At 40.6% G+C, this 115,544-nt stretch overlaps 6 protein-coding genes and 2 long non-coding RNA genes across 12 annotated transcripts; 5 read left to right on the plus strand and 3 right to left on the minus strand.

The window, feature by feature from the left end:
- Positions 1 to 2,610: 2,610 nt before the first annotated feature.
- Positions 2,611 to 6,102, plus strand: fkh (fork head). The gene is given in 1 exon segment (XM_068301109.1): positions 2,611 to 6,102. A coding segment is annotated over 1 exon segment (2,025 nt). The 5' UTR covers positions 2,611 to 3,415; the 3' UTR covers positions 5,441 to 6,102.
- Positions 6,103 to 28,721: 22,619 nt separating this feature from the next.
- Positions 28,722 to 31,723, plus strand: LOC137585481 (uncharacterized). Its single transcript, XR_011033574.1, has 2 exons — positions 28,722 to 28,987; positions 31,692 to 31,723. It is a non-coding gene; the product is annotated as an uncharacterized lncRNA (long non-coding RNA).
- A 16,743-nt stretch (positions 31,724 to 48,466) lies between these two features.
- On the plus strand, positions 48,467 to 50,973 carry mIF2 (mitochondrial translation initiation factor 2). 2 transcript variants are annotated; one of them, XM_068299997.1, is made up of 4 exons: positions 48,467 to 48,663; positions 48,772 to 49,470; positions 49,532 to 49,951; positions 50,014 to 50,973. In XM_068299997.1, exons 1-4 carry the CDS (start codon positions 48,562 to 48,564, stop codon positions 50,845 to 50,847), a joined length of 2,055 nt encoding a protein of 684 aa, XP_068156098.1. In that variant the 5' UTR covers positions 48,467 to 48,561; the 3' UTR covers positions 50,848 to 50,973. The 2 variants fall into 2 exon arrangements, with proteins under 2 accessions (XP_068156098.1, XP_068156099.1); XM_068299998.1 differs by having other exon boundaries at positions 48,542 to 48,663; positions 48,783 to 49,470.
- Positions 50,974 to 52,609: 1,636 nt separating this feature from the next.
- Ppn (Papilin) lies at positions 52,610 to 74,712 on the plus strand. Of its 4 annotated transcripts, XM_068299622.1 has the most exons (18): positions 52,612 to 53,037; positions 63,888 to 63,948; positions 64,016 to 64,194; positions 64,253 to 65,281; positions 65,345 to 65,648; positions 65,715 to 69,288; positions 69,419 to 69,598; positions 69,864 to 70,034; positions 70,143 to 71,182; positions 71,251 to 71,434; positions 71,502 to 71,702; positions 71,783 to 71,953; positions 72,206 to 72,774; positions 72,843 to 72,993; positions 73,122 to 73,547; positions 73,670 to 73,828; positions 73,894 to 74,013; positions 74,079 to 74,712. In XM_068299622.1, exons 1-18 carry the CDS (start codon positions 53,015 to 53,017, stop codon positions 74,240 to 74,242), a joined length of 8,706 nt encoding a protein of 2,901 aa, XP_068155723.1. In that variant the 5' UTR covers positions 52,612 to 53,014; the 3' UTR covers positions 74,243 to 74,712. The 4 variants fall into 4 exon arrangements, with proteins under 4 accessions (XP_068155726.1, XP_068155723.1, XP_068155724.1 ...); XM_068299625.1 differs by lacking the exon at positions 73,122 to 73,547 and having other exon boundaries at positions 52,610 to 53,037; XM_068299623.1 differs by lacking the exon at positions 69,864 to 70,034.
- A 375-nt stretch (positions 74,713 to 75,087) lies between these two features.
- LOC137584366 (uncharacterized) lies at positions 75,088 to 76,532 on the plus strand. The gene is made up of 3 exons (XM_068299724.1): positions 75,088 to 75,659; positions 75,729 to 75,947; positions 76,011 to 76,532. The coding sequence occupies exons 1-3, from the start codon at positions 75,582 to 75,584 to the stop codon at positions 76,341 to 76,343; spliced, it is 630 nt and encodes a 209-aa protein (XP_068155825.1). The 5' UTR covers positions 75,088 to 75,581; the 3' UTR covers positions 76,344 to 76,532.
- On the minus strand, positions 76,462 to 104,699 carry Dhc98D (Dynein heavy chain at 89D). Its single transcript, XM_068299723.1, has 42 exons — positions 104,530 to 104,699; positions 103,844 to 104,472; positions 103,595 to 103,785; positions 102,939 to 103,533; positions 102,570 to 102,876; positions 102,126 to 102,515; positions 101,178 to 102,063; positions 100,954 to 101,115; positions 100,707 to 100,898; positions 100,356 to 100,647; positions 100,083 to 100,241; positions 99,197 to 99,349; positions 98,575 to 98,793; positions 98,371 to 98,505; positions 96,591 to 97,012; positions 96,332 to 96,527; positions 95,128 to 95,361; positions 94,578 to 94,683; positions 94,085 to 94,205; positions 92,926 to 93,670; positions 92,343 to 92,870; positions 91,679 to 91,837; positions 90,761 to 90,871; positions 89,532 to 90,365; positions 89,368 to 89,460; positions 89,130 to 89,290; positions 88,740 to 89,064; positions 87,323 to 87,511; positions 86,468 to 87,264; positions 86,043 to 86,407; positions 83,683 to 85,988; positions 83,193 to 83,264; positions 81,998 to 82,466; positions 81,793 to 81,935; positions 81,188 to 81,518; positions 80,981 to 81,112; positions 78,285 to 78,496; positions 77,742 to 77,882; positions 77,538 to 77,642; positions 77,324 to 77,425; positions 76,997 to 77,143; positions 76,462 to 76,719 (listed from the first exon to the last, which is right to left on the minus strand). The coding sequence occupies exons 1-42, from the start codon at positions 104,663 to 104,665 to the stop codon at positions 76,570 to 76,572; spliced, it is 14,142 nt and encodes a 4,713-aa protein (XP_068155824.1). The 5' UTR covers positions 104,666 to 104,699; the 3' UTR covers positions 76,462 to 76,569.
- A 324-nt stretch (positions 104,700 to 105,023) lies between these two features.
- On the minus strand, positions 105,024 to 109,891 carry LOC137585944 (uncharacterized). The gene is made up of 7 exons (XM_068301982.1): positions 108,204 to 109,891; positions 108,074 to 108,097; positions 107,304 to 107,356; positions 107,080 to 107,203; positions 106,675 to 106,781; positions 105,573 to 105,793; positions 105,024 to 105,201 (listed from the first exon to the last, which is right to left on the minus strand). Exons 1-7 carry the CDS (start codon positions 108,868 to 108,870, stop codon positions 105,024 to 105,026), a joined length of 1,374 nt encoding a protein of 457 aa, XP_068158083.1. The 5' UTR covers positions 108,871 to 109,891.
- Positions 109,892 to 114,057: 4,166 nt separating this feature from the next.
- On the minus strand, positions 114,058 to 114,607 carry LOC137585886 (uncharacterized). The gene is made up of 3 exons (XR_011033644.1): positions 114,398 to 114,607; positions 114,249 to 114,329; positions 114,058 to 114,193 (listed from the first exon to the last, which is right to left on the minus strand). It is a non-coding gene; the product is annotated as an uncharacterized lncRNA (long non-coding RNA).
- Between the last annotated feature and the right edge of the window lie 937 nt (positions 114,608 to 115,544).

A 115,544-nucleotide genomic window follows, 5' to 3' on the forward strand; every position in this document is an offset into this window, starting at 1 on the left:
CCGAAAAATAAAGATATCAACTAACTGAATATATTCGGTGTGGTGTATAAAGAAACTTTCTAAAGAAGGTCGAAATTGACGCAGTGCTAGCAAAGGCAGCGGAAAGAAAATGCTATTTTTATTTGTTTTGAATATCACACAAAACAGAAACAGAATTTGCAAAAATCCAAAACAAACAAATGTACAAATCTTCAATGTTGTTCCGAATTCGGTTTACCTTCAAGATTTTGAATATGAATACTCTTATTTTTATGTATTTTTATCCATGTATGTACCTACATACATACATATTTATGTACATAGCATACATTTATAATTTCATCTTTTTTCATCTTTGTCTTGTAAGCCCCTTAAATCCTTAAGGGGATATTTAAACTGAATCTTTTAAGCAAGCTGAACAACTTAGATATATTAATACAAATTTGATTCTAAGAAGCTACTTTTGGATGGACCAATTAACAAAATGTTGTTGGTATGGGGAAAAGAATAGATCGATTCAACTTTTACTCCCTTTTTTGATAATTTGCTGTCTTCTTTAGTTGCCTTTTACATTCTCTTTTACTTTCTTTTTACATAAGTTATCTCTTTTATCTCATAGTTCCTTTGCTGTTCTATATTTATTGTCTTTTTGCATTAACAGAAAATTTCTCATGGACTCTTCAACAATTTTTATCAGTTATCAGTGGCTGCTTTTTGTAGCTAACAAGGAAAATGTAAGGAATTATTAAGTCTGTGTGGCTGTTGCTATCTAAATCGTTGAATAATCTTTTTCCAAATCTCATAAATATGCGACGTTTTTCACTATCGTTAACATTGTCGCCAGACAAATTTGAGTAGTAATTCGTCAATAATCCACCAAAGTCTCATTTAGTTGAATCAAGATATTAAGTAGAAACCTTGCCACTCTATCAAATGTTAACTATAGTTAAGACCAATTTCTGTGTTGGACATACTTTGACTATCACTATCACTCACTCACACAGACTCACACGCACACTGACTCACACTCATGCACATGCACATTTGTTGGTTAGACATGCGCCATTATATAGACTATGAAAACGTAAAATGCTATGAATCTGGGAATTTCCGCACATTTTTCATAATTTCAGGTAGCCTCAATTAATTGAGTCGGGAAAGTTCATTGAGAACACACACACACACATACACAGACACATGCACTTGGTCAGACGAAAGGGTTAAATCGTTTTCAATGGTTAATGAAAAGCGAGGAAATGCACCAAACACAGTCACACAGACACAGACACACACACACACTAACAACAATTTACTGCTAGTTTTTACAACCGAAATGCGTTTTATCCGTGATTGGTGGTCATAAAACTGGACAGCTCTTGGTCCTGCTATATGGGTATGAGTTTCAGTTGTATTTGTCTGTATGTGTGTACCAGGAAGTACATACGCGTGTAGATTTTCATTTCATTTTCCTTTTTGCCACTTTTCTCATATGTAAGCATCAATGAATTAAACTTCCAGGTAGAAAGAAGAGGCCATCGGAATTGGGTCACTTTCGCAATGACTTGCCAAAAACAACAACAACAACAACAGCAATAAAAATGAAATATTGTATATACATATACATATGTAAGTACATATATATGAAAAAGATGAGATGCGTCTGTTGTCCGACGTCTGACAGGCTGACTGCTGTTGGGTGCTCTAGCTGGTTGCTGGTTTCTGCTGCTGCTGTTCGCGTAGCCTCGCCACGAATGTGAATGAGCATGAATGAGTGTGACATTGGCATACCTTAACCTCAAATGTGCAAGCTTTCGAAAGAAAAAAAAACACACACACAAAAAACAAAAACCACGCACACCCACCCAGAGACACACACACATGCAGAGAGAAATGAAAAGAAAGAAGGCAAAAAAACAGAAGAAAATATTATACATTTAACGTCTTCTTTGGCAGGCTGAGAGGGTATTCCATTTCTGGTTTTTCTCTTTCTCTCTCTCTCTGAGTATTTTTTTTGAAATTTTTTTGGATGTGTCTCCTGGCTCCAAGTTCTGGCTGTGGCAGTGTAAGCGGGAGCGAGCGATTATTGATCGCATTAGAGAAAATCGTTAACTGTAACATGGCGTCGCTCAGACAGAACGAACGGTATTAGGCGATAGCAGCAGCTGCTAACACACTCACTCACACACACACAGAGAGACAGAGATATCAGTTACTCGGTTAGAGGGCGTCGCTTGTTGGTTTTTAAGCCCCGCCCAATAAATTGTTGTCTTGGCAACCGGGCGGCTCTGCTGCTGCTGGTCTGGCTCTGTTGATACAAGAGTTGTCGGGGCCAACTACGCTTGCGCTAGGTCCCTCATTGTGTACGTAAGAGAGTTCGCTCCTGTCATTGGTAAAGGCACACACAGATAGACACACAAACATACACGATGATGATGGTGGTGAGTGATGGTAGTGGTGGTGTTGGTGGTGGCGGTGGTTCTGTGATGTGTGTGTGAGTGAGTGCGTTGGATAAGAGGAAAAGAGCGAGAGTGAGAGAGAGAGAGAAAGAGCGACGTCGCTGTCAACGTCGCTGTCGCCTGGCACTTGAGCGCGGCTCGAACAATATTTGTTGGCAGCAAGCGCAAGCCAAATAGTAGACAAGCATTCCCCTCTGCAAACAGTCACATTCAAGAGCTCAAGCCAAAGAGACACTCGAGCGGACCAGCCACAGCATACACCAGGCCAGTGTACCCAGTACCCAGTACCCAGTACCAGTACCAGTACCAGTTACCAGACTCCGACTCCGTATCAGACTCAGACTCCCAGATACAGCAGGTCTACATCTATAGCCTCAGCTTCAGTGGCCAAAAGCCAGCCAAACAATACACGTTCGTGCGTCGGTTCGTATTGCGGCGCGCCAAAAAGTAAAAAACACAAAGAAGAAAAATAACCAAAAACCCAATTCAACTTTATACATATTTGCCACGTTATTTTATTGCCAAATTTACTTAAGGCATCAAGCGGGGCGCACACAAATAAATTAATCACGACAAGTGCACAAACAACAATAACAAAACGTAAAGATCCAAAACAAAAAGCGGAATACGTCACATTTAGAACTAAAGTTGGCCAAGAAATATTAGTTGAAGGAGTAGAAGAAGTGCAGTGCAAAATGAATACGTGTTCAACTGATGCAATGTGTTATTGAGTGAAAATCCATATAATTGGATTTGAATGAAATAAACTAATACAAACGAAAATCCCCCAAAACCAATCCCTCACGCAGTCCCCAACGAAATTCCACTTAGTTTTCAATTCATTTAATTTCGTTAACGCGTTCCCGTAACGCGTGTGATTTCTCTTTACATCGAACGCGTTCGGAAAAGCCGGCAACATAACGGCGCAACTATTGAATAGCTTCCTGAAGGGTAGCCCCCACCAGACCACCATTGATATCATGCAGAAGCTCTATGCAGAGCCGCCGCCCAGCTCTGCACCGGTGAGCATGGCTAGTGCCTCCAGTGGCGGACCAGGCGGTGGAGGTGTACCGCCAACTAGCAATAATAACAATCCGAATCCCACCACAAATGGCGGCAGCATGAGTCCTCTGGCCCGCTCGGCATACACAATGAACAGCATGGGCTTGCCGGTGGGAGGCATGTCCTCGGTATCACCACAAGCGGCCGCCACATTTGGATCCAGTGTCTTGGATTCGGCAGCAGCTGTGGCCAGCATGGGTGGCAGCATGGGAGCAGCGGCGGCCATGAATTCCATGGGCGGCAATTGTATGACTCCTAGTTCAATGAGCTATGCCAGCATGGGATCACCATTGGGCAATATGAGTGCCAATTGTATGGCAATGTCGGCGGCCAGCATGTCGGCGGCCGCAATGGGTGGTTCATATGGCTCCATGCCACCGGGCTCACGGGAAATGGAAACCGGTTCACCCAATTCACTGGGCAGATCGCGTGTGGACAAGCCGACCACATATCGGCGGAGTTATACACATGCCAAGCCACCATATAGCTACATTTCCCTCATCACCATGGCCATACAGAATAATCCGACGCGCATGCTAACATTGTCGGAGATCTATCAGTTCATTATGGATCTGTTTCCGTTTTATAGACAAAATCAACAGCGCTGGCAAAATTCCATTAGGCATTCGCTGAGCTTCAACGATTGCTTTGTCAAGATTCCACGCACACCCGATAAGCCTGGCAAGGGCTCATTCTGGACACTGCATCCGGATTCGGGTAATATGTTTGAGAACGGTTGCTATTTGCGTCGCCAGAAGCGTTTCAAGGACGAGAAGAAGGAGGCCATTAGACAACTGCACAAGAGTCCGTCGCACAGCAGCCTGGAGGCCACGAGTCCGGGCAAAAAGGATCACGAGGATTCCCATCACATGCATCACAGTCATCATCACATTAGCCGTTTGGATCATCATCAGCACCACAAGGATCCGAGTGGAGCGGCCGGCATAACCGGTGTGAATGTATTGAGTGCAGCCCATACCAAGGATGCTGAAGCATTGGCCATGTTGCATGCCAATGCAGAACTTTGTCTGGGACAGCAGCCCCAACACGTGGCCACCCACCATCATCATCAGCATCACCAGTTGCAGCAGGAAGAGCTGTCGGCCATGATGGCCAATAGGTGCCATCCGTCGCTAATCAGTGATTACCACTCGTCAATGCATCCCCTGAAACAGGAACCATCCGGCTATACACCCTCCAGTCATCCGTTCTCAATAAATCGCCTGCTGCCCACAGAGTCCAAGGCGGACATTAAGATGTACGATATGAGCCAATATGCCGGTTACAATGCACTCAGTCCGCTGACTAACTCACATGCTGCCTTAGGCCAGGACTCGTATTATCAGAGTCTCGGTTATCATGCGCCCGCCGGTACCACGAGCTTGTGACATCACCAGTACCCATTGGCTTAAGGGCGCGCGGAGCAGATGCTGCGCTCGCAGCAGCAGCACCACCAGCAGCAGCAGCAGCAACAGCAGCAACAACAACAGCAGCAACAGCAACAGCAGCAGCAGCAGCAGGCGGCGCAGCAACTGGCATCCGCTACAAATTCAGCCACATCAGCAGCAACAGCAGCAGCAACAGCCGCAGCCAAAACTAGCAGCAAGCAATCATCGGTGGCGGCAGTAGCCGCAGCCGCCGCAGTTGTCAATTACTCCCAAAAGTTGCAACAGCAGCAACAACAACAGCAGCAACAGCAACAACAGCAGCAGCAGCAACAGCAGCAACAGCAACAGCTGCTGCATAGCCAGCTAGCGGCCGAACTGCAGGAGGATTCCTCGAACATCACCAGCGACCTTAGCGAAGAGCAACTGCAGCATCAGGCAGCCGCCCACCAGCAGCAATACAATAACTATCAGCAATATGCCGCTGCCGCCAGCTATCGCAATTGGAATCACAGTCTCACCTTCAATGGAGCCGCCGCTCTACAGAATCTACTGTAGCCCCAGCTCTGTTGGACAAGTGGCGGCTTTGTTTGCCATCCGCCAATTAGCGATGAGCGGTGAGACTGCCGCTGGCCATTAGCACATCCTTTTGACCGTGATGGATGCGGCAAGCAGCTTGATGTGAGTATGTAGGCCGGCTCGACTCCTCTGACAACACACACTCTCACACACACACACACACACTTGTATATAGACCTTTACACTAGATACAACTTCAAAATCCAACTCCAAGCACTTGCTTTAGTCTTGCGCCTTTTTCTCCGTTCGTTTTTCTCTTTCGCAATGAAAAAATCCAAAAAAAGTGATGTAGTCGTAAGTGCAGTAAATTGCAGCAAAATATTTCTGTTGACATTTTTTATGTTTTTTTTTTTTTGTTGTAACGCTTAAAAAAAAAAAAAAAAAAAACCACAACAATTCCGTGCCATTTGTTTTTTCGCCTAGACGAAGCAATACCAACAATCAAAGCGGTTAAAAATACACAAAAAGAAAACTAAATAAAAACAAAACGATTTAATGTTACAACATTTTAAATGTTGCACACGAAAAAAACAAAACAACCTTTTATCCAAAGGCAATCGAATTCGAATCGCAAAAGATCAAAAACCAAAAAAAAAAAAAACTTACAAAAAAGACCCAAAAAATATGAGAAAAATCTTTAACAAGAATCTTCAAATTTGGCCATAAAATATTTTATGCCGAATTGTTCTCAATTTCGATTCGTAGATTTCCGTGTTTTTTTAATCAAATGTAATTTCTGTTTAGTTAAAAAATGGAAATTCTGATTGATTCTTAATCTTCTTAGTCAAGTTTTTCACTTTTTAGTGCAAACCATTTCCATCGTTAATCGAAACTTTAGTTAGATTATTTAAATAAAGTTCTTTTCGATTATAGTTTCTTGCGGTTTATTACGAATCCGAAATTGGGAATAATTCAGTTAATTCATATACATGTATTTTTATAATTTGCATTTTGTGTTGTTTTTTATTTTATTTTATAAATTTAATTTCTTTTTCATTTTGTTGTTGTTGTACCAACGAATTCTTTAGACTTAGGCATATTGTAAATAATCTATAAATATATATATATATATATATATATATATATATATATAAATCTATGTAATTAGGCAAGAAATTGCCGCAAAGCGAAAGAAAAAACATTTTTAAACTAAACTCGAGAATTAATCAAATTGTATGAAATTATGCTAAACAACAACATCATCAACAACAACAACAACAAAAACCACAACAGACAAAATATAAAGATCTTTATATATATATATATAAATAAACTGTATAGCATTTAACATTTAATTAGCATAAATAATTAAAGCAAAAAGAAAAAGACAAAAAAAAATCGATGAAAATTGCAATTATTATTCAATAATTTTTAATATTAGTTGTAAAACACCCACACGCAAACACACACACACACACATACAAACATTTTTACATTTGAGCTAAGCTAATTAATTAAAATTAAACTTGATAAAAAAAAAAATCACAAAAAAAAAACACACAGAAGAGGAGAAGACAAACTCTCAAATAGTTTAATAAAATATGGAAAAACAAATTTAAAAGTAAACACAAAAGCAAAGCCACAAATAAAATATAATAGCATGTAAATTTACACAAAATATGAAATTTCATAAATGTCAAAAGCAAAACTCTAAAAGCTAGTTAAAATTAATATATATGCAAACAAAAAAAAAACAACAACAAAACAAAATACAGAAAACAAAACAAAAAAAAACCAACAACAATCCGACTATTTTAATGTTTGAAATATAAAGAACAAAAAACAAGTATCTTCAATTTGCTTTCATTTGCCTTTTTGTTGACTTAAACAACTGACCTCCAACAATCATTTCTATATTGATTGAGTTGGCCTATCGGAACGACCGATAGCCAGACGAGTGGGCTCTGTCACCTCCACTCTTCTCTCCTGCTGCACCCATCGAGCTGATTCTATATGTATCACATATAGTAGTACTATACCTGACTGCCATATCTTATCATCCCGTTTTAGATGCACCACTGAGTGCCTTATTTTACGTGATAAAAAATGAAACGTTATCGCGATGCGATGCACTCATAAATTGCAACGGAACAACAAGACAAACACAACTATAGCAGAGACCCGGACCACGGACCATAGACCACAGACTACATGGCACAGATCCCGAACCCGAACCCAAACCTGACTCGAAAAACTTCAGTCATATGCACCTGGAGGAATATGTATATCTAGTACCAGGCACAAAGTCAGCACTCTGTTTGCCTTCCACATATCAGAAAACCCAACTTTAACTGGTCTTCTCTTATCGCTGCAATATAAACAACTACATTGGATCAGAAACGCAATTGCCCCCACTTCAATTTTAGTGATTCATTGGAAACAAATTGTCTATATATGTATGTACATATATATAAATTAGTTTGGTTAGTTTGTTTTTTTCTATAACTTTGTGGTAGGGCTCCCCCCATTTTAACAGACAGTTATCTGCAGTACTGAGGGAAAAATTGTTTAACAAGCTGTTGTTATTCTTTTTGCTTCTTTCCTTTTTAATTAAGCAGAAGGTCATATTTTATATATACGATACTACATCGAAGTCACTTTAATATACACACACACACATTCGATTTCAATTTCTACCCCCAATTCGTGTGCGCCACAAAGACTACGCTTTGTTTGGGCCATAAAACCGAAACGAAATAAAATGGCGATGGCGTTGGCGTTTTCGATTTTCCTTGACATTGTGACTGTCGGCGTTTCGTTTAGAGTTTCTTCATTTTTACTACACCACAACATCCACCCCCAATCTGGGGAAATGGTTTAGAAATCTGTGCTTTTGAGGGTGGCTTGGCCCAACCACCCCCCATTCACCATTTCCTGCACTCCTTCTGTCGTTTTTGTCTGCCATCCAAGCCAGACATGCGCTCTAAGGACACAAGTTGGCTAGAGTTTGTTGAGCTCTCCTTCATAGCTATCTATTCATAAATCCCAAAGCCAAAGCGTCATCAATATGTAATTATTTTCTGCATATATGGCAGACAAGTTCACATACAAAATTCTATTACAGGCAAAAAGAGGGAAACAAAATTGGTTCAACTTCTCTCCCCACCTCCCCCAAAACAATGCAATTAACAACATCAACAACAAAATCGACCAAAAAAAACCCCGAGAAATTGTCCCCAACATTTTGTTGGGCTTTAAAAATTGATGAGGTTAACTTTTGAGTCAGGCACAAAGTAAAGTTGTCAATTCCATTGAAATCTGTTTGCCATTGACTAGCTTCAGACAGGTATGTGTGTGTGTGTCTGCATGTGAGTGTGTGTATGTGGATTTCCAATTATGTATTAATGGTCACATGACTAAAATATTTAAATGGTTCACCAATTACGTACATATTTTATTTATTTATTTTTTATTTCATAGAAATACCCTTAATAACGATTTTAATAATAGGCTCATGATTATCTTTTTTTATTCTAGGGACTTAATAAATCATTCACAATTTATAAGATTTTGAACGGATTTTATAGATGCATTACGAATTTCATCTATTTTCAGTTTGAATAGGCTCGAGGTCAATCTTTCATAAGAACATTATTGTCAATACAGAATTTATAAAAGAAAATGTTGAAAACATCTTTAAACAAATGATGTATTCAATTTATTTTCTTGTTTTTGTTATTAATATTGCATTTTTTGTTTCTATGATAAAAAGAATCCATTTATTTTGAAGAGCTTTCACTTTGTATTGTGGTAAACAAAACATTTCGGAACCATACATATTAAAGAATTATACATTTTCTATAAGTTATGACAAACGACGGTAAAACATATCAATATCTATGATATCTATTATTTTAATATTATTTTAAATTATACCTATAACAAGTAAAAAGGTTTCCCAACGGATGTACTCAAAAAAGGTTAGACATTTCTCACCTCATCCAAAAGACATAGAAAATTATCTTTTAGTTTGTAGAATTTGGTCAAGCAAGTTCGTGTTTAATTTCAGTAGACATAATGACTAAACTAAAATTAAAACAATTTATAAATTAGTTGGAAAAAATATGGCAAAACCTTACCTTTTAAAAGCCTAGGACTTTATTTAAAATTCGCTTTATAACCACAATAGCAAATTTTAGTTTAGTCTCCACGGTTATCTCAATCTTTGAGTCTGCTCAGTTACAAAAAAAAGGATACAAAACCAAAAAGAACCACAATCTTGTAGTAATTTTCTAATGGAATATTTAATTTTAAAACGAGACACAGTCACAGGCAAGCAAGATGGGCCAAGACAGGAGTGGCAGGCGGGGCATGGAAAGAAGATGAAGCCTCAGCCTCCCATAAAAATGGCAGGCAAACCCTTTTTTCTTTGCAGCAGCTTATGCCGGATGGATACACAGGAAGTAGTGGTTCCCCAACACCCCCCATTTCCCCATACACACTCAAACACACACACACATACATACAGAGAGAAAGAGGCAGTCAAAGACAGCGAACGTAGCAATGGCGCCGTCGTCGCCGTCGTCGACGCTTGTTGTCGCTGCAGGGGCAACATTCGCTTGGTTGGTTGGCTGGTTGGATGGTTTTGGCTCCCTCTTGGCCCCCACCCCTCTTGGCCCCTGCCCCCGCGTTTTGCCCCCGCCTGCTTTGTGCACTGCTTTTTCATTATAATAATACTTTGTAATTAGGTTTTCGAAAGTTAATTAAAATTCGGTTATGAAAGCGGAAACTTTCTCATGAACGCTTCCGGTTATACAGAGGGATGGGGGGTCGAAATAAAAAAAACGCATAGGGATGTGAAAGTCGCAAGGCAAGAGAAGCAAGAGTGAGTCTGAGGACTCGAGCCATAGCCATTTTCCAGATTCCGAGCCACATCCATAGTAAGAGTTCAGAGCCAGAGTCAGAGTGTTTGGGCCTTGTTAGGCAAATGGAAATAAAAAAAAAGGAAAAAAAGTGAAAAAGGATTTTCGGGTAGCCAAAGACAGACATAGAATGAAAGTTGTGAGTGGAGGAAGCGACGGGTACGTGGGGAAAGCAGATACATACATACAAATTGCCGTGGCTCTGGTTCTGGTTCTCAACTTTGTTTCGAGGAAATTTTTGTGCAAACATTTCGCTGAAATTAAAAAATACATATTATATTTTAATGAGCAAAATGGCTGCCTGCCTGCCTGCCGCTCGCGTTTGCCATTCACTTTGGTTGTTACTCGTATTGTTGTTGTCACGTTTAATGCCAGCCGCGCCCAGTCCAAACCATACCAAACCAGGCCAGGCCAACCAAGCGAGAGGGAGAAAAAGAGAGAGATAGACCGAAGGTTGCTAACAACATTGCGAACGGGATAATTAAAATGATGACTTGAAAATAAATTGCTGTTATCTTTGACCAACAGGCTAGTGCCCCACCCAGTTCTCATAGCATATTGGTGCTGCTGTTGTTGCTGTTGCTGTCAATGACATGTCGATGTCGACAGCGCCACATCATTATGACCGGCATCGCACCGGTGCGGGGACACCATACCAGAAGAATCTATATCCGGAAAAGTTGCTACGACTCCCCATATACTCTGTATGCCATTGCGGGTGTCTCTCCACTGAGTGTATGTGCTCTATCAGTGCTTGCCGCTGTTGCGTGCCTCTGAGCGACACTTACGGATTAGGGCCGGCCAGGAGCGGGGCCATTGCTGACAAGTGCTTGTCGCTCCGTCCGCCCAACCATTCTACCCGTCCTTTGCCTAGTGGTTGTTGTTGTCCTTTTTGCTGTTGCAGCCGCTGCCGCCGTTGTAGTTGTTGTTGTCGTTGTTGTTGTCGTTGTTGTTGCTGTCGCTGCATTGTGTTTTTGTTTATCTAAAACATTCCACACATAATTAGCAACAAAGCCCATACTACACCGTACCATCCCATCATTTGAAGCAGTGCAAGCAAATTGAAATTAATCCGTGAAACCTTACGTTCGAAAATGCGGGCACGTGTCCTCGATAACTTTCTGGACCTTGGACCCTGTGCGATGCTGTAAAGTTGCCACAATGGCACGTTGGCACGCTGGCACGCGCCATTGCTCAGTTCTCGGCAATCAAAACAATAGAAATCTCTTTCTTTTTTTTGTGCTTGAGTGCGAAATTTGTTGGGTATTATCTAAAAAAAAAGGTGCTGCCTGCCATATTCTCTCTCTTTCTCGCTTTCTCGCATGCTCTCTATATCTGCGGTATCTCTCTATGTATCTATGAGTGTGTGTATATGTATGTATCTGTATCTGATGGCCACAACAACACATCAACAGGAACAGCACCAACAACACTAAGCTTTAGCTGCAGCGCCAACGCATTAATCACGTTTCGACATATATGGGGGTCGGAGGGCAGTCAGTCCAAGTCCGGGAAGAGGCAAAGTTTGAGTGGTTGGGTGGCCTTTTGTGGTTGGTGGTTAGTGGGCTGACAGTGACTGATGTGATGTGTTGGCAGCAAAAGGCGGCTTATCGATTGGCAGCTCTAACACACCTTTATCAAGCAACAACAGGACAGCAGCCCATTCGATTGGATGAAATTTCAGACAACGCCAACGCGCAATGGACGGCTAATAACCAAATTGTGTTTTGACAGGCAAAACGGATGGAAAGGCTACTTGGTAAGGCAACATGTATGGTGACCCTCATTGAAAGCCCGAATCATTAGGATATAAATATGATGAATGAATCGAAAGTCGCTCAACCACCTCCCACCTCTTCAAAAGCAAATGGGATTCAAACAATCAATAATTCTTTGAGATAATTGGATTACTTTAACTACGAGATTAAACAATAAGCAATATGTTCTATACATCATTTTTTGAATTCCAAAGTTTTGTCTCAAGTCAATTGTAAATTGCTCTCTTAAGTATGCTACATATTTTTTACAAAAATACCTGTTCTTCAGTTATTAATATAACTTGTTTTTAGTTGAAACTCTTTCTATTGGGAATATTTATTTTCTGAAAAAAAATTTGTATATTCATTCCCTAAAAACCATTTTATCTAATAAAGAAGGAAACGGTCTAAAATCATGATATAAAAGTAACTTCCCTGCTTCGCTAATTTAAATACATTGTGGGATAATAATTTAAATGTATTTTGAAATTTATTTATTTGTTTTTTTTTTTTTTCGTGTTTTTATCCATTTGGATTTAATTAAAACTCACCGGAAATATTCTTGCAATATTTTCAATTTAAAATCAATTAAGTTAATGCAACTCATCACAGAACAAATTGGCAATTGGCAAAAATCGTTTGCAATCCAAGGCAGAGAGAGAGAGAGAGAGAGATGGAGAGTGAGAGAGATGTTAAAACACACATTTAGTAGTTATTTGGCAAAAATGCAATCAAAATCTCGTATTAAATTAATTCAATTTATTTGAAAATGTATTTGCACACGCAGACGAAATTAATGCGAAATCATCAACAACATCGACTGGCAACCGCTTCCGGTGCGGAGAAACGGAAGAGAAACGTCAGAAGGACATGGTCCTGGCACAGTTGGAGCGTGGAGCCCGGAATCATGCCCAATGCCCAAATAAACGAGCAGCAACTGACTGACTGACGAACTAAGTGACTGAGTGAATGAATGAACGAGTGAATGGGCAAGTGAGTGAGTGGTTGAATCGACAACAACAAAACTTGCGCACATGCAACAATTTCATGCAATCTAATTCACAATTAATGGCAAATTCCATGCCACTTACGAGTCGTCTCTGTGTATGTGAAAATATTTGCACAATAATTAATTGAATAATGTCAATAAATTTTCAACACATTTCCACACACACACAAATACACATAAGCACATAGAATGAAACATAGAGTCAAACTTTTCCCCCACACACACACACACATGACATGTTCTATGTCCTGGGACAGGACAAACACATTTGCGTACAGAGCTGGGACAATGCTTGAACTGGACAAGTTTGTCTGCTGCCCGCCCGGCTACTCTGCCATATACTCTTCACTGCCCTGCCATACCCTGGCTAGCTGACTCTGGCTCTGATTCTGATGGTGGTGGTGCGATTAGGCGAAACGAATCAACAAATCAACACACTCAGCAAATTCGTCAGCAGGATGCGGATGCCTCTCTGCTGCACATTGTGTCTCATTTCCATTTTCCAGCAGACAACGGCAACGACGATGATGACGATGACGACGACGACGCCAACATCGACGTCGACTGTTCAAAAGTTTGTCTTTCAATTTCGAAAATGGTATTTGTCAAGTGGGCGCCGCTACCTCTTCGCCCTCTTGCCTCTTCTATGTATTTATTGTGTGCTTTTGGATTTTGCATTTGCATAGCTCAGCAGAGCAGCCCATCCTAGCCCAGCCCAGCGCAGCGCAGCGCAGACCAGACCAAAACAGGAGCCCAGCAACCCATCCCAGTCCAACAGCCACAGACATAGCATTTTCCGACATCTCTGACCGTAGGGTCCATGTGTAGCCTGTGTGTCCTTCAAATTGCTCAAGTGCTATACTAACCAGGAGGAGACAAGCAAACGGTAGCACTTATTTGACACAGAAACCGCCTGCCCTAATTCAAGCCATGATTTTTTTTTTTTTTTTTTCTTGGCCCCATCAGTTATCTACAATACGTGAACCCTTGGTTGACAAACCTAAATAGAATTACAACCAAACGAGATCTTTAAATATATTAAAGTATAGGAATATCAGAGAATTGAGAAAGACTTCAATAAGGCAATCTCAAAATTGTTAAAGGAATTCATTTTATTTAGTTTTGCATTTTTCTATGATGTGGAATTAAAGGTTATTTCCCATCAAAATATTCCTTTTAATCCTTGTTACAAATGCTTAAACTCTGCATAAGATACATTAATTGACAGGACAAAAGGTAAATGCATTGCACCTACCTTTTGCCCGGCAGCCAGGCTCAGACTCGGATTCAGTCAGCCTCAAGCCAGCATTCATTGATGCACTTTATGAATGAAATGCATTTTACAATATGGTATCTCTCTTTCTCTTTTTCGTTTTGTTTGGCCAACTAAGCCATGAAAACAAAAGCCATTTCTTTAGCCAATAAAGAAAACAGGATAATCCACTATTTCCGAATTGCAAGTCAAAAAGATTTAAGCAAGCGGAATTCCCCGCAATTGAAGAATGAAATGAGAAGAAACAAAAAAAAAAAAGAGCAGCCCAGCAAAGTGCCTAGCAGTTTTTCTTTAATTTTTAGTCATTTGGCTGAGTGGTCTAAGTGGGGGTGCTCAAACAGTATTTTTTCTCTGTTTTCTGTTTCTGGCCAATTGAGCAAGGGAAACAACAGTCATAGCAACAACTAGCGACTAACAATTGAAGCTTACCGCAACACATGTAAATGTCAAATAAGGCAAATCCGTTGTAATTGATCGCCACATGGAGCGAAGCTTACCGACTGTCGCCGCGGGTGCAATCCCGATGTCGATGTCGCCAGGCTAGCTTAAGTACCTACCTGCCTGGCCTGGCCTGGCTGACTGGCTCTTTGAACAATGGGTGCCCATTCATAGGGTTAAACGTCTGAATGTCAATCAAGCCTATAAACCAAGAAGCAACCCCAATAGAATCAAATGTTAGCAGATGTTCTATGGCCCAAAGTTTTCTCCGCATATATATATTTTTTCAATTTGTTTTCTCGCATTCTTTTTGAACAGACTGACTGAGTATCTGACTGTCTGACTGACATCATGCAAATGAAAATCCGCTCTGACAAGCCTCACGGCAGGTGTTTAAGGTAAAGGACTCAAACTTTGCCGCAAGTCAAGTGGGTAAATGCTAACAGCAGGTCAACTAGCAATATGCCAAAGCGAAAGGTCTTCAAAATGGCCAACACCCACGCAACCTTATTCTGTTGTTATCTTAGTTTAATGTGCCAATATTTTTACATTGTTAAAACATGTTAAACAATTGTCAGACCCGGTCGACAGACAACTAAATTAAGCCATTTGTCACAGCTTATTTTCCCATATGCTGGCATTTAACACGCAGGTTCTCAACATTCAAAACGTTGGTGGTGACTCTCGCCTTTTGATTGGGAAATATTAGAATAACAACAACAGAAATCCAATGAAAACAAAACCGCCCATCAACACCCTCGAAATAAATTGCCAAAATGTATCAAATGGGCGGGGGTGGCGGTTGATGTTGTTATTGTTGCTGATGCCCCTGCCCTTGCTTTTGCTCTTGCTCTTGCCTCTGATGCTGCGCGCCCCCATGTAGCATTTAATTGAAATGGGCGCAAGCATTTGTTTCTGCATTTTATGCTCACTAGCCGCATTAAAGTGCTAATGCATTGTTGTTGTTTTTACCGGGGGTTTCTCTACGGACAAACGAACGGACTTACGGACAGACGGAACCATTCAACCCCTCGAAGCAAACGCACGTTTCACGTACAATCAACCCCAAATAATAGCAAGGATTACGTTCATATCGAACAAAGCAAAACGGCAAAAACCAAGGGAAAGCAAGCAAGATAGAGCGAGAGGCACACATATATAAGAGAGAGAGTGACAGAGAGAGAGGGACAGAGAGTGCATTGTCCTGGCATACAAAATACCGCACGTAAAGCAGAAAACAAGCAAAAATTCATTGGTATGACAGTTTGTACACCCTTACAACCAACATTTCTAAAAGAGGAATGTATAGGTTTTCCATTTAAAGAGAATTCAAAGTGACATACAAAGAATTTGATTCTGTCTCAATAGAGGTGTGTGTGTGGGGAGAGGAGGGGGTGATACATGCGAGATTCTTGGTCTTTTGCGTTCTTCGTTATTGCCCGGTTTTTGGTTGATGTTTTGAGGCTACACACCCAGATATATCAGGGCAATAAAATAATTGCGACAATAAGCGTTTCATTATTCATTTGTGTGACTGCTGCAAGGGGCGAGAGAGCAATTTGTACGAGCAGGTCCTCACTATACTGAACTCAGATGTGAAGGGCAGGAGATGACGGGTGACGACAGCGCTGATTCCTGATGATGGGGTGGTGCCAAAGCCAGTGCCGTAGCAAAGGCGAGTGGTATGGGCTGATGTTAATCCAACTGTGTTCGGTTTTCATGCATATTGCCCATTTTTACAGTTAATAGTTTGCCACAGCGGCTGAACTTTGATTTCATTACCATTCTCTATGGAATCATGGGGGTGGAGAGAAGTGTCAGTCATTTGGCCGATGATCTAGATTTGATTATTGCGGCGTTAATACAATTGATATATAAGTTCCATGGACTTGTTTAACTCTATGTACCAGCTTAAGGAAATTGTTGCAGTTGTTGATTGGTTTTTTATTTCGCTGAGAATGAAGGGGTGAGGTGAGCCATTGAGCATTGGAGGGAGGGAGAGAATTTGTGACATTTGTTTTGTATGCAAACATTCTATAGAACTTGGCATAAGCCAATCTGTTGGCTAGCTCTTAACCATAGCCTGGCAAACACTTCAAGTTAATTGCAATCTTTGTTTTATTTCACTCTTTTTATTCCCATTACTTTTTTTTTATGTTTCCCTTCCAATTGATTGGCCCATTTAATTGGCAAGACGTTTCTTTTTGTTTCTTGAGATAAAATTAAAAGAACTGGAAAATTAAGGAAACGAAATTGCTTGAAATAATTATAATTGAGGGCGCAAATACCGCATGAATTTTTAAATAAGATGATAAAAGTTTTCTTTCTTTTTTTCTTACATTCTTTCTTTCGAATGCCATGGAATTGCTGTAGGGTTTTGTCTAAAGCAACTGAACAAACTGAAGGCAACAAAAATTGTAATTGAGTTTGCATAATTAGACAAGGTAATTGTCATTTGGGTTGTGCCAGAAGAACGTACATTAAGGCAAATAAAAAATTTAAATTAGAATTTCATTTTGCGGCATTTCGTGGAACATTTATTAATAGAACATAATTTGATTCAAGGAGTGCCCTCACTTACATAAGTTTCTTTACCAGGACTAGTATAATTGTGTGCCATCATTTATTATAATTGATTGATTATTGGGCTAGACTTATGTATATATGTCCTGATTATCATTATCAACTGATACAAATGATATTTTTACACTCTAATTCATTATTTGCTCGTTTCGCACTTAATAAAATAATCTCTTCAGATAATATGTACCTATAAGATCAATTTAGAATATTTGCTTGTTTGCAATGTCTTCATTTACCTACCACATCTCCTTCCCTCAGCCCACAAATAGGCATTCAAATTGGGAATTTGTGTATTTGGCAACAATACATTCTTCAAATGTGTTCGCTACCTGCGACTTGTTATTACAGCAAACAAATGAAAGTGAAAGCACAAATTTTGCGATGTTTTTTTATTTTTATAATACACACACCGAGATAGACCGAGACATACATATATATGTACATACATAGATAGATAGATAGAGTGAGAGAGGAAAGCTCGCTGTTCGCTTGGGTGCCAAAATTGCTTCCGAAATCAAGCAAAACCAAAGTGTATAGTGCGGATGGGAGTGTGTGTGTGTGTGTGTATGATGGCCCTGTTAGCCATCTAGATCCAGTGGCAGAACTAACACAGAACAAACTCCAAAGAGCAAAAAGCCATAGGAGAAGAGAGAGCTATGCCAAGCCGAGCCGTAGCTGTCGAGTTTGAGTTTGCTTCACAAATATTATGCGAACGCAAATATTTTTATTTAGTAAATGTCATTTATTATTTATGTTTATTCGAGCACTTATCTAGCGCTGCTTAACAACTTCTGCTCTAATGCACAACCAAACTGGGGCGTTTGGCTGTGCTGTATTGTGGGCATGGTTGTCGATGTTGGGTGTTTGGTTGGCAAGGCCATGTGGCATCAAATTGAAAACGGAATCAACAAGAAATCGAACAGCAAAGCAAAGCAAAGCGAAACGAGCTGAACTCGACGCGACGCGGCGCAACACCCACGCGTGCCTTTGCAAGGATGGCAACAGCAGCGGCAGCGGGAGCGGTGGCGGCGGCAACGTTGGGAATAAATTTAAACTCAAACTAAACTTGCGAGTAAATAGAAATACAAAAAGGCAAACAAAAACAACGTTGTTGCAACGTCGTTGTTGTTGTTGGTAAGGATGTCGATTGGCAAGAAGGCAGCTGGGAGACAACAACAAGATAGAGGATAAGGAGGAGGGTTAACAGAGGCAGAGGAGAGTGTACACAAGCCGGCGTCTAGCGCATGTCTGCCAAGTGCAAAAATGGGGGCGATCCACCGTTCACCGCGTTTCACTCTGCTCTGCTTCACTCCAGTCACTTGGTTGGCTTGGCTTGCAGTAAGTATACTATTTGTGATTGTTTCGTATTCGATTTTCATTTCAGTATTGCAACGTCCTTGGATATTCTGGTTGTCAGATAGAGATAGCAGCAGCCCCAACAGAGAGACTCAGACAGAGATAGAGATAGCTTTGGGGAGCCTCTTCTTCTATGAATGACTTTTTTATTTCAGTTTACTCTGGCTCTTTCTCTCTCTATCTGTCTCTTTGCTCCCCACCACCTTGGTGGTTTGTTGTTACGATTATTGTTATTAGTCGAGCAAACAAATTGGTAAATAATAAATATTTTTCAGTTAAATATTGTTAGTAGTATGCTTCTTTTAGTCTTGCAGAACCAATGTGAGGTGGCGGCACGAGCCTCCTTTTTTTTTTTTTTTTTTTGTGCGTGGGTATGTCTGAATGTCTGTCCGTCTAGATGTCTAGATATATATGTAGATCTGGAGGAGTCGTCCACGTCACATTGCCAATGACTTGCGCTTTCATTGTGTGTACACATAAGTTGAGTCTTTTCTCTCTCTCTCGCACTCTATGTGTGTGTGTGTGTGTGTGCTGAGGGAAATTGGTAGCCCACATTTACAAAATCAGAAAAGCGCTTGATTTGTAAAATATTTGCTTTGCGCAAACGAACGCAGCAATTGTTCAATTCATACAGGGCGCTCTGGGCTGACTGACTGGCTTGCTCCCTGGCTTTGGGAGCTGGGAGACGACGACGTTGAAAATGTTTATTAAACGACACCTGTAGGTGATAATAATAAACAATCGACTGAGCACGACTACTACGACTGACAATCGAAGTAGGTGGAGTAGGTGCTGAGACAACACCAGATACATCGCATATGTAAATATGAGGATTACAATTAGCCAGGGAATCAGACAAAGAGCGAGAGAGAGATGACATTTGCATAGGAGAATGCCGTGAATCTAGGACTAAAGACCACTCAGATGCTCGATACTTAAGAAGTGTATCTACAATATCATTGAGATGATAAGAAGTTGAATAAGAAGCAAAAGTGGATGATTTGAATATTATGAGATAAACTATGAAAGCAAAAGAAGAAAATCGGAAAACGTTTGCATGATGTTGCATTTGAAAATTCATCGGCTATATCTTTTCGATTTGGAAGTGGGATATGCGGCATTATGTTAATTATTTAAATTCTAATTATTTGAATATTTGAATATCTGGATAATTGTTTTTATGATCATATCTTGATTATCAGAGTTTTCTAGATATCAGACTATAAAGTTCTTAGTCATTGTTCTGTGGCTATCTAATAAAAAGAAATTATGGCGAAAAATATTTAAATATGCTATTAATTCGAGGCATAAAATAAATTTCTCACACTATAAAGCACTTACTCATTTAGCACTTTGGAGTTCCTGTAAAAAATGTTATTCCAATAGTAAACACGAAAAACAGATAAGAGTGATATTAGGGAGTGCTGGATTACATAAAGTCGTAATTTGCAACCCAATATACAGAAATTGCAAAGTTGCTGATCAAGGGAATTGTCCCTTAAAAGAATAGCCATTTAAGCGTGTTTCTACTGTAGTACAATGAAATTAGCATTTAACTAAATTGGCTTGGATAAGTATGTAAATTATTTCTTTGTAATCACATCCTGCGTCCTGGAGTACACAATAACAAAATATTCCACATTTTTCTCTCCTTTAACATATTATTTTTTCGCTGTTTTAGGTCCATAGACTTGGCCATGTACTAAACCCTTCAGCTTTACTGTCCATTACTGGTTGAAATCCCAGTTAATGGCTATGCCATTGTACATACATGTGCGAGAATTTCTTGGAATTTGTGCGTGCTTTTTGCTTTTCACACCAACCTCACCTCATCCCCATTCTCTTACCACCTCTCAAGCCATCTAACTCCCTCTCTTTTTCCCTAACTCTGGTCAAGCCTTTTTCTTTTCGGTTTCAGATTTTTTTTTTTTTTTTGTTGCCTTGTTTGCCAATTTGAGTGGTTTTGATTACTTTAAGGCCAAATAGAGGGTGAGAGAGTAATAAAGAGAAGGTAAGGCAAAGCTTTTTGGAACTGTAAAATATAATTTCATGCAAAATTTCAGAGCCCGAAAAAATTGAAGAATTTGGGCTGGCAAATACGCTTATTGATATTTTTAAATGCGGCTAAATTGGTTAGACCGGATATTTGTGGACTATTTGCAAAAGCATTAAGCCACGCTCGAAGGGGGGAGTAGAGGGCTAACAGATGTGGTTCATGGGAATCTCTCGCTTGTTCGGAGGAGGGTTAGATAGCCGGGAGGTTTGGAGGCAACTGGGTGTTGGTCTGGGTGTGTGTGTCAGGTATTTTTACAGCGCCTTATTAAACGTCGCTTTGGTCGGCATATATTTTTTGTTGTTCACCTTTTCTCGGAAAAGTTGTAAATTGCACTCTGTAAATAAAGCAGAAAATCAACGCTAAGACCCAGAGAGTGAGTGTTATCTCTCTTTAGGCATATGATAAAGTCGCGGTCTGTGTAAAATCTACCGCATTATCTGGGCACTAAGGCGATACACGGATGGCGTGAGAAAGAAAGAGAGAGGGAGAAAGATAGAGATAGACGATATACCTGAGAACAGGAAGAGCGTCCAACAAAAACGTTTATATCGTATCGGGCATATTAAGACAGGGTATTTCTTATCTAATCAGACGCTGCATAAATGCAAATAATGAAAGATCGCTTCAGTACCGCGATTGCCGCTACGGGCCCCGGATCCCCATGGGCTGTATAATGAGACACAGTTGTCGAGGTTAGCGATAAGCCAGCCCAACAGGAGAATGCATCCCGCCATTGAGGCGACAATGACAACAGCAACAACAACAACAGCAACAGCAATGGTAAACAATCAGAAGAACAGAGCAAATTCTTTCTTCTTTCTGGGCAATGAGATAAGAAGTAAGAACGTTGGGCGAAAAGGTCGTCTGTGTAAGCGTCTATATATAGAAACAGGCACAGGCAGACTCAATCTGCTCTAAACTGTAGTTCGCTCTTCTTATCGGCCGTTGCGGCCAGGCAAATATGGCTGCTGATTAAGATTAAGGCAAGAACAAAATGGTTTCACATCATCAGCTGCTGCTGCTGCTGTTGCTGAACTTTCGTTGGCTGTTGACCCAACAAAAAGTCAGAGTGAGTAATGCGGAGAAGGAGGAGGAAGTCGAGGAGGCGGCAAGGTTGGAGTGGGGTGGCCTTTTATAACCTGGCTTAATTAAGAACAAGTTGGCAAACATGACAGACAATGCATATACATATATACATACATACTCGCACATATATATGTACATAAATATATATACATAGTTGGCCTTGCTTATCGCTCTCCATCAATCAGCCACGAATTTTCCCGCAGGACAACGACTGCGCACCAAATGACCTGCCCAAAACTGAAATGATTATGTAAACAACACTATCAATGAAAGCATGAACGACCTTTGGATATCCTGAATTCGACTTTGTCTTAAGAAAACGTAAATCAAGGTGACATCTTTAAAGCCAAGGGCAATTTCTGTAAAGTAAATGTCATTTTTTTTTATCTTCTTGACCTTAATTTGTTGGGCTGCCTTTTAAGAAGATGACATAGGTGGATGGACTTTAATTTTTATGATTGTAATTATTTACTGGACTATGTATTGGGGGTAACCCAAGCGGCTGATGCGCATATTTCCATTTTAGGGACTAAGTCTGGTTAGCGTGTTCGGTAGCCATTGCCCTGGGCACACACTCACACACAACAAACTGTCTATCTCTCGATGTGAGTCCTTATGACAATTTGATGAGGACGTTATTTACACTAGTTAAAAGCCAGGACTCCCCGCGCCCGTACATCGACCAATCTCGCTGTTGTCAATAAAACGAAATAAGCAGCAGCAGTAGCAGGATTCGAAAAAAAAGAACGAAAAATCCACGAACAAAAAAACATACCTCACCTCAGCCCCAAAAAACAGGAATGGGGCTGACCCTAGCATTCGCATGACAAGCAGCCATTTCCATTTCCATTTCAATTTTGATGGCCGATGGCTGCCTGACATTTTCCGTATACGCGCGTATCCAATCAAGCATATATCGTTGGGCGTATGATGGGTGGGACAGAGGGGGTCCGTCCTGGTGGTGCGTGGTGGACGTGGTCAACATTCCGTTGATTACGTATACGACTGGGGCGCCAATCAACCAAACGTCAACGTCAGCAACGCCGCGCGACGCAACTCGACGACTCGTTTTACGTTTGGTTATCGTATGTATGTACATATATTGCCTCTTATTGTTGCTTTTTACTACTGTTGTTGTTATTGTTGCTGTTGCTACTCAGCTGCAGCAATAGCAATGGCAAAAACAACAACAACAAACAATGCGTTGACATTTTTTCTCGTAGCCCGAATCAATATTAGTAATTTGAATTATTCAGAAGACAAATATGAAGCTTTAATGGCCAAACAGTTCGCCCGCACATGGACCCAAAAACTTGCACTCTACCCTCTATCCATCAATGCCCCACGCTCTTGTCATAGAAGTTCCATTTTTGGGGGCGGGTGTAACTCCTGCAGGCCATTGGGTTGACATTCCGCCTCGCGACAACTCAATAATTTGGCGAGCCGCCCAATTTAATACCAGCTTTTGAGGGTGACTAAAGGGGGGATGGAGGCAAGCTGGGACCTCTACCATCATTGTCTGCTTGTTCTCGACCAGGCCCACCGCCACGCCCATTCCTATAGTTCCGGAGGCCCTGCCACTGCTCAGGTAAATACGTCAATTTAAATCCGTGGATTGGATTGTAAGTCAATGTTTGACTTTTGCTTGCTGATTGATTGCTCAACAGCAACTGCAACAGCGGCTGCAGCAGCAGCAACCATGCCCAAATGTCGAATTGGAGACGCTGTTACCTGCATATGCATACGTCCCACGGCTGATGACTCTCGGCCAGTTCCAGAGGCCAATCGAATTGCTATTGGAATTGCCTGGCCAACTGGCTGTGTATGAGTTGGTTGAATGGGTCGAATTTGGGTGGCCGCCACATCAGCATCAACAGTTTACCCGATTTACTCCCAGTTGAGTTTGCATAGCGGAGTCAACCGTATGAATCAACGATTTTCTGCTGTGCCGGCATAATTTCCAAAAAAAAAAAAAAAATGGAAAGAATGGAAGAAATTTACACACTTGCAACATGACGACACACAGACGACAAGGCAATATGCATTGTGGCTGGCTGGCAGACTGGCTCGATGGCTGTTACTTGAAGGAGCTCCTGCCTCTACGACTTTGCCTACTGCTGCTTGTGACTTTAAGTGGCAAAATCAACAAATTATAGTGTATGTGTGTGTGTGTGTGTGTGTACTGCTAGTTGGTACCATTCATTGTGCGTGGCTCCCCACAGGGATCCAACCACCCGCACAACTTGCTGAAAGTTCAAATTTGGTTCCCACTGCAACACGTAATACTATTTAACTTTAGATTTTGGTCGACAGGCATGCGGACAATGCATATGTAAAAGACATTCCTGGCAACTGTCTGTTTACGACCATTTATATCTATGTACATATGTATATGTATACTTACATTTAGATATATTTAGGTGCTAAAATTTCCGTATATATGACTGGGTAGCTTGATAAGTTTTAAGATTATCAGATTTTGACTAACTACAGATTTTTTGAGATCTTTCTCATCGGGAAGTTCGCGTTCTCTATTTGCAGAGTCCTTGAATCCTGAAATTGTGCTATGAAAAGTCTCATGAAGTAAGATGGATATAGTTTCTTATGACTCATTCTTAGGAAAAGAAACCATCTCTCTAGAATTCTATTTAGTGAAGTGTAACGAACAATGCATTTAAGCCTGTCAAGGTAATGTTACTTTGAGAATTGATAGAAAAACATTGATATTGCAAGGAATATCATTTCTGGTAGTTATTTCCTACTTTTTTTAGTTTTTCCTATGATTTAGTTACTCGTTTCTCTATGTTCTTTATATACAACGTTGCTGTCTGCTGTTTTTTAGTTATACTGCGACGCCATTACAAATACACGTAATGATCAGAGTTGTTTTTGAGTGATGTAACCTGGGATATACCAATGTATCTATGTATATATATAAATTGTTGTTTTCCCACATTGTATTGCCCCGATATTTGCATAGCATTTTCCCGTTACTGATCAGTTGATGTTTTGTAACTCACTTACTGAACGAGCCAACCATGTTAATGTTTATATGTAAATTCTTATACGCAAGTACATATATATATATATATGTATATATATTTATATAGGTACATATATATTTATATGTATGTATATTTAAACTCAATTTTAGACACATGTGCATTATTGTTGCCTATCTGGCGGACGTTCTCTATCCGACCGCAGCAACAATGCCAACAACAAATAGACAGGACCAAAGCCACCGCAACAGCAGCAATAACAACAATGGCAACAACAACAACAATGATTTCTCCTCGTCCTTGCAGCAAATGCAGCTCATATAAAACCGTTCGCATACCCTTGTGTGGTGCGGCCTCAACAAATGTGTGTGTGTGTGTGTGTGTGCTGGTTAGTGTGTATCTGTGTGTAGAGGTATATGCATATCCTTTGCGTTGCGTTGTTTTGCCGCTCTGGATAATGATGCTGGCCGGCATATTCATAATGAAATTTCATTGCGGCAATATGCGTATCAGTATGTGTGTTCGTGTGTGTAAGTGGCTGTATGTACACAGTGGGAAACTGGGTACACCCGGACCCAGGCATATTATGTATAAACACAAATTAATTTCGTTTCAGTGGCCCCAACCGTAGTAGCCTCATATACATACAAAGCCATAGCCATACAGCTACAGCAATAGCCTGGCACCGTGCAATGACGGACCCGGACATTTGCATAAAATATTTGCACAGCTTTCGGCTAGTGCAACGCTGTTGCTGCTGCTGCTGTTGCTGCCGTTGCTGCTTCTACTGGCCAACTACTACTACTACTACTACTACTACTACTATAGCATCTGTGGGGGGTTTGCCTTTGCTTTGAGCAACCCGTGTGTCCATAAACTAGGCAACACAACACAAGCATAGATTTAATGAATCAGCAACAGCCTAAACTGTAGGATGTTTTCATACGTTTTAGTTTCCGTTTCAGCAGAACCTGCCGCATCAGCAAACGTCTTTGGCCAATGTTCAACCATCTCTCTCTCTCCCTCTCTCTCTGTCTTTCTCTCGGTCATTTTTGATAAATTAGCACAAATTCACCAGGTCCCAAATCTGAGACTTACAATCATCAATTATTGTACCTAGAAAGCAACGACCTATCATTTACCCAGGAAATTTGAAAAAGCAAATGTAAACTGAAAATAACCAATAAAAAGGTTTTCAATATAATATGAGATTGTAAATGCATCACTTGAACTATTATATGAATGGTTTTGCATTTCTTTTAAGATGATATCTAAAAGTTATTTTAATAGAAATATAAAGATTATTACCAGCTTGTTCTCAAAATAAATCTTCAAAGTGACGTTCAATAGAAAATTCTTCTTTATGTTTCAGTAACAACTTCTGATGGACATTAGTCCTTGCTTGGCAAATTACAGGGTATTCAAATACATATAAATAAACGAGGTTTTCTATATACATACATTTGTATGTTAAGTGCATTTGCACATAGAATAAAGGTTGCTGCTGCTGCTGCTACTGAATGCTGACTGGGTTAGAGTCAACCTTTAAAATATGATGGTGGACCTAATCAAATAACCAAAATGTCAGCCATTGATGCATTGCCTTTAACTAGGTACATATGTGACCATAAATCGAGATAGTGATATCATATTTCAATTTTATGTAAAAGGCATTTTCTCCATCTGTGTCTCCCTTCCCTTTCTAAGCTTGACAAGGAGACAAGACTCATCGTCGTCGTCGTCGTCGTCGCCGTTGCCGTTGCCGTCCCATACTTTAGCACATAATTAACCTAAAAATGTAACTCCATCTTGTTTATCAGCGAAAATACAGCAAAAACGCAGGCGATGGCGTGGGCAGAGTGGGCAATTGGCATGATGAAAGAGGGCTAGGAGGAGGTTGGCGGTGGGGGTGGACTTGATGGTGTAGAGCCAACTGGGGGAAAAAAAGGCGCGCATCTCATTATCACTCGGACGTGAATATCTCGACATGTTTGTTGTTGTCGTCGTCGTCGTCGTTGTTCGTCATCTTTGAGGACGGATAGACGGACGGGAATGGAACTGTTGTCGTCTTACCCATCACCCATCATCTCCTTACGTCCACAACCGAGTCCAGCAACAACTCAGTCTTGACATCTCCCCCATCTCCATCTCCCTCTCCGGCGTCACACGCAAAACATTTAAAGTGAATTTGTGTTGAGCTCACATCGTTAAAATATCCGTCAAAAACTTATGCAAACAGACATAACTACGTGCATTTTAAATTGAATTCGAACACGAACAAAACGAACGAACGAAAAATAAAAAACACCAAGCGACAGTGAAAATTTACACATACGACTTGAAAATAGCCTGTGTGATATCTACCTACTACATACATACATTCAAACAGATATGAACGTATATATGTATGTATGTATATACTATTGTGATGATACTTATCCCACCTATCACTTGCCTATACCTCAAATTAACCTGCTGTCCGCGCCCATTTCTTTTGCCTTTTACCCCTCATACCCTCCCGTCCAGGTCATTATTTGCCAAAAAAATTAAAGACAAGTAAAAGTCGTGATTAACGTTGAATTGACTCGCTGTATCTGTCTCTGGCTCTGACCGGTCTCTGGGATCCGGGCAATGGGGCTTCGGGCAACGGGCATCGGACTCTCCTCTGGTCTCTGCTCGAGCGTCATTATCACCGCAAACAACATCTTTTGGTCGCCATAATGAGTGTTTGAAATGAGTATAGGGTACATTGTACTACAAAAATGCCGCGCTCAGTTGACTCTAAATGGTGGATAGAGTTTTTTTTTTCTTGTTATTTGTTTTTTTTTTTTTTTGGGCTTGGAGTTGGCCAGGTTGTTGTTGCGCTTGCTGTTGTTGTTGTTGCTGTTGGTGTGGCAAGCAAAAGCTTTTGACTTAAGTAAACAATATTCATATGCCATTGAATGGCTTTTAATTGCCTTGCATATTGGTAACTTGTTGTTAAACAAAGGTTTTGTTGATTAGAGACCAAATGAAAATTAACCAATTGCTTAAGGGGTAAACTCCGCCTGTGATTCTGTCTTAAAAGGTTTAAAAGAGTCCGTTAGAAATTTCAATTACTTAACCAGATATGCAAATGTTTTACCTTTTGCGGAAAGACTTTTGAATATGTCTATTAGAGCACACTTAACGAACTCTAAAGAAGGCGTTAGCAAAAGGTTTTTTATAGTAATTGATAGAGAGACTCGTTGAAAGGAATTTATTGAGAGGAACTATTAACAAAATGAAATGATGATAGATGCCATGATTGTGGATTGGAACAATATAACTCTGTAAATTCTTACGTATATCCTGGACTGGATATGTTTAGTCTTACTGTTTAATTAAATGACTTCAATTCCAATAATAGGTAGGTATAGTTTTTATATATAGTCTTGAATTCCTGTTTTCTAGTTCTATTTTAGTTGGTTTCGAGTTCACAATGTCAACGGGGCAATCAATTGCGGCATTTCATAGGCAAATATACAAACGACAAGCCCGTCGCACATGCGCAAAAAAGATTGCTAAATCATTTGCAGGAGCGCCGACTACCGCACTGCACCGCACCTTGGTTTTTGCCTAGTATCGCCATCATATTTCTGGCCATTTGCTAAGGCATTTCGCGTTAAATATTTATGCACACACACACACACACAGACACAGCCAATAAGCAATATAAGCAAAGTGTGCCAGCCACCAGCAACCGCAGAAAAAAAACGATGGCGGGGTCAAGTGCCGCATCGATCGCTGGGGCTGGGGCTGAGGCTGAGGCTTCATCCTCCTTCATCTCTCATATGGGCATGACGTGACGCGAAGGCGAGTGGCTGGCACTTTGCATATTTTAGCGCGTGCATTTTTTTCTCTCTATCTCTCTGTTGGCCCCCTTCCGTTCGGTTTGCTAATTGAAATAGTGTCGCTGCGGTGGAGATCATCATCATCATTATCGTTGACGACGACGACGTTATGGCCGACCGATCGATGGAACGTTGTTATGTGTTTGCACATTGCCAGAGATGCGCAACGATGTGGAAGTGTTTGCCACTACTACGACTACTGCTGGGCGACCTCGCCTAGGCTAGAAAAAAGGTGCGTATGCGTTAGCCAATCGAAAGGGCTGGGGAAAAGTAATAATCGCATGTGTTTAATTTAATACCTACAATTGCGTCACAGACGCGTACCTATCTAGTAATGGCATTGCAATCGAATAACTTGTTGTTGTTGCAGTCACGTTTTGTTTCTGTTACCGGACAGGCAGGATATATGCAATGGGACGATGTCGGGAACGTCATGATTATTTGATTGATCTGTAAGGTACACAGCGCAATTGGTCTTCCACATGCTTACAATATATACATACATACATCCGAATGTATGTGTTGGTTCTCCTTTTTTTTTTTTTTTTTTTTTCTTTTTTTTTTTTTTTGTGATGAAAAATGAAACGATTTTTATTACGTGGACTCTGCCAAAGTGTTGCCTGGAGGCATTTGCTGATGCATTTTCATATTTATAAGATAATTGAAAGCGGGTATTGCCAAATTAACAACGCTCGGTAAACAAAAGAAGGAAACGAAATAAAGAAAAGCCAGCCAGAGTGACGGCGACGACGACGATGACGACGGCAAGGACGATGGGCAATATGGCGATTGCCACTGCCGTACGGAAAAGAGGCAGGAACGAGAAGTTCCAAGTATGTATGTGTGCGTGTGTGTGTGTGGAGAGACAGAAGCATATCCCTTGTGTACACAAACGCGCTTTATTGTTTTGCGCTGGCTTTACTCCTTGGTTAAAGGCAAGCCAAAGACCAGGCAAGAGCAGAGAACAGATGAAAAGAACCCCAACCAACCCCGCCGCCATGGAATACAAAACGCTGGTTCTGTTGGGTTATATGTATCTACGGGAATGGGAATGAGAATCCACCACCAAAAAAATAACGTAATGTAACATTGGGTGCTGCCTTTGCCTGGCTCTCGCACCAATTTGGCTTTTATCCTGGGCAAGTTGATGCTGTTGGTGTGTTTCGCTCGTGCACGGATTTTATTAAATTGCATTCGTAGTTGTTTTGAATTGATTCGACTACGTGAAATCGCCCGCAGCGGCAAGCGAGATCAACAACTAAAGAACTGCTTCCTTTTTCATCCTCCATCTTTTTCCTCCCCCACTCGTTCTCTTCTTCCTCTGCTGTATGTATATCTTTTATTTTCTACTTTGTTTTACTTTTGATTTTTACTTTTATTTCAGTTTATTGCTGTCTGCCCGGCCAGGCAGGAAGCACCCCGACAACTATTACAAATGGCAGCAGGTCCTTTTCACTCCCACTGGCACACTAGCATCGCCTTCTCCTGCAGCCCCTCCTGTTCCTCCCCCTCGCATGGCCAAGACTTGGGCATATCCACATTCTCATCTAAACAGGCACTCGAGTATTTTTTTCGGTTTCCTCTTGTTTTTCTTGTTGCTTTTGTTGTCTTAATATTTTTCTTGAAATTTTCTTCTTGTGCTTTTCTCGTTGCCGCTGCTGCTGCTGCTGCTGCTCTCGGCTCAAGACTACAAGAGTTTCATTTGTTTTATGCGCTCTCCTTTTTGGCCTTCTGTTTGCTAATACTTTGTCGGTACTTTTCGGCTACTTTTTCAAGGAGGCACTAGTGGCCCAAGTTATTGTATCTTGTAGATACACATGGAGCCAGCTGAAAACGTTTGCCATTTCATGGCATTTCGTTCTTGAACTTTTCATTTTGTTACATTTTGAAACTTTAAAGATTCTTCATTACAACTGTGGCGGAAAGTCTTGGAAATTTAATTTCGTATTTAAAGCCCGAAAAATTAATTTTATCTCCTCCTGAGGGTACATGCAAACATTACCCGTTTTTTCATACATCGCCCCACTACCACTGACATGTGTGTGTGTGTGTGTGTGTGTGCGTGCCTTAGCCTACACACACATATGGCGCATCCTGGACATAAAGGATATTATAAGAGATTTAGCAGTTTGTTTGCACACGGATGATGCATTGTCATCGAGCTGGGCCGAGATTTATGATGGATTCGGTTTGTGCCTGGAGAGCGCAAAAATTATTAGAATTTTGCCAGACCTCCTTGTCCCCTACAACGAAATCAAGCGAGTTGATGACATTTTTCATCTAATTTGGATAAATTTCAGAAAATCCGAGACATTAAAAAGGGCAACGATACTTTTTGAAATAAAATAAACAAAATTTATAACATAGAGACTTGCTTAGCAAAAGTAAATGAAATATGTTTTTAGGTAGACAATTATTATTTTCATATTAACAGTAACCAATTAATCAAGGATTCAATTCTGTATCATAAATTTGTACGAAAAGCTTATAAAAAAGGACCTCTAACTGCGAAATCTATTTGTTTTTGTGAATTTGAAGTTATAAGATTGAATTTAATATGTATGATTGCAAAGCGAACTGAAATATTTTGATAATAATGTTGAAAACCCAATCATTATAGAATTTATAGAACTAATCAGTTATTTAGGATAGTAAGGCACAGTAAGATCATTTTGAGATTATGAATCTTAGTCAAAGAGTTGGAAAAAACATATAGAATCAATATTCTATAAGCCTAATGCATGTATCTTGATTACACTCAAGTTAATGATTATAGAATATGAAAATATATAAAAAAGGAAAAAGAATTTTCCACCATCAACTGAATTTATATCGCATTGTTCGTAATATATTTTTTACTTAACCAAGTTTTATAATTTATTACATAAATATCTGCTTAATTGTTTTAAACAATAAATATTTTGATTTATTTTCAGATCAATCGGAATCGAAGAGGTTTCCCAATACACATATTTTGCCATTCTTTGTGTTGTGATGAATTTTTCATTTGTTCTTTGTTTTATTTTATTGTCTTTCACATTAGAGCATAAAAACTTCGCTGTGGCCCTAAAGCTATTTGATTGCTCTTATATATTAAAAAATATTCTGTTTTTTTTTCTTTTTTTTTTGTTTTTTGTTTTGTGAAAGCTTTTCCGGTTCGGTTTCGGCTTTCAAACTTTCTTTTTATCATCTCTTTTTTTTTGAGTTTAATATTCAACACGCAGTGAAAATTTTGCGATAAAATTGTGACACATGCGCAGGATTTTGCCGCGTTGGCAACTTGGCTAACACAGACACACACATACACACATAGAAATATATACACATAGACATAATGTCAGGACGTACAGTTGTCCTGGCGAAAGTTATAAATAAAGGATGTGTGGGTGTGTGTGTGTGTGTATACACGTAAAAAGCAGACACAAAAAGCAATTCAATTGAAAAGCCAATAGACTAGCAGGCAGGGACCCATTCGCTTATTCGCTTGTTCGCCCATTGTTTTTATTTGCGGCGTGTTGAAAAATTAAAACATAAAATACGAGTATAACAATAAATGCAATTCTTTTGTTTTAAATAAATTATTATGCAAAATTAAATGACCTAAAGCCACACACCTACCCATACACACACACACACACACATAGCAGAAACAAACAAATACACACACGCATATGTAAATGTTGTAAAAATTATACTCTTTAGTCAAACATTCTGTTGTTTTTTGTTTTCGCTTAATAAAATAAAATAGAATTTTCAATTCGAACTAGTTGACTTCAAAAAGAAAATTATGGGTTGGGGTAGTGTTTCAAGAGGGAAGGCGGGAGGGAGGTTTGGGGCCATATAGACGGCGTCACCAGGCGTCAACGTCGCAGTCACTGAACGTTTTGCTATATATGCCAATGGTAAATATTTGAAAAGGATTTTGTTTGTTTATTGTTTGCACACACACCTCGCACGGTGTTAGTCGGTGTTAGCTTTTTAATTATAAAATATTTAACCAAAAAACTCACACTCGACTGACTCCAACCTGCCCCGCAACCGTGTAGTGAAGTGTAGTGTATATGAATGTTTCTATATGTTGTTGTTTTTTTCTTGTTTTGGCATTTTTATTAGTTAGTTTTGTTGGCAACACTCTGACTAAAAGCTTACCTGCCGCCTGGTTATCGCTCACTAAACACAACAATGGCCAAGGCAATTTAGCATTTTAAAAAATTCACAAACCAAAATTGATGACATTCTCCCCCGCCATCGTCACCTTTTCCAACCGGTGGGTGTGTGTGTGTGTATGATGGGTGATGGGGAGAAAACAGCTTCATTGTCATTTTTATTAACTGGGAATTGAGAGGGGCCTTGCAAATTAAACAAATATTGGCCCAGAGCAGCAGCAGCATCAGAGTGGAATGGAGGATGACTGGTCGCAGGATTTGTGCTAAGGCAAATAAGAGCAACGACTTTGTCTCCGGCTGATTGCTGCATTAGAACAAATACAAAATGTCGCCAAATACTGAGAGACTGGGCACAGACAGTTTGACTAATCGTCCAGCCAAGATGATGATGTTAAAACAAAACTCAGAAGGCTGGGGGAGGCGGATGGGAGTATTAAACTTAACAACTTTTGCTTCAATAAAATTTAACAACAGATTTTTGCCTAAGCTAAAATAAACAGAGAAAATTGTATGGACAAATAGTGGGAAGAAGTGTGGGGAAAATATTGTCTGAAAAAAAAAAAATGTTGTATTGCGTATACGCAACGTTTGCCAATGCAATTTGATTTGCCACGCCTTCTCGCATTGGCCTGAGCCAGTTCGCAACTGCATCACAATATTTGCACTCCCAAACTACAATACAACAAGTCGAAACCCCTCGCAAAAAGGGTTTTCGGCTGAGGAGGGAGGGCTGCTGGCTACTGTTGCAGATATGTGTTGGTTGGTTGCTTATTGCAACAAGCCAAACAGAAGGCTACCCTCCAAAATCTAGGGTATTTGCAAATTGTTAGATGCAAGAAAACATCTTCATTATCTTGAGCTGTTAATTCTATTAGAAATTTTGTCAACCATGTCTATGGAGGGTTCCCATAGCTAATTGTGGCTAAAAAGAAAAGTTCTTTAAGTACAAGGCACGACTAATGGGATTCCTTTAGATAGAGTATTTTAGGTTTCGCCTTTGCCAAAAAGGAAATTTTCTCTGCTGTTGTTCTCACTTGGACAAACTTAATTTTCCTCGGCGTGTTTTCATTTGTTCAAAAAACCGCGATTTTTGATGGAATTTTACATGTGGCCACGTGCAATAGAATTCTTCGTTTTCTATCTGCAAACAAAAACATAAAAATGCCATTTGAAGTCATCTTGAATACTTGCTTGAATGGAATTCAATTGAAATTATGTGGAAAAAAATTCTCTTTTTTTTCGGCTTTCTATTTGCTGACGATTGACAAATGAAAAATGGCGGCTAAAGGCATTTAATTCTTATGCAAATTTCACAATTACATTTATTGCTAATTGGAGGCTCATGCGGCCACAGTGCAGCAGCCCCCACTCCTCACCACTTGCCTTCTTTGCTCTCTCTTCATTCCGCTCATCCTTTCCTCTTATATGTGCTGTCACATGTCCTCTTTTGCAGAAATCGGACAAATAATGGCCATTAATGTTGTTGGCAATGGCCATTTAATGTTTAATATTTGTCTCTGTTCAGCGTTGTGTGAGATTTGTACACAAACAGACAGATACACACGCACAACCACACACATGCTTAAATTGTGCATACTATAAATAAATTATTATTATAAAATTTATATTACCGTTTTTCGCGACATATAAATATACTTTTATATAAGTGATTAATTTTCAACAGAAATTATTGCAATTATCAATAGTCAAGTGCGAATCGTTCGCTTTGTAATCACGATTTTCATTTAATAAGATTAATAACTACAAATTAAGATGATTTGAGTATAAATGATGATGCGTAATTAATATAAACAGGATACCTTTAAAACAGCGGTGGCCCACCTACATATACATATGTGATTTATTGATATCACCAAGCCTGTTAATCAAACATTTTGGTTAGGTCACTTGACGTACTACTTCCAAGAAGGCATAAATTAGTATTAAAATTCGCATATGGCTATTTGTTATCCTTTTGGTTGGAGAAAAATGTTTATAACCAACTCAATTTCAACTTAGTTAAAGGTATTCTAAAAGGCCAAGTATTTGGTTTTCTCTGCCAGTACTGTCTCTGAAAGCTACTCATTTAAAAGTTTATACAACTCAATCTCACTTTATTCTCGTATTACTTTAATTTTTTTGGTATTACAATTATTGGCATTAATTATACCACAAAATGTAAGCCTTATATTTCTCGTTTCGATTTCAAAAAGTGTTTGCCACTCATGGTAAACCATGTGAACAGACAACCATCGCCACCTACATACACTTGGCCCCAATTAGTTGACCAACTTAATGGTTGCCTCATTAGCCATGCCAAGAAGCACTTTGACTAAGCCAAAGCCGAGTCGGGGAGCCCTGCTCCCATCGCCATTTGACGAGCTGAATGCTAAAGCGCCAACATTGCTTTGGCGGCATTTTTTTTGTTTCATTTTTGTGGAGCATAATAAAGGCGCAAAAATTTGCATACAGCATCCGCTACTGTATTGAGTAGAGAAACGTGAGCGCCCCATTGAACACACTGGAACTCTCCGCGGAGATGAACGGAAACGGGCTACACTTTGAGCTCGGCCTAAACCCTGGCAAGTTGGTTTTGGTTGAATTTCGTAATAATATGGAATAAATTGCATGAGGAATATTTCACAGTGGCAGCAACAAGATTTGTCATTCTGGCCGGATGTGTTTTGTGTCATATCATGACAATGTCATGCCCATCGTTGTCTCTTTGGCTGACAGGTAGTCTTGGCCCCAGGGCCATATAAAGGCCATTGTTAGAAAATGTGCGGAAGCAGCAGTTTCTTTTTCCTTCTTCTATACATCGTCTAATTTTTTCCTCTTTTTGTGTTTTTTTTTTTTTTTTTTTGGGCGTGCAAACATTTGACGTGTGTTTTGACGCGAGTCAAGATATTGCCATAGACTATAGTCGTTGGATATCTATCTATCGTAACTCGGGATCGTCCAAGATCGTTACAATAACTGACTATAGAGCTCTCGGCCTGTGTAAATACAATTGAAATTTTCTATTATATTGATAGGCAAGAAAATTGGAACAAATGCCAGATCATGTTTACCTAACGAGACAATGTGAATTGTATTTTTGTTTCTCTCTCGCTCTCTCTGTGTGTCGTATTTTCCTATTTATTTGGAATTTTGCTGCGACTTACAATGCAACAACTGTGCAAATAGCAGGCGACAACATCAACAACAACAACAACAACAACAGTAACAATGATATGCCAAAAGCTGTTTGGAAAGTTAGAAACATGGCATGGAATCGTCCAGCAACAACAACGACAAATACAATGTTCAAGATCGAGATCTCTGTCTGGTGTAAGTTTCTGTTTCTATATACATTTTTTTTGCTGTATGTACATTTCAATACTCTACTGAAGGGTATGCAAATTAGGGGAATTCATATACATATGTATGATATCATCGAAGTACATACAAAAAACGGGGAATTTTATAAAATTTAGCTTGAGAAGGTTGAAAGTGAATCAGTTTACCTTCTTTTTTTCTCAGGAAAAAACACTTTGTAGAGAAAATAAATTTGGCATTGTTGAAGAAGGTTTGCTTAAAAAGACTACATTACCATTGGTAATGGCATCATATTTTACTTTGGAGGTTACATAACTAGTTATTGAATAACAATTTGATCAATTAACATTGTGTACTTTGAGCATTACTTGGTATTTGATTTAGTCAATTGATATCAAAGTGGCATATTGATCGATTCACAAGCTGTAAATTAATACAAATATTTAGTAAATTAATTAATTAGCAATGCATATATTGTGTCGTTTCTCTTATCCATAAACTAAAACTATTAGTTATATGTTTTATAAAACATTTCATCGAATTCTCCAGCTGGAGACATTTTCAATACCTTTTATAATCACAAATTAAGCGAAGCAATTCACTTTTCTTTCCTTAATCAAAGAGCATCAAATGTTCTACTAAGATGCATCATTTAATTTGCCCATACCACATTTTGTTTCTTACTTGTTCTTTTTTTTTGTTTCTGTCTTGTTTCTATTTGTGGTATTTGAATTTGAGGCGTGATATTTGCTTAGCTGAAACACACATATACATATGTACGTATTTATATATACATATGTAGTACTTATTATTTTTCATTTAGCACGCTTTGAATATAATATTTGAACAAGCCGGAACAGTTGTTTTTGAGGCAAGACAATAGATTCAATTTAACATTATCGCTATATGATGATAACAGAGCGATTGTTGCTTTTAATTACACACACACAGACACATATTAACTATGTCTGATACCCTTACCCGCCTCCTATCCGCCTTCCCTGCTGTGTCGACCCCAAATGACCTTCGGCCTTTTTTCTCCTCGAAGAAGGAGACGGAGGAGGATGGAGTGACGGAGGCTGTGGTGTGTGTGGCGTGTGAAAGTTGTTTGCTGACCAAAATCTAAAATCTACCATGAAAGTGTAGACAAATTGCATGTGTATGAAAGGACATCATTGCCCACAAAAACATACAGAGAGCGTGAGAGAGGGAGAGAAAAAGAGAGAGAAAAACAGGACAAGGCCAGATCACTGAGGAGAACAACAAACAGATAACGCCCCGCTCGTTAGGCTTACACGGACAAAGGGACCAAACAATCAACTACCGGGTAATTAGAGTTGAATGCGTTAGTCAAAAAGTCGTGTAATGCGATTTGTATGGCCCAGCAGGAGATCCCGACAGGATAGCAAAAAAAAAGACTGAGAAGAAAAATTGTCATAAAGACACATTGCATGGCCCATTAGATGAATGAACGAGGAACAGGGAACGGGGAGCTAGGAGCGGGGATGACGACAACATTTCGGTTGCAGAAACTAGTAAGAAAAATTTATGAACCAAAATGGCACAACAATGCCAAATTCGTTTTGGTTTTTATTTCCTTTGACACATCATTTCCGTCCCTCTGGACTGCTGGATAAATATTTAGAAATTCTTCAAGTCTATTCTTTTTTCTACTTTTTTTTTTTTTTTGGAGGCAGATGACGATGTTGATGCTGCTGCTCCTGGTTTTTGACCAGCCAGCCGTCGGCTATTTGTTGCTGCACTTGTCGTCTTAGGCCTGCCTCAAATTGTGTTAGGGTTAAGACTAGGCCTACATTTTAGCCTGCAGGCGTCAGAGCTCGAACCGGATTCAGTGCAGGTTGTAGTCCTGGTTCCTGGTCACGCTTATTATAGCCACGGGCGTAGTGCGACGACTATTTGTCCAAATGCTTGACTGCTACTGCTACTGCCACAGTAGCAAAGGGGCCGTCTCTGCTCTTTGGTATCCTTTTGCCTGCTAAACATCAGCACAATATCCGTCGTACGCTGTGCAAATATAGCTGCTGCGACCTAGCGAGCCAAGTTGAAGCTGCGTCCTGTTCTGCCACCATCTTTGTGCCCTGATGATGTTTGCTTAGCTGTCTTTGCATCTTTTTGCAGCAGCAAGCAACATCGCTGTCAGTTGAGCTCTAAAACGGAAATGATGGCGGGCCGCCGCCGCTTGCAGAAAGCTGTGTTTGCCCCGCTGCTCTCTCTTCTTTTCACAGACAATGGCCAGGACAATAAAATGAATTTTTAAGAACGCCAACCCGAACCCCAACCCCTATCGTAGCCTCAGTGTTCGCAGTGTTCCTGTTGCCCTAGATGCGTTCAGGCACTTCAAAGTCATATGCCCAGGCAGCATCTTAAGGGTGCTGCATTCGGTTGGTTGGTTGGTTGGAACAGGAGTTCCAGCGCATTTTGCAGTTGCTGTGATATGCAGTTTTCCGTGTGACCGAACGCTGGGAAGGCTGCGAGTAGCGTACAACATTGTTTGCATAAGCATGCAGGTGCAGTTGCAGTTGCTATCACATTCTCAGCTCTCTCTCCCAAACTCTGTCTCTTCTCTGCAATTTGCATTCGACCAACCGACAGATAGGAAAAGGTACATATACATATGTGTGTGAGTGTGTATGTGTATGTCTGTGTACTGTTACTGCTATTTGCCAACCGTTTTTCGTGTGTGCACGTCAAATTCAAACGTTTGCATATTTCGCAAGACCGTCAGGCACAATTAACCATCATCATCAGCTTCACCATCATCAGCTTCACCATCATCATCATCATCGCCATCATCATCAGCAGGACGGCCGACATAACGAGAATGACAAAAAAAGCATTATAATTTGCTGTGCTAATGAAACACTTGCTGCACTCCGGGCTTGACATATAATGGTTCACAAATATATAAGTACATACTTGCACTTGCAACTCACTTGCTAAGAAGGCAATAAACAACATTTCTTCATCTTCATGAAAACAAAGTTATGTATATGAATAGAAAACAAAAACATCCAAGTCGATGTAGAGAAATGACAAAGGAGTGTGTCTTTTTGCAGTAGCAAATATTTGAACCATAAGAAAGTGTTTTTCTCAAACTGTAAACGATAATAATTTTAAGAACCAACTTCATTGCCTCCCAATATATATATGTATTATTATTTCGGTCTGAACACCACGTTTATAAGACATTCCGGAAAAAAATTGTATTACCATTGTATAAGAACTATTAACCTAAAATAATAAAGTTTTAGGATTCGTTCTATTATTAAATAATTAAATGTAATTAGTCTGAAAAGATTTCTATTGCACATATGTATCGATGTATGGATAAATCATCTATTGTGAGGTAAGCCTGATTTATGATTGTCTGTGTCAAATAGTTAATTAAGTGACAATTCTAAATTGATTTGGTAAATAAGTATATGTACTTATATTTACAATATAATGACATTGGAAAGCAAACTAATTTGCTTGACAAACAACTTGTTCTAAGTACAACAAATAACAATATATCAATAACAACTTATTGAGTTCAAATTGGTATTAATAAAAATATAGCAAGTGAGATACAAATATCGAGCATATATGTATGTACATATCAACCTATATTTATATCTACATATAATAAGTATATAGAATATGAAAATATTGTATCTGGTTTGTTAATCGTCATTGATTTATTTTCTCTAAAACTATTTCGATTTCCAAGAAGGACATGGATACTATCAGTTCCTAGTTTCCTCTCTATGACTAACGAAAATATTAAATCTCCCAACTAATTAGTTATCTTAAATGTTACTCATGCAACTTAAATACTCTTGGGATGAGAGCTTATCAACGCACAACACATACAACTCTTGTAAACGACTAAACTGTGATTCATACATACATATTTGGTTGGTTAAGGCAGAGTTAGTCCGGGGCAAAGAACCCTTCACATGGATAATAATGTGGAATGATTGTTAGCTAGGTGACTGTTAAATTGAGTTTCATTTGGGTAAATGATGCAATTGAATGCATGATTTTATTTTCTTTTTAACGTTATTTGGTTTTTATTTTCTTTTTTTTTTTCGTTTTTTTGATGCCACACTTGTACGCTAATTAATCCTTACGCCGACAAATGCAAACACAGTCAAGCCAAGTCGAGACACGGACAGATAGAGTGAGAGGGATGGGGGCAGGGTGCGAGTGAGAGGCAAAAGAGAAATGGCGATGAAAGAGTGGAGTCAAATATGCACAAATATAAAAAGCTGACGACTCGTTGGCTCGCCTGGCTGACTGGGTGACTGGGTGGCTGACTGGGTTGGATGGCTGGAGCCTTCTGTAGTGTGTGTGTGTGTGTGTGTGTGTGGGTTAGTGGGTGGGCGTTGAGCGAACGACTCGCTATGTACATATTTGTGCAGTTATGTTCACATTTGTACTGATCATAATGTACACACACTAGCTAGAGAGAGACAGCAAGAGAAGGAGACTGAGAAAGGGGAAAATATATCCTGGCACACATACAACACGAGAACTGACTGACTATATGTATATAGATTTCAGTCAAACACTCGAGCAAGCACAGACAAATTCTATTTGCAAACATTTCACTTGATTTGCAAGCTAGTAGCAGGACCCTAGCAGTCAGACTCCCAGAGTCCTTTCATTTCCCTTCGTCACTCAGTTTGTCTCTCTCGTTCTTTCTCTCTCTCCTTTATATGTGTATTTTTTGAACAGAGAGCAGCAGCAGCAGCAGCAGCAACACACACAGTTGACATTCGTGTAGGAGACGACGACATCGGGTGTCAAGGACGAAAGCAGGAGTTACTCTGCCGGGGCATGGGGAGCTGAAGCTGATGAGTACGATGAGCGCCAAAGTTGCACTCGACAAATCGAAATTGTGTGCTCTGGAAAAATATTGGCACAAGAAATCATTCCTTCCTGTTGTTGGTGTCGTCGTCCTGGTCCTGCTCCCAGGCCCTGTCTCTGCCCCTGCCCCTGTCCCTGTCCCTGTCCCTGTCCCTTTTTTTCTCCCATGGCTCTCTTTGCTCTTGTTGTTGTCGGCACTTTGCTGTTGACATGATTGGGCGGGCTTTCATTTGCCAACTTGTCGCAAAATGTTTTAATATTTTCAAGTTGCATTTAATCCATCCTTTAGCCATCATCCAACCAAGCATTCAGCATTCTGTTCCGGTAAGGACGTACAAGCGTCTACGATCTGCCACGTGAATACGATTCATGTAAACAAAAGGCACGCGCTAAAGTTGTTTCCCTTGGGGGTCGAGGCTGGCGGCAAGAGGTGGAACTTGGCTAGCTCTAAAAACTTAATGGAAATTAAAAATTTGCTCTTATTGCGTAAAAATAACAAATTGCACGCGTCCCACAAACAAAAAAAAGGATAAGAGTTCAGTTTGGGAATTGAGGGATGCCCTCTACTTACTTTTGCCTGCAGTTTGCTTTTCTTTCTTTTTGTTTTTTTGTTTCTTTTACTATTTGCACGCTCATTTGTTTGTATGTTTGAACTTTCTCCTGTTTCGTTTGCATTTGCAAATATAAAACGAGTCTTTCTACTAAAGAAGAAGAAGAGAGTTGCAGTCAGCCAGCTCTTACAACTGGAGCTTGATGGCCAGGCCAAAAAACAACGAGCCAAATATAGCTCTGTCTCTCTCTCACTCTTTTGGCAGGGGTGGAGGAGCATTTTTTCTTCTTCTTTTTTTGAGGGAAGGAGGCGTGCCTGGTTAGTGGAATCGAACAAATATGTTTACATTTAGCACATGTGCAATTATTTGATTAAAACTGTTAAAAGCACACAAAATCAGGCAAAAGTTTACCAACACCAACTGAATGAGAGATAGCTAGAGAAGGTAGAAAGAGAAAGAGAGAAAGCCTAAGAGGCGAGCGGGTGGGGGTTAAGAAAGACCAGGCAACGCGCAAATGGAGCAGTCTCCCCATATTGAAGTTGGATGCCTGAGATGAGTTTAAGGTTGGCTCATCGCACATTTTGTGATGTAAACTGGGCGTGTAAACAGACAGAGACAGAGAGCTACAGCCTGAGACAGCAAGTTTAAAAGAGAGAGAGAAAGAAAGAGATAGTGAAAGAGAGAGAGTGAGAGAGAATTGTAATAAAGGCGACTTGGTTTAGCTGGGGCTCTGGCTCCGGTTCGGTCTCGGGTTCGACTTGGGTTGTAGGTAATGCGAAATGAAAACAAATTAAAATCAAACTTTCCAATTACTTCGAGTCTCGCATTTCAATGTAAATTTAACTGACAACAACCCAATGGATAGACTCAGACCTGGTGTCGCTTTGGCATCCGAAGAATGTAGGGGATTCTAAGGGATGGGTGACATTGTTGCGAGAGTTGCATAAATTAGGGTGAGCCACAACCAAATACATTCACATAAATACATCTGTAGGTGCCAATTTACAAATAAGAGTAAAAAGGAGAACTAAAGTCCTTTCGTTAGTAAAGGTTTCTTAAGCCTATAAGAGGAAAAAAGCTTCACCCATTAAGTAGTTTGTCGTCGAAGATGGGTCTTCTTATATAACACATAAATCTCACTTGATATCGGCCAAAGGAAAAAGCGAAAGAGAGGATATTTAAGGCTTTAATTGTAAACTTAAAACAAGTATTTAGACCTGCAGTTAAAGCGCCCTTTTTTTAGTTTGGGCTTTGGTGTTGAAAATAATTGAAAATTTCAATTTCAACTTGTGAGTCGCTCAAATATTTCGAGTTCATTTTGAAGGACTTTTTCAAGCATATCGTAGTTGATTAAGTGCCGCATTGTTGTTGTTATTGTTGTAGCTGTTGATGCTTTTGTTGTTGTTTATTGTTGGCATTGTTATTGTTATATTGGGCCTTATGTTTATTACCACCCTTTCAATCCCGCCCGCTCACTCACTCTAAAGCTAAACAACACACACATACAAACACGCGTTACCTCAATGAACTTTAAGTGGCATGACCCCGCCTCACTCTCTTTCTCTCCCTTTGACCCGCACCAGTCTGCCAAACCCGCCCCCCTCTCCCCTTTGCTTTGGTATTTCTTCTTCCTTGTTTAATTTTCGCATTTTCCGTTGCGCGTTTTCATCTTTGATTGACATACAAACAATTTAGGCTGAATGACACTCGAAGTAGCAGCAAACCGCAAACAGTAGCCGTCGACAACAATGGAACAGCAAGCCACCCTCCTTACCACCCCCCCTCATTCTCCTCCTTCACGGTCAACTAAACTAAATGTAGTAATATTTTTTGATATTTTGTATTTATGGGACACAAAACTTGCCCTCAGCAGCCCTCAGATACTCACACACTCCCACTCCCATACTCCAACCCCAAAAAGCATCTCCCATCCGGACTTTGCCTTGATGTAGTGGCCACTAGAGAGAATCGAGCATCGAGCATCGAGAGGACTGGTGACAACTGCAGAATTTGTTTGCCCAAGTGCTAAATGGAAACTTCCTGCAGTAAATTAACAACAGACTCGCTTGGCTAGCAGGGACGCTTGAGATGCGATCAAAGCATCAGAGATGATGATGGTGATGCTGCTGACCACCAGCGTTGATGGGTTTTTTGCATCTCGCGAACGCTCGCTCACCATCTCACCAATCAATCAGCTCAAGTGTCCACTGCCCATGTGTGTGGTCCATCCAATAATCAAAGGGCAAGGCCGACAACCAGAGAGACAGAGTCAGCGACAGCGAGATGCATTTGTTGTAAGTGGCCGTGTCTGTCCGTGCCCATCTACTCCTCGCATACAGGTGAAATTTACCACTTCAATGGCTAAAAACAACAAAATTTTGTTCGAATCGACAGCGACGACAGTCGGCAACGGCTACAACGGATGTCGGGTCTCTAATGTGTGTAAACAGTGAAAACTCAAAAAAATAAAACACAAAACAAAACGTATGTATAGTTGGGTACCTGGACGCCAAAAAAAAAAACCAAAGAAGAAGAATCGGCAACGTCATATATGTATGTACATACGACTATATCCCACATATATGCATATTTGTCGGTGTCGTTTGCCTTAGACTTTGCCGCTCTGTCAATATTTTGCTTATGTTTGAAAGCCGCCATCGAAATGATTACCTGTCCCATAGCGAAAAAAAAAATGAAACCCTAAAAGACCTCAACGCTCTGTGTGGTAGGATGCACTCTTGAGAAAGAGTGACCAAGTCGAGGCGACACTTTTCCTCGCAAGTGCTGCAAGGCAATGGTCAATCACTTTTGAGAAACACACAACTTTTCCAGCTTTCAAGTACACCGATTTTTAAGTGTTATGTGACAGGGTCATCATCACATCACACACACACACACACACACACAGATGCCAACTAATTAACTGAAAATGTTTTATAATTAATAAAGCACTTGAAATTCAATAGTCACCAAAGTGTTTTCCCCAATCAAAAAAGTTCAAGAGCTTGGAGACAACATTTAGACCCATTAAATGATTTGACAAAGTAAAAATGAAGACAATCTCAGAAAACTCAATAAAGAACTCTAGAATTTGATTAACTGATAAATTAAACTATCTTTTTTGGTGTACAGGAATGAATGAGCATGAGAGAAAGGCTAAGGGTTAAGGCTTTAGCTTTAATACAAACACTTTGAATTTGATTGCAAAATTAACAAGTTCAAATAATACTTATCGATTTAAATAGACAGATTATTCAAATGTCAAAGTAATGCAAAGTAATTTTCCGGATGTCCGGATTTCGGTTCGAGGTCTCCAAGTTAAGATTATAATCTTAAAGCTAGTTAAATTAACATGTTCTTTTTAATAACGTTTATTTCCTTGCAAATTTGTCTACCAAACTAAACCATTTTGGACCTTGGGGCGTCTTCAACTCTAAAAAGAGGAAAATAAAATATTTGCTGTAGCTATTATTTGCTTAACTGATAGAATATTTTACTTTCTTAGACATTGTAATCCAGAATAAAATACATAAACAGGATAGCCCTCGTTTCCAAATCCTTTTTCAATGTGAAATGGAGAGAAAAGCGAAAAAAAAAACTACATAAAAAGGATAAACACCAATAGCATAGTAACATATGTAATTGGCTTAAATATTTATGTTATTTGGAAGTATGAGATATCAGATTTTGGAATTTGAAAAATGAAGAGTTAAAATAAAACTCGCCACAATTCCGCACCCCAAAGATATAATAATAAAACTATTTAAACATATGTTTAATTAATTAGAACATAAAATTGTAACAATCGTACAATAAATGCAAACAATAATTCCATAATTTTTTCCAAGAAGGAAAGAATAAAAAAGTCAACTCAACTTCTCGTTTCCTCAACAGTTTAAGCAAATTTGTTAAATTTTTTGCAGACTTTAATTAATCCTCTTGATTACTCAATAATCAAAAATTACTTCAACATTTTCATAGATTAAAATGTTTATTGATTTGAGAGAAAAGCTGCAAAGAGAAATCAATTGAATATTGGACTTTGCTGTGATTAACACCTGGTGAAGTAGTTTGCAAATCTTTGAGATGAATTTTGCGTTGGTTTTTATTTTGCTATTGGCCTTAACCATATTTAGATATTTCTCTTCAAGTGTGCAAATGTGAGTGAGTGTGTTTCTGTGTGTATTCGTGTGTGTGTGTCTGTAGGCATTTGCATTTGTATCAGATTATGAGCAACAAACATTTTCGGCCATGTTTGTTTACTTTGCTCCGCCTTGTTCGTCTCTTTTAAACGTGTATATCTCTCTGTGTGAGTCTCTGTCTGTGTGTGTGTGTGTGTGAGACCCGCAAACCCGCATCTATGTAGAGATACAAATGTATCTGTGAGTACGCGTGTATGTGTGTGCCGTCTGTGCATCTGTATGTATCTCTGTATCTCAGCCGCATCGAAAGTCGCTCTTGCGCATGTCTTATGCGCAGGCTGTATAAACAGTTTGCCCATCCACTCAACTAAATAGACCCGAATAACTGATGCGGGCCAAGTCTTAAACTGACCCTCGCTCAACGCCATTTTCACTTTGCTGGCAGCAACAAAAATCAATTTCTTCTAACACCAAAAACCTCAACAAAAAACAATATATTGAATATATCTGCCGGCGGCCAAAATTCGTATTCATTTAGGATAGTTTTCAGTTCGTAGCAAATGCATTTTAAAGCTGTTAAAGGAAAATCCTTATCTAACTTTGGCTCCTTGTGTGGGAAATAGTCCATATAATTTGATGACAGTATATCTCGATTTTGAGTAAAGTGATTGAAAACTTTGCAAAATTTAAGACGTTAAGAATCTTCAAAAAGTCACCTGAATAATTTCGTAAAAAATTAAAAGTATGATTTACCTTTTTTTAGCATATAAAAGGCGATTAATTAAATTAAACGTGCTGCAAGACGAACCTCCATAGATAATTAGATTTTATTTAAGAAAACGAATTTGTCAAATTAAAAAACAAAAACGTGGTTCATGTTGAAATTAAAAAGAATTTATAAAGTTCATCATATTAAAGTCATTATAGGAATTTTATGTATTAATTTGTCTTTTAGATATAAAAACATATAAATTTTCAGATATGTATTTATGTACATATATTTATATTTATTTTCTAATAGTTCTCAAGGTACTTTAAAATAATAAAGAGCAGGAAGACTATTTGGGATGAATTGGGAAAGAGAGCTTAATATATTTGGTGCTTTATCTATAAAGTATTCATTAATTTAGACGCTTGAATAGTAAAAAATTAATATAAACAATTGACTTGCAAATGCTATCCTATTCAGTACCTAAAGATTCTTGTACACATATTTTTTTTCTCTCAGACTTTTAACTATATTGTAAATACTTATGACTCTTTTTAGTTTGCTCTTCAAGTTAAAAGCTTTTCATGGATTTCTGTTCTCTCTAAAGCAAAATTTAATTCCAGCTGTCGACTAAGTCTTAAAGTCAAAGTGAAACATTGCAACCCACACGCACAACTGGAGGCGGATCCTGGCCCTTACCCGCACCTCATCTCTCTGTTTTGGTTGATGGTTTGAGGTGCCTGCACCAGGATCCTAATTACATTTTACTAGATAAATTGTAAACTTTTTCTGTGCTCGCTGCTGCCATTGCAGGCGTCTTCTTTCAACAGTTATATTTTGTTTGAGTTCTCAACGTCGCTGGCGTCTTTTGCGCTGCAAAGCAAACAGATGAACCCCACCAACACCATCATCATCAACATCAGCCCGGACTGGGGGAGCCATGATGAAATGGAGTAGTTAGAGGACTATGGCCGGAGCACCCTGTATAAGCTGGTAGATGCTGCGTTTGTAAGCATATTTCCGGCAACGGATGTCTGCAATAGCACCAACAACAGCAACAGAAACAGCCACAGCTACGGCAAACGGCGGCAGTAGCAGCGACTGCAAATGTTGGCTCCGGCCAAACGAGTCCTCTGTCCGGGAGTCCTTGTAGTCAGATAGGAGAAAGTCAGTCAGTGCCGGTTACACATTTTGAAAAGTGCTTGGCGCTACCGACATGGCACGCCTGCCATTAGTTCTTCGCCTGAAGGATGGGCTAGGTAGTAGGGGGTCGCAATGGAGGAGTGGGCGACTGAGTTGAAGAGTGTCCTGTATCTGCAGCTACATATTCCTGGGCAAAATAAGTGTTGCACTTCAAGCTGCCATGTGTGTGTTTGTGTGTGTGTTTGTAGTTTTGCACAAATATTTGCATCTGGAATATTTGCGCGCTCCATCATAATTCAAACACAGATGCGATGTTTGCAGAAGAGCAATCATTTTGACATGCAACTCGCTTCAAAACCGAATTAAGTGGCATTCAGCGTCAGTCGGAAACCTCCAACCACCTCCAACCCTAAGCCCTTATCTCATTGTGTGTGTGTGTGGTGATTCCGGCTCTGCCTGTCCTTCAAACTCTATTGACTTTAGTTGGGGAAAAATTGAAGTTCGTTTCGCATGGCAGTGATTGGCATTCACGCCATTGAGAAGGCCAATTGAAAATTTTCCAGTTGAAAACAAAAAAACCGAATCACAAAAGTTATTTTACATTTTTCCCGCCAAATTGATCGATTATTTACTGATCAATCAGCGCCATCTAGCAGGCACAGTGGCGACACCATTTACTCACTAGCGACCCCTGTATGTCTGGCAACCCTGTCGAATATTTAGTGGCGCCACCTGTGGTATTTCATTTGGATTTTTTGTGGAATCTGGTCACACTATTTTAAAATTGGACAGCTTTTTTTAGCGGGAAACAGCTATTTTCAAGGTGTCGGGTCTTCGAACATGTTGTGTTTTTGTTTTGCATAACAAATAAATTGCGAGGAAATTGATTAAAAAAATAATGCAAAATGTTGAACGTAAGCTGCTTTTATAGACTGAGTACTGCGCTGAGGAGACAACTGCATGTGAGTTCCACTCATCTAAAACGGAGGAAAACAGCAGAAGAGAAGGTAAATTGTAACTTTGCCCACAAGTTGTCCAGTTTGACAGCCACTGCGGCGTTGTAACGATATAGCCGCAGCTGGAGCTAAAACTGTACACGCTGACTAATGATGTAGAAATCCCCCAGAATTATAGAGTACTCTCCCAAGAAGCAACAAACGGGCAATGGAGAATCATCCGCTGCAGCAAGCATCTGGCGGCACATGAGCGTAGCCCAATTGGCACAGACCCTCGGAAGACCCATAGATGATGTGCAAGAGGCTATGTTGTATGTGAAGGGAGCGGACAATATTGAGGCCTCGGCCAAGCTGCAAGATTTGAAGATCATTCAGGAAATTGCAAAAAAACTGGGCACAAAGACACGGATTGTGGCAACACCCGAAACTACTGTCGAGGATGAGCAAAAGGATCGCGATGTGGCACCCAGGCCACCAGCAACTGCGGAACTGCTAAAGGCACGACCTCCCGTGGTCACGGTAATGGGTCATGTGGATCACGGCAAAACCACTCTGCTCGATTCGCTCCGTGGCGCCGATGTGGCCGCTGGTGAAGCTGGTGGCATTACCCAACACATTGGAGCCTTCACTGTTACCTTGGAAAACGGCGAGCGGGTAACGTTTCTGGACACGCCCGGTCATGCCGCTTTCAGTGCCATGCGGGCACGTGGCGCTGTGGCCACCGATATCATTGTTCTGGTCGTGGCTGCCGAAGATGGGGTAATGGCTCAAACCCGTGAGGTTATCCAGCTGGCCAAGGAAGTGCAAGTGCCCATTATTGTGGCTCTCAACAAGATTGACAAGCCCGAGGCGAATATTGTAAGCCAAGTGACTCCCTCCCTTAGTAATTCCAATTAATCATTTCTTTTTCTTTTTGTAGGAGAAGAGTAAACAACAATTGGCCCAAATGGGTCTCACGCTGGAGGAGCATGGCGGCGATGTGCAAGTCATACCAATCTCGGCGCTTAAGGGCACCAATCTGCAGCTCTTGGCTGAAGCTGTTAGCACGCAGGCCACATTAATGGGCCTGAAAGCAGATCCCACTGGTCTAGTCGAGGGAATCGTAGTGGAATCAAAGACAGATCCACGTCGAGGAAAACTATCCACAGCAATTGTCTCCAGAGGCACTCTTAGAAAGGGTTCAGTTCTTCTTAGTGGTCTAGCCCATGCCAAAGTAAGGGGTCTCTTTGATCACAACGGTCAACCTCTGACAGAGGCGCCGCCTGGAACACCAGTTGAGATTCTTGGCTGGCGTGAGCTTCCCCTGGCCGGAGAACTCATCTTGGAGGTGGAAACTGAGGTGAGTAGCAAGAGATTTAACTCTGAGAGTCAAGTTTCAATTAAGATTTCCGATTCTTGCAGAAAAAAGCCCATGCCGTCTTAAAATATCGTGAGCATGAGGCTCAAAGGGAAAAGATCGAGTCCAGCAGCGATGAGATTCGCAAAAAGGAGGAGGAACATCAGGCCAAGTATCGGGCTGAACGAGAGGCACGCCGCTTGGCTGGACGTTTTCGTACGAGAGGTGGTCAACGGGTCAAGCAGGTGGACATAAATGATGGCATACCCAGGGTCAGTGTGATAGTCAAGGGCGATGTCCATGGCTCGGTGGAGGCCATTTTGGATGTGCTAGAGACTTATAACAGCAACGAACGCTGCCGCCTCGATATTGTCCATTACGGAGTTGGCAATGTGACCGAGGGTGATCTGGAATTGGCCAAGGCATTCGATGCCATCATCTATGCCTTTGCTGTGGAAACACCACAAGCCAAAGCAGCCGGAGATGTTAAAATACATAGCTACAATGTGATCTATCGCCTGATTGATGACCTCAAAGAGCAACTGAGCAGCAAATTAGCACCTGTCGAGGTTGAGGAGCAACTGGGCGAGGCCAATGTTCTGCAGAATTTCATCATCAACGAGGGACGCAAAGAGGTGCCAGTGGCCGGATGTCGTTGTACCAAGGGCGTTCTTAAAAAATCACACAAGTTCCGCTTGCTACGCGATGGAGAAGTGATCTATGACGGCCATTTGGAGTCTATGCGTCATTTAAAGAACGAAGTGGACTCAATCAAAAAGGATGTAGAGTGTGGTCTACGCTTCAAAGATACAAAAATTCTGCCTCAAGCTGGTGATATTCTTCAATGCTATGCCACACAAATGGAAAGCCAGCAAACGGATTGGGATCCAGGTTTCTAATAAATGCACCACTGTCCCTACAAAGCCATCGCCGTCGTTGTTATCGTTATCCACTACTACAAAAAATTGAATGAATTATATATATTTGTGTGAAGATTATATAAAACAAATTCTCTATATAACATATCCAACTTCCTGTTGATCTCGCGCCCGAGCTATGCTACTCGATCACATATACACACCCTTCACCCACATGCGCTTAGAATTGCTTAGGAACCACAGTACAATATACAGCTGATAAGGAGCTCCCATGGACGGAAGCTGCTCCAAAATGGGTCAAAGCAATGCTAATTGGTAGTTCGTCGCACTTCTTTTCGTCTCCAGTACCGCCCCGCCCCGCTTTGGCGTCACCCGTTACCGCAGATAAACGATTTCCGTTGATGCCTGCCTAGGCCCAATTAGTATCGCATTTAGAAGAGTCCTACATACATATTCATACCAAATGAATGAATGAATGCCATTTACATACATTTTAGCGCGCCAAGTCAAGTGTATTTCTATAACATTATCTATCATTCCAAGAGTCAAGAGTCGTTCTATATAAATTTTATCGCATATTCCCTTGAAATTCTAGCAACATTTCGAATGAGAGGGAACTTTGTTCATTTTTTAGCAAATTATAGATTTCTAATATCATTCGAACGAAAGCAAAAGTAATTCCAAAAAAAATTTAGCCTTGAAGTTTCCGAAAAAGGAACTGTTCTCCGTTATTGATCAAGAAACTATATAAATATTCCAAGTTTCTTGCAAACGAAAGCGAAGACATTTTGCTATTAGTTCTCAAAGTTTTTTTTTTTTTTTTGGAAAGGAAAGAAGCATTATCAAAAACCATGACAGGAAATGTGGCTTAAAATTGATAATTAAAAAAAAAAAAAAATAGAATTATAAATAGAATGAATGGTTTAATCGGAATGCGGAAATAGAGACCAAAAAAAAAAAAAAACTTCTGGAAAACGTTATTTTAGTTCTTTTTTTGTTGTAAAATTTATGAATGAACTAATGGCAAAGTAATCCACACCATTAGCTATTCGATATTTTACAACAATGTCATACAAATTGAATGGCAGACAGACAGAGAGAAAGATCATGTGAAATGGACATGCTATATCCAATGTGTCTGGGGGGCTTGTTAAAATGAAGAAATCTGCGTAAACACACATGTGTTTTACTGTGTGTAATTAAAGGCCAAAGGATAAGCGGCAAAAGAGCAAAGGATCGCCTAGGCTACTGAAATTTATGTTGTCGACACATGTGCCCAACTTATCCATCTCATTAGGGGGTGTCAAGTGCAACTTGAAGATGTGTAAACGCATACGAAAACACACACACACACACATGGATATGGACAGAAGAAAAGAAAGGGAGACGGAGAGAGAGATAGAGAATAACCAGTTGAAGACTTCGGAAGACTTGGTTAAACAGCATAACGAAATGTTAGTCTCTTTTGATGGCTACAAGAAGCCGGTTGACCAAAAGGATCACTGTCCAAAAAAAAAAACAAAGTTAGTTATTCACTAAGTGGAGGGCCATTAACTTAAATACATTTTGTACACGTTTGATCTTTCGTTTTTTGACTGGAACAAAAAAAAAACCCTTTTATCCAGTGCCTCAGCCCTGATTAGGCAGCGGAAGCGATTGTATTTCTGGCATTATCGCAGCAGCCGCAGCCAGCCAGCAACAGCAGCGACGCAGCGCAACGTCGATCGGGGGAAACTCATGATGATGGCACAGCACACACAGAATTAGAGCGATCGCATGTGCTGCGACTCGATCAGTTGCTGGCGGGCGCTCTAACCCTTCGGTTGTTTCAGTCTCAGTGTGTGTGTAAAGTAAAGAAAGAAAGTGCCCCGCGAGTGGAGTAGTCCTCCTCCTCCTCCGCCCTTCACACTCCCACAACCAGTTAGTCTCGCTTCTTAATTCATCGTCATCGTGTGTCCTTGCCATGCGCAAGCGCAAAGTGCAAATTGAAAAATTTATTTCCCCACATGATAAGAAGAAGTGTGCAAAATAATTAAAACTCAAGTGGCAAACTTTTTGAAAAAAAATCTCCAATCAATTTCAATATTTATCTACATATTAACTGTATACAAAAAGTTAAATTATTCGTTTATAACCAACTATTGACTGCTGAAGCTGCTCCTGCTGCTGCAATCTTCAAGTGACAAAAATGGATTTATCGAGGCGGTTGTGGTAAGCATCTGACAAACAACATTCATGTAGTATATCCCCCTTCTTCCTTCCATCTATCGAAATGGCAAACTGTGTTCGTGTTTGGCATGAAATTGATTCCTTTTGTGTGGCCCGCAAATTACTGTGTCAATGGGAATTTTAATTTCATTTGAACTACATGGGCAAACACTTGATATGTCGCTCCTGGCTGGTTGCCATCATCCTTCACTGATTGTCCTCTCTCTCTTTCTGTGTGTGTGTGTGTGTTGGCCATGTGTGGGTGTGGGTGGATTGGGTGGGTGTGACTTTTTGCTACTCATTTCCTGACTACGTGCTGACTATGCAACAGGCAGGCAACGGCCACGACCACGACCACGACGTTGACTATGAGGACGACTCCTCCAGCGTTTCGTTATTGACACTACGCGACTGGCATTATCCTGGCCAGCGTTTTGTTTGCATGCCAAATTACATTGCCAACGTAATTGAAGTTTGTTAATGAAAATTGCACAAAATGTTTCAAACAATTTTATTGCAAACAGAATAAAAGCCCTCCTTTCTCCCTCAATTTCTCTCTATTTGCTTGCCTCTCCTTTTAATTGACAGCAATCACAATTAGCGTAATTCGATTCAAAAATCTTTTATTTCTCTCATATAATGAGAGTTTTTATAAGGCAATTAAAAAAAGGGTTCAAGGTGCAAACTAAATTTACAAGGGGTAATTCAATGACAAATTTTAAGTCCTTAGAGTGCATAATTTCAAAAAATTTAACTTAAAATAAAGTGTAATGGAAAAAACCTTAAAAGTAATGTTAATTATAATGATGATAAGCTTCAATTTATATATTTGATTAAAGCAAATTTACAAGGAATTTGAAGCAAAAAAACATTTGAAAAACATTTCAAAAGTTAAGCAAATCATAAAAAGTTTGTTACTTTGTTGTTTAACATTTTGGCAAATAAATAAATCTTAAGATTTTTCTATCTGAATTTTAAAGTAAAATCCAATTAAATTCGATTATGTTAGTCGATTTATTAGACAAGTAGTTTTGCAATTGAAAATTGCGATTGAAATGTTTACGAGATAATAAACTGTCTAAAAGGCAAACGGCAAAGGAAAATTTCAAAAGCGAGATTAGAAATCAATTAGGATTTTGATAAATTTATTTGGATTCGAAAATGGGAACCTCTGATTAAGGCCTGATTAAAAGTAATCGAACTTGTCTTGGAACAAATAACATTGATAATTTGTTTAATTCATTCTTAAAAAGTAACATATACTAGCACCAATATTATCTATAATATGTTTATTAATTAGTGCTCATAAAGCAAAAAAAACAGACTCAAAATATTTAATTTGTGAATTAAATAGACAAATAATTGAACCAGATTTGGTGTTAAGCCTTATTATGCTATAATAATTGTTGGATACTTGCAACATTACATATTAATAGAATTATTTTGCAAATTATTTAAGAATAAATGCTGGCAAATTTGAATTGAAGTTAAATTTGAAATGAAATATAGTTTAAATTAATGCAAAATGTATGTGGCAAAGCATTTGATTACTTTTTTCAGAAATGTTGTAATTATTTCAAATGTTTTATTTCCAAACTATGTATCTCCAAAGTATTGTATTTTTAGTTTTAGGTTTTTTTTTTGCTTCGCCTATTAGGGAAGAGAACGATTTCTTGTAATAGTTTATACTGGATACTATATACATTGTTGTATATAATGAGTAAATTTTGTTCTATTAGAATCTGAATATCTTAATTAAAGATACGATTAACATATCATTGAAAAGAATTTCAAAAGAAATGTGTTTAAATCTTTTTCTATCAAATACACAAAGGATTCACATGACAACTTAGCGGAATGTGTATTTTTTTTTAATTATGAATAATTCCAAAACAATCGTAAAATGTCAAATACTTTCCCCAACTTAAACAAATTTTATGAAATATTTGCCTAATTTCCAGGAACTAAAACAAATTTTAGTATATGTATTTAAATAGTTAGCGTTTAGTTAAACGCTCATCCCACAAAAAGATTCGACACTCTGCCGTTTCCAAACATATTCTTGAAATTTTCCTTGATTAAGCCATTTGATTTCCATGGATCGAGTATAGTTCTGCCCCACATTTTATACAATTTCGAATTTCCGGCTAAAAAATTAACTTCAAAAAGCCCACTGATCACATTGGTTCAAATTTTCTGTTACACATTCTCACCTGTTTGTGTGTGTGTGTTTGTGTTTTTTCAAATGCCTTTTGTTGGTTTTTTAAATTGTGTGTGCCATGAGGAATCAAATCAAATTTTCGTATTGAAATGTAAATATTTATTCCTAACTAACGTCCCACCTCCTCCTCCATGACTGTGTGTGTGTGTGTGCCCAGTTTAGGTGAAGTGCTTGCGCTTTGAAGTGCTTTCAGCGCAAAACCCAAAAAGAGTCGAAAATGTACAAAGAGAAGAGACAGAGGAGATACATAGACATCAGTTCAAAGTTGACGGCTAACTTGGAGAGAGATCAGGCCACAAAATGTGCTATACACGCACAGACAGCAAAAGCGTGTGTTGGGATATCTATTTTGTATAATCTGGCCATTTGGCCAGAGAGTTGACCGCAGCATTGCGTGCGTTTTATTTTTGGCCAAAGTCATAAACCTGGCACCGACAACATAAAAGCCCAGAAACTTGTTGCCTTCTGTGAACGATGGACGTACCAACCGACAGACTGGCTGACTGACTGCCACTATGACTCTCAGATTCACTGGCTGGCAGTTAGCACAACCATTCGTCAAGTAGTTTTGTATTTTAAAGTCTTTTTTTTGCGCGAAACAGTTTCCACTTGAAGGCGAAAATTCCCAACGCGTTGTCAACCCCAGAAGGATGGAAGAAAAGACGATGTTAGAGAAGGAGAGGGACGCGAAGGCACAATTCTCTGCTGATGAGATCTTTTATTTTCCATTTGGCTGTGTAAAATATGGTCAACATATGAAAACGTTTTTTTTCTTTTTTTGAAATGCATGAAAGGAAGTTAATCAGAAAATTTCGCAGAACACACACAGAATGTTTCGCTGCTTTTATAGTCTTGGGCAATTGAATTTATTCTAATTGAATTTTATCTTAACATTTTTCTGTCGGCCATTAACTTAGACCGACCATGGGGTCAAAAACTCTCTCCCTCTCTCTCTCCCTCCCTCATTCCATTAAGCCAGAATTTGTGACTCGTGACGTCTATGAACTTGAACAGTAAAAAAAAGACATATAAAATTAAAGTAGAAGAAAGTGTTGAGACAAAAGCCATACAAATTAGTGAAATATTATATAGTTCAAGTTCTTGTTAGATCATCATGCGATTGGAATTCTTCTAAGTTTAACCATAATTTTTCTTGGAAAAGGCACTAAATTCCCCCAACCTAGAGGCACGCACAAAAATTGTTTATTAAGAGTTTCTGTTTTTTTTTTTTTTTTTGGTGTTTTGTTGATATTCAGTAAACAGTAAATTTTTTGAAAAATGTATGCTTCGGAAATGATATTCAGACACGAGCCTTGAAATAAATATATACATACATATACCCCACCTCTGACTGCCTCTCCCCTGCGGATTTGAATTCGAATCGTAGCATAAACACTCCAATTGCATAATGACTTCTTAATAGACCAAATTGCCAATATGTTAACATATATTCCGATATATTGCGTGGGTGTTCGGAACGTGCAGAAACGCGCCTATCTGACTTGTTGAAAAGAAATCTGAAATCTGTTGAAAATTCATGGGAATATCGAATGATGCAGCAAATTAGCAAATAATTCTCATAATGATCGCTCCATGGATCAATTACAATCGCTGAGTAGCCAAGTTCATGGCGGCAAATGTTGCATGCTGCATTTGCAACATATGCGTTTGAGAATGAATGTGTCCCTCTTATGACAAGTTCTGCTGGATAGTCTGCTAATCTCTCTCTCCCTTTTTGCTGACTGTTCCCATGACTTTATGTTCTCGTTCTGCTTAATTAACAAAGGCTGCCGACTATCTGCAGCATTTAATTGTAGTTCAGAGTCATTCAAAATCAAATGCCGCAAATATGTTAATGTTTAATGCCCCCAAACAGACTAAAACCACATTGGTGCAGAGGTCGTTGAACGCGGTCTGCAACGCGGAAGATAAAAAAGGATGCCCCGAAAATATGCCAAAGACGACAGAGAGAGGGAGACAAAACATTTTTGCTCGACTGCAAAAATATCCAAAATTTCTGCACAAACTAGAGGCCAACACAAGACGCAGGCAAGGGAAAAAAAAACACAAACGGCGATGCGTCACATGCAGCAGCAGCAAAAAAAGGAGAGAAAAAATCGGCAACAAGTGAAACATGCGTCGAGGAAGAAGAGTCTGGCAAAGGCAGACAACGATACAAAAAAACAAGAAACATTCAACATATAAAAATATTTTGACTGCCGGCAAAAAAGAAATATCGCGATCAGCGCTGGTGTTCCAACCCATCTCCTCCTCATCCTCCTCCTCTCTCTCCTCAACGCTGGCAGAGACGTGCCATGCATCTTGATGACAGGGACAAAATGATGACCAAAAATTTAAATCAGCCACAGTAAACATTTATTCTCATGAATATATGTATGTATTGGGGCATGGGGCATGGGGCATGCCCCACCCCACCCACTGCCACTAATGTTTGTTACGTTGCAGCACAGCTTCCGTTCCCTTTGGCAGGAGTAGCGAATTTTATATTTTTGGCCATTTAGAAAGTATGAGTAGGTAAACGGGTAATGGTAATTACGCTATAAATCAATGTCTGGTCTACATTTTGGCTGTCAGTGATAAAATTTCAGGCAATTGACTTGGTTAACAATTCATTCGAAGGCTATTATAAATAACTTAAAAATCGTGTGTGCGTCAAACAACCTGTACAACCTGCGAGATGATGATGCCTCCCACCAATTGTTTATTTGAACTGACTGGTGCTGACTAAAGCATTCTAAATGCTAACAAGGTCAAGAGAGAGAAGTTCCGAAATGACAGTTCGTGAAATACTTCTTAATCTCCAGAAAGAAAGCGATAATCATTCTTTAAAGTAACTTAACATTAGATAACTTAATCCTAATGGAACTATGTACATACATAAAAAAAAAACAATTTTATAATACCCTCTGCAAGGGTATAAAAATTCAGATAACTCCAAACTTTAATTGAGTAGATAAGAAATCGAATTTCACTTACCTTATCAAATCCCAGTGGCGCATTTCCAGCCACATTTTAAATTATTAAAAATAAAACCGGCTAAAAAATAAGCTAGAGCCAAATATCGATAACTCTTCCCCCAAGCGGGCACACAAATGCGTACCATTACTTTTTCTGCTGCTTCTTCTCGTTTTCGTTTTCAATATAAAAGTAATTTTTAATATAAATGTGAATCACTGAACCGATTTTAATGTGAATAGCAGCATTTTAAAGGTAATCACTTGAACTTTAAGAATATTTAATTTATTTGAAATAATATACACTTCTTATAAGCAAAGAAATAATAATTAGGTTTGCCGGCAACACAAGCGAACTCGATAAGCAAAAAACAAAAAGAGAGTGTGTGAGAGAGAGAGGGAGTGGAGAAGAGTAAGCTTTGATATATTTCATCAGAGATTTTAATTATTGCTATACATAAACAGGATTTCTATTACTTAGCATATCGACAAAACTCAAAATATAAAAACTAATCCGCCACACAATATCTTTCTTTAACTTTGATGAAAAAACAAATCTTTATCCCTAAACTCTTAAGTAGACTAGGAATTGGGTGACACTTGAATCAACGGCATTGATTAACAGTTTTCATAAAGATAATCATGTATGTATGTATGTATATAAAAAAAAGGCATAGCATTCCTGATATAATCTTTAAAAAATACCACAATATTCACAACTCTTCAGATTCTTTTATTTTGATTAAGTAAGATTAATGAATTTTTCCCGCTTAATTCTCTGAATTTTGCCATGCATCCATTATAATCATTTGCTGAAAACATAACAAACATAACAATTCTATAAAAAGAACAAAAAAGTCGAAAAAAATACTAATAATTTTTATGCAGAATTGGAATATATTGTTGAAAACATACATATACATGTATATACTTATATTCATTTCATTTTCGTTTCTGCCTCCATTTCAGCCATAGCTATGCTGTGTGTAGTTTATTGGCCACATATGTGTAATATCATGGTGCTAATTATGTGCTGATATATGCCAGATTAGGGGGCATCCTGTGAGAACTATTTTTATCATTAACTGACGTGGAAATGTTTATAAAAGCAACTTGATTAAGAGACTCACTTGCTGGCTCTCACCCACTTGTTCAACTGGGTGCAAAGTTCGCAAGAGTGCCTACAATAATTGGGTAGGCAGGTGGGTTGGTAGTTAGGCAGGTGGCCTCCTCCTGCAGCTCCCCCATTTCGATGTTGTTTTTTTTTTTTCAAGTGCTATTAGTTATAAGTGAATGCAACTTGAAGCTCAAGCAGCTTGTTGCAATCTCAAACCAAATGAGTTGGGCAAATAGAAAATTGCCAATGTTTGTTTGGGTCTGACTTGGGGTTCGGTTGTTGTTGCTGTTGGGATGATGTGTCGTTGCATTATGATTGCCTCTAATTAGTTGCAGACGCATATATATTGCACTTCAAGTGGTCGCCTGCAACATTTGCCATTAAAATGTTGTTTACAAGTTAAATATTTTTGCTGTTGCCGCCGTCAGCGAGTGTGAGTGAAATTTATGGGTCAGTAAGTTTTGCAAAAAGTTTGCAACCAAAGTGAAATCCCTCCACACATATCTTCTCTATGTGTCTGTCTGAGTTTTCTTTGGAGTCTCCTAACTGTAGATTGTTTGTTTGCCCATTTACTTTGCTCATTTGGTCAAATGCGTGACAAATATTTCAATAGGCAAACATTGTTGTTGCCATTGCTGTTGCTGCTGTAGATGTTGCTGTTGCAGCTAAAATGCCTTTCAGCAACATTACAAAATGTTGCGTAACCTTATGGCAAAACCCTTTTTAGATATGTTTATTATTTTCACCACTCAATTAAGTTTAATTAATTTTGAAATTGATAATTGCATGGCCTAGGTACATAGGCTCTTATGCCAGTCAAAATGACAATCTGCCAAAGGCACAAACACACACACACACACAGAGGCTGTACGTGTGTGTACCTTACTTTATGCAAATGCAATTAAAATTTCAACAATGCAAACATTTACTTCCGTTGCAACAAATGTCGTAGTTGTCGTCTTTGTAGCTGGAGAGGCAGCATCCACCTCCTCATAGAGTCATCATCACCAGCAACAGCAACAGCACTGGCAATGGCAATGGCAACGGCAGCACCAGCAACAGCATTTACCTGGCCACAATTTGGCGTTTTGCATTAGTCTATGTTTATCTTGCGTTAATTGTGTGACTATGTAATTGTGTTTGCACGTGTGCGTACAAAACTTCTAAATACAGATATAGGAGAGATACGTATAGCATGTAGTTAGTTAGTTATATAGATGCTCAAGGATACTCTGAACTAATGAGCCAAATCTTAATATAATATTGTTGCCTCTTTAGCTTTGTGTGCACTACCAACAATAATGCTGATTAAGGTCACACTTGAAAAAAGTTTGATAACAAAGTCTCAAAATGTTGCCGAGACGCTCCAAAGACTTGCACAAATTTTGAACGCTAAAATATTTCGCCTGGCTGCAATTTTTATTTGCTGCAATGCAAAGTAAGGCAACTAAGGAGAGCGAAAACGAAGATAAAATGCAGCAGCACCACCAACAACAAGAACAGAATAAAATGCCAGCATTTTATTACAATCAGCATAAAAAGGCAAGAAAACAAAAAATAAAAACGAGGGGGGCCAGCAAAAGTCAAATGATTGCATTGCAGCTGGAAAATCGGTGGTGAATCGGTGGGGGGTTGCCCATGAAGCATTCAAGGAACATTCCATCTTCATCAAAGGCTCCAGTGCGGCATCAGCATGCCACGCACAATTGTTGCACCCAGCAACATTTCGATTGGCATTCAACGAGTATGTATGCACAATACTTTACTTACCCTCAATGCCCTTATTGCCCTCTGTTTGACTCAAGTGGCATGGGAACAGGCACTAAGTGTTGCTGTTGTGCTGTTGGGCTGTGGGCGGGGATGCAACCTCGGGGAACGATGAGTCATGAGTGATGTAAACAAATCAAACGCCAGCCTCTGTCTTCAGGTGTGAAATCTGCTTAGAATTTATTTTTGCTACAGCAACTTTTGTTTAGATTTGAAAAATAAAACTTGCCACATACTATACAGTCTATTTGTATATGGGTATGTAGTACATAAAATTAAATGTAATTTGTTATTCTTCTTGAGTTCTTGGTGGGAGTAAGTGGCTAAATGTTATTGTTGCTTTGCTGTGGCTCATTACCGAGGCGCTTTAGTTATTTATGAATTTGTATTTTGTATATGGGGGGGAGAGCATTGCAACATTTCTGGAAATGCACTTGTTGCCTAGAAGATATTTCCAAATACTTAAAACAAAACGCACTTTTCCATGGCCATATAGACAAATGGTATGTGAAGTGATTTCGAACAAATACTTATTGTTGACTTAGTTTCGCCCTGAAATATTGATGGAAACTGTGGTAGGGGTGTGTGGGTTGAGATCTCAATTAATATCTATTTATTTGACCTGAAAAGTTTATATTAAGAACTACAAGAAACAATCATAGAAAGGGGTTAGATGGTGTTTTTGTGTCTTCTTTGCCTTGCTTTGAAATATACTAACTAAAATATATACTATGAAAAGTATTCGAAAATCTGAGTCCCTGAAACTCCCCTGACTCAACGAATTATCATTACCGAATGACAAATTTCATGTTTGCGTGTCCTTACATGGGTTGCAGTTAAGTCAGAAGATCTGTAAGAATGTTGGGTTTGAGTCTCTTGTAAATCTCTGTCTCTTTTTTCTCTCTCTCTCTTTCTCTCTGTCCCACTCACTAGCAGACAATGCACAATGGTTGCTATTGTTCAAATGACACATTATTCTCCAGCGGCCTGACCTGATCTTGGGGGCTATTAGTGTTGAAAATCCTTCACTACCAATTTAGGGCATTGGCAAAAGGCAAACTAAACTATTGTTTGGCCCCCATTGGCTTTTGTGGTTATTATTCTTTTGGTATTATTGTTGGGGTTTCTGTTGAATTTAGCATTTCCGCTGTGGGGGCTATTTGTTTGACATTTATGTGGTGGTGTCGGTGGGTGGAGTTGGTTTACATGTCAGAGGAGAGTATGCTCTATCACATACATATGTAACTCATTTGATGTTTATGTTGTATATATCACGTGGCATCCGCCACATGTGGCACATTGCCTTTTTCCTTTCTTTCTTTATTTTTGTGTATGTGTGTGTGTTGGCAAAAGGGGGCATAATTTTTGCGTAATCAGTGGCACCACAAAGAACAAAAATATAAACCGGGCATAAAAATTCATGAACCAGTTGCGGTTGTGCTTATGTTGTCTCAGCAGATTTTGCCCAATTAATTGTGTCTTCTTCTGTATCCTGTGCCAGAGGAGGCGTCTGCTCGACGCCATCCTATCCCCCTTTCCCCAATATTTGTTACTGTGACATCTCTAGCTACAACCGATGCTCAATGGACTGTGAAATGTGTGACGTTGTCGTTGTCTTGGTGGCATTTGCCAAAGCAATAGGTGTCCTGGCATTGGTTTCAAAAGGGAAATGCGCTCAAATTGCATTAAAATGCCAACACAGAAGCATAAAAATTATGGCCACACACTTGGCGTGCCTTACTGACTGCGACTGCAACTTGTCCTGCACTTGGTTGGTTGGTTGGTTGCCTCGTTGGCTCTCTGCTCCTGTCATAAGCAGCACGCCTGCTGCGTGCTTCTCCCCGCCCCCTTAAAAAGACATCAACTCGAAGGCGTCCAAGTGTAACAAAACGAGGCGGTAACTGTTAAGGAGGACAGGGGAATGCACGCAGTGTCAGAAATTAAATTGGCAAGACCCCAACAATGAAAGACAACTACTACTGGTAGTAGTAGTAGCAGTTCCTGCTGGCTCTCTGTGTCTCTCTGACTGCAACATTGAACGCTTTTGACATATTCACGCAACTTGTCTGCGTGCTCCTTGCCTTCTCCTGGCAGCGGTGGCGGCGTCGCCTTGTCTGCGGCATAATCATATATTCTCCTAGAGGGGTAAGGGGTACTTATTATTTTTGCTTTTTCGTTTTGGGTTCGCTTTTTATTTTTTTGGCAAATCGGCAGGAAGCGCTTCTAAATTATGTCTTGTTTATGTGGCATTGCATATTTATGGCCCCAGCGACGCATAATAATAAAAACAAAAACTGAATCTTACCAAGAAGAAATCGCAAATTTTTACTTGACCAAGTTACCCATCTTTGACTTCAATGCCCCAATCCATCTACTCCATCTCCTCCTCCAACATTTCGGTTTGTCTTTAAGCAAAAACAAGTTCAATGTTTGTTTGCAGTGACCAGAGAGCATAAACAAGTTCATGATGACAATGTTGCAGTTGTTGTTGTTGCTGCTGGGAAGCCCTAGAAAAGTTTATTTGTACACCTTGGCCGGACGTGGTGTTTGTTGTGTATGTGTGTGTGTGTGTGAGAAAGTCCAAGTTGCTTGACAAGCAATGCAGAGAGTAACATGTCAACCATCGTCACCTACACCTACAGCACTGGCCTGTTGCATCTTTAATGAGACTTCGAGTGCCTCTTTGGTCAAGCATGCGGCAAAGTCAACAAACATGCTACATGTGACGTAGTTACGCTACAATGTTTAATTAAATTATGTTTCACTTTTGCAGCTCAACTGCCTTGATAGCATTCATCATACTTATAGGCATCCATAATTCACAGAGTAGATTCGTAAGTATGCAGGATTGAACTTCATTTACACAATTGCCCGCATAATGGCACGCGTTTTCCTCTTTAGCCCGGACTACGACAAAAAAGACAATATGGTGCGAATATGTATCTACCGGCCAGTTCGGTGACGCCGGGTGGCGAGGGTGACGATCCCAACGAGTGGACTGAATGGAGTACTCCTTCCGATTGTTCACGCACCTGCGGTGGTGGTGTCTCTTATCAGACGCGCGAGTGTCTAAACAGAGAGTAAGCAAAGCCTTTCGATTAAGAAGTGCTTATGATACTACGTTTGAATTCTTTACAGTCACAATGGCGATGCCGTTTGCAGTGGTGGCGATCGCCGTTATTATTCCTGCAACACTCAAGATTGTCCGGACGAAGATCCCGACTTTCGTTCGCTGCAATGTTCGCGTTTCAATGACCAGAAATTCGATGGAGTTCTCTACGAATGGGTGCCCTATACCAATGCACCCAATCCGTGTGAGTTGAATTGTATGCCAAAGGGCGAACGGTTCTACTACAGGCAGAAGGAGAAGGTTGTCGATGGCACACGTTGCAATGACAAGGATCTCGATGTCTGTGTGAATGGACAGTGCGAGAAAGTGGGCTGCGATATGATGTTGGGCAGCGATGCCCAGGAAGACAAGTGCCGCAAGTGCGGTGGAGATGGTAGCACCTGTAAAACAATTCAGAATACTTATAGCTCTAGAGATCTGGCTGCTGGATATAATGATTTGTTGTTGGTACCACAAGGTGCAACCAATATACGTATCGTAGAGTCAAGCCCGTCGAATAACTATTTGGCCTGTCGTAATCAGAGTGGTCACTACTACTTGAACGGTAATTGGCGCATTGATTTCCCACGTCCCATGTTCTTTGCTGATTCTTGGTGGAACTATCAGCGCAAACCCATGGGATTTGCTGCACCCGATCAACTGACTTGCAGTGGTCCCATATCCGAGAGCATTTACATTGTAATGTTGGTTCAGGATAAGAATGTCAGCATTGATTACGAGTACAGCATTCCCGAGTCGCTGAGTCACAGTCAACCGGATGCCCATACATGGACACATCGCGAATTTGGTCCTTGCAGTGCCTCATGCGGCGGTGGCACTCACAAGCGTACAGTGACTTGCCACAATCGTATTAACTTGCAGGAGGTCGACAGTGGACTCTGCGATCCCAATGCTAAGCCCGATGAGGAACAAGCCTGTGGAACAGAGCCTTGTGCTCCCCACTGGGTTGAGGGCGACTGGAGCAAGTGCTCAAAGGGTTGCGGCTCTGATGGTTTCCAAAACCGAACAGTAACCTGCACTCGTATCTCATCAGATGGGTAAGACGCATTCATTTTCTGAAGCCTTACATAAGATATGTGAGTAAACCTTTAATTTTGCAGTGAACATACGGTTGAAGATGATGCAGTATGCCTGGAGAAAGTTGGCAATAAGCCGGCTACGACTCAGGAATGCAATCGTGATGTTAAAAACTGCCCGAAATATCATTTGGGTCCCTGGACACCTTGCGATAAACTGTGCGGCGATGGTAAACAAACCCGTAAAGTTACCTGTTACATTGAAGAAAACGGACGTAAACGTGTTTTGCCTGATGAGGATTGCGTCGAGGATAAGCCTGAGGTGGAGAAGTCATGTCTCCTGGCACCTTGTGAGGGTGTTGATTGGATTATTTCACAATGGAGTGGTGTAAGTATTCTGTAGAAAACATATGAGGGGTAGTGCCTTTTCACAGGATCCTTACTCTACCAACAGTGCAACGCTTGTGGCCAAAACACTGAGACTCGTACGGCTATTTGTGGATCGAAGGACGGCAAAGTCTATCCCGAGGAGTTTTGTCAACCAGAAGTCCCCTCACTAACCAGGGAATGCAAGTCACCAAAATGCGAATCACAATGGTTCTCATCGGAATGGAGCAAGTGCTCGGCACCTTGTGGTAAGGGAGTCCAGTCCCGCATAGTTATCTGCGGGGAGTTCGATGGCAAAACGGTTACGCCAGCCGCTGATGATTCCAAATGTAATGCCGATACGAAACCAAATGCTGAACAAGAATGCGAGGGCGAAGCAAAGGAGTGTCCGGGAGAATGGTTTACTGGGCCTTGGGACGAGTGCAGCAAACCTTGCGGTGGTGGTGAACGTGTTCGAGAGGTCCTGTGTCTTTCAAATGGTACTAAGGCATCTAACTGTGATGCAAACAAAGTGGAGTCCATATCCGAGAAATGTAATACAGATGCTTGCACCGATGATGAGGTTTTGCCTCTTACCAGCACTGATAAACCCATTGAAGACGACGAGGATGAGTGCTCTGAAGATGACAGTGATGTTGAGTTAATTACCGACAGTCTTCCAGACGAAACAAAGAGCACCGACCAATTTGAAACCGACGATGATTCAGAAACGGAATCCACACTGTTCACTGATGAGCTGATGTTGAGTGATAGCCCAGATACATCCACCACTGAAGACTTGGCTTCGACAGATAGTACTGTGGAAGGCTCTGGAGATAATACAGAGAGTACATCAGACAGCGGAATTTCGTCTGTTGAAGGCAGTGGAGATACCGATGAAACAACTGAGTCATCTTCCGATGCTACAACTGATGTATCAGATTCCTCTGACGTCTCAGACATTTCCAGTTCTGAAAGCAGTGACGCAACATCCGAAGCATCCTCCGGTGCAAGTTCTGAATCTAGCGATTCAACTGATGCATCTACAGAATCTAGCAATATTTCATCAGTATCGTCGGATGTTACAACTGATATATCTGGATCAACAGATGTTTCCAGCTCCACAGATGCATCAAGCTCTTCAGACCTGTCCTCTGACTCCTCCGATAAAACAACTGATAGCAGTGATGCTACAACTTCAGTTACCGATTCGAGTGGCACCACAGATATTTCTGCTTCCGAAGAATCAACTGAGCAATCGGCTTCTACAAGTGGATCAGAATCAACCGATGCATCGCCTACAGTTGATGTATCAGGATCAACTGATGCATCTTCCCCAAGTGAAGCAACGTCCACGACTGATGGTACAACCTCCAGTGATGTCTCCGCATCGACAGAGTCTACCTCTGAAGACACTACTGAAAGTACCCCCGACACTTCCACGGATACAACCGAATCCTCATCGACTGACGATTCTAGCACCACAGATGCTTCAAGTTCAGAAAGTACAGCGGATGTATCTTCAAGTTCCTCTGTATCAAGCGAAGGCTCAACAACCGACGTTGGAAGCACTGTTGAAAGTTCTACTGATGGTTCAAGCTCATCTGATGGTTCCAGTGATGGCTCTACCGATGTCACAACTGATGCATCAAGCGATGCCTCAACTGTTGGCTCTTCCGATAATACAACCGATGGCACATCCGATGGCTCTACTGAAGGTTCATCAGATGACACAACTGACTCTACTAAGGAAGACAACACCGGCTCAACCGAAAGCACCGAAACTGGTTCTTCAGATGGATCGACTACAGACGGTAGTAGTTCTAGCGGTTCGTCGGATGCTACTGAATCGACTGACCTTACTGATTCAACTGCGTCTCCTGAATCAACGGATTCATCCACTGAAGCATCCACGGATTCAAGTGGATCTACGGAATCTACCGAAAGTGTTGCTACCGAAGAAAGCACATCCCAAGGATCAACCGAGAGTACGTCAGAGGGATCTACAGACAGTTCAACTGAAGGATCCTCTGATAGCACCACTGAAGGAACTTCCGATAGCACCACTGAGGGATCTACTGATAGTTCATTATCAACAGAGTATGGCAGCAGTACTAGCGACATCTGGAGCTCATCCGACAAAGATGAGGAGGCTGATTCTACTACGCCAAATACCTGGGAATCCACAATCGGAAAGGATAAGCTACGTAAATGCACGCCCAAGAAGAAGGAATGCTCCAAGTCCAAATACGGATGCTGTCCGGATGGCAAGTCTACACCGAAAGGACCATTTGACAAAGGCTGTCCTATTGCGAAGACTTGTGCTGATACCAAGTACGGTTGCTGCTTGGATGGCGTCTCACCAGCTGAGGGCAAGAACCACAAGGGTTGTCCGAAATCGCAGTGCGCCGAAACTCTCTTTGGATGTTGTCCAGACAAGTTCACTGCTGCTGAGGGTGAGGATAATGAAGGATGCCCAGAAACGACAACGGTGCCACCTACAACAACCTCCGCCCCTGAAGAGACCACCATTGAAATTGAGGGCTCCGGCGAACCTGAAGCTGAGGTTGCTAAATCATGTTCGTTCGATAAGTTCGGTTGTTGTCCGGATGGTAAGACACCAGCGAAGGGTGAGAACTTCCAAGGCTGTGAGGAGAAAGCAGCACCAAAAGAACCATCAAAGGGCTGTGAGAGTACAACACACGGCTGTTGCCCAGATCGTCGCACTCCTGCTGCTGGTCCTGATGGACAAGGCTGCTCAGCTTGCACGGCGGAACCATTCGGATGTTGTCCGGACAACGAGACACCAGCTCATGGCCCAAGTGGTGAGGGCTGCTGTCTAAGCGCTGCCTATGGATGTTGCCCTGATAATATTGTGCCCGCTCGTGGTCCCAACTTCGAAGGTTGCGATTGTAATGCTTCTCCCTATGGCTGCTGTCCGGATCAGAAGACTGCCGCCCGTGGCTACAACCAAGAGGGTTGTGCCTGCGAAACCACTCGCCATGGCTGCTGTCCCGACAAGATCACAGCTGCCAGTGGCCCCAAGTTCGAAGGTTGCCCCTGCGAAACTACTCAATTCGGTTGCTGCCCCGATGGTCTTACCTTTGCCAAAGGACCACATCATCATGGCTGCTACTGCTCTCAGACGGAGTTCAAGTGCTGCGAGGATGGCAAGACTCCTGCCAAGGGTCCCAACCACGAGGGTTGCACTTGCCTGGAGAGCGAGCACGGCTGTTGTCCCGATGGTGTTAGCAAGGCCACAGACGACAAGTTTGGTGGCTGCGAGAACGTGCAAGAACCACCACAGAAGGCTTGTGGATTGCCCAAGGAGACGGGCTCCTGTGGAAACTTCAGCGTCAAATACTACTTTGATACGTCATATGGCGGTTGCGCTAGATTCTGGTACGGAGGCTGCGATGGTAATGCGAATCGTTTTGAGACGGAAGCCGAGTGTAAAGATACTTGTCAAGAATACGAAGGACAACATGTCTGTCTGCTACCCAAGAGTTCTGGTCCCTGTCAGGGATACACCAAGAAGTGGTACTTTGATGCCGAACGCAATCGTTGCGAGGAATTCCAATATGGTGGTTGCTACGGCACGAACAATCGTTTCAACAGTCTGGAGGAGTGCAAGGGAACTTGTGCGATCAGTGAAAGCATACGTAAGTAAAGGGAACATTTACTGGAAAAGATCTAGGGATGAGCAAAAAAAAAAAAACAGAGTCAGATCTCTGGCTAAAGCAAAGCACTTTGAATTATTTAACTAATTGATTAATTTTGATAATTTTGCAGCTGCTTGTGAGCAGCCAGTGGAGAGCGGTCCATGTGCTGGAAACTTTGAGCGTTGGTACTATGACAATCTGACCGATGTCTGTCGTCCCTTCACCTATGGCGGTTGCAAGGGCAACAAGAATAACTATCCCACAGAACACGCCTGCTCCTATAGCTGTCGTCAACCGGGCGTACTTAAAGGTTTGATCTCCTCTACTAACTTAGTTTGTATCTTTTTATTAGCTTGGGGTCTTGTTTAATTTTTGCTTGGGCTTATTGTTAAGCTATTACTTAATTTCTTTTATCCTGATTAACGGTTATGTTTTTCCCACAATTTCCCTCCTATTGCTTGGTCTATTGGTTAAATTGTATGCGCATGATTGCTTGTTACTTCTTACCTGCACCTGAACCTGAACCCGACTTCCCCACACCAAACAAACTCCTCCTGTCACTTACAACCACCCAGAGCAATGCTCACTACCTAAGCAAACTGGTGATTGCAGCGAACAGCATGCCAGATGGCAATTCTCTGAGACCGAGAAACGCTGCGTGCCCTTCTACTACACGGGTTGTGGTGGCAACAAGAACAATTTCCCCACATTGGAGTCATGTGAAGACCATTGTCCCCGGCAAGTTGGTAAGCTTTAAATGTTGTTGGCGGCTGCTTTAAATGTGTGCAGGAATCCCCAGTGGGATGCCCAGAGCAAATAATTATTTAACAAATTTTCATCCATTTGTCCGGCAGCCAAGGATATATGTGAAATTCCCGCTGAGGTGGGTGAGTGTGCCAACTATGAGAGTGTCTGGTATTATGACACCAAGGAAGAGTCCTGCCGTCAGTTCTACTATGGCGGTTGTGGCGGCAACGAGAATCGTTTTGCCTCCGAGGAGGCTTGTCAGACACGCTGCGAGAAGAAAGAAGAGCCAACACCTCCGCCAGCCCAGAGTACAGCCCATGTTTGTGATGAGCCCGAAAGTGCGGGTGAATGTGACAAGTGGATTATCAAATGGCGTTTCGACAAAACTTCTGCCTCATGTACTCAGTTCTATTATGGTGGTTGCGGCGGCAATGGCAACCGTTTCGATACAGAATCCGACTGCCAGCAACGTTGTGGCAGACAGCCCGAACCTGAGCCCCAGCCACAGCCACGACCAGTGCAGACCCAAACTCGTCCAAGGCCTGCCGTTAACCTGTGCGATCAGCCGGCAGATGTGGGTACATGTGATCAATATGTACTCAAATGGAATTACAATGCTACAGAGAATCGTTGTCAGCAATTCTATTATGGCGGTTGCGGTGGCAATGATAATCGTTTCGAGACCGAGCAAGACTGTTCCGCGCGTTGTGCTCCTGCGATAGACAATCGCTTTGATGGGCCCGATCCTGAGGAGCAGCATCCAGAGCCCGATACATCTAAATGCTTCCTGGCCTACGATTCGGGTAATTGCTATGAGAATGTGACACGTTGGTATTACAACAGTCAGGAGGGTTTGTGCGACGAATTTACGTACACTGGCTGTGGCGGCAATGCCAATAACTATGGCAGTGAAGAGGAGTGTCAAAACGAGTGCAATGATGCCCAAACCACTTGCTCCCTACCTCCAGTTCGTGGACGTTGCGATAATCTGTCTACCCGCTGGTACTTCGATGAGCGTACTGGCGGTTGCCAGGAGTTCGAGTTCACCGGTTGCCGCGGCAATCGCAACAACTTTGTTTCGGAGCAAGCCTGCTTGCAGTACTGTCGCGATCAGACAGCACCCGAACCAGAACAACCACAACAGCCAGTAAGGATTAGCCCCAGACTGTGTATGTGGACCAATGGTTTTAAGAAATGATTGCATTTCTATTGCAGGTCTACTCTGTCTGTACGTTGGCGCCCGAGAGTGGAGAGTGCGACAATCATACCACTGCCTGGTTCTACGATACCGATAAACTGGCCTGTACAGCTTTCACGTACAGCGGCTGCGGCGGCAATGGCAATCGTTTCGAGACCCGTGATCAGTGTGAACGTCAATGTGGCGAATTTAAGGATGTCGGTAAGTAATTATAGTCTCCTTTATAATTCAATATCTAATCAGTCGTGTGCGTGTATATGCGTTGAAGACGTTTGCCATGAGCAAGTGGATTCAGGTCCTTGCACTCAGTGGCAGACCAAATACTATTTCAATAGCGACAAGAATGCTTGTGAACCCTTCACTTATGGCGGTTGCGATGGCACAGGCAATCGATTTAACGATCTTTATGAGTGTCAAACGGTTTGCATAGCAGGACGTGAACCCCAATCCCCGGCAGGTACTGCCAAAGGTAACAAAAGAAATGTCATGTGCGACAAGTGTTCAAGGTTTCTAATCCATTTGTATATGTATCTCTGGTTTTGTAAGTAGAAATCTGTTTGCTGCCGGTGGTTATCGGTCGCTGTAATGGACCAGCGGTCCAGGAGCGTCGTTGGTACTACGATGATGCTCGCGGAAATTGTGTATCCTTTATCTATTCTGGTTGTTCGGGCAATCAGAACAATTTCCGCTCCTTTGAAGCATGCACGAATCAATGCGGAAGTAAGCCTGTCCAAGAGCTTCTACACCAACTTGCACCTTGTACCTTGCACTTTGCACCCTGCATCCACCTTTTGCCCACCCTTATTTAGAATGCTTGATTCAGTAGAAAAATAGTTGAAGTAGTTTTAGTTTCTTCCGCACTTTCATTAACCTTAAGTTTGCACGGGTTCTTCTTCGGGCGGGATATACTAAGTGTAAATTTAAGTATTTATCATAATATTGCTAATCACAACATTAATTTCGTCTTCACAGAGCCTGTGGACAATGAGGTTGATAATGAAATTGGCCAAAGTCGTTGCGAGAGTTACGAAAACGAGTGCCGCGATCTCCGTTGTCCTTATGGCGTTCGCCAGGAGTCGGCCCGTTCGCAACCAGAGTGTACACAATGCGTTTGTGAGAATCCCTGCGAGAACTACGACTGTCCCGAAGGCCAGCAATGTGCCATTGAGGTGGTTAGTTCCGGCGATCGTCAATTTGAGCCCATCTGTCGCGACATTAACAAGGCTGGAGAATGTCCCCAACTGGCAGCCAATGCCAGCAACTGTGCTCGCGAATGTTACAATGATGCGGACTGCCGTGGTGACAATAAATGCTGCAGTGATGGCTGTGGACATCTCTGTGTCCGCCCATCACGACCCACTCTGCCACCAGTAACTCGGGCCCCTGCTATTCTTTACCCAGGCGACGTGAAAGCTGCTCTGGAACCCAAAGAACAGCACGAGCTGGATACTCACACCTCAATTGGTGGAATTGCTGTCTTACGTTGCTTCGCCACTGGTAATCCACCACCAAATATCACCTGGTCTCTTAAGAATGTCGTGGTAGGTTATTAAATTAACTCCCAAAAGAAATTTGACCATAAAAAATGTTCTATTTTATTCACTTGCAGATCGATACTAACCAGGGTAGATACGTTTTGACGTCCAATGGCGATTTGACAATTGTTCAGGTGCGTCAAACCGATGATGGCACCTATGTGTGTGTAGCCAGCAATGGCCTGGGTGAGCCAGTTCGTCGTGAGGTGAATCTACAGGTGACAGGTAAGTCAAAAGTTTAAATACCTTTGATCTGGTCTTGTGCTTTGTTTTTTTATTTTTGTTTGGTGCTTGGTAACTAACCAAAATTTTTGCATGACGCTTGTTCTGATTAATCTGCTTGGTGTTGGTAGCTGCTAAGGATATATCCGCTTATGTGTTTGGCGAGAAGAATGTTACCCAGATAGTGCAATTGAATAGTCCGGCTTTGGTGCGTTGTCCAGCCGGTGGCTATCCAGCACCGCATGTAAGCTGGTGGCGAAACAATCAACTATTCGGTCGTCGTGCCAGCGAGCGGGCTGAAATGACTCGGGATTATTCACTCTTCTTCCGATCGATTCAATTGTCGGATCTGGGTGTCTATACTTGCGATGCATATAACAATCAACGACCTGCCTCACTAATTGTCACTCTAAAGGCAGTCGGCCCAGCCCGATCGCTAAATCCGGCGGATGACCAATATTTGCAGTATGTTATAGATCCGGCCACAGCGCCAGTGACACAGAGGCCAAGTTATCCATATAGACCCTCGCGTCCAGCTTATATACCGCCACCTACAAGTAAGTAGACGCTTTGCATGATTTACCTTGGCATGGGATCTCGAAAATTTGAATGTTGAAAGGGTACAAAAATCAATAGAGTTACTTTGTTATTAATAACGATTGTCTTCTCTTTCTCTTAGTCAATGCCAATGCTGTCCTTAGTGCGAACCCTCAAAATTCGTACACGCCCGGCTCCACCATTGCCCTTAGCTGCGCTGTGCAAGGCTATCCAGTGCCCGAGGTAACATGGACCAAGGATAAGGTGCCATTGCAAAATAGTGAACGCATACAGATTACATGTGAGTCAACTTATTCGCTTGAATTTAAATCCTCATCGTTACAAGGAATATTTTTATTATTCTAGCATCCGAGCCTCATCGTTTGGTAATCAGCAATGTGAATGTTCAGGATTCTGGACTCTATGGATGCACAGCTCGCAATAATATCAACTGGAGCTCAAGCGAAGAGACGATTACCATTCAATGTAAGGGATTCTGACTTCAAATTTATTGTTTCTGTATTTAATATTGATTGGGAATTTCTTTCCAGCTATCATACCTGTGTCTCCTGAGTGCATTGATAATCCTTACTTTGCCAACTGCAAGCTTATCGTGGCTGGACAATATTGTGTCAATAAATATTACGCCCAGTTCTGTTGCAGATCCTGCACACTTGCTGGCCAAATTGCGCAGCCTCATCCCAATGCTCTATAATTCCGCACATAATAGAAAGAAAGGAAAAAAAAACAACAACAAAAATTGCCCCATAAAACTTAATTTTAGTTCAACTTTCACTCGATTAATTTGCAGCGATCCCATTTTTAAAATGTAGTTAAACCAAATATCTAATTTACAAGAATCAAACAACGAAATACCGAACAATTTTTTAAGTTAGTTACGATATACATATATTTTTTTCTTCCAAGCACACCAAGCAAATAGTATTAGTTCTGTTTTATGTTTTGTTCCTATTTATATTCTTGAATTATCTTAAATTCAATCTCCATAGTTGAAGGAAGAAACATGGCTAAAAAGCGTATTTCACTCTATTGTTCTATATATACATATAGAGTCTACGATAAATATTTGTGCAACGAGCAAAAGTCTTTAAGTCTTAAAAAAACCATAATATTTGTAAATAATTTAAAAAATTTATCTAATAAAAACGAGTGCATATGTATAAATACCCAGGTGATTTGACAGATTGTAATTGTAATGAAAACCCAACTGGTAATCTAGCTCTTAATTTTATGTGGAGGAAATCCGTTTTGGGAAGGGAACTTTCCTCATTTCCCCATCGAGGATCCGCCACTATATTAAGAGCGAAATGAATGCCATTGTATTGATATTCATTTCTGTATTTTTGAAATTATACAAGTACCGATGTAGTAGTCAAATTAATAATAATAATAATAGTTCGACGATTAGCGTTTCAATTTTTTAAAGAACAATGATTTATTCACATCTAAAATTTTTAATATTCTACGAATATTTCGATATTTTTTAAAATTTCATTAAATGAATACTCATTCTAGCAGTTTTCTGCCAACCGAATTACACTACAAGTAACCAAAGTTTTAACAGGATTTTTTTGTCAACTCAAGTGTGAAAGTTATATAAAATATGAAAGTTATCAAAAGGTTGTCTTACATTTTTTGATATTTCGTAAAAAAGAATTTTCTTCTGGCAAAAAAATTTACAAACAAAATCATAGAAATAGATAACTACAGAACAAGGAAAGAGTGATTAATTATAATTCTAGTCAATAAAAGTGTGTGAGGGATACATTTTGAAACCTTGCAACCATGTGGCAACTCCATCTATAGCCAGTCAACGGGGTTTTTATTGATTTTTAACCAAAATCCAGTGCACCAGAAGTAGCAACAGCAGAAGCAGCTGTTGGGTGTTTGGAGTCTGCGCCGTAGCCAAACCTTGGGGTTGATTCTATTTTATTGTGTGAAGTTTTGAAGTAAAAAACTTTTTGTTTGTATATATTGGCATCGCGTGCAAACGTTTATTTTGCAACATCTTTTTGTAGAAAATAACAAACGATATGGAGGATAGTGGCATAGACAGTGAGGATAGGCAATCGAATATCTATGATGATGGTGCAGGGGCAGCAGGTTTATTGGTAAGTATCTTTTTTTAGTTTTAGTCAACTGTCAGTTCCATTAAATTCATGGCCAACTTGCATATGCAGAAAACTGCCAGTGGAGCACCCAAACATATGTCAGATCTGGAGTTTGAGGTGGCATTCAGGGGTGCAAGTAAAGTGTATGCACCGACAACTATTGAGATCGATGAGGAGGAAGCGACCACAAATCATGAGCCACCAAATACCTGCCGGATATTGCAACGTAAACTGGAGCTGAAGGTCGAACGAGCTAGACGTAATTATACACAATTCCAAGAGGAACAGGTACCACACACATTTAAACAATTGATTAGTCCTCAATGTAACACAAATACTATTCTCTTGTAGGCCACCAAAACTCAGTCGTCCACTCTTATTCCGATCAATCGATTGCCCATACCAGGTGAGGCAGAACAAAAGCCACTGGTCGACTACAAGTCTGAGAGCAGCGATGAGGCCGAGGAGATATCCTTTTTTCCTGCTCAGCTGAAGCGTGCCAAACGTCGTCAGCAGAATCATGAACTAACTGATACATTTAGTATACAGGAAATGACCATTGAGTCGGATGTAGAGTCAGACGATAGCAATGCCACTCAGAATCTTGAGCTCCTGTTGCCCTCCATGAAATCAAACATATTGGATAAGTTGAGGAGCTGTTTTGGCTGCCTGCGGCGTAGGTAATACTAATGGCAGTGGCATATCATCAAGCAACCAATTGAGGCACAATACACTTTATTGAACGGCACTAGAAGAAGGCACAAACAAAAAAAACTTACAATGAAACTCCATTGCCAGGACATAGATTTATAATCGGCTTTAATACAAAGAACGAATCATTAAGAATTAATCACAATTACAAAAAAAGCTAAATCAGTCTATGGCTTTCTTTTATTGACGCTTCTTCCAACTAAGTATCCGTGTTTAGAGTAAGGCAAACTCCTTGCAGCACCCAATGGCTTAGATCCTCAGACGTGGCTAAATTCGCTTCAAATACCAGACCCACACCCATGGCATTGCGACGCAACGATGTGGTATACACGGGGGCCAGGAAAGTATTCTGAAAAATAAATAGAGAAAAAAAAAATATATATTTTAAATTAGAAACAATTAGCCCAATGGATGCTCCATTAGAGCTGGGCTGGTGTAATTTACTGTGCTGTATTTAAACAAATATCAGCACAGCAGCCACGCCCGGAAGCCCAACTACTCTAGTGTTTTCCCCATCCTCGCATATGCATGTAGATACAAAAGCACATTAGTACTTGTCACTAGCAGGCGGCGTCGAACCCAAGGAAAAGAACTCCTCCCTCCCCTCCTCACCAGCCAAAACAAACCTGTAGCTTAAGTCTGTGCGCTTCAATGGGCTCCACTGCCAAAATGGCCAACTCCTCGACCAGAACTTTGGGATGAGACCGCGCCAACTGATTAGTTGCCAAGTCAAAGCGTGCGCCCTCTATGTACAGACCATGCACAAAGCAGCCCTGCAAAAAAAGAGAGCGAGCAGGAAAAAAGTTAAACGATTAAAATGCAAACAGAATTCTTAATTACGAAATTAGTGTCCATGCAGCAGCAGCACATGGACAACCCAACAGTAGTGGGTGGAACGGAATGGAGGTCATGGTTTTGCATTTAGAGCTCTTAAATGGGTGGTAAAAACTTACCGTTACTGGACGCTCCTCAACGTCATCGGGGTCTGCATAGTTGGTCACATAGGTGAATAGGGTAGAACGATCCAAAGGCCAGGCATTTTTACGACAGGCAATCTGCAGGAGGATAATGCATTTGAATGGAGTTTGGGGCGGGGGTAGGAATTTAGGCAGAAATGTCTGTGTGTATATATGTGTGTGTGTGTGTGTGTGTGTGTGTGATACTTACCTGCACTAAAGCTGTTAGATAACTCTGGGGTATATGTAGACCAGACAACCATATTACCAATGGCTCACCAGAGAGTGTCCAATACTTATATTGCACAGCTCGTTGCTATAGGAGGCAAAAAAGAGTGATTAGTTGACACGCAAAATTCTTTCTACCTTTCTCTCCCTTACTGTCATCTTGATTGATGCAACTGCTGCGACTCACCTGCAAATGATTCAACCAGCTAGCTAACTGTTTGCATGTGGCCGGCGCCAGTGAGGCCCACGCGTTTGGCAAAAGGCCATTGAACAACGAGTTGGCAATGTTGTCCAGAACATTGTCCATGCCGATTTCTCCAGCAATAGCCTGCGGGGAAAATGCAATTAAATTAAAATGGCACATGTGTGTGGGCGGGATCTCGGTCTCTCCTCCCCACTCCCCGACTCTGTGTGGCATCAAGACAATGCCAACACAACAACAACAGCAGCAGTAGCAACTCTGCGACTTTGGCGAGCCGAGTTCATTTGCATTTGTAAATTTATTTTGGCAACAAAATGCACTCTCCCGGATTCTAACAAATTTGCTTATGGGGTGGGTGATTGGGTGTATGGGTAGTCATGGCTGGCAGCCAAAGCCAAGTTGGCAAATGCATAAACAAAATGCAAAACAAAGCTGAAGGATTTATGTGACGCATCTATTGACAGCCCAGCGAATAACGCCTCCACCTCCCATTACCCCATTTGCAATATAAACTCCGCAAAAGCTTACCTTGCGCAGCAGCTCCAATGTCTTCTTAATACGTATCACCAGTAGATTAAACCTATCCAGTTCCTGCAATAGGACCACACCAGTTGGCGATAGACTCATTTGGATTTGTTTGCGTATGCGCCAGGTCTCGAAGGCGGCGGGCAGCTTCTTTAGAATACCAGCGGCCACCGAGTCAATGAAGTCATCCCGACTGATGCCACCAGTGCCCTCACCTAGGTGAGGCGATTGGAAAAGTATAAATACATATATACGTATATATAAGTAAGGATTCAAACTGTCAGCCAACAGGCAAACAAAAAAAGAAGCCCCATAAACCGATGAAAAAAACCGCAGTAATGTATGCACAGGCTGTGGTTATCACGTTGTGCCTTTTTAATACATTTCTCCCCTCAACACCGCCTTTTTCCCACCTCTCTCTCTCTTTCTCTCTCTCTCTCTCTCTCTCTCATCAGCATTCGTAAATACCAGTTTTTATTAATTTGCGTTTTTATCTTGCTTATATTGGGGCATCCAGATAGGATTTTCTTTTTGTTGCTCTGCTTTATTTTTTGTTAAAGTGTCAATTAGCAAATACTAAAGCTCATGAATATGCAAATTATCCGAGTTTTTCACAAAAGACCTACACAGAGTCACATCAGGCATATTGGTTACCTAGCAAAAATATCTGTCCATGTAAATATTTCAATAACAAGCAAATATTCCCCCACCACTTGAAAAAAAAACTATTGAAGCACTTTAAAAATAATATAGTACATTTTAAGGTTACAGAAAGATGAGATAGATGGATGATTACCAAATAAAATTTGGCAAGCGAGAAAATAAAAAAGTTCTGAATGATCATATAATAATCATATTTTAGTCAAATGAACGTGTCGTATAATTATTACACTAACAATCGAAAGAGATTTTCTTTTAGCTGTGTGCTTAAGTTGGGTATTCTGTTTATCAACTATAAAGACCGATAAGTCATAGGAGGAGAAACATTATCATTGTGTTTGGATAAGAGCCTCCTACTAAATGCCTTAAATCTTTACTTTCTTATGATAATTTACAATATTTACAGTTTTTTTTTTTTTATAATTTATAATCAGTTTGTTTTATATAAAGTTAGTTAGTTTTTTTTATATATACAATATCGAAGATTGTGAATTGAATCGAATTGTGATTTCTTGGAATGGTTAGTAATAGTTGGTTAAACTTTTTCTTCTTGTTGGAGATATTATAAAAAAAACCTAGGTAGGCAATAAGATTACTCGATCGACAAAAAACCGAAATTACAACACAATAAATCTTTATAAAAATAAAAAATATTGAATAGAAAACATATAGTTGAACGACCAGAATTTATACACCCACTTTTATTATATGGTATATATTTAGTTTGAGTAATTTAATCTTGCAGTTTCTAAAAGTATGCTATGATAAACCTAGGATGTTTTTATATCAACTGGAATAGCTGAAATAATTTCAATAATTTGTGTAGCACATTAACAATTCGTGATAACTTAACAATTTCAAATCGATTGGTGCACTTTTTACATTGATTTTTTTGTTGATATTTTACATTTTTCTGTCGATGAATTGAAATGAAATTGTTAAACTTTCTGACTGTTCTCGGTAAATGTTGTCACTATTGCTGCCGCATTTTTACCCTTCACATACTTGCTTTTGCTGTGTTTTTCTGCTCTTTTTTTTTAATCAATTGCAATATTTGCTCTTATTATTATTATGTTTTACATTTAACATTCAAAATGTTGGTGCTGGAATGTTTGCTTGTGCAATACCTTACCATCCTCATCCTCATCATCTTTAACATTGCTCGGCGTCCATTTGGTCACTTTTTATGTGTGTTTGGGTGTGTGTGTGAGTGTGTGTGTGCAGAAAAATTGGTATTGCAGGCGGCGGAAAAAAAACAGAGGAATTGTATATACAATTATTTACAAGGGGAGTAGCTACCTTTCCGTATATATATTAAGTACATACTTGTTCACCAGAGCGATGTATAAACATATATATAAATATATATTTGCAAAGAAAATGTGAATGGTGGCAAAAGTGCATTCTGATGGCAGGCTTAACAAATTTAAGCTCGTAATGCGAAATTATCGACTTTCGTGTGACGGTTTTACCCAATTTTTTCTTCGTTTTGGTGCACACACAGTTGGCGGTCAGTGCGGTAAAATTTTGAACTCAATTCGCAGCGAATGAATGAATGAAAGTGAGTGAGAGAATGGGCCCATCCTTTGGACAGGTCGTATATGAGTGTATGTGTGAGTTTGACTGTGTGCGTCTATTTTAATTTTTAATGTATGCTATATGCCGTGTTCCCTTTGTGTGTGTGTGCGTGTGTAGTTCGGCAATAATGGCGCATGCAATAAAGTTAATTGCAAAACCGCAACTAATTAATTAAATTAAATTAAAAATTCAACATGCCAAAAATACAATGTACAGCAATGAAAATCAACAAGATAAAATGTAATAAACGGCTGACAATTGGCATACGTTGCATGCAAATTGAACCATTTACCAGGGCTACAAAAAAGAAGAAGTTATTTTGCCTTTTTGTTTTTCTCCAAACTTTCAATATTGATTTAGTGAAAGGTGAGAATTACCATGGCGAAAAAATAAATAAAACTTCCATTTTATTGAGGGTAATATAAAACCTTTGGCTACCTTTTTGGGCTTTAAGTACTCACCAGTTTGTGGCTGCAACTCAATCAGACTGTTCCAAATATTCCGTGCTGCCATTGTGTAATAACCGATTTCCGCGTTCGGATGCAAACCAAATACATCCGGCTTATTGACCAATGGCAGTTTGTCAATGTGAGCTGTTATCAATACATTACATATGTAAATAGCCTTTCCACTGACTCATTCACCCACAGAGCCCATCATAGACTCACCTATGTAGTCCTCCTTTAGTATGGTCTCTTCCTCGGGCAAACAGTAATCAACATTTTCATCGTCATAGAAATGGAACGTTTGGAACTCATCGAAAAGAAAATCACCCATATATTCATTCATATAGCAATTTGTGATGCGACGATCGAAATCATCGATAACACGGCCACCGTACATGACTTCACCGATTAGATACTTGAGACTGTTCCAGGGTATTTTATCGTCCGCACAGCGACTTAGATATGTACGAAGAATTTCGGTACATACCTCAAAGTCTGAATCGTTAAAATCGTACGCTATATTCCAGCCAAGTTTGTCGTATTTTCGACGTTCCTGTGGGTGGATGGGATGAGAAAGGGTAAAGTGATTAATTGACATGACTGCAACTACTCTACTCTATATACTATCAATAACAATTTGTAGTTTATGTATGTGTTTTCGTTGTTGTTGTTGTAGTTGAAGCAGCAGAACCATCAATTGTGCCACTCTGGCGCAGTTGTGTCTGCAAAGCTTTCAGCAGTTAAAATTAAGAAATTAATAAATAAAATCATGTACACACTCAAGCAGCTGGGGTCTTGGACTACAAATTCGAGTGAGTTACACTTACTTGTACCACTGCATGGAAGAAGGCCAGCACATAGACCAGTGGGCGGAAGCCACGATGTGTGCAGCACTCAAGACGCTCCTGACGTACTTTGAAGTAGGTTGAGCGCAGATTAAGTTTTAAGCCATTTGGAGGTTCAGTTACCACTGTTAACAAGAGAATTATAAGTTGGTTAGATATTAAAGACATACTCCTTATTCGGACTTACCCTTCAATGACTTTTGCAATATGCCTATGGGGAATGTCGGCGTTGGATCAGTGGTAATCCACAGTCTAAAATCAGGATGAGGATTCTCAATTTTGTCCAAATACTTTTCCAACTCGCGTACAAATTTAATCAGCAAGTGGCCATTCTGCAGCATTAACCATTGACCCTGACGTATGGCATTATCGAGAAGCCGCAGAGCAGCTTTCTCTTGTCCCTGACCCAATGATATATGACAAAAGTTGGCCATGCCACCAATTATCAAATCAGCCAATTTTATTAAATCATTTGTGGGATCAGAGCCGGCACTTAGGATAAAGCACACCGGAATGGTGCATGAAGTTTGCTCATAAATAGCCGAGAAGCTCACAACCGGCGGCATAATATAGAACTCATCCATGGTATCGACAATATATTGATTTATGCAACGGAAGATGCGATCCACACGGAAACAGCGGAGGAACATTAATTTCTAAATAGCAAAAGTGGAAAGACGATACGAAAGAGTATGAGAAATTGTTAAGCTCTAGACATTATAATATAACAATGACAACGAGCTCGCGTTGACGGCTCATCATTTCACCAATAGTTAGCCTTGTTGTTGCCCCAGTCTTAGTCTTTCTTTGTCTATCTCTATACTAGGAGCAGTTCAAGTGCAAATTGGGCTCGCTTGGCTTGGCTTTGGTTTGGCTCTGGTTTCGTGCTGGGTTTCAAGTGCGACGACTGTGGGCGTAAATTGCCGCTCATCTAATGGCTTGGAAAATTGATAAAATATGGTAATGCACACACACACGACCATATACCCACGCAAACACACACACACACATAGATATTGCCACCATGCTGGCTGACAAAAACAGGCTGCTAATAACTTGAGCTGAAAATGTGCGCTAAAGTTGCAGGACGTAGCAAAAGTCGAGTAAAACTAAACGCCCTCAAACTGGGAGTTTTCTCAGTTTGTATGTGCGTGTGTGTGTGTATGTGGGTTCGTAGGGTTTGGGAGAGTGTGCGGCTTGTACATAATAATCCACTAGAAACGAGCATAAAGTACGAAATCCAATAACGCTCAATGGCAACGGCAGCAGAGCCAACTCTTGGCCAGAACCAAGCCACTCGAAGCTGAAAGCATGCAAAGCGAAAATACACAGCACAGAAAGGACGTCGTCGTCGACGGCGACTCTTCTCCACTCTGACTTGCCTGGAATGCATTGCAATTGATGTTGTAGTCGCCCGGACACGCCACTGCCTCAGGATTCTCCATGTCATACCACTGATGTTACGTTGGATGGAGCGACACAAAATGGAGGACAGAGAATGGGATTCCATGGGCATTCGGTAGAAGCGATGGCGATAAGTGCAAGCAAAATGAGCGTCGGCAACAGAACGGAAGTCAGTGAATGCCACATGCCAGTCAGATTCAGAAGCAGTTCCCAAGTCCATGAGAGTCCATGTTGTTGTTATTATTGTTATCGTTGTTGTGCATTTTATGGCATCGTCACAGCAGCAGCAATTTGATAACAGCATTGGAGTTGACGTTGACGAAGCAAATGGTGGGCAGGCGATCACAAAAAAAAAAAAGGGCGAACAAAAAATGAGAAATGTAAAACATGAATATTTACCAATGTTTCGTTCTGCAACCATTCAAACATGGAACCTTTAAGCATATTGCAATGGTTGTAGACTCTTACCTCTTTCCATTCCGTTACAAAACGACCAAAATGATCGGGTAATGAGCCAAATGGCTCTGGGAAATCAAAGGCCAACTTGAGTATATCTTCCCAACATTTGTCCGGTAGCCATTTGGTGGGATTCTGTCGTTCGCTCTTGGTCAAAGCAATGCTGCCTTTGATGAAAAAGTCCAGTTCGGATTGCTGCAGAACGCCATCTCGCTGTGCCAACTTGGTAGCAATCTGGAATGAGAAAAGCAACTTGTGCCGCTCAAAGATGCCCGTGCAACCATAGCAATAGACATTTTCCGTTAAAGTTTTAATGATGTTATTCAAACGTTTCGCCAGCACAGTATCGGGCACAGCTTTGCGCAGGGAATAAATAAACACATCTAAGTATGCAGCCAGAGCATATTGATACATGGTATTCACCGTCGACATGTCGGAGAGGGCAAAGAAGAGGACAGCACCACGCTTTGCCGCCGGTCGATAACCATTTCGTAGCACTTCAATATCGGCAGCTGTTTCGGAAGCTAGCTTAAGTTGCTCCATAACAAGCCCGGCCTTGGATTTGGTGTTCTCTAATGTCTCCACCAATTCCACATTGTCCAACATGTTGCCTGTCGAGGTGGCCAATTCACGCAAAAGAGAATCCTCAAGTTGTTGCAACAGTTGCTTATTCTCACTAGTCTGAGCTATCAAGGATTCACGTTGCTGTTCGAGATCAGGACGTTCGGTGCCAACCACAACGCTAAGTAACTGATCTTCCAGACCCGTCTGAGTTACCGTGTAATTAATGACCAAGGCTTTAGCATAGACAGCCGGATCAAATTTGGGATTTGAGAATTTAGTGGTCAAATACAAACGGAATCCTGGATCCCAGTCGACTTCCTTGTCACCCAGCATAATAAACTTACGGCCAGCTTGGACTCGGATATTCTTTTGTAAAATATCATCAATCACTGGATCAATGTAGTCATCCACATCTTCAAATAACACTGGCAAGCCATACATAATGGCCATTTCCAACTGCTTGAGGAAATCAAAATCACTGAACGATAAAATCTTCAAATTATTTCGATACTCTTTCTTGCGTATCCATTGCAAGGCCTGTAACTGTGGATCTATACAGAGAGGAAAGCGTGAGGCTCGCATAGTCAGAATGCCATTCTGAACAGACAACTCATCAGGGGGCAATCCTTCGCTGGTCCATTGCGAAATCTCAACATCTGTCGTTAGATAGGCATCAATTTTAAATGGTAAGTTGATTGGAATGCCCAGCGATTTGATGTCCTCGAGCCAATCTTCAAAAACCATCGCTTTGCGGAACTCCCAGGTAAAGGCGCCCGTATAGGCCAAGAAAGAGGAACTAATCAAGCATACACCGACACTATCAATCAATTGCTGACCCAGGCTTGCCATCTCTTTGCTCCAGCGTATCAACTCAGAGGATAGGCCACTAATCAGTTTATCGGCAGCAATCAGACGACGTTCCGCCTGTTGCATCATCTCGACCAGAGCTTTCATCTGCTTCATTGAGACGGCATAGTTCTCATTTAGTTGATCCAATTTCTCTTCTAGCTTTTGTATCTCAGTATTAAGATGATTAAGCAGCTTTATTTGCACTTCTTGTTCCTCCACCAAGAAATCCACACGCTCTTTCTTCGGCTTGACCTCACGGTAAACATCAAAGAAGCCAAGAACAGCTTTCACAAACTTCAGTAAACCAGCACCTGCTATCGAAATCTTTCCCATGTCATCCAAATTTTGAGTCTTCATGTGTGCTCTACATGCACTTATTTGCTTTTGTGTTAGAGCCTCACAATCCATTTCCATCAAACTCTTTAAGAAATTTACATCGCTCATCATGCCCTTGGCTGTCTTCCAGCTGATCTCCTTGATGCCCTTCAAAATGGCCACACACTCGCAGACAACCTGCACGGCTGCTGGTGGCGTGGCAAACGAACGGATCTCAGTGATCTGCGCTTTGTCCAGCTCGGATAGCGCACGTCGTGCTTCCTCTAGAGCTGGCATAGCTTCGGCTAGAATCTCTTCGGCTTCCTCTTTTTCAACAGCAATTAGTTTTCCTTTACTTTCCACTTCAACAGATTTTTCCGAAGCTTCCACTTTTTTGGTATTTGCCTTCTGTGTGGATGCTTCAATGGTAACCAGCATGGCTTCGCATTCTTCGGAAGCAATTGCCACATTCTTCTTTTGCTCTGTGACTATGAGACGGAGCTCATCAATTTGTACAGAAGCTTCTTCAATCTTTTTAATGCCCTCGCCGAGACGTTCGCGCTGTTGAGTGATGAAGTAATGTTTCTCCTCTGCATTAAACAAGAGATAAGTCTATAATCAACTTGATTGACAGGATGTCTTACCTAGTAGTCCCAAATAGGTGTTGATGTAATCCAAGTAATGTTTAGGTGTAACGAAATTATTGCGCCTCAACTTAGTCTGATAGTCCTTGGAGTATATTTGTATCGATTTGTGGACATGAACCACATGTTCAATAATGGCATCACGATGATCGGCCGGTATCATGGGATGTTCAGTAAGGAAAAGTTTTGCTACAGCATAGAGAGCTTGCTTGGGCCACGGGAATACCCAGTCAATGTATGTGCTACCAATTAGACCAGGGAAATTACGGCAACGATTGCGCAGGGCATCACCAGCTGGTGACATGCAAAGCACGACATGAAGATTTTCTGCGCAGGTGCGCAGGAAATATGCCCAAACAGAGTCTCTGAAAGCCATAATGAGTTAACAAAATAAAAAAATTGAAATCCTTTCTAGCATTACTCACTTTGAAGCCGATAAGCCCTCTTCTTCGGCAAATTTGCGTACTTGATTGACAATAGAGTCCTTATCTTCATCAGCAAACAGAGCTGGGACTTGACCCACTGTTAAAATATTATTAATTAGCTCAAGGAAACCTTCTTCTGCCACTTGAGCGGCTGTAAACAGAAAAACAACTTTTTTGCGCTTCACCCCCGCAAGGGTGTACAAGGCTTTCAAATCTTCCCGGAATGCTGCCTCATTGTAGCCACGCGATATGGTTATTTCAAATACCTCACATTCAGCTGCAAAGGATGACAATCGCGTGATGCACTTTTTACCGCTGCCGCCAACTCCTATAAGCAGGACATGGCCGCGATTCATACGCAATGTGCGATGGACACGGGTCAAGTGTTCCAGACAATCTTCGAACAGAACCAAAGTCATCTTTTGCCTACGCTCACAATACTCTTCTAATATTTCGGTAAACAAGGCATAGACAGAACTATAATCCAACAGATCCTCATATAGCCGTGGCTCCGATTCGTTTGTAAAATTGCGGAAATCGCCAAAGAGCAATGGATCGCGCAGCACATAATCTTTGAGAGATAGTATCACTGGTGGACCCTCCTCACCTGCATCCTCTTCTTCGCCTTCCTCACCTTCGGCAGCAGTCGCATCGTCTGCATATGCCTCGTAAAGTAATCGAGCCTGAGCTTCAGCTGCCGCTGCATCCAGATCGATGAAACCATTCAGTTCTTCAAACTCGGGTGGAAAACGATCCGCGATTTCCGAGGCCAAGTTGCGTCGCACAGTGTTTATGTCCTGGAAAATGTAACAAACAAGATTAGAAGATAGAGAAAAAATGTAAAGGATTACTTACCGTTTCTGATATCAAACGATCGCAAATGATGCGAGTAAACTCATTTCGCCAGACCCTTATCATTTCGCGCAAATTCTTGAAATTTGCAGGCTTTATTAATAACATGCCAGCGAAAATGCGCGAAAGATCCTTCAGATTGAAAATATAATGGAACTTCGATGGCGTCGGTGGTAAATCCGCAATAACCAACTAAATGGAAGACAATTAGCATTAGCAGGTCACTTCCGTTTGCTAAGAGCCAAAGCATTCAGACACTACACAAATCAATTTTATCTCAACTAGCAATATGCATTTGAAATGGGTATTCTTGCACCCGATCCACCCATCCCATCCACCCAATCCACTCTCGGACCACCCAGTGCGGGGCCAAGTTGCTGAATTTACAGCCATTATCGAGTTGCAGACGCCGTCGCAAGCAGCATGGGGGACTGAGTAACGGCAATTCTATTCAAATAATTCATTTTACTCCATTTCGTGGCGCATTAATATCTTTGGCTCGGCGTGTCGAGTGTGTAAAGAAGACATACGAACTGGCAGTAAAAGAGGCTAGAGCAAGGGCAAGACCTGCAGGTGTGAGTAAATCATTTTCCCCTCTCCTTTTATTTCTTTTTTTATATATTTTTTGGTGCAAGCCAAGGAGGAGCTACTGCTACTGCTGCTGGTTGTGGCAATTGCGGCGACAAATGCATTTTTATCTGCACGCAATGAAATGCGATAATATTTTAGTGTCAACAATTGTTAAAAGGACCATAAACCTAGCCCCTGTCTGCCTGCCTGCCTAGCTGCTGCTCTGCTGCCACGCCCATAATAACAGAGCAGTGCTGTGAAAAGAGCCATCTACAGTTCAATACTTGAACATAATCAAATTTTGCTCCGGCCAAGATACTCAGCCAGAGATAGGCGGCCAGCATACATACACACACACACACAGTCATAGACACAGTCAACTAGGCAGCAGTTGAGGCGAATAAGGGGCGAGAATGTGGACAAGGAATAAGTATGCTGATAGAAAGGAAAGGTCTCCGGGGTAGGGAGGTAACCATTGTGAGAGAGCAACGAGAGTTGCACTCGAAAAACCAATGGAGCAGGCTTTGAAGCAGAGAGATGGAACCGACAAGGACTCTGCCGAAGCTGGAGCGTCGCTCGACATAGTGCATTACAGACCATTGAATAATTTCCATTTCCATTGTACATATACATATACATATATATATAAACGGGGAGCAACAAAAAAGGGATCCACAGGGATGGAGATGGGGGCAGTAAAGCAGATTATGAAAAATTGTCGTTATTTGCATATGTAAATCGAATTTCATAAAATTTGTGAGATGCGGCCTTTAAAGTATGTTAGATTTTGCAACACTTTGAGGAAAAGTAACGCGATATGCACCCAGTGGTTAAATTTATCCGAACTCACCTTGAATAATTTGAGTGTCATTATGACAATTATGTCGGCTATCATCATATAACGATTATGGAAACTCACGAATTCCAAATGGCCCTTAAATATGGACGAATAGATTTGTACGAGCGACTCATCATTGGGGAATACAATGTTATATGTGGAGAACATGCTAATGAAACGAGCATCGACCTCATTACGGCCACCGCCAGCAGTTCCCATTGCGGCATAGAATGTCATATCCTTAAACTTTTTCCAATTAAGATCTTTGTCCCGGTCATACATACCGCCGCGTTCAAAGAATAGCTTTAGCAATGCAATTGGCTGCTGAGTGCCATACCTGCAAGGAGTAGAGCGCAAGTTAGTTCCATCATTGAAGTTGAATGTCGTTTGTCTTATACTCACTCATCCACCTGGGGCATATTCATGTCATCAATAAAGCACGCAATTTTCTTACCCATCGGTGGACCATACGTATCCTTGGTACGTTTCTCCACCGCAGCCTCTAATGTACGCTGCACATCCAATGACGAGGTTCTCGATGAGAAATTAATGTTGAGTATAATCTGAAAGCAGCAAACGGGAAGGATAGGAGTCAGAAGCTAGTCAGTGAGTATGCAGCATAGTGAGATTTTTCAATTACGTTGACATTCTGATTGAGATTGCGCAAATATTGCATGATGGTTGCCGTCTTTGATGTACCAGCCTCACCCACAAGTAGCACAGGTCGTTTGATCTAAAAAAAAAAAAAAAAAAAAGAACTCAAATATTAAACAATCTCTCCCCCTTAAAGAAAAGAACGCTAACCTCACTCATCAGTGCTAAAAGATGATTGGTTCTCGTATTATCCACAGTAGGTACGAGAATTTCGCTAAACTTAACATCTGGATTATGTGTATAGGGCTGAACTACCCACTCCCAGGCCTTCCAACAATTATCACGTATGTCCCAGAAATAATCGTAGAGAGTGGGCTTACTTTGTGGGAACTGTCCTCCCCTGGCCGGTGATTCCGGTGTATCCTGGAACTGAGGAAATCCTGATGTACGTTTCATGAACTCATCGAATATCAATTGATGCTTTTCCAACAGACAGGCACCCAATGAGCCATAAATTCCTTGCAGGAAACAGCACTCCAAGGTATCTGTATTATAGACTTGAATGACGGGCTCATCGAAGTTTTTATTGTCCGAAGGTCCGTAGATGGGCAGCATGGCGTCGTACATGTTACAGAACTGTGTCACCATATTGAGATCCGTTTGCATGATTACCATTTTTAGGGGCAAGCCCTGAGTGGTGCCATCGACTCCCTCCAATATAAAAGCAATTGCTTGAGTAATTATCTTTTCGAAGAAATTATTGAGCAGCTCACGCTGTGGCTCGGGTCGCGTAAGGACCCAACGATGCCAATAGGGACTGTAGCGCAGATTTTTGGGATCCACATACACCATGCCAGCACGCGAAACTGTGGCCGGCGAAGCGTAGTTCAAATTGCCCACCTCGAAGAGTAGAGCACAATAGTTCTCCAGGCGAATACGTTCACCGTTGGCCAAAGTCAGCAGTTTGTTATCGTCCATAACAGAGTTCATGTTCTCAATCCACAGGGCATCGACATCGCCGTCAAAGCAAGCGTATCGCCGCTCCTGTTTGCGAGTACAGCATATTGTGTGGGTGGGTGTGAGTGTGTGTAGGGGGTTGGTTATTTTAGGTGGGTTTTTTGGTGTTGGGTTGCATTAGCCTAAGTGTGTTATTCAATGCCTGTCGCCTGGCGCTGTCAGTGCGAAAGATTACCTAGAAAGTCATTTCGGAGTGAAGAGGTATCTCTCGCCCAGTGTGAGACTCTCGGAGTCCTAGTTTTTGCCGTGTCTCGTTGTGCAATGGGATTTAGTAGCGCATGTGCGCGATTTCCACATGAATGATGCACAAACTGAAGCACTACAGCCTGCGGTGACACGTCATACGTACATAGATGTAGTCGTCAATCCGAATAGACACTACAAGCAGCCAGTAGTCAGGCAAGGTTATAAAGAATACATACCTCACGTTCAATTGGCTTATTCATTTCACGGAAGATATTCGAAAATAATCCATCAATCCAATCTCGAGTTTCCATATCCAAATAGCCATATAACTCAATTACCGAACAGGCCTGGAAGAAGAGAAAGCATAGTTTACAAGAAAGCAGAGTTTAAACAAACAAACTTCGAATTATTTAGTTTATATTCATATCTATTTAATTTTACTTTAATAATCTCTTTGGAAATCCTATACAAAGCAAGTAACTAAGGTCATTGAAAGCATTTCAATAAAAGATTTACCTTACTAAAATGTAAATAAATTTATTGTTTAGTTTCTGTAATTATTATAATCCTTACTATCGTTGACATTTTATTGCTACTTAAGAAAGAGCGTTAAAAGCAATTCCTTACAGACTTGACTTTGATGCGGACTAATAATTCAATTAATGGTCGATTGATATTTATGACTAAGTATGTAATATTATTTATGTAACAATGACTTAATTTTTCAACTATTCGATTTTAACTATTCTAACTTCTCATTCACTTCTTTTTCCTACTCTCCCTTTCTCTATTTCTTTCCATACTTTGTCATAACTAATTATAGTTTATACCATTCTATTGAACCATTTTCACAAGCACTTAAGGTCTTGGCTTTGTGAAAGTAAAATAAGTAAAACAAAGACTGAGTGAGTAAGTGAGAGTCAGAAAGAACTGGCAAAAAGGAAAGCATATTGCACAGGATGGCAGGGATGGACTGAACGGACAGAACTAGTGTTAACCCAGCGTGCTTATAATGGTCGAACCTGAGAAAAAAATGAAACGGACAGAAAACGAAAACGAGCAAAAAACAAAAGGAGTAGTAGAGAAAAAGGGAAAACAAATATTAGAGAAACGCAGAGCAATTTGCGAGCAAAAAATCTACCTTGTCCACTTACCTTAGGGTTAAGCACAATGCACTTGGTGGGCAGGCCCATGTGGGTTTGCGCTTTGACCAGAGCATTTATGACGACAGTTTTGCCACCACCTGTTGGGCCCACAATCATGGTCGAGTGCCGGGTCATCATGGTTTCATACATTTGCACCACTTTGTCCTCCTGCCGAGGTTGTAGGTTGAAGTTGACATGGAAGGCGGCGTTGCCGTTGTCGGGAATTTAGTTGTCATAAATGACGTCCAAGTAGTAGTGGTAGATAGAAGCAGGTGCCAGCCACCCAGCCAAGTGGACATCAGTTGGAGATTCGTGCAACGTTTTGTTTGATGAAAACGGCACAAAATTGTTGTTAGTCAGCAGAGAGAACACACAGCAGCACATGGAAAATGTGGAAGGTAAAAAGAGAGGGAAAAACGTATTAGTGAAAATTGTCAACAAAGTACAGAGAAGCATCAGGGCAAAGTTGAAATTAGATGTGGGCTGGCCCCACCTTCGAAACTAACTGAGTGAGTGGGAATGGGCAAAAGCCTGAAATTGGGGTAGAAGGATGTGTCGCTCTAGAAAATGCTTTGTAACATTTCCTTCATTTGCGCAATTTACAAAGTGTCAAACTAAGGACAGGTGACAATTCCAGCTAGTTTTCCTTTTTTGTTAATGACAAAGCAAATACCTGATCGGGCAGTAGAATGTAACCATCGTTGACCAAAACATGTCTAACAGCCGCATTAAAGTCTGGATAACCGATGCGTGGGCAATCGATGCCAGGAAACAGATCCTTGATGAGACCCAAGAAGAGAGGAACATCTTCGAATATGAATTTGGGAAAATTCATATCACGAAGTACCCGCATTAGAACCACAGCCTCGGGTAGATCCTCAGATTGTCTCTTCATTACACCAGCCATGCGGAGTACGGAGTTCAGCGAACGTAAACCCCAATCGTAATGGCATTGCTTTGAAAGTTGAGCCTGTGCTAGGGAATACAGTACAGTCATCTTCTTGGCCAGCACTTTGGCAGTGAGAAAACCATCCGAGAAAAGTGAGATAAGACAAATTAGTTCCAAATCGGGCTTGATACAGGTCACGGGGCGGAAGAGTGCCTTCACAGACTCGGGAAGCTCTGTGCGGCCAGCGTAGCCTGGATTCATCGTAACAAAGACGCCGCACTTGGCGTCCAGTTTAATTTCGACACCTTCAAACTGCAATAGAAAATTATTAGCCAGAAAGATGGAATAGAATATCACATGTACTTACGACAAAACGCTCTAATTTGCGTATTAAACCATTTCGTATTGTCTGGAGTTGCGTTGATATTACACTAAGCACGGAAATATCAATACGATTGAATTCATCAAAGCATCCCCAGGCACCGCATTGTACCAGACCAGAGAGAATAGTGCCCACTGCTCGATAATCCATGCCCTCACCGCAATTGGTAACCACGCAGAGCAAACCCATGGCTTTGGCCAGATCCTTGACTGTCTCAGTTTTTCCTGTGCCAGCCGGTCCAGCTGGCGCTCCACCCAGATTCATTAGCAGAGCCTGGGTAATTGTCAAATAAATGCGATCTGTCAGCGGAGTAATCACCAAACGTCCATTGAGGCCCATGTACTCGTAGCCATACTCAAAGCTGCCAGAACATTGCAGAACATGCAGATTGTCATAGAATTTGACCCAATAGAAACGCAATTGACTCTCCCAGCTAAATTCGCTGGCATCTAGAACATTATCTCGAACAAAAGTATCGATTATGTCCCTGGCATGGACATCAATAGTACACAAAGCCTTGAACTTAAGGCGGTCATTGCGCGAGAGATTGGAACGCACTTTCAGCACCAACTCCTCAATCTGATAGTTATTCTTGTTAAGAAAATCTTTCATGGCACGCATATTGCCATGATTTTGAGCCTGATCGAAAGCCTCTTCCACTTCGGCAGTCCACCAGACTTGACTGGCGGCCAGGCCAACCATACCCTGGTAGTTCATTAGCCAATCGGGTCTAGAAAAACATAGGGGAGAGAGAGAGGTAGAGGAGATAGTGGAATCGAAATCGAAGAAAGTGCCCCAATGACTGTCAATTTAATACAATTGGCCATAAATATGCTCCGGCATGCGTTTGGGCTTATACAAAATAATAAATCGCGCGAAATGACAAAATTATACAGTCCGAGACTGAAGTGGGTAACGGAAGTGGGAGAAAAAGAGTCGTTGGAGCCACAATTTAAATCGCTGGCCATAAAAGGAATTGGCTGCTGAAGTGTCAGGCCAGAGCAGGCCAGGCCAGTCCACACTACGAATCCACTCTCCACACTCTTATTCTATCTGTATCAATATGTCTGTCTGTGTCTCTTATTGTTCCCGAAAGAAAGGCATAAAATATGTTTTATGCCCATCGCTGACTTTAACCACTTACCTTGAAATTTCCAGATCCGTGCCGAAATCGTAGATGGCCGTCTTGGTTATGAAGCGATTCGAGCGTCGCATTTCATCCAGCACATCGTTCATCCAGTGTTCAACGCGACCCTGGGCGCGGGCTGCCCGCAAAAAAAGTAATATAAAGGAAAAAAAGGAAGTCAAAAAACAATAACCACATAAATAAACCCCAGTTGCCAATATCAATAAGTGTATACAACAATAATAAAATTCAGCAACAACAACTGAGGCAATCATCTGCAGTCTGATTCCGACTGGCTTCAAATTAATTAAAAGAAATTGGCCGAGCCACCCCGGTTCCCCTCCCTCCAGCAGGGCAGACAATAATGCCATAAAAAAGTTCAATTTTAAAATTGGCAATCAGTGCTGAAATGGAGGGCGGGGATGGTTGATACTGATGGTAATGGTTTGGTAGATAGTAGGTAGGTAGGTGGGTAGACAGAGTATGGTAAATGGCTAGGCATTGTACTTACCAACATGGCGAAATTCCATGACTTCACCCTCGCTGGATATCATGGCGGTAACAATTGTATGGCTACCCTCCTTGACCAGCCGCAGTGACTTGATATTGTCGTACATCTGGGAGAAGTCAAATGAGAATTGCAAAATCAATGCAGCAGTTCCCCAAAAAAAAAGAAATCATTTTTATTTATAAGCCAAATAAATTCATAAAAATTCGACTTCATAGAGATAGAGACGGAGACTGAGAGGAGAAGCAACAACAGGAGTAAGAGGAGAAGTATATTCCAAGTGGTCTGCATGTGTTGCAAAAATGGCGTAATTTCCGCCATTCGCCTGGACATTGGCCAGAACGTATAAACAGTGACATTAACTTTTATGACAAGACCTCTCATGCAACCTTCTTCTCCAGCTTCTCATCTACCCAACGCCCCTACATAAAAATAATGTTGGCTGGCAGTTTGGTAAATCTGTTGTTGTCACCCTCTCCGCCGCTACCCCCCACCCTCCCCGAACCAATTTTCCCCATTAGCATCAACTTGAAAGCATTGTAGTAGTACCCACCTTAATGATGTGGTTCTGCACTGCAGATGGCTCACTGCTGCCCAAAATTGAGAGCAACTCATCGGTGGATATGAAATAGAAACGCGGAAAAATGCGACGTTTCGAGTCCAAATATTCGTTTAACGATTTCTGACAATTTTCCAAGCCAATGCCCAAACCTTGGATTTCCACTAAACGTCCGGGTATTGAGCAAAATGGCACCACTAACGGATTTTTGGCACAATCGACCATGATCTGCAATGGAAAATGTATGTGAGGAAGCCAAGAATGTGAGACAAAGAGAGGCTTGATGGCGGCAACGGCCGTTCGAGTAGTAAATTATTATGAAAAGCAATGAGAAACAACAACAAAGTATATGTATATTGTATAACACAAATACAAATCTAACATATTATAGGAAATGGTCTTAGATACTCTTACAGGGCAGATGAGGCGACTATCTGTTTCTTTAAGACTAAAAGGGGGGAAATGAAAAGAAAAAAAGAAAAGAGAAGTCTTAATAACTAAGATTGTAAAGGAATTTGAAAGTTAAATTAATAGGGACTATTCCATTAAATTGAATGCAGAAACTGCAAGGACTCAATCCTGATAAGAGAATCAAGAATAACACGGATGTCGAGAGCAAATCAAAATAATAAATCATTTCACAAATGGCATCAAATATGGCGGCAAATGTTACAAATGAAACGTAAAGCAAACGAACCAAGTGGCTGGCAAGGTTAAGTGAAGTTAAGCGCCAAACACAAAGGCAAACGCAAACACATACACATACATATATACATACTGAGAATATCCCAGTAGAGTGTGGAAGGTGAAAGTGCTGGAGCTTGGCTCACTCTGCGTATGTGTAATATGGCTTTAGATATTTCTGTGTGCATATATAGATGTGTCTGTGTGAGTGTGTGTGTTTGTGGGTAGGTCACACAATTACGCATACACAAAGCGGTCGTTTGCATGCGTATTATGTTTACCGTTAAGTAAGGCGTCGCCATATTGTCGGCGCACATTAAATCAACTCAAATAAATTGAGTAGATACTCTATATATACAGACACACGCACACAAATTTGTCTGGAGTAAGCATTATGTGTGTGTGTGTGTAATTGGGCCTGGCCAAATAACCACAACCAGCATCTGAAGCAGAATTAGAATCAGAACAAACAAACAGAAGTCCTATCCTCCTCAAGTCATTCTCCACATCTTACCCGACGATATGCCTTGTCAATGTCATCAAATTTGCGTGCCTCATCTGGCAATTGGGTACGTATATCGCCTCCAATGAATATGCCCTCAAGATATAGCCATTTACGTTGTACCACCAGCCACTCGTCAATGATCTCAGAAATGAGTGCCAACAGTCGTTCCCATTTGTTAACAGTCTCCAAAAATGGTCCAATAAACCTGGCGAAAATAACATTATTTTAACAATCGACATGAAGAATCTTTTGTATGAAATAAACTTACTGACTGGCTCCCATGGACTGTAGATTCATGCCATTATCCTCCAATTGTTGCATTATCTCATCGACTGGTCCCAATATCCAGCCACGATCTTCCATGCCCTTGTAATGTTTAATCACCTTAAAGGCCATCGCAGCCCAAGTCTCTTCAACGGCCCGGACACCTCGTTCAATTTGCAACTCCTTGATGGCATTTGTGAGTATTTGTTCGGCTATTTCCTGATATTTATGCAGCTGCATGGCAAACATATTTTCCAATGTAAAACGAGCCGGTGACATATCGAAATATTGTCCGGTCTTGTCCATCAGTTGAAGCCAATGGCGTTCACGCAAAGCTTCATGTTTCAGACTGACCATCAGCGGCACTGTGCCCTTGAATTGCTTCATATGCAATTCCAATTGCTGGCCCACGGGCAGCTGACGCACCTGAAATGTAGGAGAATGGTTAGTTAACACCAGTAGAAGCAGCAGTAGGAGCAGCAGCAAATCAGTTGAAACAATAGTGCGGTTGCCTGGTGCTGGTTGCCGCATTGAATTATGACGAACGCGCATGCTGTGGCCAGTGGTTTTTGGTTTCGGTTAGATGGTTTCCGTTCGTGTTATTGTTGTTGTTATTGTGCCCAAAAAGCGCAGTCTGTTTGCCTGCCCCAGCCGTCTTTCTCTCTTATTCTCTCCCTCTCTTTCTTGCAGTGTCGACTGTCTGCTGTCTATTGTGTTTGCGCATGCAAAATGCATGGGCATAAATTCAATAGCAACACCAACATTGGCTTGTCAACAAGTCCTGGAACAGCCGTTGGCATTTTAATTATTTTCAATATTGAACAAATTGATTTACATTTTGAGGACACACACTGATTATGCACAAGCATTTGACTACTTGCAATATACACACACATACACACAGTTTGTTTGGGATTTAGTTTTTAGTGCTGCCGACCCAAATCTATGCAGATAAAAACTGCATTAAAATACATATAATGCATGCCCTCCGATTATATTCAAATTTATGTATATTAATCGAAAAATATAATGAAATATTTGAGATTCTAATCAACGTATATTGTTGGAAATGCTGCACTACCCAGCACCAATACCTCTCAACTCTCTCCGAATGAGTCGGACCTCTGTAAGTTGCACGTTCAAGTTCGTTTGTATTATGGCTAAAAGTTTTTATTCTGAGCCGGTAAAACTTTTTGGACAGCGAAATTCCTCAGAAAACTTGTTAGTGAAGTAAATAAATCAATTTGTCATAATCAGTTTAGGTGCAAAATTTTGTCGCTGTAAGGCGTGGCCAAAAGTAAATTTCACTTTTCATCCTAAAGGAAACCTTAAGACAAAGCAAAAGTATTAGACGTGGATATGTTCTATAAATTAAAGATGACAGTGCGTTTAATGACAGACAATTTATGAACAGGATGTCTTTTAAAATCCGATTAACTTAAATTTCAATAACTTAAAAAATATTAATCTCATTTTGATTCAGATTTTACACATTTATTATTCCATTGATAGGTAACTTTTAAAGAAATCTAGATTGTTAGCCTTATTTAAGTTAACCAATTAATTTGTTAATCAATTTTGTGTTTTATTACAAAACTCATCTACTTAAGCGAAGAGTATAAACAATCTAGTAGACAGGCATTTTACACTTCTGTTGTTTTTTTAATGAAAATTCAACCAGGCCAAAAAGCAAATTATATAAGAAAAAAAACTTTGCTTAATTGGCAAAGTTTTCGACCAGAGCTAAACGCCCCTTTTTTGGTTGACAGGAAAGCAGAACTTACCGGCTTAAGTAATTTCCTGAATTCCTTTAAATAGCTCTCAACGCCCTCGGTCAAGACAGTGGGGTCCAAATCGGCCCATAAGGTCTTGGACCAACCTTCACGTCCATTCTTTTGTGCCTTGTAGAGTTTGTAGATCTAAAGATGAAAATAAAAATGTTACCATTTAGTGTTTAAGGATTCAATAAAAATATGTTTCCACCTAACCTGCTGCAATCCCTCGAATTCGGTCTGAACACGTCCAAACTCATGGTAATCCATCATGGGCATATCAAACAGACGTTCCGCATTGGCCAGTTCCTGACGACGATCCTCACGCTCGCTAATTTTGTGACCATATGGATCCATGAGACGTACGCCGCGTTCCAATTCGTGACCAACAGAGCCGGGGCCATTCTCATCCCAATCTTTGATGAATTCCGACAACTGTTCAAATAGGTGTGAAATAAAGAATGGTTAGTGCAGCGTTAATGTTATCATCACCACCACCCCTGTGTGTTTTTTTTTTGCCCATTCACGCCCTAATTCAAATGATAAACACTTCAAGTTAATTCATTTTACGCTGTCGTCGCCGCTAACAATTGACAATAATGGTTGAGCGCACGGAAAAATCCAATTAAAATGCCATTGAAAGGAAATAATAATGGAAGGAAACAAAACGGAATTGCAGAAAGCAAAGCGAAACGAATAAACGGAAAGCGGGCAAAAAAAAAGGGGAAACAGAAAAGCCAACAGCAACAGCAGAGAAAACCCAACCGACGCTAAATGGCGGAAATGCAAAGTCGGCAAGGACTGGCAGGACATCCTTTTGTGAGGCTTGACAACTTACATCATCGTAGAAAACTTCGATTTCCACGGAAGTCATATCTGCGAACTTCTGCTTAATTGGTTGCAGCTTCTCCGAGCGATACAATGCCGATAGGAACAGTCGCTTCCAGCGTTTCTCCAGGTGATGGGCCATCAGCATGTCCTCATAAGGGAACTGCACCAAGTCAATACGAGAAAGAAAAAGAAAGAGTAAAAATTCTTTAATTATATGAGAGTGCAAATAATAATCAAGAAAAGTGTGGCAAACACACACACAAACAGTAGTTGGCGGACCGAAAAAAAACATAGCACAGTTTTCAGGGCCGCAGCTACATAAATTTTCGTTTGCTTGTTTGCGAATGCATTCATTAATTTATATAAAATGCAAGTTAATTCCATTTTGTCTGGCCAAGAAAAAAGGAAAACTAAACGGCATTGTACCGTCGATTGGCATCAATAAATGAATGAACCAACGAACAAATCCAAAATGGCTGGTAAATGTATAACCCATACGCAGCATTGGCCATCGAATCGATCCGCTACGCTTTTGAGGTAGAGCATTTTCTGCTCGCTATCCTGCTGCTGCTGCATTTATGTAACCAAATGCGGAAAAGCCATTTTCAAATGGCACTGACCACTGATGCCAACGGGCTACCAAATATGCATATGTAAACAGAAACAGCGTGGGCTCTGAACCTGACCACAGCGGTATTTGAGAGGATTTTTTGGAAAAACTGCTCATTTGAATACACAAATAAGCATGGAGTTTAGCAACTCGCATTAAAGCTGAAAATAGGTATTAAGAGATTGTTTTCTGGCAAAACCGGAAAATGGTTATAGAGTGAAAGCAATGGCGAGTTACCATTACTTCTATTACACACACACACACACTTCATTTCAGTACTCACCATAATCTCATGTTCGCTTAGCACCGTAAATGTCTCTTGCATTTCATGTATCTTCTGCTCATTGGTAAGAGTTGTTGACTGAATGGTGGCAACTGTTTGCATGACAAGCTTAAAGTCCTCCAGTTCGCGTGTAGGCTTATTGAGATTCATGCTGAGAGTCTGTGTATGAAGAGAATGAACGTTTTTTTTTTTTGCAATTGCAGATTGACTTGGCAATGAGTGACTGGCTGTGACTGGACGGTTGCATTTGGTGGTTGCAGTGATGGTACTCACTTTGATTTCGTTTCGCATTGCCCTCATGTTCTCGTTGACATGCCGCAACAACTCTTCGCCCAATATGGTGCACCATTCCTGTGCATGTTGGGTGATGCTGTCCAGCAATGGCTGCAAATTTATGCGCACACACTTCACATCCTGATACTTGCGCATGTTGGCCATATCTTCCACAATGGCCGAGTAAAATGTAAATTTCTCATCGATTTCGATAAGCGTCACTTGGCGTTCAACAAATTTTTGGCATATTAGATTCTTTTCGTAGGCCCACAGATTGAAATACTTGCGAAATCTGCAAAAAAACATAGAATACATTGAGAGGAATTTAACATAGCTTAGTAATCAACCCACTGGACAACAAATCCTCTTGCTTCGTTCGCTATTTTGGAAGCTAAATCGTGTATGCTAATAATTAGTTCGACAATTGCAGAATTTTGCATAATATCCTCGTAGAAGGTATAATTGAATTTCCATTGTGTACCAGTCTCAATGGGTGGACAATTAACACAAGTTCCTGCCATCCAACGGGTAAATATCTGCAGGCTATATTAGAGAATTAAGATATTTACGGTACAAAAGAAACAAGCTAACAACTCACCGCGACAAATAATCTTTCGCAGCAGTTACAATTATGTTCTGTAATTCCTGCACAGAGGGCTCCAAAACAATTTCTGACATCAAAAGGACTGCATTAACCTCAAACATAGGGCTATCCGAAAGCAACCGATTGATATAACATTTAAGATTCTGAAATGTCATGCTATAAAGATAAAAAATCTAGCTTAAATGATAATTCATAGAAATAAGTTTTGTCACTCTTACTCAACAATACACTTAAAAGTCTCCCCCTCCCAAAATTCATAGTAAGTGCGCATTTTTTCAGATCGACCAGTAAATGTGCCAAGGACCAAACTCTCTAATTTAATTAGAACAGGACCCAATGAATCATATAGTTTCTTCATTTGAGCTGCTTTACGATTACGCGAAGCTTCCAATCGCTCAAAATAGCCCTGACATTGATAGATTTCAGTGCCGCAGGCTTGTTGTTCCTTCTTCTCTTCATCGGGCTCCTCCTCAGCTTGATAAATAGTAATATTTTCACCAAAGCTTGAAACAAAATTTCGTATCGATGATGTTCCTCGTGTAACGGACTGGGTACGGGATCGTCTGAAATTTATACTTTGCGTACCAGATTCTTGAACCTCTTCGTCGAGATTGAATAAATTGTAAGCTTTGATCATTTCGATGCGGTTTCTTAAATCGACGCGTATGAAATTAATTTGAGCAACAATCGAAGTCAGTTTGCGCAACTGAGAATTGATTTGCTCACAAAATTTGGCAATATTAAATGATATCCAACTGTAACGACCGACACCCATTTGAATATACAATTCAGTGTCGTAAATATGATCGCGCAAAAAGATCACCTCCGAAAGCGATAAATTGCCAATAATTCTGTTATAGCGCTCTATTACGTCCGTTAGTTTTTCATAGTCATTAAAAAGTAGATTTTTCTTCATGATAGCCGTTCGCAAAACAGCTGGCAATTCAAAGCCAAGATGCTCAAATAATTGTCCCTCAAACATAACATCGAAAATTTCGCGATTGAGATTAACCACAAATTGCATGTCGTATTCAATAAGAACTCTATCGCCCACAAGCTCACGCCAAGTGGGCAGGAGACGTTGAGTTTCAGCACGAACAAGCACTGAAATAGATGGAAGAGTTACTTCTTAACATGGACACTATCAGAAATGGTCGTTTACTTACATTCGCAAATCTTGGCATGCTCCTTATCTTGCGGTTTAACATCCCTTGGCTTTTTATCCTTCATTACTGTTAGAAAAGCCATGCACTTCTGTAGTTGTACATTGCCATGCCGTGTCTTGCTCACCATCCACATAATCATAGCAGTCAGGACAGTGAATCTATTTACACGACACATAAAACCAACTGGGCCCGTATCTCCAACGTCTACTGTGTCCTCTTCTGTATCAGCATCCTCCGACAAATTATAAGACTCAGCCAAACTCATTGTGCCCTCTGATTGAACATTGGCAAGACTTAGCATTTGGTTAACACCATGACGGGAGCTAACTGTCATCAAATTGTCTCGTGGTTTGGCTTTTAATGTTTGCGAGGCTTCAGCGATTGCATTCACTAAAGAAAACATAAGTTAATACACGAGCATAAAACAAAAGAAAGTGAGTCTACTTGTGGCTTCTCGGCAGATGCGTATGCCCAGTATATTTGACCGATTCGTGTGATTTATGGTATAGGTGGCCGATTGTATATACTTTTCAAATAGCACTTTCTCAAACTGAAACATTACTGTCATCAATTCGAAATACTGCTTAAACGATGTGCGTTTAAGAAAACTATTTGCCAATGCCGGATCGTCTTCGATAGATTTGAAAGCTAGCACCGATTTCTTGAGTTTGCGTCCAAGTAAACGAGACCAACAAATGGCACTAATTTTAGCAGGCTGATGTTTGGACATTGGTGGAGTTTTGCGATTGTTCTATAAGATAACAAGAAAGTCAAGTGACTGAAGAGTTTAGTTTGTTACCAATTAAAGCTTACCAAAAATACATTCTCTACAGCATTGATTTCGGTTACAAAATAACGTAAAAGATTTTCATGTTTCGTGGCCACAAACTCTTGCAGACTTTGACGCGTGTCCAGAGTGCTGGCATTTGTAATTAATTGGAGGCCCTTCTCTGATGAAAGCAATGAATTTATACTCTGATCAATCACCATTTTGGCTTCAATCTCAAGGACTTCTAAACGCCGATTAAATTGTTCTAGCGAATATTCCCAATTCTCCCAGTTACTGGGCAGAAACATATCATAATCCACACTGCGTATAAGCTCATCCAACATTCGATAGACTTTACGCATTAAATTATCCACAATTGAGGGATCGGCAATCAAAGCCTTGAGACGATGACCAAACAGATTCTCATATTGTATAAATACGCGTCCTATATAGGCAATATCTACGGCCACACGATGTATGTGATTGACTTCATTAAACAGAGCCACTCGATCGAATTCCCAACGGGAACCAGCACCGGATTCCTCAATGTGCTGGCGACTCAGTTTGTATGCCTGCTTCCAGCAGCGCAGTAAATTGGCGCAATTGGTGGCTGTTTCATGGGTATAGGTAGCCGAATAACTAAGATAGAGTGCGCCAAGTGAATTGGTTTAGTTAAACTGATATTTATGTGCTAACTTACCGAAAAATATTATCAAAATTAATTATGTTTTTCACCTTCTGGACAAAAACATTTGAGATCTGACAGAGTAACACCTGCATTTTAGGATCGCGACAAAAATAACTAGACATGGTCCAAATGTGTCGTAGTCCAACCATTATATTGGGTATTTGGAGAACAGTCATTTTGAAACTCTCATAGCTTCGAATTTTCTATAATATTAACGATTGGTTGATAAGCAATTCTTTTTCAATTCTACTAAAATCTCACCTCCAAGTAGTCTGTGATGGTGCCTAGATAATCCGAGTTCTCTTTGGCCAACTTGAAGCGTGCTTGTGTCTTTTCCAAAACAATTTCCCATTCGGGCAGAATTTTGGACTCATCGTCGGCTAGACGTTGCAGCACTGCGACAACAAAATCAGTTTTCAGCTGCTCCAATGTACCATAGAGTTCAAGTTCCATTTTATGCCAATATCGATACTCAGCCATGGGGGTAAATTCATCCAGTTTGTTGTCCTTCAGAGTTTTCATGGTTTTAGTCAGATATTTCATCCAACCGCTAACAACATCTTCTAATTGGGTTGTGGTGTATGTGGGAATTAAGTCAAGTTTCTTGGGATCGACGGGTACTCGTACGATAGCATCTTCAAATTCGGTAGCTTCTTGGCCGGGCATTACATACGATGAGGGCAAACTGAATGCCCAGACAATGTGATTAATTGTCCAGCCAATTTCCTTATCGAATTCGTCAATCTCTTTGAATATGAGTTTCTGTATTGGATTAACTCGTGGAGGTGTGGCTTCTTCGGCTGCATGCTCTGCCGCGACCTTGGCCTTGGTCTCAGAAAGCAACTTTTCCCATCGCTCTCCTACAGTAAGCCTCTCTGGTTTCTGTTCCTCTGCAATTGGCATAGAAGATACTTAAATATTTAATTGATTTTAAAATTCAACTTTACCTTCATCCTCGGACGAGGAGGCTGCCCCAACCACTGGCTTCTTCTCGTGATCGCCTTCATCATCATCACCGTCCTCGTGCTCTGCATCGGTTACAACGCTCTTGGCTTTATCCTGTTTTTTAGTCATGGCCTCCATCTCTTTTTTGCTTCCTGCGCACAAAAGGGATAAACAGACATATACAAAAATCAGCAAACAAAATTAAAGGCGCGCTTAATGAAAGCTGATAAGCGAAATGAGCTACAAATACGAGTGCCAACAACAAAGAACGCTAACAAAGGATGTACCCGGGACCCCCCTTAGCACCACCATATCCTTTTTCTCTGGACTACTTCGAATTCAACTCTGACTCCATCTACACTGGTATTTTTTAATCTGCATGCCTAACCGAAAATAAAAAAAAAAAGTGACGACAAAGAATAAAGAACGAAATACAAAAAAAATTGCCAACGGTCAAGTGGCAATCGCGAGAAGGCAATGAAGGGTCCACTGCAGGCTAGGATGAATGAGACGCGGCGGTGGCCAGGATGTGCCATAAATGTTGGGCTGCCAAACAAATGGAAAATGGCCAGAAGACAACAGGGCTAGCTCCGACACTACCACCGCCAACGACGACGGCGATGGTGGCGCCGCCGTTGATGGCAGCATGAAATCCGATTAAAAATAAAAATTTTCTTATCGGATGTGCTGTAATTTATGTGCGAAAAGGGTTATGCAGGACCCATCGCCGTCAAAAAACAAAAACAGCAACAATACCAACAAGAAAAAAGGAACTGTAACCGCTTCGATGGCAACCAGCGATAAACGCAAAACAAAGGCAAACAGAAAAAAACACCGAAAAAAGAATGGAAGAAAAATCAAGCGCTCACAGTTGGAGGCACAGTCGCGGCCGCGGCTCCAGTAGCATGAAACCAATAAAGCGCGGGAGCAGTGCCACCAACTACCTACTTCTCCTTCTCTTCTCCCGCCTGACAGCTTCCTGCAATCAACCCCTAGCCCAACCAGCGAAGCGAATGCCGCATTGCCTTTGTTGAAAGTTAAATACTTTTGTTGTTTAAGCGCTTTCAAACGAAATTCCGATGGTTTGGATAGCTCCAATAGACCCGGTCCCGATTCCTTGGCCTCGCTGGAAACATCCTCGCCAGCATCCCCAGCAGCACTATCAACTCCACCATCGCCTCCAGCTTGGCCATCATAACTGTCCATTTGTTGGGTATCCGTGGTGGCCGGTTCGCGAAATTGAAATTGATAGGCGCTTCTGTAAACCTGCAACACAAAAAAATAAAAAAAGAAAGCTTAAAAAAATATAGAAACAAAGAGTGAAAACTGGGCAAATTTCATTCATATGGAGTGAAGTGTGTGCTGAGTAAGAGCCAATGCCAATGCCAGTGCCTGGGCCTGAGCTGGGCTTGCGGTTCGCTTAGACTCTCTAATTGATTTGCCGCGTTGATTTGACGAAAAACTCTGATTTTCCAACAAAATTTTCCAATTTATTTTCATGCAAAAACCAAATTTTATGGCAGCAGGAGCTGCTTTCGCATTTCTCTTACTCACTCTCTCTCTTTTTCTCTTTCTATGTGCGTGGCGCGCTTTGCACAACAGACCGCAAAATTTGCAAAGCTGCCAAGTCTTTGATTGGGTGGGGTCGACTTGTTATACAAGGTCGGGGACCAGCCTAATGGAAACCGCAGCACATTTTGAGGCTATGATGAAGCAATTTGCCCGCTTAAGGCTTTGTAGGCGTGACACAACTCCCTACCACCACTTCCATTCACTCATCTATACAGCACTCATCCCTTAGGCCAACCATCACCAAAAGCCTCTACCATCCATACGACTCGAAAATCACTTCTGCCATGCAGTGAAGCGTAAAAATCTTGCGGCAAAGTGCGGGCATTTTGATAGATGACTGCCTTGTTTTTGGGAATTAATTACAATTCGTCACAACATTTTGTTTTGCGGTCGACAACAACGATGGACAAACGATGGACCAAAAGACGCTAACGCCGATGCTGACGACAACGACAAAGGCTTTTGAAACAATGGTCTTAAGGTCATTGATTGATTGAATAACGTTTTATGGTGTGTGAAATGAGTGAAAAAGGGCGAAAATTTGAGTGATTTTGGATTAGGTGTAGCATACTTACCACATTGAGGTCTTCACGCAGGGAATCGATCAATGAACCGCGTATGGTTCCCAATACAAAGAGTAAAGGCATTTCAGCAAAACACTGCGCTATCTCATTGAACCAGGCTGTAATGTAGCATCGCAAAGAAATAAAAAAAAAAATAATATACAATGTGTATCACAAACTAATAAATAAATGAATAAAAAATATTTTTTTATATTATATTTGACACTGAGAAGCTGTTTCATAAAGATAATGGTAATTTCAATAAAAAGAATAGTTGCAACGAATAAATATAAATAATACAATTATAGACTAAGCGTCCTAGTATGTCTGTAAAGTTGAAAAAGAATACTAGAAATTCCAAAACCAAATCAAACCATTCACTTAAAAAGCTTATAGGATATATTTACTCTTACTTACGTATCTCGCGACGATTTTTTCGCACTATGTAAACATAACGAATTTTAGGATCCAAATTTGCTGGCTGCATTTCACCAAAGTGACAATGAAGTAATGGAGTCTTGACGTAAGCTGGCACCAGTTTCTATTTAAAAAAAAATGCCCATGTTTTACAATGAAAATGCGATTGGTGACAAAAAAAAAAAGGTTGATACTTAGCATAGTGCATAGAATTTCGCACTTACCTTAACCTCCACATAGACGGGTACATAAATGTTCTTTTTCTTCGTTTTGCGACCTGTCGTGAATTGAGTTTGATGTGATGCATGTGGGTGTGGAATGGAAGGAAGAGAATGAAAAAGGATTGTAAAGTGCATTAGCAGCCAATGCAAGGCAAATGGGAGTGTCAAATCCAAGTGGAATGAATTGCAACTCTGTGTGACTGCGATTTAGATTGACGTGAGTGAACAAAGTCTCCTTTGCATGGCTAACTTTCGACAGAGAATTTCGCGTTTTTGCGGATCCCATTTCAAATGCAATGAATGAGCCCAAAAAAGTTAACTATTATCTTTGCGCCACGCTGGGCGCAAAATCAAATGAACTGCATCTGAAAATGGGACTACCGACCAACAAGAGGGAGAGGGAGAAAAGGGTGGCCGAATTCAAATTAAAAGTTACAAAAGATATGAGTTTTCAGTCGCTAAAGAAGAAAGAGGAAAATGAGCCCCTTAAATATTTATGATGTGATGTGGTGCGGCCGCGTGAATGTGAATCAAAGAACGTGGAGAAAGATTTGCGTTTGATATTAACTTGGACGGAGCTAAAAATTTATGCGATGACCAAAAAGAAAAGTGAAAAAGAAAACTTAAAATATAAGAAATTACTTGAAATGCAGTGAAAAACTTTTGAAATTAAAATGGTTGGACAGAAACAAAAGAAAGTAGCACACAAAGAACAGACAAAATGAAAATAAATGAGAAAAAAACAAGGAAGAAAGCTGAAGCATCATATTTACCATTTTCCGTATCAGAGCTGGCTGCTAAAGTTCGACATGGATGAAAGACAATGAGAGTTGTGAGGAGTTGAGAGCAAGGATGTGTGATGCGATGTAAGATGGGATGTGTGTGTCCAGGAACTCTACTTACGTGAACGCTTGGAACGGGCCGAGCTTTTGCCGCTACCCGCCACAGTGGTTTCTTCTTCGCCTTCCAGTTCACCTTCCAGATCGGCATCGGTGGTCTCGCCACCCGTATAAGTTGCGTCCGGATCTGTTACCTCCAGTTCAGTGCCCGATGGACGTCCCGAATCCGTTTCAAGGGCCGACTCCTGGCCACCCTTCTTGCGACCTTTGGGACCGCCAGCGGCTTTTGCCGAAGCTTTACCGCCAGCTTTGCCATCACCCTTGCCCTTCTTGCCTTTGGCTTTCTTGTCGACAACCGGTGGCGGTGGTCGTGGCACTTCCTCCAGCACTGTAATCTCCTCCTCAACCAACTTGTCGTAGAATGTACGCCATACAAACATGACCACACAATCCAGATCGGCCTGGCGCTCATAGCGCTTGCGAAAAAATGTATTGACAGCTTGCTCATTTTTGGCTATTAAAGTGTTCACATGTTCGGGCTCAAAGACGCCTAAACAATTGGCAATAATCGTCTTAAGCCAAATGATACGCGGCTCATCGTTGCTAATGGATCCCACCGAATACTGAGCTGATTGACTGCGATTATCATAGTTGCTGTTTATACTGTCTTTCGGATCGGTAAGTGATGTACTTGAGGATAGATCCACAGGCACAACGCGAACCTGCGACATTTGTAGGTGCTCCGCTGCTTTCCTTATTTGACTTTGCTTTCCACTCTCTCTCTTTGCTTGTTTGGTTTCCCTCTTCAAATGGCAACGGCAGAATCTTCGCGCGGCTGCACATCAAACGAGGCTGCGGTGGCAAGAAGCAGAAGTAGAAGCAGTAGGAGAAGCAACTGATTGCTCCTCTTTCACCTGCTCCTTGCTTTTTGTTGTACTTTCAATCAATTTCAGTTGCCGTTGCTCAGTTCGTTTTCGCGTTTGCCTTGCCCCTTTATGTGTGCCTGTGTGTTTGGGGGTATGTGTGTGTGTGTGTGCGTGTGTGTGTTTACTTCTGGGCGTCTGGCAAATCCTTTTGTGTATCCCAGGACAACACAGTTGCGGCTGTGGCCGAATACACACGCTTTTGAAATGTTGCACACGTTTGGGAGAAGTTACTTGTTCAATTTGTTAGGTTGGGTTTATGGAAAATATTTCATTTCCGTTTTCAGTTATTTCTTTCTCTCACATCAACATTTTTGTTTGTTTTTTTTTTTCTATTTTATATATATATATTATTTACTTTCATAGCGTCACTTTGATTTTCAGTTTAAACTCGGCGACTAAAGTTCCGTTCTGTTCTTGCCTGTTGTTATTGCTGTTGGTGTTGCCTTGGTCCTTGTTGTTGCAGCTGTTGTTGTTGTTGGGTTGGTTAGCAACCAACAACTCGAGTTAATATGATTTTTGCCGCTTTGCCTTACTCTATTCCTTCCACCTGTCAGTTGCAGCAGCAACAGCAGTTTGCCACATGCAACAATGCAATGGCCATGGAATAAAAGTGTTGCCTGCTTCTGGGCGCATGCCGTTGCGTAAACAAAACACGCAGCACTCCGGCTTCGACTTAATGGCCATGCACATTAGCAACGTGCCAGGGACGTTGCCACCACTGCCGCCTTGCTGCTGCTTCTGTTGCCTTTGCCAACCCGTCAGGTCAAGTAGCTAGCGGGTAAGTAGCCTGGAAACGTGGTCGGTGGCTCAATAACGAAACAAAAAAAAAAAATAAATAAATAAAGCATAAATAGAAATATTTACACAGCAACGTCAATACACACAGCAACGATGAGTAGACCAGAGAAGAAAACTAAAACCGATAGAGAGAGAGAAATACAGAGCGAGGCAGAGAGCAAAATGAATAATAAACTTTGCCATTAGAAACTGCAAAAACCCTTCAAATAAGTGGTTTACTTTGATTTCACAGATCAGGTCAGGCCACGTTAGACCAGTCAATCAAAGTTGAACCTTTTAGCATCTTCAGTCATACGTAAAAGACTAAAATCAGTTTTATATGAGCTAAAGAAATTGCATTTAACTAGTGACTCTTGCTTCACTTATACTAAAAAAAAGTTGCAAAATAGTTTTTAAAATCATCAAACTTTTAAATACTATGTAGCATTGATCTCTGAATGATATTATGGTCATTAAAGATCTCATATTTTATTTTAATCATACTCCTAGCTGCTAAGAGTAGAAAAATCTAGTTTAAAAAAAGAACTTAGATGAACCAATATTTAATAGGTAATTGCATAGATAATTGTGCCGAAATTTTTTTGCCTCAAGGTAACGGATTATTTAAATTGAAGCCACTCCATAATTTTAAAAAAATATTAAGCAGCTTGCTATAAATGGAAAAGGTGGTGAAAAGAAGTTATTATGTGTAAACTAATATGTATTTTAATAAGTTGACAGTCAGATACTTATTGTTGATATTAGCCGAAGGCAATGATGGGTTTGAGTTTCATCTGCGGGTTGAATTCAATACTAATTGAAATAAATGGACCTTTTCGTGACGTCTAAGTCAACCAGCTAGCAGCTTCAGCAACCAGCAAATAGAATGTTGAAGTAAACAGGCAACAGATACACATCGAATTGGCACCCAAGGCGACGGCAACATCATTAAAATGCATGGTTCAAACGGTGCGTATACTTAATATAGATTGGAGTGGCAAATAACAAGGCCGGGGAGGTAACACAGTAGAGGGGTATTCGTTCATTTGTTTGTGGCGGTTGTGTAATCTTTATGCGTCATGTTTTTATTTGTATTTATTATTGCGTCGCTTGACTTTGCTCTCTAGCAAAGACATAAGGAAGGTTTGTTCGTTTGCTTTGCAGGTGAAATGCTCCACGCATTTCGCGAAATGAGAATTTATTGACTTCGTTCAGTGCATACATATGTATGTGTGTATGTCTTTGTGTTTGTAAGTGTCTCTGTTTACGTAGCGTTGTTTCCGCTTCAGTCCCATCTATCCTTTTGCTTCCCTATGCGTATTCATCTGCGTCACATGAGTTTGATAAACATGCCACATCTCTGACTTCGTAAGACAACTTTGTGCTTTGTTTGCATTTGTGCTTAATAACCTCTGAATATTGCCAACCGTATAAGATACAGAGATACTGAAATTGACTTTAACTTCCATTGCAGAAAGCATTGATTTGTGTCGATAACATTTCATAATTAAAGGGAAATATGCAATAAGCTGGTACTGCATCAAAGCCACTCAACTACTACTTTACTCAACCGAAAAATTTCTCATTCATTGCATTTGCAAAATGGTCTGACGCTTCCCAACAAAGGCACATTAGTATTATCAGAAAATTTTTGCAAGTGTTCGATTGTGAGTGAGTAAAAGCAGTAAGACGGCCTTTCAACCATGTTAATTAATAAACGTAGTCAACTTAAACTTCATTTTCTGCAACACCCAATTGCTGCTGCTGCTGTATGGTTGTTCCAGCAACCAGGAGGCATAACCACAGCAGTTCAATTCAGTCCGAATGCAATTTTATTCTCGACAAAGGCCAGTTAGATTACAAACGCATTGAGGCAATGCTGCATTCCATACGGGTGGAAAGGGAAAGAACTGCAACCAGAACTGACAGAGATTGCAGGCTTTGCGGCCATTTAATGAGTGGACGCTTCAAGAGATTCAGCATCAGCATAACCCAAGCAATTGAGTACTAAACTCCTTCTCTGACCAAACCAACTCCAATAGAGGGGGCTCTTTTTGTCTATCTCTTTCTCTTGTTTCGCTTTGATCTAAACATTTGCCAAATGCCGCATTTTTGAAGTAATAAAGCTCTGGAGCTCCAAGGCTCAATGAGTGTTCATATGTGTTTGTCTGCCTGTGCATGTGTTTGCAAAAGAACTTTACTGTGTGTCTGATTACACCATATAACAGAATTTCAATCTTTTCATTTTGCTTATGCAAATATCAACCTTCATAACCTTCTCTTTCTCAATCATTCTCATATTGCAATTAAAAATGTTTTGAAAAAAAAGCTGTAAGAGCTTAGGTATACTTGTTCATGCAATTTCTAGTGAAATCCCTAAAGCCCATATAGGATGGGAGCTCAGCCAAGCGCGAAGATAAACAAAATGAATCTTTTAAAAATGTCAAAGATTTTAACAAAGCCAAAAAGTTAATGGGTAAACATACTTATTTTAATAAGTCGCTTGCTCCTGCCTTTTACCTTTCTTTTTGGTAATCTATGAATTCTTAACTTAAATCAAAACTGGATATTATAATTTACTAACAAAAAAAAAAACTTTCCTTTACAGTTTTATCGGCAATAACTTGAAAATCACTCGGAATTTTTAATAAATGAAGGTGTCTTGGAACTCGAAATATTACTGGCTTATACATTTTATCAAACCCGTTTAACACTATAAACAAATAAATTAACTTGTTGTGCAGTGTAACCAAAAAGCCTATTTGACCACCACTTTACTACATATAAAGCTAAATGCCCTTTTAGAGGACTGACCAATTAACAGAGATGGTCCCTGCTGCAAAGCCATATGATTTCCTCCACTAGCATTTTCCATCAGCAGCTTAATCAAAACTTGTGTCTACCGCAAAATTAACCTATAACGGCAGCTAGTCAGCAACTAGAACCAGTTTCCCTTACTTCGTCCTCTGAAATTTCCATCGAGCAAAAGTCAAAAACTTTTTGACTGACTCAAGTTTTATCATATTTTTGCACTAAACCAAATCTCAGCAAGGAAGTAGGTGAGATAGAGACAGAGAGTCTCGGTTCAATTTGCATACAGAGTTTGAGCATTATTTTTATTTACCTGATTCAGCGCTGATTTATGATTTTATCGTGGAAAAAACAACACAGAAGAGAAAAGAAAACGCGCACAGGCAAGTGAGAGTGATGCTGGATATAAAAGAGAGTGAGCTGAGCTTGCTTGCAAAATTGAAATGCAAACGTGGTCTGGTGGTAGTTCGGCTTTTGGCCAGATTTGGGCAAGCGAGTTTGGGCCATGGAGTTAAGTTGTTTGTGTATTCCATTGCGTTTGCCATAACTCAAAGCTGAAGCTTTGTTGCTCACCAATTGCTATGGCGTCACGTGTTTTCATTTGACGCCTTTCGTTTTATGCCAAGTGCTTGAAAGGAAGTCGCTTCGAGCTCGGAACTCTTGAGTCTTGGATGAGTTGTCACGTCAACGGAATTCGCAGGCGACGTCATTGACTCATAAATAATATCGCAGAGATGGAGGAGGATGGCATTATAAATGCAGACATAGCAGATAGTGCGAGAGGAAGCGAAAGAGAAGTGATTTCAGATGAAATCAATTGCATTGATAAATTTTTGAGACCCAAAGCCAAATCCAAAGAAAGAAATTCTGTATATATTTGATGGAAAGTTCAGAAAAATAAAGAAAAAATGTTAGAATCAATTGGTTTTTTCTCCTCTACATTCAACAGCAAATATTTGGTTTAAATTTTTTTCTTTTTTTAAATCTAACAATGCAAAGGAAATTCTATCGTACAAATACACTTAAACTAAACATAAACTGAAAGCACTCAAATTTAAATATTCATTGCTCTTTTAGCTAAATTCAAAAAAATAGTTGAGTATACGAAATAGCATTTGATATTGCTCCTATAGTACTAATAAATTTATAAGAATAGTGTATATTTTGTTTTGTCTAGTTTGGACGACTGATTATACATATGTATATCGCATTCATATGAATGAATAGTTATTAATTGTAGAATTTAAGTTGAAGAATTCTTTTAAATTAGAAAATGCTCCAGGAAATAGAATTTGTATAAAAATGTAAGGCTAAAGTCGAGTTATAGGGTACAAAGGCAGCAAAGGGCAGTTGGGCCTCTTGACACTCGTAACTTAGATCGTTCTGTGTAAACAAATTTTCAGAAACTCATACACCCTAGTCAAAAATTTCGATTTCACTCTAACGCTTTATTGGGATGTACTTACAAGACGTCAAGCTTGTATTTCTGTGAGGTGCTAAGTAGCGATCTCCACGTTTCTTCATTGAATGGGCGTAATCTCTGAAAGTAAGGCAAAGTTATCACATATGTATACCTTATTGTGCTACATACATACATATGTACATATATCCATACATTGCTTCTAGGGATTCTTTTGACATAGTAAAAACTCTCAAGCCATGATTTTTATGGTTTCCTAAAGGAAGATCGTTACATTTTACATATAAAAAGTAAGTTTGGTTAGACTTATCAAACTTATCTTACCACATCACATATGTACATATGTACATATATTGCATTTTGTGTTTTCGTCCATAGGGCAAGACCTCTCAACCCAACACCAACAAATATTAGACGAGTCGGTGGCATCTGCCCATTTTTTCCTTTCTTCTTCTCTATTTCCAATTAGAAAGTTTTTGCAATATTCTAAAAACCGTCCAAACGTTTTTCTTGCGAAGAGAATCATTGGAACTACTATTGCAAAACTTTCTTTTATTTAAATTTAATTTGTATGCACTTTATATGCAAATTATTCACTCAATTAAAAAACAATTGGCAAGTAGAAGCAACTAGCGAAAAAGAAAAAAATAATAGTGTGACCAGATGCTGGTGAACTAGCTATGCTTAAATGGCGGGTTTTAGCGCGGGTATATCTACTATTAATAGTCTGGCAACACCGTCGGAGTATTTTGTTTTTGTCGCTAGTCGCATCTGATCGTGTAATTATGTAGATTTGGATTTGCAATGTTAAAATTGCATAATAGTACAAATAAATTGAAAATGTACAATGTTATATACTTGATTACTGCTTTAATATTTGTTATCAAGATCGTTTTGCTTATTGCTGTAATAAAGAGGTGCAAATGTGTGTGTGTGTGTGCGCTTTTTACGTGCAACTGAGTAAGCTGAGCATGTGTGTGAAAAATATAAGAGAAAAACTAAGAAAAGATGCATAATGCGGTAAGTTAATTTTAAAATTCTAAGTTAAAATGGATGTCAGTATGTACCTACTTATGTTTATCCTGTTGGTCTTGTTATTAAATTAATAGTTGAAGTGCAACTCAGAAGGAACGCGTTAAACATTTTTATAAATTTAAGCCTTAAGGGCTGCCAACTTGGTGGAGTGTTAATTGTTCGACTTTTCTTGTGCTTGAGTTGCTCGTTAAATAATGAATTTCCCCTACCCGATATTCTGATCAGACACATTTCCAAAATATATTCTATATCTTTTCTTGTAAAGAACGTTGATCTTTAGGACAACGAATGAAAAATTAATGAAATAACAATATTTATATTTACATATATCTTATTATATTTCTATTTTAATGATAATCACCATGAGACTTAACGAACAGACAGAGGGTTAATTTTGGGTGGTCTGCGGGTGTGGGTGGTCTCATTGCTGTGGCCA

Source organism: Drosophila tropicalis, unplaced genomic scaffold (genome assembly GCF_018151085.1).
Source record: "Drosophila tropicalis isolate 14030-0801.00 unplaced genomic scaffold, ASM1815108v1 contig_878, whole genome shotgun sequence".
Taxonomy (NCBI): domain Eukaryota; kingdom Metazoa; phylum Arthropoda; class Insecta; order Diptera; family Drosophilidae; genus Drosophila; species Drosophila tropicalis.

What these genes read in the sequence shown, in the direction of transcription:
- Ppn (XM_068299622.1), top strand. Translation starts at nt 53,015, where the DNA reads ATGGATTTATCGAGGCGGTTGTG. An exon ending in TTATTTCACAATGGAGTGGT is followed by an intron (nt 65,649 to 65,714) that starts GTAAGTATTCTG and finishes CTCTACCAACAG; the next exon opens with TGCAACGCTTGTGGCCAAAA. An exon ending in ATGCACGAATCAATGCGGAA is followed by an intron (nt 71,954 to 72,205) that starts GTAAGCCTGTCC and finishes TCGTCTTCACAG; the next exon opens with AGCCTGTGGACAATGAGGTT.
- LOC137584366 (XM_068299724.1), top strand. Translation starts at nt 75,582, where the DNA reads ATGGAGGATAGTGGCATAGACAGTGAGGATAGGCAATCGAATATCTAT. An exon ending in CAGGGGCAGCAGGTTTATTG is followed by an intron (nt 75,660 to 75,728) that starts GTAAGTATCTTT and finishes TTGCATATGCAG; the next exon opens with AAAACTGCCAGTGGAGCACC. An exon ending in CACAATTCCAAGAGGAACAG is followed by an intron (nt 75,948 to 76,010) that starts GTACCACACACA and finishes ATTCTCTTGTAG; the next exon opens with GCCACCAAAACTCAGTCGTC.
- LOC137585944 (XM_068301982.1), bottom strand. Translation starts at nt 108,870, where the DNA reads ATGTCGCAGGTTCGCGTTGTGCCTGTGGATCTATCCTCAAGTACATCA. An exon ending in CAGCTCTGATACGGAAAATG is followed by an intron (nt 107,357 to 108,073) that starts GTAAATATGATG and finishes AATTCACGACAG; the next exon opens with GTCGCAAAACGAAGAAAAAG. An exon ending in CCGTCTATGTGGAGGTTAAG is followed by an intron (nt 107,204 to 107,303) that starts GTAAGTGCGAAA and finishes TTTTTTAAATAG; the next exon opens with AAACTGGTGCCAGCTTACGT.
- Dhc98D (XM_068299723.1), bottom strand. Translation starts at nt 104,665, where the DNA reads ATGGAGGCCATGACTAAAAAACAGGATAAAGCCAAGAGCGTTGTAACC. An exon ending in CCATCACAGACTACTTGGAG is followed by an intron (nt 103,786 to 103,843) that starts GTGAGATTTTAG and finishes TTAATATTATAG; the next exon opens with AAAATTCGAAGCTATGAGAG. An exon ending in AATTCGAGGGATTGCAGCAG is followed by an intron (nt 98,506 to 98,574) that starts GTTAGGTGGAAA and finishes TTTCATCTTTAG; the next exon opens with ATCTACAAACTCTACAAGGC.
- mIF2 (XM_068299997.1), top strand. Translation starts at nt 48,562, where the DNA reads ATGTTGAACGTAAGCTGCTTTTATAGACTGAGTACTGCGCTGAGGAGA. An exon ending in GGAAAACAGCAGAAGAGAAG is followed by an intron (nt 48,664 to 48,771) that starts GTAAATTGTAAC and finishes CTAATGATGTAG; the next exon opens with AAATCCCCCAGAATTATAGA. An exon ending in TCTTGGAGGTGGAAACTGAG is followed by an intron (nt 49,952 to 50,013) that starts GTGAGTAGCAAG and finishes CGATTCTTGCAG; the next exon opens with AAAAAAGCCCATGCCGTCTT.